The 144,179-nt window shown below is 44.2% G+C and overlaps 1 protein-coding gene across 1 annotated transcript; it reads left to right on the top strand.

The window, feature by feature from the left end:
* The first annotated feature begins 38,737 nt into the window (after positions 1-38,737).
* Positions 38,738-105,265, top strand: LOC137371479 (insulin receptor substrate 2-like). Its single transcript, XM_068034139.1, has 2 exons — positions 38,738-42,071; positions 103,341-105,265. Exons 1-2 carry the CDS (start codon positions 38,876-38,878, stop codon positions 103,343-103,345), a joined length of 3,201 nt encoding a protein of 1,066 aa, XP_067890240.1. The 5' UTR covers positions 38,738-38,875; the 3' UTR covers positions 103,346-105,265.
* Positions 105,266-144,179: the final 38,914 nt, after the last annotated feature.

Raw genomic sequence — 144,179 nt, 5'->3', positions numbered from 1 at the left:
GATCAATGAAAGCAATGTAGAGGGGCATCTGTTGTTCACGGCATTTCTCCTGTATCTGACGAAGGGAGAACAGCATGTCAATAGTCGATCTCTCTGCACGAAAGCCACACTGTGCCTCAGGGTAGACGCGCTCGGCCAGCTTCTGGAGCCTGTTTAGAGCGACTCGAGCAAAGACTTTCCCCACTATGCTGAGCAGGGAGATTCCACGGTAGTTGTTGCAGTCACCGCGGTCACCTTTGTTTTTATAGAGGGTGATGATGTTGGCATCGCGCATGTCCTGGGGTACTGCTCCCTCGTCCCAGCACAGGCATAGCAGTTCATGTAGTGCTGAGAGTATAGCAGGCTTGGCACTCTTGATTATTTCAGGGGTAATGCTGTCCTTCCCAGGGGCTTTTCCGCTGGCTAGGGAATCAATGGCATCACTGAGTTCCGATTTGGTTGGCTGTATGTCCAGCTCATCCATGACTGGTAGAGGCTGGGCTGCATTGAGGGCAGTCTCAGTGACAGCATTCTCCCTGGAGTACAGTTCTAGGTAGTGCTCAACCCAGCGGTCCATCTGTTTGCGTTGGTCAGTGATTATGTCCCCCGATTTAGATTTGAGGGGGGTGATCTTCTTGATGGTTGGCCCAAGAGCTCTCTTCATGCCATCATACATTCCTCTGATGTTTCCGGTGTCTGAGGCCAGCTGAATATGGCTGCATAGGTGTTGCCAGTAGTCGTTTGCGCAACGCCTAGCTGTTCTTTGTGCAGTACTTCTGGCTGCTTTAAGTGCTGCGGATGTTAAATCGCTGGGGGCTTTCTTGTAGTTCAAAAGTGCAATGCGCTTAGCGGCTATGACAGGTTCCAGCTCTTCATTATGAGATTGAAACCAGTCTGCATTTCTCTTCGCACTTTTGCCGTAGGTGGTCAAAGCTGACTCATAGATGGCGTCTCTGATGTGGGCCCACTTGGTCTCAGCATCCCCTGTGGGAGTGTTTTGAAGGGCTGTTACAAGTGAATTTAGAAATTTTTGTAACAGCTGTGGGTGAGAAATTCTGCTCGTGTTGATGCGCGGGTGGCCCTTCTGCTTGGAATGATGCAACTTCTTTGGTCTGAGTCTAACCTTGCTGCACACCAGGGAGTGGTCGGTGTCGCAGTCCGCACTGTGGAAGCTGCGTGTGATTTGAACACTGTTTAAGGCGGCTCGCCTTGTGACAATGAGGTCTAGCTGGTGCCAACGACGTGATCTTGGGTGCCTCCATGAAACCTGGTGACAGGGTTTAGTGTGAAAGAACGAGTTGGTGATGCAGAGGTTATGATAGGTACACAACTCAAGCAGTCTCTGCCCGTTCTTATTCATCCTTCCAACGCCATAGCGCCCAAGGCAGGAGGGCCATGAGTCATGGTCGGCCCCAACCCTGGCATTAAAGTCCCCCAGCAGGAATAGGTGTTCGGTGTTGGGGATGCTGCTAATGATGTTATGGAGTTGTTCATAGAACTGGTCTTTAGCTTCAGGTGCGGAACAGAGTGTTGGAGCATAGATGCTGAGTAGGTGTACTGGACCAGAGGTGGTGAGCAGTCGGATGGACAGTATGCGTTCCGAGCCATTTGAGGGAGGCTCTATCATGCTGAGCAAGGAGTTTCTGATGGCGAAGCCCACTCCATGCTGTCTTGGTTCTTCAGGATCCCTGCCCTGCCAGAAGAAGGTGTAGTCTTGCTCTGCTAGAGAGCCACTCGCGGGGAGGCGAGTCTCCTGAAGTGCTGCAATGTCCACATTGAGTCTACTGAGCTCGTTGTTAATGATGGCGGTCTTCCGAGAATCGTTGATTTGTGTAAGGTCTTCCGACAGGCCAGGACACATAGTTCTGACGTTCCAGCTTGCAAAGCGAAGGGCTGGTACCTTCTTTCCTTTTTTCATGTTGTTTGGTGCGGTGTATCAGTCCACCTTTCGGGCAATGACCCTGAGCTCCAAGCACCCATTGAAGCAGGCAGACTGTGGCGGGACAGAACCTTATTGACCGGGGGCTGCCCGGTTTGAGGCGGGCGGTAGCTGTCCAGTGAGGTGCAATGACCTCTCCCACCGACAAAGGCAACCCGTGGCGCCCAGTTTCTACGCCAATTTATCTGGACTTATAACCCGTAACTGCTGCCTTCCGTGTTGTTTCAGTCGCTGTGAGGCAACTATGGAGTGACCTCTCCATGGCGCATGCCTGGGCAAATTTATGGAGGTTGAGAGTTGCCCAGTCGTCAAAACCCCCCTCTCGGCCTTTCTGGTGGGGTCCAAAGGAGTGCAGGACACGACGTTTGGCACCAGTATGGCTGCAGGAACTGCCGGAAACATGCCAAAGGTGACACATGACCGCCTACGGGGTTCCGCTCCGGATTTTCTGTTAGGGTTTACTCCCTTAGCCTTGGTCTCTCCCGAGACGCCCACAAGGCAGTGGGGTTGTTGGGGCCCCTACACAGGTGTAGGATGGTGCCGGTGGGAGGAGGGGATGCAAGGGGGAGGGGTAGAGGGAGGGGGTGGGGGGGGGTGCAGGGGAAGGGGGTGCGGGGTGAAGATGGTGCGGGGGGGGGGGCGGGCTGGGACGGGGTTGTGAGGGGGTGAGCTGAGAGGGTGGAGCAGGGAAGGGGACGGGGGTGGGGGGGGGGGGGGTGGAAGGGGGGGGGAGGGGGGGGGTGGAATCTGGTGCAGGTAATAAGCCATTTCCTCAGTGCCCACCATCGACGTCCGGAAAGCTCATCTACGTCCTTCGGGAGGTGAAGCATCATTTGGCAGACTTAGAGGTGGTTACATTTGCTAAGGGTTTTTTTTTTGCAGTGGTTTAAATAAAGGCATGCAGCATTGCCGACAGTGCGCTGCAGATGCTCTCCGAGCCATCTCCCGCGGGCGCTTTGAAGTTGCGGCCGAGGGGGCCGTTCGTGGATGTTTTGGGTGTTCGGGGCACCTTTTCACAGGACTTCTCTCGGGTCCCGCAGCTCCTTCTTCACCTCAATGGACTTACCGCATGCCGTGGCTGCAGACACTCTGGACTGTGAAGACAGCAGGATCGGAGATTAAAGTATCGGCAGCTGTTCTCGTCAGTTTCATCCGGATCAATTTCATTGAGAAAACAAAGAGCAGGTGTGGCTGGGGGAGGGCAGTGGGCCCAGGTAACATACACTAAACTAACTGTTAACTTTTAGATAGGGCTAAAATGAACTGATTTAAAGAGCCAGGGGAATTTAAACAGTTTAAGAGGGCAGATTGGGGGAGAAAACGTTAGGGATGGGAGCAGATGGCCATGGATAGAGTTGAACAGCAAGGGAGCTTCCTAGGGAGCTTCCAGCCCAGGACATACATACTGGCACCATAAATATATGATGGAATATTAGCTTCTGAATGCTTAATGTGTATATCTGAAATTCCTCTCCCCACTATTTTAAACTAAATGGGTTAAAACCTCCACCAAATGTGAAGACAGAAGAATTTAAGATGAACTTTTTTATGCTAGAATCCTAGAGAAAAAAAGAATTATTTGCATTTGTATAGCACCTTTTATATCCTCAGGAAGCCCTAAAGTACTTTTTCTGCAAATAGTTTACCTTTAAAGTATGATACATAGGTAAACTCAGCTGCCAGTTTGTGCACAGCAAAGTTGCATAAAGATAATAGATAATTAATTAGATTATCTGTTTTAATGATGTTGGCTGAGAGATAAACATTGACCAGGACGTGAGGAGAACCCTACTCTTCTTTGAATAGTGTCATGGAACTTTTTCCAGGCAACTGAGGGGGAAAATGGGACCTGGGTTTAACATCTCAACCAAATGACACCAACTTCAACAGTGCAGCATTACCACAGTACTGCACTGAAGTATCAGTGTGAAATGGAGTGGGACTTCAACCCATGTTGTTCAGATGCAGAAAGGAGAGTGCTACCACTTTGGAATCAGAAAATTAATCGTACTTCAATTTTCTGTTTTCCATTCAAACTGAACTTCAGACTTCAACCAAGAAAATGTCCTTAAAAAAATCATGGAGATTTTATTCCCTTATTTCAGGTTTTCATAAGAGACCACTGCGACACCATTTTGCACGTGCTCCAATTCAAATCTGGCCGGGCCTGATTAAAGTATCGATTTTGGAGAGGGGTCAAGTTTTCAATTGATACTACACAAAACAAAGTCATTTTGAATTTACCTATAAAAAAGGTACCATTAAATGTGTTACTATACCTGACATGAATCCACTTTTTAAACTCACATGTTTCAGCTAGGAAAGTGCAGCAGATTTCAATTTCTTATTTAACCCCCTGCCAAAACTTTTTCACTTGAAATTGTAAGCGATGTTTTGAAATATGATGGATTTCTATGCACCTTTAGTGGCACAAACTTGTATGTTGACCATGTTGTCTTTGATGATTTTTACACCTGGAAGTTTACCATGCATCACTGGTCCTGTCCTAGTTGCCCTAGCAAAAGCACCATCGTCAAAAGGAAAGTCCTGGCAATGTGCTATTTTTTTTAAAAATGTGATTTGTTTTGTAAAATATAAGAGAAACTGGCTCTTTAAGGCTTACAATTTTAATTCTCTTTGTACTAAATGCTTTTTTCCTGAATTTTCTCCATCAAACTTCACTTAATACTTCGTTCATTAGCCTGAAGGTTCTATTTCAGGTTGCAGAACAGTGCAAGCAAGCATTTTGAAATGGGTTTTATTGAAACTGGAAACTTTTGGGAATCAGTTCATTGCTTTATTTACTTAGTTGCTGATTATTTAATTCTATAGAAATTGGCTATCTGAATGTATGCTCCTGGCTGGGAACTGTACCTATCAAGAAACTATGGGACTGCTGTCCATGATTTTCAGTCTATTAAATGGGTAATTGTGGGCAGCTGGCAGGCAAGGTTTTCTGTACATCTGCAATATTGGCCCTTCAGAATTTTCTTATGTGTGTACAGAGTCATAGAGAGAGATACAGCACTGAAACAGGCCCTTTGGCCCACCGAGTCTGTGCTGACCATCAACCACCCATTTATACTAATCCTACATTAATCCCATATTCCCCACCACATCCCCACCTTCCCTCAATTCTCCTACCACCTACCTACACTAGGGGCAATTTACTTTGGCCAATTTTCCTATCAAACTGCAAGTCTTTGGCTGTGGGAGGAAACCAGAGCACCCGGCAGAAACCCACGCAGTCATAGGGAGAACTTGCAAACTCCGCACAACCACCCAGAACTGAACCCGGGTCACTGGAGCTGTGAGGCTGCGGTGCTAACCACTGCGGCACTGTGCTGCCCCTCATTGTCAGTTCTCATTGTGCTTGCTAAATTGTTGTCTTTATTGAATTTTAATTTATTTTGACCTCTGATAAAGGGAGTGGTGGAATTATAAAACAAATTAACCTAGATCCAATCTGCAACTGGAAGTTTACATGGAATGCACTAATCTTGGATAGTTGACAATATAAATGTACTTGAATTCACCATAGCTTGTAGCAAGGCACTTTGTTTTGCATACAGATTCAGGGTCACCATGGTCCTAACATGACTAATTACTGCTTTTTCCTTTGTGAAGTTTATTTTTGAAGGATTTTTAGATTATATTTTAATACAGATTTGAATTAGTTTACTAATTGTGATAAAATAAATAATGTGTTCACTATATAAACTAGAATATCTCTTGTGGCATTGTTTGTGGATCATCCCCGCTGCAGCACTAACTCCTATTGACCAGGCTCCAGAGAGCAAGTCCTGAGTGGTGTGAAAGAAAGTACCTGTATTGAGAAAGCATGACCTCAGGATGTCCTAAAGCTCTTCACAGTCAATTAATTATTTTGAAATGCAGTCACTGTTATGTTTACAAATGTAGCAAACAATATGCACACAGCAAGTTTCCATAAACAGCAATGTGAAAAGTGATCAGTTGCTTTCCTTCTGGTGGTATTGGTTGAGGGATAAATGTTGACCTGGACACCAAAAGAACTTCCCTTGTCTTCTTTGAATTTGTCCACAGTTTTACCTCCACCTAAGTAGATTCTTGGTTTAACACCTGATTCAAAAGGCAGCACCTCTGGCAATGCAGCACTCCCTCAGGAGTGCATTGAAGTGTCAGCCTATATTATGTGCTCAAGTCATGGAATGGTATTTGAATCTAAATCTGCTAGATATAGAGCTGAGAGTACTACCAGCTCAGCTAAATTGATAAGGTGATTCGTAAATGATTAATTGCTTATTGTTTTGCAGAATTATGAAATCAAACAACTCTGCCAAGATGTCAGCCCTGTATCAATTGTAACACTCTTGTCTCTGAGTCAGAAGGTAATGGATTCCAGAGACTTGACCACATAACCTAGGTTGACACTCCAGTGTAGTATAAAAACAGTGCTACACTGTCAGAGGTGGCATCTTTTGGATGAGCTGTTAAATCAAGTTTGCCTACTCAAGTAGATGTAAAAGGTTCCATGGCAGTATTCGAAGGAAAGCAGTGGAGTTCACCTCAGTGACCTAGCCAATATTTATCACTCAGCTAAACCTAAAATAGATGATCCAGTCATTTATTTCTTTGCTGCTTGTGGGTGTTTGCTATGTGCAAATTGGCTATCATGTTTCCTTACATTACAACAGTGGCTACACGTCAAAAATATTTCATTGGCTGTGAAGAGCTTTGGGATGTCTGCAGATTGTGAAAGGCATTATATAAATATAAGGCCTTTCTTTCTTTTACCTTTCATTAGTACCTGGTGCAACTGTCTTTCTTGCTACATTAGCTAATTTCTCTTACTGCCCTGCTTCAGTATTCAGTTGCTCTTCCTTCTTGCTGAGCAGGGAAAAATGATGTAGCATATGAGGATTATCTCTGAGATGATGGATATCAGCACTGTTAAGCAGGTCCTAATCTGCCAAGGCATCTGAGCCCAGAAATCACACAATCTTGGAAGCACACATCCTGGGTAATTCCAGCAATGGGGGAGCAGGAGTCATAAAACGGGGAAAAACCAGAGCCACTAGGTTTTCACCCCATTCATAAAACGCCAGTAAATCACAATTGGAACCGACATTCAGCCAGCAGTTGAAGGCTCTATTGAGCTACTGCAGCAGCCCAGTCAATTACAGCCCAAATGGCCCAAAAGAATGTATGTGTACTGAGAATGGAGCTTTTCTAGTCTTCAGGTGGGCCCTTCGAGCAAGGAATCAAGTAAAAATCAACACAAGAGGGACCAATCACAATTCAATTCAGGGCCTGCTACCATTGGAGCCATTAAAAAAAAATTGTCCTCATATATTTTGGGTCTGACAGACTTCTTTGCTTGCCAATGCTTTTCCAGTGAGCCAGTTGCTGTTTCCGTATCTTCACATTCTTGACGGGGAATAGTGTGAATTAGTTGAAGAATTCTCAGACTAATTAACAGTCTGACAGGCCATGGCATCAATGCCCTTTCCTTAGCTGTAACCACCTTTACATCAGCCAATGGAGTCTAGATTTATTCAGTGAGAGTGTTTCATGGGCTCCTGCAACACATATTAGTTTAGAGTTACAGCACTGAAACAGGCCCTTCAGCCCACCGAGTCTGTGCTGACCATCAACCACCCATTTATACTAATCCTACACTAATCCCATATTCCTACTACATCCCCAACTGTCCCTATATTTCCCTACCACCTACCTATACTAGGGGCAATTTATAATGGCCAATTTACCTATCAACCTGCAAGTCTTTTGGCTGTGGGAGGAAACCGGAGCACCCGGAGAAAACCCACGCAGACACAGGGAAAACTTGCAAACTCCACACAGGCAGTACCCAGAATTGAACCCGAGTCGCTGGAGCTGTGAGGCTGCGGTGCTAACCACTGCGCCACTGTGCCGCAGTGATGAAGGGGGTCACCCACCCATCATATGCATGTATCCCGCTGGGTGGCAATCCAGAATTCAGAGCCAAAGTTCCAGTCTCCACTGACTGGGACTGTCATGAGTGAGGTTCAAACTCACCTTCTGACTCAGAGGCAGGAAAGCTACCACTAAGCCAAAGGCTCACTTCAGCCAGTGGGATGGCAGCCCATTTTATTTCTTCCTTATAGTTTAAATAAGCTCAGGATTTGGGTGGGCATCAGTACCAGCTGAAAGTGGTGGGTTTAGGTCCCACTCTGCAGCACCACTTGTGGTGTAATGATGTTATGGAATGTTTACACTCTGAGGAGATATCAAGATATCAATGGTACATTCTATCATCATTCGGCCATGAGTATAGGTCTTGGTCTTTCAGGAGCCATCTTTCCATTCTCCTCTGTCCTTCGAATGGCATTTGTACAGAAGATTATCTTAAGCTGAAGGCATCAAGGGAGATCACACTGAAGCCATGTTTAAACAAATCGTTAAGCCTTTAAACCATAATTATTCAATGCTGTGGTCACATATCAGATGCACACTGATGGAATAAAAGCACTCACATTTCTTTCAGAGCTAGTATTCTACAGAGGTGTCCAGTAGCAACATGCATGGCATCAGTGGTTCCTTACTTACATTTAGAAACCAAACAGACACGTAGAAATGTAATACCCCATTGTGTTGGTGCTACTGGTCAGTAGCAAATGTAATGAAGTTGTTGGCTCTGCTAAATAATGAATGTGTGCTTTCTTTGATACATCCAAGGGAAGAAAACTTGTCAACAGTCAATAGATCATGGGAAGAATTCTACACCTCAAAATTCAAGGTCATGGTGCCTTTCAGAGCTACTGAAAGGGCCATGTAGCCTTTGATTTTGCCTGGATGTCTTCCTTGAGGATCTGGCACAGCTCTGCCATTGCAGTGTAGCTACTTCAGGCACTTCTTCTGACTCATTCCCAGGTAGCTTTACCTGGTGTGTTAGATACTAATAGTACCTCTCTTTGTGCCACCCTAAATTATGAATAATTGTTTCTGCTCTTGCTTGAATTACAGTACAAATAAACATTGAATTTAATATGCAAAGTACTATGTTTTGAATCTCTGTTTTGCGCCAATACATCAGAACTGTTTCTGATACAATGTCAGTTTGAAATGAGGGTTAGGAATGCATTGCACATCTGGGCTGAATTTAGTCATCCCGCTGCCAGAACGGAAATGGGCGTCATTCCTGATTGTGACGTGGACAGCCATCCCACCATGATCATGCAGCAGGTGGCCATTTTACATACTGGATGCACGGGACCCCCAATCACGTTGCGGGACGGAAGGCAAAATGTAGAATAGGCTTCAGATGATCCCAGAGCAGGTCCTGGCACCATATTTAAAGGCCTGCCAGCCCTGCATTCACTCCCGCCTGCTTTAAAAGAGTGCCTGCAAGTGTGCCGTTTGCTATCACAGACCCGTTCTGCTGCCTCATAGTCAACCTGTACCCGAGTCTGCAGTGACCATAGTAGAAGGAACACACTAGGTGATCCCATGGTTTAGCAATGCCTCCCTCGAGATTCTCCTCCAGACTGCAAAGGAAGGGTGGGATGTTCTCTTCCTGCAGGGATGGCAAAAGGAGGTCCTCCCACCTGACCAAACAAGCCTGGACAGAGATTGCTGAGAATGTTAGCAGCTGTGGGGTTATGCCCCAGACATGGGTTCAGTGCCAGAAGAGGGTCAATGACCTCCTTCACTCCGCAAAGGTCATTGTTCCTTCCCTCTCTCCTTTAGGGATTGCATGTGGTTACACGGGTGGAAGTAGAAAATGGAGAGGGAGGCAACACAATAGCACGGGCAAAGTGGGTTAAGCATCACCTCATCCTGACAGATGCATGGCTGCATCATAGGCCACCCTCTTTCACAGTTCACCCCCATTAATTCCCCTAAGAGCTGACAGGGGGTTGAACGATAGGAAACCCCAATAGAGGATGAGGGGCTGACACTAGCAGAACTGTCATGTTGATGTCTCAGCAAGGTATGGCTATCTCCCTCTTTCCACTTGCAGGTCAAGAGGGCCTATAACAGGAGGGAGGCATTGCAGACTGGCAGAGAGATGCCAGACATCAGGGCTCTCTCCATGGCTGAGGAGTAGGTACTGAGAGCTGGCAGAAACATAAGGCTCCATAGTGGATGGTGAAACTGGAGTCTCCATGCAAGAGAGCGGGTATTCACTTTCATCGATATACAGTTCATTTCTGGAGACTCCCATGATGCGTGGTTGGCATTTCTAGATCTGCTAATCCTAACACACACATTTGTGTTCTCTCATGCAGGTTGACATTCGCAGGAGACTCCAGTGTAAGAGGGGCAAGATTCCACCTCTGAGGAGTCAGAGAAAACACCATCCCATGATTCCCCTGCACCTTCCACTAGCGCAGATACTTTCACCTCGGTGGGTTTCCACGTGGCTGTAGAATGAGGGTCACAGGCTGGTGAGAGTGCTGAACACGTGGCTGGGCAGCTAGCTGAGGCTGATACAGCCAAGGCCTCTGACAGTCGGAGGACTGTGGGTGACTAGGCCTATGCTGAGATCCAGGCTGATGACGAGCCTTTGGTGTCTGGGTTGTAAAGTACCAGTGAAATTGGAATTAAATTCCTGCCCACTCTGGGCATTGTAATGCTCAGAAGCATTGCAAATACTGTGGACTTAGTCAGTATGAAATCATTTCCATGCATAAGTGAAAAGATAATCATGGAAGGGAGTGCCAGGAGCACTGAAGACCCCCATATTTTAAATGTAAGAATAAGACATGTGCCATATGGTATTTTTAAACTCCCAGGGATGTTTCAAAGCAACACTGGCATTTGGCTTTTCTCTACATATACACTATTTTAAAATAAACCTCTTCTGAATTTTCAAAGATATTTTCACATACTTTCAAAAACTCTAGAATTGAATGAATAAATGAAACAGAACATTTCCAATAATCACAGGTCTTAAATGTGTGGTGGAAATTGTTCCAGTAGTGTTATAATACTGCTCCAGTCCTTTGAAATGAGTTTGTTGGTTTCCCCACAATGTTGTATCCTAGCATTGGTCTGCCTGGGTTATAAGGTGCCAGTGAAATTGGAAACAGCGTTATAATTCCTGCCCACTCTGGGCATTGTTTTGCTCAGAAGCATTACAAATAGTGTGGACTTACTTAGTGTGAAATTATTTTACTAAAGGAATACAGTTCCTGAAAGTGTTTTGGTGCTTTGATAATTTTTTTTGGTTTGCTTACAAAAGAAAGATTGCTCGCAGATGAATAACACAGAAATAATCACCCTATGGCTGAATATTCTTTATTAGCATCTGCATGACACTGACTGGCAGCTTCCATTAGCTTTTGGCCAATTAGTTACCTGGGGCAAAAATTTTCTCTATGCATTAGCTGCAGTGAAATCAAGAACATGTTAATGAAGAGTGACCTTATTTTTTTTTGTACTGTCAGCTCACAGAAAATCTTTTTTTAACTTTTTGGTTAATTGGATTCCTAACAGCTGCTGAAATCCCTCATTATACTTAACACACCTCAAATTACTAGGAAATCCACATTGCCCCAAGTTTCAGATAGCTCCCAATAAGGAACACAAACTCTCATTGTTTGACATGTTCTAATTATCTAATCCCAGATAATTTAGGCACAAATTGGCAACAGCACAGGCTTAAGAACTACCCCCACCCCACCCAGAGTGGCTACAGGGATGGAAAATTAGTCCTTAACAGTGTCTTTATCTGTGAATATTTTAAGCTGATATTAATTTTTAGCAGTGACAGAAAATGGGTTGTAGTAGTTCAGCCATCCTTTATTCGGCCTGGCCAATTTTTCTACTCATTAACTTCAATGAAACAAAAGTCAAACAGGGCGTGTAATGGGCAATTGATCAGCTAACGCCTGTTTTTCGCTACTGCTAGCTAAAACAGCCATTTTCTGTTTCTTGCTTCCTGTCACAAATGCTTGTAAATATGCATAATAACATTACTGGTACACATTAATGTTAGAATACATCATCTCATGTAGAAACAGATCATTTTTCAGGCATCTAAACTCCATTACTTTCATCTTCACTGCACCAAAATTTGGTGGAGTGAATTACAAGCCTGTTATAGAATCCTCTCCAATCTTAATTTTTTCATTTATTTCAACTTCCCAGAAGTGTATATGGGAATTTGAGCATGCAATTTTCTATCCATTACTGAATGGCAAGTCCTGAGGAATATGAATGTGGTGTCTTGACATATAGTCCTGGTAATCGAAGCTCCCCACTGGGAGCAGTAATCCTTAAAATCAGCTGTCAGGCACAAACATTCATAAAAATGGGTGTTACAAATTCAGATCTACCATAGTTACACTCTCAGGTTCAGTTGCTACCATAAGCAGGCTGAGTGCTTTACTTTGGGAGTGGACTGACAGTGACACTTGTACAATAGTGGGACCAGGGAGTGCAACAGTGAAACTCCTAGACATGTGTGTTGCTCCAACCTCTCTGAAGGCAGACTAGGTTAACGCTAAATGAGGCAAAGTTTGGTTTGAATACATGTTGTTTTGTTCCACAGTAAAGTGAAACTTAAAAACAAAGGAGGAATTTGCATTTATGTAGTGCCTTTCATGACCTTTGGCTGTCCCAAAGCGTTTTACAGTCAATCAAGTGTAATCACTGCGTAAAGTAGGAAATACAGCAGCCAATTTGAATATGGCAAGATCCCACAATCAGCAATGCGATAATGGCCAGATAATCTGCTTTACTGAAGTTGGTTGAATATAAATATTGACCAGGATACTGAGGAGAACTAAAATGAAAGCAAAATACTGCAGATGCTGGAAATCTGAAATAAAAACAAGAAATGCTGGAAATACTCAGCAGTATCATTAGTGGACAATGGTGGGAGCTGATGAAATGTTTTATTACATGCACCCCCTTCCCCCACCCCCGCTCCCTGTTCCCAGCTCACCCCCCTCGCACCCCCTTCCCAGGTCCCCCCTCGCACCATCTTCCCCTCGCACCCCCTTCCCCTGCACCCTCTCCCCTACCCCACTGCAGCCCCCTTCCCAGCTCCTCCTCGCACCCCCTTCCCTTCACCCCATCCCACCGCACTCCTCCCCCTCGCACCCTCTCCCCCACCCCACCCCGCACCCCTTTCCTCCCACTTCCTGCCACCGGCATCCACCTACCCCTGAGCAGGGGCCCTAACAACACCACTGCCTTGTGTGCATCTCAGGAGAGACCAAGGCTAAGGGAGTAAACCCTAACAGAAAATCCGGAGCAGAACCACGAAGGCGGTCATGTGTCACCTTTGGCATGTTTCCGGCAGTTCCTGCAGCCATACCGGTGCCAAACGTCGTGCTCTGCACTCCTTTAGACCCCACCAGGAAGGCTGAGAGGGGGGTTTTGATGCTTGGGTGACTCACAACCTCCGTACATCCGCCCAGGCATGCGCCATGGAGAGGTCACTCCATAGTCGCCTCACAGCGACCAAAACAACACGGAAGCCAGCAGTTACGGATTATAAGTCCAGCTCAATTGGTGTAAGAGATTGGGCACCACGGGTTGCCTTTGTCGGTGGGAGAGGTCATCGCATCTCACTGGACAGCTACTGCCCGCCTCAAACCGGGCAGCCCCCGGTCAGTAAGGTTCTGTCCCGCCACAGTCCACCAGCTTCAATGTGTGCTTGGAGCTCAGGGTCATTGCCCGACAAGTGGACTGTAACACCGCACCAAACAGCACGACCAAAAAAGGAAAGAAGGTACCAGCCCTTCGTTTTGCAAGCTGGAACGTCAGAACTATGTGTCCTGGCCTGTCTGAAGACATTACACAAATCAACGATTCTCGGAAGACCCCCATCATTAACAACAAGCTCAGTAGACTAAATGTGGACATTGCAGCACTTCAGGAGACATGCCTCCCTGCGGGCGGATCTCTAGGAGAGCAAGACTACACCTTGTTCTGGCAGGGTAGGGATTCTGAAGAACCAAGACAGCATGGAGTGGGCTTCGCCATCAGAAACTCTTTGCTCAGCATGATAGAGCCACCCTGAAACGACTCGGAATGCATACTGTCCACCCGACTGTTTACCACCTCTGGTCCAGTACACCTACTCAGCATCTAGGCTCCAACACTCTGCTCCCCACCTGAGGCTAAAGATCAGTTCTACGAGGAACTCCATAATATCATTAGTAGCATCCCCGATACCGAACACCTGTTACTGCTGGGGGAATTTAATTCCAGGGTTGGGGCCGACCATGACTCATGGCCCTCCTGCCTTGGGCGCTATCGCATTGGAAGGATGAATGAGAATGGACAGAAACTGCTTGAGTTGTGTACCTATCATACCCTTTACATCACCAACTCGTTCTTTCACACTAAACCCTGTCACCAGGTTTCTTGGAGGCACCCAAGATCATGTCGTTGGCACCAGCTGGACCTCATTGTCACAAGGCGAGCCTCTTTAAACAGCGTTCAAATCACACGCAGCTTCCACAGTGCGGACTGCGACACTGACCACTCCCTGGTGTGCAGCAAGGTTAGACTCAAACCAAAGAAGCTGCATCACTCCAAGCAGAAGGGCCGCCCGCGCATCAACACTAGCAGAATTTCTCATCCACAGCTGTTACATAAGTTTCTAAATTCACTTGAAAAAACCCTTCAAAACACTCCTAAGGGCGATGCAGAGACCAAGTGGGCCCACATCAGAGACGCCATCTATGACTCAGCAATGACCACCTATGGCAAACGCGTGAAGCAGAATACAGACTGGTTTCAATCTCACTTTGAAGAGCTGGAACCTGTCATAGCCGCTATGCGCATTGCACTGTTGAACTACAAGAAAGCCCCCAGCGAGTTAACATCCGTAGCACTTAAAGCAGCCAGAAGCGCTGCACAAAGAACAGCCAGGCACTGTGCAAATGACTACTGGCAACACCTATGCAGTCATATTCAGCTGGCCACTGACACCGGAAACATCAGAGGAATGCATGACGGCATTAGGAGTACTTTTGGGCCAACCATCATGAAGATCGCCCCCCTCAAATCTAAATCAGGGGACACAATCACTGACCAACGCAAGCAAATGGACCGCTGGGTTGAGCACTACCTAGAACTGTACTCCATGGAGAATGTTGTCACTGAGACCGCCCTCAATGCAGCCCAGTCTCTGCCAGTCATGGATGAGCTGGACGTACAGCCAACAAAATCGGAACTCAGTGATGCCATTGATTCTGTAGCCAGCGGAAAAGCTCCTGGGAAGGACGGCATTACCCCTGAAATAATCAAGAGTGCTAAGCCTGCTATACTCTCAGCACTCCATGAACTGCTTTGCCTGTGCTGGGACGAGGGAGCAGTACCACAGGACATGCGCGATGCCAATATCATCACCCTCTATAAGAACAAGGGTGACCGCGGTGACTGCAACAACTACCGTGGAATCTCCCTGCTCAGCATAGTGGGGAAAGTCTTCGCTCGAGTCGCTTTAAACAGGCTCCAGAAGCTGGCTGAGCGTGTCTACCCTGAGGCACAGTGCGGCTTTCGAACAGAGAGATCCATCATTGACATGCTGTTCTCCCTTCACCAGCTACAGGTGAAATGCCTTGAACAACAGATGCCCCTCTACGTTGCTTTCATTGATCTCACCAAAGCCTTTGACTTCGTCAGCAGACGTGGTCTCTTCAGACTGCGAGAAAAAATCGGATGTCCACCAAAGCTACTAAGTATCATCACCTCATTCCATGACAATATGAAAGGCACAATTCAGCATAGCGGCGCCTCATCAGACCCCTTTCCTATCCTGAGTGGCGTGAAACAGGGCTGTGTTCTCACACCTATACTGTTTGGGATCTTCTTCTCCCTGCTGCTCTCACATGCATTCAAGTCTTCAGAAGAAGGAATTTTCCTCCACATAAGATCAGGTGGCAGGTGGTTCAACCTTGCCCGTTTAAGAGCGAAGACCAAAGTACGGAAAGTCCTCTTCAGGGAACACCTCTTTGCTGACGATGCTGCATTAACATCCCACACTGAAGAGTGTCTGCAGAGATTCATCAACAGGATTGCGGCTGTCTGCAACGTATTTGGCCTAACCATCAGCCTCAAGAAAACGAACATCATGGGACAGGACGTCAGAAATGCTCCATCCATCAATATCAACGACCACGCTCTGGAAGTGGTTCAACAGTTCACCTACCTAGGCTCAACTATCACCAGTAACCATTCTCTCAATGCAGAAATCAACAAGCGCATGGGAAAGGCTTCCACTGCTATGTCCAGACTGGCCAAGAGAGTGTGGGAAAATGGCGCACTGACACGGAACACAAAAGTCCAAGTGTATCAAGCCTGTGTCCTCAGTACCTTGCTCTATGGCAGCGAGGCCTGGACAACGTATGTCAGCCAAGAGCGACTTCTCAACTCATTCCATCTTTGCTGCCTCCGGAGAATCCTTGGCATCAGGTGGCAGGACCGTATCTCCAACACAGAAGTCCTCGAGGCGGCCAACATTCCCAGCATATACACCCTACTGAGCCAGTGGCGCTTGAGATGGCTTGGCCATGTGAGCTGCATGGAAGATGGCAGGATCCCCAAAGACACATTGTACAGCGAGCTCGTCACTGGTATCAGACCCACCGGCCATCCTTGTCTCCGCTTTAAAGACGTCTGCAAACGCGACATGAAGTCCTGTGACATTGATCACAAGTCGTGGGAGTCAGTTGCCAGCAATCGCCAGAGCTTGTGGGCAGCCATAAAGGCGGGGCTAAAGTGTGGCGAGTCGAATAGACTTAGCAGTTGGCAGGAAAGAAGATAGAAGCGCAAGGGGAGAGCCAATTGTGTAACAGCCCCGATGACCAATTTTATCTGTAGCACCTGTGGAAGAGTCTGTCACTCTAGTATTGGCCTTTATAGCCACTTCAGGGGCTGCTTCACAAACCACTGACCACCTCCAGGCGCTTACCCATTGTCTCTCGAGACAAGGAGGCCAAAGAAGAAGAAGAACTCCGCAGTCTGCCATCATCTGTGGAGAGAAAAGCATTTCAGGTCAGTGACCCTTCTTCCACATTTGTCATTCCCTTATACTGCACAGAAGTGACAGTGTAGATTTTGTATTCTTGGCCAGAATTTTACATGGACGTGGTGGCCCCGCCTCTGCCAGGCCTGGAGGCCATGCTGCTCTTTTGGAAGATCCATGCTCTTAATTGGCTGCAGTTGAGGATACGACCCCTCTGAGGCAGGAAGTACCACCTCCAAGAGCTGCCAGCCAATCACAGGCAGCACGTCAGTTCCAGCAGCACCATCAGGAATGGTGGCCACTGCTACAGCTGCAGCCAGCTAAGACCAGCAACAATGGAGGAGGCCCCGGAGTGGAGGTAAGTGTGTGGGGCCTTGCCAGGGACAATTGGCAAAGCTCCAGTGAGTTGGGGGGGGGGGCGCTGTGGTGGAGGTGAGGGGTAGTGGGGTGGTGTTGAAGTGTAGGGGGGTGGGGTTGCTTCAGTAGGGTTAGTCCGTGCTGCTTGGGGCACAGGATGCCCGATCAGGAGGGCCCCTACTGCAGCCTGCAAGGCGACCGCCAATGTATTACTAGGTAGCCTCCTCAGGTGTTGAAGTGCCTGTCCGCCACTGGTAAAATACCAATGGCAGCAGGATGAGGCCTTAAATCGCCATCAATTGGCCAAAGGATGGGCAGGCCACCTGTCATCTCCCCTGCCACTGGAAAAATAGCAGCGGGAGGGGGTAGGTGACAGGCATGGCAACAACATCTCCCCCCACTATTTTACACAGCCCTCCATCTCCTTGCCTGGTCCCATGGTGGGGGGGAGGGGGCATAAACTTCCCACCCTACTCTCTGGTGTGACACTTGAACCCACAACCTTCTGACTCAGAGATGAGTATGTAACCACTGAACCACAGCTGACACCTACATACAGTACAATGAGACTGATCAGGTTGAGTTTATTCAATCGGTGCAATTTATATTTGTGTAATGATACAAAATAAAGAACCCACAAGGCTACCACCAGTCTGAAGAATCTGTCTCATTCACCTAATATTTCAACCCCCTGTGCTATATAGCCCAGGCAAGAACTCTTCTCCCTACAGTCTCATATTTTTACAACCAATTTGTGCACTCTGCTACCTAGTTTCCTAGACAATCTTGTTCCCATTTTTGGTGCCTGTGTTTTTTTTTTAAGAAACTGTTGTGTTAGCTTTGAGACAAAACTGACTATTCCCCAATACCCAAGGACACAGTCCACCAACCTGACTTGCTGAGTTCCGATCACTAGGATTGTCACAGCAACAATGAATATAAGTGATGGCAGGACTATCTAATGATTTTTTATTTCTTCAGGATGCTAGTTTCCGATGCCACCTCTGAATTTAAATACCCTGTTGCAAACCCTGCTGTCCTGTGAATTTAACTCATTTAAAGCAAGTTTGAACTTAAAAAACATATTAAGGTAATTCATATCTAGTTGCATTCCATGTAAAAATGCCCAAGGCATACTGAAACATGACAAGAGGTTTGCAAATGCACCTCATGGCGCACACAGAGACAACCAGCCCCGATGTCATCCGAAGTTCACTACAACAAAACTGATCTGAGTATGAGTGTATCGTAACATTACTTTTTATAATCTTTGATCTTCAATCAAAATGTTCTGTCTGTCCAGCATGATTCCCCCAAGTGCAAGATTTGGGTAATTTGGAGCTTGTTGATGTATTTTCGGCCACCTTCTTGTCCCGTTTGTAAGTTACACTTATTTTGCAAAATCCTTAGAATTTCCCTGAGGTTTTCCCAATCCCCTGTAGTAACTTTAACATAAACTGGGTGGAAATACCAGAGAGACCATTAAAAATGTAGGAATTGCAAACTTTTTAATAAACCAATAAATATTTAAATATATTAAATCAGGAACCATATAATAAAAATTAAAAAGCAATAATGCAACCACACGAATAATCACAGAGGAATATAATTGCAATATTTTGAATGCAGCATTGATTAACAACTTGATGAACTGCAACAATTGTTTATCCCTGTCTGGCGCAAAAGTAAAACGGGAAAGGTAGCCAAACCAAGGCTTACAAGAGAAATTAGAGATAGCATTAGGTCCAAGGAAGAGGCATATAAATTTTCCAGAAAAAACAACAGACCTGAGGATTGGGAGCAGTTTAGAATTCAGCAAAAGAGGACCAAGGGATTGATTAAGAAGGGGAAAATAGAGTACGAGAGCAAGCTTGCAGGGAACATAAGAACTGACTGTAAAAGTTTCAATAGGTATGTGAAGAGAAAAAGGTTGGTGAAGACAAATGTAGGTCCCTTACAGTCAGAAACAGGGGAATTTATAATGGGGAACAAAGAAATGGCTGACCAACTAAATGCATACTGTGGTTCTGTCTTCACAAAGGAGGATACAAATATCATACCAGAAATGTTGGGGAACACAGGGTGTATTGAGAGAGAGGAACTGAAGGAAATCAGTATACTAAGAGAAATGATGTTGGGGAAATTGATGGGATTGAAGGCTGATAAATCCCCAGGGCCTGATGGTATGCATCCCAGAGTAATTAAGGAAGTGGCCCTAGAAATAGTGGATGCATTGGTTGTCATCTTCCAAGATTCTATAGACTCTGGAACAGTTCCTACAGATTGAAGGGTAGCTAATGTAACCCCACTATTTAAAAAACGAGGTACAGAGAAAGTAGGGAATTATAGACCAGTCAGCCTGACGTCAGTAGTGGGGAAAATTCTAGAGTCCATTATCAAAGATTTTATAGCAGAGCACTTAGAGAACAGTGGTAGAATCGGGCAGAGTCAGCATGGATTTACGAAAGCGAAATCATGCTTGACAAATCTACTAGAATTCTTCGAGGATGTAACCAGTAGAGTTGATGAGGGGGAGCCAGTGGATGTGGTTTATTTGGATTTTCAGATGGCTTTCGACAAAGTCCCACATAAGAGATTAGCGTGTAAAATTAAAGCGCATGGGATTGGGGGTAGTGTATTACGATGGATAGAAAATTTGTTGGCAGACAGGAAGCAAAGAGTAGGGATAAATGGGTTTTTTTCCGAATGGCAGGCAGTGACTAGTGGGGTACCTCAGGGATCGGTGCTAGGACAGCAGCTATTCACAATATACATTAATGATTTTGATGAGGGAACTAAATGTAATATCTCCAAATTTGCAGATGACACAAAACTGGGTAGGAGGGTGAGATGAGGAGAAACTTCTTCACCCACAGAGTAGTAAGCCTGTGGAATTCGCTACCACAGAAAGCAGTTGAGGCCAAAACATTGTATGTTTTCAAGAAGGAGTTAGATATAGCTCTTCAGTTTAAAGGGATCAAAGGGTATGGGACGAAAGCGGGAACAGGCTACTGAGTTGGATGATCAGCCATGATCAGAATGAATGGCGAAGCAGCCTTGAAGGGCCGAATGGCCTACTCCTGCTCCTATTTTCTATGTTTCTATGTCTATGTTTCTATGTTTAGTGTGGCCCTCAAATGTCATTTGAGATTTGCTTTGCAAAAACTGCAGTAACAACTTTCAGGCAACATTCAACTTAGAATTACACCAACCTATGTAAATGGCATTTAAGACAAGTCTTGATATTGTCAGGGAACAGAAGAAAGGTATCATGTTTGTAAAGATTCACTAAATGTATTCGCGCCTTTGCAGCAGTATTACCAATTGCATCAATGACATTTAAAACATTTGTAAAGCAAGCTTTCATTTGAATGAGAAATGTTGATGGCACTAATTTGCAGCTTGTTCAATTTATAGTGCTGATTTTGCAAAACTTTGGTCTGGATCCCACCAGGAACAAACATTGTTCATGAAATCAGGCACACAGACTAGAGCTAAACAGAACGTCGGCTTTTGAAGTCTGTACTGGTGATCCGTGCAACCCTCAGTCTAGTCAGAAATATTATTTAACAACAACATATTTGCATTTATATAGTGCCTTTAATATAGTAAAACTTTCCAAAGCATTTCATAGAGCCGTAATCAGAAACAAAATTAGATGCTGAACTAAAGAAGGATATAAATTGAATCAGGTTTTGCTGTAAAGATAACAGTGAGGCTAACAGCATTCACCATGATTGCAACTTCCAGGCACTGCATATGCACAGTTAAATATGGAAATCAGGAAGTTGCTATCTAATTTGCACTTGGGCTCCAGAAGCTTTACTATGCTGGTATCTCACCAATAGACTCAGCACTGGAACCTATGGAAGACCATTAAATTGCAGTACTTATGTGATAGATACCCACTAACCTCATCAGAAAAAGTGAGGGTTTGTCCATTCCAGTGTAAATATTTTTTAGGGCATGATAAGTCTTAAATACTGCTCAATAACCTCTCTGGCACTAAAAATTTAATTTTATAAATATGATGTCTCATACCTTCAGATTTTAATTATTGTTGGTGATTTAAAGAAAATAAAAATCTAATTTTTAATCTTTTTCTTTATGTATATTTTATCTTTCTCTTAATCCCATCTTTCTTTTCCTCTCTTTATTTCACTCTCTATACATGATTTGGCATTGATTTAAATATTCAAACTGGTTCAGTCTGTGTTTCAGTCAGAGTTCTTCAATGTGATTTGATAAGGAGATACACAGTTGCTTCCCCTGTTCCACAGAACACCTGAAGAGGGTACCATGCCAAAATTGCTTTCTAATCACTGCAAATTCCAATGCAAAAGCCCATAGAAAGTCTGTGGGCAAGTATAAATGCAATAAATGGCTGGTGTCATTTATTCATGCTGTCTGCAAAATCTAGGCCATTACGAGGGGTGACAGAAAGGTTGGCCAGATAGGTGAGTCTTAAGGAGGGTGTTAAAGGAGAGAGGCGATGGAATTGCATAAGTGTTTATTGAGGGAATTCCAGAGTGTGAAGCTAAGTCACGAATAGAGGGGCAAAGGAAGTAGGCGGTGCACAAGAAGCTGGAGTCGAGAACAGGAGTTGGTGCAGTGGGGGCGAAGAGTAGGGGTCAATAGGCTGAAGAATAAGAATATAAAATTTAAATAAATCCTGCACCAGATTCAGTGACTTTCCTGCCACCTCCTTGAGTTGCATTCACATGATGTTGGTACATTTTTGTGTGGCTCTCCTGGGCTGTGGGAGTAAACTTCTTAAAGACAAATATCATTGTTAAGCAGATGACGAAGGCTTTGTTTGCAAAGGAGAACAAATTTATCATATTCGCTATGGAAAAAAGGCAACAGGTCAAAGAATTATTCTGATGAAAGGTCACTGACCTGAAATGTTAACTCTGCTTCTCTCTCCACAGATGCTGCCAGACCTGCTGACTATTTACAGCATTTCTTGTTTTTATTTCAGATTTCCAGCATCTGCAGTATTTTGCTTTTATTAAAGAATCATTCCAGTTTGGCAGGGCTTCCAAGAGCGCAAAGCACTGCATATAGCTCCCATGCACTGTACAGATCACTGAGCCTACATCCTGATGGGTAAGGCACTGCTGTCCTCTGGGTAAGGGAGTGCTAAGTTCCATGCTCCCATACGCACCTCACACAGCTGCTTGTCCACTTTGTAGCAATTAAACATGAGGTCAGGTACTGCACTCCTCTATCACTTACTCACAGGCTCTGTGCCATCATATTAGTTTCCTTTTTCAACATTTTTATCTGCTGACTCTCCTCACCAGAACAAAGGCTAAAACAATTGTATAATATATGCAAAAGCTTTTGTCTGCATGCACTTCCTATAATAAAAGCTATCAATGTAAATATTACATACGGTATTTAGACCCTCCTGCTAATGGTGATCCTTCAGTTTATGTCTCCTAGTTTCTAAACCTGCACTGCAAAGAAATTCCTACACTCCAACTCTCTCTACGTTTCTGCTTCCCAAATTGCTGTATTCTGCCACTTTACTATAAATAATACTATAAGTATTATATAAGGGAAAATATATGATCTGAATCATAAAATCATAGAATCATAGAATGGTTACAGCACAGAAGGAGGCCATTTGGCCTGTCATGTCCATACCAGCTCTCTGCAGGTGCAACTCACCTCGTTCCACTTCCCTGCCTTTTCCCTGTAGCCCTGCAAATCTTTTCTCTTCAGTTAATTATCCAGTTTTCTTTTGAAGGTTTCGATTCAATTTGCCTTCACCACATTCTCAGGCGGTGTATTCCAAATCCTGACCATTTACTGCATAGAAACATAGAAACAGAAAATAGGAGCAGGAGTAGGCCATTCAGCCCTTCGAGCCTGCTCCGCCATTCATTATGATCTTGGCTGATCATCCAACTCAGTAACCTGTTCCCACTTTCGTCCCATATCCTTTGATCCCTTTAAACCCAAGAGCTATATCTAACTCCTTCTTGAAAACATACAATGTTTTGGCCTCGACTGCTTTCTATGGTAGCGAATTTCACAGGTTCACCACTCTCTGGGTGAAGAAATCTCTCCTCATCTCAGTCCTGAAAGGTTTACCCCGTATCTTCAGACTATGATCCCTGGTTCTGGACTCCCCCACCATCGGGAACATCCTTCCTGCATCTACCCTGTCAAGTCCTGTTAGAATTTTATAGGTTTCTATGAGATTCCGCCCTCACTCTTCTGAACTTTGCTGGGTGGCGCAGTGGCTAGCACCGCAGCCTCACAGCTCCAGTGACCTGCGTTCAATTCTGAGTACTGTCTGTGTGGAGTTTGCAAGTTCTTCCTGTGACCATGTGGGTTTCCACCAGGTGCTCTGGTTTCCTCCCACAGCCAAAGACTTGCAGGTTGATAGGTAAATTGGCCATTGTAAATTGTCCCTAGTGTAGATAGGTGGTAGGAGAATTGTGGGGATGTGGTAGGGAATATAGGATTAATGTAGGATTAGTATAAATGGGTGGTTGATGGTCAGCACAAACTCAGTGGGCTGAAGGGCCTGTTTCAGTGCTGTATCTCCAAACAAAATAAATAAACTCCAGCAAATATAATCCTAACCAACTCAATCTTTCCTCATATGTCAGTCCTGCCATCCCAGGAATTAGTCTGGTAAACCTTCACTGCACACCCTCTACAGCAAGAACATCCTTCCTCAGATAAGGAGACCAAAACTGCACACAATATTCCATGTGTGGCCTCACCAAGGCCCCATATAATTGCAGCAAGACATCTGTACTTGAATCCTCTTGCTATGAATGCCAACATACCATTTGCCTTTTTTACCGCCTATTAGACCTGCATGCTTACCTTCAGCAACCGGTGTACGAGAACACCCAGGTCTCGTTGCATATTCCCCTCTCTCAGTTTATAGCTGTTCAGATAATAATCTTTTTTCCTGTTTTTGCTACCAAAGTGGATAACCTCACATTTATCCACATTATACTGTATCGGCCACACAATTGCCACTCACTCAACTTGTCCAAATCACCCTTAAGTCTCTCTGCATTCTCCTCACAACTCACCCTCCCACCCAGTTTTGTGTCATCTGCAAATTTGGAGATATTACATTTAGTTCCTTCATCTAAATCATTAATATATATTGTGAATAGCTGTGGTCCTAGCACTGATCCCTGCGGTACCCCACGAGTCACTGCCTGCCATTCAGAAAAAGACCCATTTATTCTTACTCTTTGTTTCCTGTCTGCCAACCAATTTTCTATCCATCGCAATACTCTACCCCCAATCCCATGTGCTTTAATTTTATACGCTAATCTCTTATGTGGGATAAAAATGTTTTTCTCATGTCGCTGTTGTTTCTTTTGCCAATCACTTTAAATCGGTGTTCACTGGTTCTTGATCCTTTGGCCAATGGGAACAGTTTCTCCCTATCTACTCTGTCTAGACCCCTCATGATTTTGAACACCTCCTCTTAATCTTGTCTTCTCCAAGGAGAACAGACTTAACTTCTCCAACCTATCCACATAACTGAAGTTTCTCATTCCTGGAACCATTCTTGTGAATCTTTTCTGCACCTTCTCTAATGCCTTAACATCTTTCTGGAAGTGTGGTGCCTGGAACTGGACACAATACTCCAGTTGAGGCCGAACCAGTATTTTATACAGATTTATCATAACTTACTTGTTTTTGTACTTTATGCCTCTATTTATGTAGCCCAGCATCCCATACACTTTATTAACTGCTTTCTTAACCTGCCCTGCAAACTTCAATAATTTGTGCACATATACCCCCAGTTCCCTCTGCTCCTGCACCCCCTTTAAAATTGTATCCTTTAATTTATATTGCCTTTCTTTGTTCTTCCTACCAAAAGGAATCACTTCACACTTTTCTGCATTAAATATTATCTACCACTTCTCTGTCCATTCCACCAGCCTGTCTCTGTCCTCTTAAAGTTTATCACTATCCTCCTCTCAGTTCACAATACTTCAAAGTTTTATGTCATCTGCAAATTTTGAAATTGTGCCATGTACACCCAAGTCTAGATCATTAATATATATCAAGAAAAGCAGGGGTCCCAATAGCGACATCTGGGGAATTTCTCCAGTCCAAAAAGCAACCGTTCACAACTACTCTCTATTTCCTGTCACTCAGCCAATTTCATATGCAAGCTGCTACTGTCCCATTTATTCCATGGGCTCAAGCTTTGCTGACAAGCCTGTTATGTAGCACTTTATCAAATGCCTTTTGGAAGTCCATGTAGACCACATCAATCGCATTGCCGTCATCAACCTTCTCTGTTAACCTCAACAAAAAGCTTAAGCAAGTTAGTTAAACAAAATTTGCCCTTAACAAATCCATGCTGACTTTCCTTAATTAATCCAAATTTGTCCAAGTGACTAATGATTTTGCCCCAAATTATCATTTCTGAAACATTTCCCACCACTGAGGTTAAACTGACTAACCTGTAGTTGCTGAGCTAGTCCTTACACTTTTTTTGAAGAAGGGTGTAACATTTGCAAATGGAATGAAACATGTCTGTCTGCCAAATTATACCCCATTATTAAATCCCACTTCATCTGAAAACTGCAATAGGTTTATAGTCCTTGTGCACAATACCACAAGTGAACAACTAATGCTTTAAACATATTTTGAATTATTAGAAAGTTTGACAAAATCTTTGTCCCCAGATGCAGCCACTTACCATTAAGTAACCACATCTTTTTAAATTTGAGCTACTAGCCAGAATTTCTGCATCCCTCATTAGGCTAGCTGTTAGCATACGGCCAAAGTTGTGCTGGAAGCTCTTGTTGATTACAACCAATTATTGAATAACATCACTTGGACTCAAGTTATGTCAATGATTCAGTGACAGAAAGTGGGAAGAGTTGCAGACTGCTTCAATATATTCATCAAATATTTGGTTAGTTGCACTACAGGCCAGAAGTTGCAAGGCTCCATAGCTCTATACTTACCTGTCCTACACCTTGTGAGATTCTGCACCCTGTCTCGACAAAGTGCTTTGTTGAATGATAAATTTCTTTAGTCCACTGACTGGAGATCTGAATTTATATTTTTCTAAAGACATTTCAAAAAGAGCAACTAAAAAGATGACTTTGCTGGCAGCTCAGGATGGCCACCTAATTTGCAACATTGTATCCTACATTGCAAGGACTGTGAGGAGGGAGATGAAATGTCTGCTCATATCCCAGCAAGAACCAAGACCCAGGAAGATTAAGGGAACTACCTGTTTTTTTAGCAAGAAGAAATATTACTAATTGCTATGTTTGAATGGCCAAGTGATTGTCATATGACAAGCCCTCCCCATCTATGGTTTTAAGCTTGTGTTTCTCTGCAGTCAAAAGGAAAAGCTTCTGAACTCTGACACATGCAGACCCTAATTGGGGGCCCCTCTCTCTCTCTCTCCATTTCAGCTGAAAGCTTTGAACTCAGCCTGTTGACTGATCACCTGTGCATATTCCAGCTACAATCAGAAATCCCATTGGAGGAAATCATACGTCTCACTGTTGCCAAGAGACCCACCGAACCAGGCATCTCTGTCTTCAAACTAAAAGCCTCAGGACCACCAAGTTCAGCTAGAGGCCAGCCGAATCACCAAACCTCACAGACTGTATACCCGCTTTTTATGGACTCTAACTCAACCAATCTACATTTACCCACTCAGTAACCTATTTGTGTGTGTAAACCTCTCGTGTGTGTGTGTGAGTGAAAGTTGGCATGTAGTTTATTATTTTCATTCGTTTGGTTTATGTACAATGAAGTTGACCTTTTTCTTTGTTAAACTCGAGAAAACCTATCTAATTGGTTCTTGTTATGATCATAGCAAGTAAGTAATCAAGCACCTACTGACTTGGCCAGTACATCCACTTTAAGAAAGAGTTAATTCTGTTGTGGTCAAACAAGGAGAGGGAAAAGAGGGGGGCCCTTCGACCCTTCCTCACTTGCTCATAACAGAAATGTGGGGGGTCATGTCTGGGATCAAACCGAAAGACAAACGGGAAATTGGAAGCGGGAAACTAAATTGATCCCTAGCAATAAATTAAAAACTTGAATACAGATTTTCTTGTGGTTTTCATTACTAGAGTACTAAAATGTCCACATTCGAGGCCAGTACCTTCTCAGAACAAAATGAAGTAACTTGGGCCAAGTTAAAAGCCCTATCTGTTGAAGAGTTGAGGAATGTAGCCGGGCAGTTAAAGTTTACTATATCTAAAAGCTAGGAAACCCGAAATCCTAAAACCTGTGGCCAACCATTTTAAAATTGAAGCAAAATACTGCAGATGCTGGAAATCTGAAATAAAAACAAGAAGCGCTGGAAATACTCAGCAGGTCCGGCAGCATCTGTGGAAAGAGAAGCAGAGTTAATGTTTCAGGTCAGTGACCCTTCTTCAGACCTGGCAGATATCATTAACATATTGTTTGCCTTTGCTCCATGATCTTCTGGTCAGTTATTCTGTGACCTTGTCCTATCAACACCTTTTCTTCTGTTATCTCTTGCCCCACCCCTGATTTACTTGCTTAAAATCTTTTCCATTTCTTATATCTGCCAGTTCTGAAGAAGGGTCATTGACCTGAATCGGTAACTCTGCTTCTCTCTCCACAGATGCTGCCAGACCTGCTGAGCATTTTAAAATTGACACTGAAGAACCAGAGACAGGCACAGAATCTGAAATAGGCAAAATAACATTACCTAAGGTACAACTAGAACCAGGAGACCAGAATTAGAATTCCAGAAGTGGAAAGAGCAGAGAGATTTTCAGGAAAGAGAGAACATTCCAGAGAGAGAAAGAGGAGAGAAAATTCCAGGAAAGGGAAAAAGAAAGGGAGGAAACGGAAAAAGAAAGAGCTTTCTAAAGGGAGTTAAGGCAGATCAAACTGAATAGGGGGAAACCCAATGTACCCAGTGAAGGAACCTTTAGCGAGAGAACTGCCCCTAGCTCAGGACTGGGTGCTGAGCTCTTAAGTTTCTCCTAGTTGATACCAAAGTTCAATGAAGGGGATGTGGAATCATTTTTCATCTCTTTTGAAAAGCTTGAAAACAGCTGAAGTGGTCAGCAGAGACCTGGACACTGTTATTGCAAAGCAAACTAACAAGAAATGTTCATGAGGTTTATTAACTGTTGCCTGACGAGAATTCATCAGATTATGAGATGACCAAAAATGCTATCCTGAGTGCATAAAAGCTAGTGTACTGCCAAAGATTCTGAATTCTCCAAAAGCAGCCGGAACAAACTTACATCGAGTTCAGAAAGATTATGGAACTCGTTTTTGACCGATGGGTATGGGCACTACAGATAGAGTCCACCTACGAAAACCTCAGAGTGGTGATCCTCCTCGAGGAGTTCAAAAACTCGCTTCCTGTTTCCATAAGAAACCATGTGCAGAAGCAAAAGGTTCCAAGAGCTGGCTGGCAGCAATGCTGGTTGATGATTATACACTTATTCACAAAGCCTTGACCCAAGGGAAACCCTTCCCTAGTCAACTCTACTAACCTGAAAAGTATAGAAGGTGATAGGAGGATGAACAGTCATGAACAAGAAAGGAGAATCCTCAGATCAACAAGGAAGGTACTGAGAACAGGAGTGATGCCTGAAAGCTTGTATGTTTCCATTGTAACAAGGCAGGTCACCTTTGTACTGACTGCTGGAAATTACAGGGAAAACCAATAGGTTTAGTTAGGGTACACCAGACCAATGCAGGAAAAGGGGCCTGATGTTAAGCACAGAAGACCAGGCTGTGGCTTTAACTGCGGCAGAAAAACCCAGTAAACCTACCACTAAGACAGGGAGGAAAACTTACCAAAATCCCTGAGAGTTAGAAGGATTTTGTGTCCTGAGGAAAAGTGACCCCATACCTCTTGAGTGAGGCGAGTAAGCCCATAGTCATAGTTCGGGATAGAGGGGCCATGACCTTTTCCCAGGGAGTGCATTGAATGCTAAAGTGCTAGTCAATGGTGTCAAAGGAAGGTATATGCCCAAAACTGTATACCGGGTGAACATGGAGTGCGATCTTGTTTCAGGACCAGTAACCATGGGGATTGTTGCTAGTTTAACTGTAGACGAGGTTGACCTGCTCCTGGGTAATGATCTGGCGGGGGTGAAGATGGTAGCTTTCCTAGTGGTTTTAGAAAGACCAATAGATGTCAGGGAGACAGAGTAGTTACAGGAAAAGGTCCCTGTCATTTTCTCTGACTGTATGGTGACCCAGTCTGTGGCCAAACAAGTTCTATCAGAGGAGGCTGAACTGACATTGCAGACAGATGACCCTGCTGTTTGGTTATTTGAAACCTTCTTTGGGAAGTTAGAGGACCCAGAATGGGTTAAACAGGTCTTCCTTTGTTGAGGCTCAGCAAGTTGACCCAGGGTTAAAAAAGTTAGCACAGACTGCCCAAGCTGAAGCTGAAGTAGAGGGAGTTCCAGACTGCTACTATTTAAAGGATGAAGTGCTGATGAGGAGGTGGAGACCTCCTCACAGACCTGCAGACGAAGAGTGGACAGTGGTTCACCAGGCAGTGGTGCTGCCGAGGTACCATAAAGAAATAATGAGAATAGCCCACAATTCCAATGGCTGGACATGTTAGTATCAGAAAAACCCAAGCCCGCAAAGACAGCATTTTCATTGGCCACAACTCCACAAGGATGTGGTGGAGTTCTGTAAGACTTTCCACATGTGCCAGGTTGTGGGGACAGTGAGGAGGAAGACGAAATGTCTGCTCATATCCCAGCAAGAATCAAGACCTAGGAAGTTTAAGGGAACTACCTGTTCTTTTAGCAAGAAGAAATACTGATTGTTATTTGTGGGAGCTTGTTGTGTCCAGAGTGGTTACAGTCGTTTCCTACTTTACAACAGTGATTACAATTCAAAAATACTTAATTGCATGGAAGGTCATGAAAGGTGCCATATATTTGCATGTTCTTTTTTCTATTTAGCTAATTCTTTATAAATAATGTTTATATTAGACAGCATTTCCTCTTAACTTTCTTATCAATGTAAATGTTTGTATTCATCTTGGCCATGCCAAATCAATTTTCTTTTTTCTCTCACAGCAGTTTCAACTGAACAGTTCCTTCTTGCAGAGATTTTTAATTTGACTGCCAGCTTTAAACAGAACAGCTTTTTTTTTATATCCCAGAACATTTACAGAAACGTCCTGGATTTTAAATAATTCAACCACTTAGGTGTAAGAAGAAACTGTTACAAACAGAACCAATCATACAGCATTGTTTAAGATTGAATTATTCCTTTGTCAAGCCTGCAACCAATGAAACTTGCAAAATTGTATTCAGATAAGCTTGGTACAAGCATCTGAAATGCAGTTTAAAAAAAATCAAACTTCTCAAGTACTTTTTTTTAAAGATACAGCCACCAAATCAGGGGTGTGTATAGTTATGGTCTAACAAATTTCCATTATAACTATACTATAAATGTGGACATGGAAATTTATAAAGGAAAAAGTTGGCAAGAAGTGCTTCACATTAATACATAGAGAAACAGATACGTGTCATATGTATGAGTGATATATTTGCATGTCTATTCGGCATATGATTACCAATGGGATTTTAGGGATCCAATTCTACCGTTCTCTCTGTCAAATTATGTTTTCATTGCATGGGAGTTCAGGATTTTTACTGGTGTTCTGGGGATTGAATTTTGTGACCCTGTACGATCTTCTAGGATACCCATTAACAATTGGTCTTCACTGTAACCGATCGGTCTGCACAAAATGTACTTGTCGTTCTGGATTACAAGTGACCACCTGGGGGCAGCATTCGCAGCTCTGTTCATTTTTATTTATTTATTTGAGAATACAAGAAATTCAGTCTGTCCAATTTCGGGATTCATGCACCTTTTGTAAAATATCAAATGCAAAACAGAATATCTCATATATCTTTCTGAAAGGACAGTTGCCTCAATAGCACAAGGGTGAACTGTACAATATTCTCTTACGGCCCTAATATTTCAATACTTGCACGGGATGTACGCTGCAACGTAGAAGGAAGAACAGAATACAGAAATTATTCCGATGAAGGGTCACTGACCCGAAACGTTAACTCTGCTTCTCTTTCCACAGATGCTGCCAGACCTGCTGAGTGATTCCAGCATTTCTTGTTTTTAATACAGAAATTATTATTTGTTTATGATAAACTCAGAGGAAATATAATGTTTGAGACATGGTTTGAAATATTGTGTTGAGACGATTGAAATTTTTAGCAATGGTTTTCATTCTTAAAATATTCTATTATAATACCCTGAAAACATTACAATTAATTCCTTTTGCTGTTATTTTCATCAGTTTGCTAATTAATCAGTTGGGTCTCGTCTTACCTAGCCCCTCGGACGAGAAAAACAAATAATAGCTTTGAGAATCGTGCTATTCTTTCAAGAAAACATTATAGTCTTGAGATCTCGTCTATGTGAAACACTTTAAGACTGGATTGGTACTCTTGGAATGTATCGGTACATGCTTTGATGAAAAAAATCATTTTCATAAGAGATCACGTCCAACAACTAAACTAACGAATTCATTTTTACTCTATTCAGAAGCTAAATGTTTATTCACGGAAGGTGATCTCTTATCTTTACACCCTCAAAATTTGCATGCGCAATCTTGTTATATATAGCTGGCTACCAAAGGAATAAGAATATGAACAATGCAGACGATATTCCTTAAAACTTAATCCATCACTGTAGAGAAAACCATGAACACATTAGATTAGGACAAATCAATAAATGCTAAAATGTGCAGTTATCTTAAAAAAAACTATAAATGAATAATTAAAAAGAAGCATATAAATAAAAGATCATTCTACGGGGAAAGGGAATTGTGTTGGAGGGAGTTTAACTGTTAGAGGACATTGACTTTTGGTACCATGTCTCAAAGAAATCCTGTTCCTTCTGGGGATTTGTCCGATTACATTTGTCATGCAGTGGGCAAGATTGTAACTGTCAATTAAGACTTATATATCTTTTGTGTTTTAGCAATCTTCAGAACTGAATTGAGGATTATATTAAAAACAGCGCACGGTTATTAGTAGATTTTATTGAAAAGTCACAGTTGTGACCCTTAAATCTCATTCAGTGAATCAAAGAACAATCAGCTGTTTATAAATAGAGTACGAAAATATGAATGCATGCACAATCGTTCTGATAATGACATTCAAGTTAAATCTGAAATCCCAAAATGGCAGTGGAAAAACACAATAATAAATGACTGTTTTACTGAAGTCGGTACTGATTAGCATTAAAAGCGCACGTCTGAGTAACTTCCACGCGCAAATAGTAGCTGTAAACAAGGGCAGTGATAAGGCAAGTATGTGCTTAAACAATCATTTTCATTTTCTATTTGTAATCTTGCGGTTCAATTGCAAATTAACCATGCTCTTTCCGAGTCTAACTTGGCATGGGATTTCGGTAATAGTTTGGTTTGGGGAAAGGATTCTGCTCCGAGCTGAAAGCCTGGCAGCTGGTAAACAACCTGCAAAGCTTCATGCTTTGCTAAGTAAGCGACGTCAATAACTTTACTCCGACGCCTCACTGCCGATGTGAACCCCGCCCCTTTCTCACATGAGAACAGCAATCTCCTATATTTAGTTCGATGCCGGGGCTGGGCTTGTTTTACTTGATATTTTGTTTAGTCTTAACTATATCAGTATTAAGCAAGTGATCAGGTACAAAAACAACGAAACCCCTGCATAAAATGTGTGCAACAATTAAGTGGTGCATTTTCCTTGTTGCAGAGACGTGTTCCCAAAGGCTCAGCGGGTGACGGAGTTCAGCACAATACAAACTGAACCCAAGAAAACACTGCAGATCCTGATCCTGCTTTAAATGTGGGAAGTGGTGCACGTTAAACCTGCGGCTGGTTTCTGTATGTGTGTGTATATATATATATATATCAAGATCGGTGATAGAGTGGGCAAGTTGTAACTTTGTTACGAGTTTCACTACTAGAGGTTTATTTGGCTGAGATGAAAGTGCACCGCCAGCGTCCTGCTCTGCGCTTGCAGCTATGGTAACGCTATTGATCTTCAGCTCAGCCTGACGCATTGGTAATAAACAAGGAGCTCCCTGTCTCACAATGGTAACGAACTTTAAAGGTAGTTGAGCTCACTGCCAGTCAGTTCTTTCGCAGCACCTTTGCATCTTACGTTCACACAGAATCCCAGAAATAAAATTATAGAGAGGGAAGAAATCTGATTGGTGTTTATATCTCTGGAAACACGTATCCATTTTTACATAAGTACACGATTATTTTGTTCTGTAAAATGAACTATTTATAGAAAGAAAACAAGCCGACATCCCTACAACTAGGCTAATTTTACTTACCTTAAACCCAGGAGGCGGAGGGCAGCAGAAACCCCTGGCTCTGGCGTTTATTGGCGGCTCTCGCTGCCAAACTGCTGCTCCGAACAATGCTGGAAGCCAGTGGCTGCTGGCTGGGCTTTGGGCTTTCGATGGGGACCCCCCCCCCCCCCACCCCCACTCGATGGGCCCCCCCCCCCCCCCACTGCTCTCCTTCCTCTTCCCTCCCTCCAGTCCCTCTCCCTCCCTTTGTCCATCTCCTCTCTCGTCTTCATCTCCTCCATATCCCTCCTCTCCTTCCTCTCTCCTCTTCTTGCCTCTCCTCACTCAATCACCCTCCTCTCCTTACCTCTCTCATTCCTCTCCTCCCTCTCCTCTCTCCCTCCTCACCTCACTTAATCTTCCTCCTCTCCTCCTTCCCTCTCTCCATCTCCCTCTCTTCTCTCTCTCCATCTCCCTCTCTTCCCTCCCTACATTCGTTCATCTCCCCTCTCCCTTCCTCTTCTCTGTCCCTCAATTGCCTCCTCTTCCTCTCATCCCTTCCTTCTCTCTTCCTACTCCCTCCCTCTTCTCTGTCTCTCCACTCCCTCCCTCCCTTTCCTCTATCATCTCTCTCCTCCTCCCCCGCTCCTCCCTCGCCTCTCCTCACTCAATCTCCCTCCTCTCCTCTCTTTCCATCTCTCCTCCTCTCTTCGATCTCCCTCCCCTCTCTTCCCTTCTCACAGAAGAACAAGTTGCAGGAGTACGCCATTTGGCCCCTCAAGTCTTCACCATTCAACAAGATCGTGGCTGATCTGATCTTGGTCTCAATTCCACTTTCTTGCCCATAACCCTTGATTCCCCTAAAATTCAAGAATCTGTCTATCTCAACCTTGAATATATTCAATGATTCAGTCTCCACAGCTCTCTGGGATAGAGAATTCCAAAGACCCATGACCCTCTGAGAGAAGAAATTCCTCCTCATCTCCGTCTTAATCAAAAAACATTCTGAAACTATTCCCCCTAGTTCCAGATGCCCCCACAAGGGGAAACATCCTCTCAGCATCTACCCTGTCAAGCTCCCTCAGAATCTTATATGTTTCAATGAGATCACCTCTCATTCTTCTAAACTCCAATGAGTATAGGCCCAACCTGCTCAAACTTTCCTCAAAATACAACACCTCCATCCCAGGAATCAGCCTAGTGAACCTTCTTTGAACAGCCTCCAATACAAGCATATCCCTTCCTAAATAAGGAGACCAAAACTGCATGCAGTGCTCTAGGTGTGCGCTCACCAACACCTTGTACAGTTGTCGCAAGACTTTCCCACTTTTATACTCCATCTCCTTTGCAATAAAGGCCAGCATTTTCTTCCGAATTACTTGTTGTACCTGCATGCTAACTTTTTGTGTTTCATGTATGAAGACACCCAGATCCTTCTGTACTGCAGCATTCTGTAGTCTCTCCATTTAAATATTTTGCTTTTCTATTTTTCCTACCAAAGTGCATAACATCACATTTTCCCACATTATACTCTACCTACAAAATTTTTGCCCATTCACTTAACCTATCTCCATCTCTTGCAGACTCTTTGTGTCCTCCTCACAACTTGCTTTCCCACCTATGTTTGTATCATTTGTACCCTTCATTCAAGCCATGAATATAAATTGGAAATAGTTGAGGCCTCAGCAGTGATCCCTGTGGCATTCCACTAGTTACAGCTTGCCAACCTGAAAATGATCCATTTTTTAGATTAGATTAGATTAGAGATACAGCACTGAAACAGGCCCTTCGGCCCACCGAGTCTGTGCCGACCATCAACCACCCATTTATACTAATCCTACACTAATCCCATATTCCTACCAAACATCCCCACCTGTCCCTATATTTCCCTACCACCTACCTATACTAGTGACAATTTATAATGGCCAATTTACCTATCAACCTGCAAGTCTTTTGGCTTGTGGGAGGAAACCGGAGCACCCGGAGAAAACCCATGCAGACACAGGGAGAACTTGCAAACTCCACACAGGCAGTACCCAGAATCGAACCCGGGTCCCTGGAGCTGTGAGGCTGCAGTGCTAACCACTGCGCCCCTGTGCCGCCCTGATTATCCTGACATTCTGTTTTCTGTTAGTTGGCCAATCCTCTATCCATGCTAATACGTTATCCCCAACACCATGAGCTCTTATCTTGTGCAGTAATCTTTTATGTGGCACCTTATCAATTGCCTTTTGGAAATCCAAATATACCACATCCACTGCTTCTCCTTTATCCACCCTGCTTGTTACATCCTCAAAGAACTCTAATAAATTTGTCAAACACAATTTCCCTTTCATAAAATGATATTGACTCTGCTTGATTGTATTATGACTTTCTAAATGTCCATTTTTTCCCCTTAATAATGGTTTCCAGTATTTTCCAAATGATAGATGTTAGGCTAATTGACCGATATTTCCTTCTGTCTCTCTCCTTTCTTGAACAGATGTTACATTTGCAGTTTTTCCCAATGTCTGGGACCTTTCCAGAATCTAGAGAATTTTGAAAGGCTACAAACAATGCAACTACTATCTCTGCAACCATTTCTTTTAAGACCCTAGGATACAGGCCATCAGGTCCAGGAAACTTGTCAGTCTTTAGTTCCATTAGTTTGCCTAGTACATTTTCTGTAGTGATAGTGATTGTTTTAAGTTCCTCCCTCATTTTTGGTCCCTGATTTACTATTATTGGGATGCTTTTAGTGTCTTCTGCCATGAAAAGAGATACAAAATATTTGTGTCAACTCTGCCTCCTCCCCACCCACCCTCCTCTCCCTCCCACATATGCCTCCTCTCCCTCCTCTTCAATTACTCCCTCCTCTCCTTCTCTTCTTCATTTTCACTCTTTTCCTTTCTCTTCCTTCCAGCCATCCTCTCCTTACCCATCCTCCCCCTCTCGTTCCCCTCCTCTCCCACCCCTCCATCTGCTCCCTCCCTTCCCTCATCACCCACCTTCCTCACACTCCTCTCTCACCCTCCACACACTCCTCTCTCCCCTTCATCCCCTCCATCCACCTCCATCACTTCTCTCTGATCCCTCCCTCATGTCCCTCCTCTACCTTCCTCTCCCATTCCTCCCCACCTCTCCCTACCTTCTTTTTCTCCCCACCCTCCCTCCTCCACCTTGATTCCCTCCCTCCTCACACTCTTTCCTGACCCAACTCTCCCTCTACCCTCCCTCCTCTCCTCCCTCCCATCCCTCCCTTCCAACCCTTCTCACTCTGTCTTCTGCCTTTCCCCTCTTCCTCCCCTCCTCTCCCCTTCTCTCCCTCCTCCTCTCCCTGCTCTCCCCTCCTAACTCTCTCCTCCCTCATCTCCCCTCCCTACTCATCTCTCTGCCTCTCCTCCCCCACTCCATCCTCTCCACTCCCTCCTTCATCTCCTCCCCTCCCCTCGCCTTCCTCCCTCCTCTCCCTAAACTCCTCTAGCTCCCTTCTCTTTTCCCTGTCCTCTCTCTCCTCCCTCCCTCCTCACCATTCTTCCTCACCCTTTCCCTCCCCTCCCTACATCATGTTCCTATCCTACCCCCCTCTCTCATCCCTCCTCTCTCCCTCCTTTCCCTCTCCGCCCTCCCACCTTTCCCTCCTCCCTCTCAGGTCTCTCATCTGACTCCCTCCTCCCTCCTTCCTCCTCTTCTCGTTCCCTTACTTCTTTCCTCTCTTCCTTCACCCTCTCTTCCTCCCTCCTCTCATCTCACACCCTCCTCTCCACTCCCACCTTACCCTCTCATCCCTCCTCCCCTTTTTCTCCCTCCCTCCCCTCCACTCCCTCCTGCTTCCCCTCCCTCCTCTCGTCTCTCTCCTCTCCCTCCCTCTCTCCTCCTCTAGCTTCCTCCATCCTCTCCCCTCCCTTCTCTCCCTCCTTACCCTCTTATCATTCCCTCTCCCACCCTCTCCTATCCCTCCCTCATCTCCACTCCCCCCTCCCTCCTCTCCTTTCTCTCTGCCACTCTACTCTCCTTCCCTCCTCTCTGCTCTCCTTCCTGCTTCTCGCTCCCTCCTTTCCCTGCCTCCTCTCCTTGCTACTCTGCCCTCCTCTTTTTCCTTCTTATTTTCATTTGTTCCTGGGATGGGAGCATTGCTGGCAAGACCAGCATTTATTGACCATCCCTAATTGACCTTGAGAAGGTGGTGGACAGCCACCTTCTTGAACAGCAGCAGTTCATGTTGTGTAGGTACACCCACAGTGCTGTTTGGGAGTGAGTTCCAGGATCTTGATCCAGCGACTGTGAAGGAATGGCGATCTTTTTCCAAAACAGGATGGTGTGTGGCTTGGAGGGGAGCTTGCAGGTGGTGATGGCCCCATGTGTCTGCTGCCCTTGTTCTTCTAGGTGGTAGAGGTAGTTGCTACGGTGCATCTTGTAGATGGTGCACACAGCTGCTACTGTGTGCTGGTGGTGGAGCGAGTGAATGTTGAAGGTGGTGGATGGGGTGCCAATCAATTGGACTTCTTTGTCCTGGATGGTGTCGCGCTTCTTGAGTGTTATTGGAGCTGTACCCATCCAGGCAAGTGGAGAGTATTCCATCACACTCCTGACTTGTGCCTTGTAGATGGTGGGCAGGCTTTGGGGAGTCAGGAGGTGGGTTAATCGTGGCAGAATTCCCAGCCTGTGACCTGCTTTTGTAGCCACAGTATTTATGTGGCCGGTCCAGTTAAGTTTCTGGTCAATGGTGACTCCCAGGAAGATGATGGTGGGGGATTCGGTGATGGTAATGCAATTGAACATCCCTCCTCCTCCCTCCCTCCGTCCGTCCTCTCCCACCCTCTTCTCCTCTCCCTCCTTCTCTCCTCTCCCTCCGAACATATCTTTTCTCTGCCTCCCTTCTCTCCCTCTCTCCTGTTTCTCCTCTTCCTCCCTCCCATTTCTCCTCACCCTCACCTCCTCTTCCTCTCTCCTCCCCTACCCCCTCTCCCTTTCCTCCCTGCTTCTCCCCCTCCACCATCTCCTTTCCTCTCCCTCCCTTCTCCCCCACTTTTCCTCCCCCTGTCTCCTTTTCTCACTTACCTCTCTCCCCCTCCCTGCCTCGCACCCTTTCCCTTACCCCTCCCCTCTCCTCCGCTCCCACCTTTCCCCCCTCCCCTCCTCCTAACCTCCCTTCCAGTTTCGCCCCGCCCGGCACCTTCTTTGCTTTGCTAAAAGCTGGCGTTTGTGGGGACGTCACATGTTGTTTTGCTCTCCAGCCAGTCAATGTGTGTGTGTGTGTGTTATTTACAGCTCACACTTCCACTCCGGTACCGACAGAGAGAGGAGCAGAAGAACAGAAGCAAATCTATATTATTATTGTTGGAAGATTTTCCCTCTTTTAAAGAATGGCAAGTCCGCCAGTACTAAAAGCGGGGTTTGGAGGATATCTCTGCCCTACTAAGGTGAAGAAATGCGGCTACTTGAAGAAGCAGAAACATGGGCACAAGAGGTTCTTCGTGCTGAGGGAGTGGAGCGGCGACTGCCCGGCCCGGCTCGAGTACTACGAGAACGAGAAGAAGTGGAGGAACAAGTCGGCGGCCAAGAGGGTCATCCCTTTGGAGTGCTGCCTGAATATCAACAAGAGAGCGGACGCCAAACACAAATACCTCATCGCCCTCTACACTAAGGACGAGTACTTCGCGGTGGCGGCAGACAGTGAGCAGGAGCAGGAGAGCTGGTTTAACGCCCTCGCCGACCTGCTTAACCAAGACAAGTTGATGCCCGATGCGTCCCCTCTCTCACTGCAGCGAGAGGAGCTCAGTTATGGTATGCTCACTCCCGCCTCTGCACTTTACAAGGAAGTGTGGCAAGTCAACCTGAAGCCTAAAGGCTTGGGGCAAGCCAAAAACCTCACCGGTTTTTACATGCTGTGCCTTTCCAGTAAGAGCATGGGCTTCGTGAAACTCAATTCCGAGGTCCCCTCTGTCAATCTGCAGCTGATGAATATCAGGAGGTGTGGGCACTCGGAGAATTTCTTCTTCATTGAAGTGGGTAGGTCGGCATCGACTGGTCCTGGGGAGTTGTGGATGCAGGTGGATGACTCGGTGGTGGCTCAGCATATCCATGAAACCATTCTGGAAGCTATGAAAGCAATGAAAGAGTTTTGTGAATTCCGGCCCCGAAGCAAGAGTCAGTCCTCAGGTTCTAATCCCATCACCGTGCCAACCAGAAGGCACCTGAATAACCTGCCCCCCAGTCAGACAGGTCTTCAGAGGCGATCACGGACTGACAGCATCACAGCCCCTTTGCCAGCCAATAAAATCACATCGTGTCGTCTGAGGACAGCCAGCGAAGGTGATAGCTCCATGTGCAGACCAGAATCTGTAACTGGCAGCCCCATCAGCCCCAGTACGGTGAGAACACACTTCAGCCGTTCAAATACTATGTCTAGGAATTCAAGAGTTATCCAGCACAATTCTCTTCACCATAGTCGATCGATGTCTATGCCAATGTCCCATTCCCCGCCATCTGCCACAAGTCCGGTAAGTCTGTCATCCAGTAGTGGGCATGGGTCTGCATCAGACACCATACCTCGACCCTCCAGCGGGAGCGCATCCGTTTCAGGCTCCCCGAGCGATGGTGGGTTTATTTCTTTTGATGAGTACGGTTCTAGTCCTGGGGACTTAAGACATTATGTGGGGAACAGAAGTAACACACCAGAGTCGCTTACTGACACACCACCTGTTCGAGAAGGCAACGAATTGTATGGGTATATGTTAATGGAAAGACATACTAGTGGCCAGTGTAACCACAGCTGTTATCAGACGGCTAGGGGTGAATGCACAGAATTGGAGAAGGGTTACAGGAAAAGAACATACTCCTTAACAACTCCATGCCGACAGAGAGCCACGTCACAGGTTTCTTCAGTTTCATTAGATGAATATACCTTAATGAAAGCTACCTGCATAGGCAGCTCGGGACGTCTGTCATATGCTGCCTCTCCTAAAGTAGCCTACAATCCTTATCCAGAAGATTATTGTGACATTGAAATAGGGTCCCAAAGGAGCTCTGGGTACACAAACCATGGTGATGATGGTTACATGCCAATGATTCCCGGAGTAGCAACTGCACCTAACAAAAGTAATGACTACATGCCAATGAGCCCCAAAAGTATTTCTGCCCCAAAGCAAATAATTAATCCACGGTCGCATTCTCAAGTGAATGTAAATGGATACAAGAACATTTCTCCTACTGAGAGCTGCTCACCTGATGCAAGTGGATACATGAGAATGTTGTGTGGGTCAAAGTTATCAGTAGAAGGTTCTGAGGGAACGTTCACCAATGATGAATATATGAACATGTCTCCTGTTGACTGCTGTGCATCAGTTACTCCTCCAGATTACTTCTTCAACCCTGTAAGTGATGAATTTCCCAAACCCAGCTACTCATTTTACTCATTACCCCGATCTTATAAACCTCAGTGTCAAAAGAATGGAGAAAATGACATCTATGTTCTGATGAATTCACCAGGTAATGTGATTCTCGAGGAGCCAACATCTTGTGTAGTCAGTCATGCTGCCCATTCTCCAGTGAGGCAAAGTCAGACTGACTGTTTTGTGTCTAGAGGAAAAGCTATAAGACCCACCAGATTGTCACTGGACATGCAAAGGGCCAACACATTACCAAGTACAAATGAGCATCCTTTACCACCTGAACCGAAGAGCCCAGGAGAATATATTAATATAGATTTCAGCAACAAATTTGTGTATTCCCCACTGTCTATGTCACTAGAAGGTTCCTTATCTTCCATGGACACTGGTAATGTTCAGAGAAAGTCACCAGTGTCTGATTACATGAACCTTGATCTCAACTCACAGTCACCAAAAAGTGGAATTGTTCCTATTGGTTCCTTTGATGCTGTAGCTGGGTCACCAATGTCATGCTCCAGCAGAAGTCCCCCAGCTGACATTTACCTGAAACATCAGGTTGGAACATCCTGCCTCTCTAACCCTTTAGAAGATGAGACTGATTATACAGAAATGACATTTGGAATCGCCTCAACAGCTCCACTACCAGTTTCACCAAAACATGAAAGTACACAAGTGGTTAGCCCTACTACAGGTGTGAAAAGACTTTCCCTGATTGACCAGATGCCTGGGGTAGAGGTTTTCATGCTTCCGAGTCTGCCACCAGATCCCAATCGGGGTGCTAAAGTAATCCGTGCCGACCCCCAGGGACGAAGGCGACATAGTTCAGAAACATTCTCTTCTACAACAACTGTCACACCTGTTTCACCTTCATTTGCTCACGATCCCAAGAGGCACAGTTCTGCTTCATTTGAAAACGTTTCCCTCAGAAAGAATGACGAAGCTGAAGAGGAACAAGGAAGCCCAATGTGCCGCAAAACCTCCACTGGTTTCCAGAACGGGCTGAACTACATTGCCTTAGATTTAATGGATGACGATTTGACGAGATGTGAGAAAATAGTACGATGTCGATCAACTCCTCAAGCCAAAGGAAGTATTAATGGTACAGATGCAAGCACGTATGCCAGCATAGACTTTGTGTCAAAGAAATTCGACCAAGCTACTGTTGTGGAAGGTTTGTCAACTGTATATTTTTATCTTGTAAGGTTTTTTATTTTCTAAACATTTATCACGGCAGGTTTGAATGTGCTAGTAATCAGGAGGAACCATTTTCTATCTTTATGGACAGGCAGTTTGAATTTGTAAACATTCTCAATGATTTTTGATTATGGATCAGGGATCTTGGAAGGTAGAATTTGGAACTTAGAGCTGTTTGGTTATTCCACAGCATATTACTTAGTTGAATGGATGTCTGTACCTAACCCTCACTCCTCCCCCCAAAAAAGCTGTCTGCACTTTTTATTGCTGAACTGACTAGAAGTGCTTGGTAATTGCAGTTGATACTTGCAAGTGATAGACATAGACTGAGTACTGTGTAGTATGTCAAATAATAAAATGAAGCATCCATGCAAAAGCCTGTCTCGTATTAATCCCTCTCTATTTAGATTTTCAGTATTCAGTTTTACTTTTATTTACAAAAAAATGTTGTAGCATTATATATTGATCATAACAGTCCTTTAAACTTGGATGGTAAATAGTTCTGCTTGTTACAATTACAGAGTGGTGCTTATATCGTGTAAACCGTGTACTTTATCAGACGACAGAGTTCAAAATATAGGAGCATAAAACAAAAATTAGAGATGAAATACTAATTTTGGATTTAGCCAGCCAAAATTCATCCTCACCTGTTTAGAATTTAAGCACAGCCTCAATCGAAGGGAGGGGAAGGCAAGGGGCTCGGGGGATGGTGGTGTGGACGGAGGAGGAAGAAAGTCTTGAGAGATCTGTTTCATCTTGAAATCATTAATAAGAGCAGTCATGGTGATGGAATGTGCAGTAAATGGAAAATGCAAAGATAATAATGCAAAGTATGAACCCCAGCGTAGATTTGTGACTTCTTATGGTTGTAAATATTCACATGATACTCTGTATTTGTCTTCAGGACATGCAGGGTCTGAAGCACAAGTTTAGTAAATGGAAGCAATCAGTTTGTTTCTCATTACAGCATTGATTTTCATTTGCTTTGAGATTTTTGTTTGTGCTGTTTGCTCAAACTGAAACCAAAAGCTGGAATAGCAGGTGTCTTTTTGGGCTTATTTCAATAGGAGGAGGCTATTACATGAGCCGAGCTTCACAGCAGTTGTACATCCGTGTTAGGGAAGAGCTGAAACAGATCCTGGATGCTTGGACACACAATTGTAATAATAAATGAGAAGATAGAGGTACAGCTAGAGGTTCTGAGTGTTTCAACATTGCTATACTGGGATGTTTGACTTTAAAAAAAATCATATCACAGTTCATGCTGCGTTTTGTTGACATGTGTGACTTAAGCAGTATAAGTGATTTAAGAACATAAGATTTGTGAGATTAACTACTTGTGTAAATGTCTCCGACTTCTGCTGAAATCTATGAGCCAGCTACTTTAGTCATTTTGAAGGAAAAACACACAGTCTCCGACAGGCACTTTTTGAAAGCAGTTTCATTTGGTTAAGAATAGTACCATGAGTTCTTCCAATCAGACTGTTCACATCCAGTCCTGTGGAACACTGGTGACATTATTATAACATAAAAACACAAAGTGAAATGTTTTTAGTTTGTTAGTGAACTAGTTGGCGCAGGTATTAGATGAAAAGAAAATTGCTCTCGACAAGCTGAGTCTTGTTCAGCATGATGTCAGTATGTTATTGTAAGATTCCCATAACATATTTAATCAGGAAGTTGTGTTATTTTATATGGTGGTTGAATTGATCTGGGTGTCTGATTAGTCACTGGAGTGATCTGCTGCAAAATTGGATCGGCACCACCCTGACAAAAAGACACCACATTCTGTTCATTCATGCTAAATAGCACGTTTGGATGCCAAAAGGCACTGAAAAATGAAGCTTGTTTGTAACTGGTAGTCTAGCACTAGCTGCCAGCCTGTCTGTGATTTATTTACTTTATTAGCTGCTTTTGCTAGGGGCAACAGGAAAGCTGCTCATTTCTGTACATGGCACTAGTTGGCGTGTTTTTCCAAAGTCGTTGAAATGTACACAATAAGAAATTGCCTCATTTTAGGGAGCTGAATATGAGAAAAAGATTGTAGTACAGACATTGATGGATTGGAGTCTGAGCCATTTTCTGTAGCTAAGGCTCTTTTGTTGGTCTGTTAATCTGCTAAGAACAAAATGTACAAAGCACATGAAGTGTGTGCAGAAGTTCCAGGGCAGAGTGTTTAATAATTTGTTTACCAAAGATTCCTGAAAGTATTAGTAAAGTACCAAAGATGGAAGATGGTAACCGGATGAGTACTCTGAAGAAAATTTCACTCTACTTTATTTAGCACCATCATTTTTAAAGGGAGAATGAAATCACCACCCCCCAAAAACAAATAGTAATGTCACAAAGGTTTAAAGGAAGCTCGTCTGACTCCAGCCTCTCATACATCCCCCTTCCCCCCACCTTTGCCTTCAGCTGCCATATTCTGCAATTCCATCCCTACACCTCTCCTCTTTTAAGAGCTTCTTTAAAATGCATCTTTGATGAAGCTTTGACCACCTCTCCTAAAAGCACCTTTGGCTCAAAATTCATTCTTTGACTCTACTTCTGTAAAGCACCTCGGGACTTCTCCTATGTTAAAAGCATTATATAAAACCAGTTGTTGTTGAAAGGAATGTTTTAACTCTTTAATTTTCAATACTTTTGAAGATTCAATTTTGATTTAATACTGTTTGTTGACCTTATTGTGTTTAGAAAATAGATTGCAGAAAGTATTCATTTATGGTCTAAAAACACTTTTTTTATATGAAGGCCAGAATTTTACAGCCCCCAAATGAGTGGGCTGGTGGCAGGCGGTGGTGTAAAATTGAATGGGAGGTTGGGGGGGGTGGGGGGGGGGGGTGGCGTTGCCGACCTCTTCCTGCCTCCGCTGCAATTTTACGTGGGGCGACAGTGGCGAGAAACGGCCCGCCCACCCCAGGCCAATCAAGGCCCTTAAGTGGCCAATTAATTGGCACTTAAGGGCCTCCTCTCGCCACCGTGGATATTTTACCCTCAGAGGCTGGATGGTAAAAGCCTCAAGAACCCTGCCTGGCTGGAGGAGTGCCCTCATGATCGGGCACCTTGTGCCCCACAGAGGGCCACCACCGTAGCCCTAACCACCACCACTGCACAAAACTCCTCCCCCCACCCCCTAACCAACCCTCCTTGCTTCGCTGGAGTCTGGCCAATTGTCCCCAGCGAGGCCTTAAAAACTTATCTGTCTTCCTTGCTTGCGATGGCTGGGTGTAGTCTCAGCAGTAGTCACCACTCCCAGTGGTGCTGCTGGGACTAAGAGCTGTCGGCACACACAGGCGTGGAGCTTGTTCTGAAAAAGGACAGTTAAAAGTTCCAGGTGGACAACATAAGCTGGTAGTTGCCTGGATGGAACCTAAACCCGAGCACCAACTGCAGCGTCACTTAGGAATTCTTATACCAAACAAGACCATTAATTTTGCCCGCCCAGGGCATCCAAAAGCATATACTGAGCAGATTCTCAGAGGGTCCATCCACACTGAAGGTCTAAAGAGTCTGTCCCTGAACGCATTAAAATCCCATAGCTCAGCTCAGTTACATATAAAAAAGGCTGGCCTGTGGAAGAGAGTGAAAAAAGGCTGGCATCGTCAGAAGGTCAAATACAATGCACACAAAGGCCTGTACCTAACTAACCCAACATGAAAACCTTAGAAATAATATATATTTCCATATAACAATTATGTAATTCTGTGATTAGAGATAAAATAATTTATCTATTTTCTTCAGACACAAACAACCTAGTCTGAACTTCCTCCTAATGAGGCCCCTAGTATTTGATGTTGAAAAATCTTCAGGTTCTTGGACCCCATGATCCACAAAGGAATCAGTATCATCAATCCTCTGTATATAGCAGCTACTGAGTAAGTTAAAGTTACTGCTCTTTTCCAGTCCACTCAGCAACTCCCCTTTTAATAGTGTCGGTTCACTGAATTAAGAAGTTTTCCCAGCCCTTTGTGCATTTTGCTGCTGCTTCAGAATTGTGAGCTTCCCCTGGTAGTTCAGTCAGGATTCACACCGGGCGATCTGGTACTGAGATGGACAGAAGGAGCACTGCACTTGGTCGTTGCGCCCCCAAGGCTGGAAATGGTAGCCAGCGTTCCTACTTCTGAACATTATCCAGTTAGCCCACTGCTGGAAAAGTGCCAGTATGTGGATGTCAGGTGAGGACAGGATCAAGGCTAGCTGTGCGATATTCTCAAAGAAATTCCCCATGCACGCTCCGTCCAGGCTCCACAGGAAGAACAGCTTCCTGGCTGTGGTACTGAGTGTCTTTTGATACTGTCCTTTAGCACAAGGAGAGCAGCAAAAATGTGCAACTGGAGCCATTCAAATCACTGCTATCAACCAGCCAATTTGAGGGAGAAAAAGGAATGGAAATTGTTGTGGCAAACTTTTAGTTGAGGAAGAAGAGCAGCAAGTGACATATAATCTCTTGAAACATTATTATGTCATCTCTTTATGTGCTCCCAAACAATTGGGAAAAAAAGCTTTTATATGAAACTTGTATACTTTTTTGTATACTTTTTGTGTACTTTTCTTGTATACTTTTTTGCACAGTGGTGTAGTGGCTAGCACTGCAACCTCACAGCTCCAGCGTCCCAGGTTCGGTTCTGGGTACTGCCTGTGTGGAGTTTGCAAGTTCTCCCTGTGACCGCGTGGGTTTCCTCTGGGTGCTCCGGTTTCCTCCCACATGCCAAAGACTTGCGGGTTGATAGGTAAATTGGCCATTGTAAAAATTGCACCTAGTGTAGGTAGGTGGTAGGAGAATTGAGGGAAGGTGGGGATGTGAGAGGGAAAAATGGGATTGATGTAGGATTAGTATAAATGGGTGGTTGATGGTCAGCATGGACTCGTTGGGCCGAAGGGCCTGTTTCGGTGCTGTGTCTCTCTCTGACTCTATGACGCTAAGGAACGGACTTATATGTAATATAATGCCTTTCACATCGTGGGATGTGCCAAAGTGTTTCACTACCAATGAATTACTATACAACAATGATGGTATGAAAAGAATGGAGTACCAAATGATTAAATATAATTTTTATAGCCAATGATCAAGGAGTCACTCTGTAATTCGCGACTAGCATTTGTGAGCTGTTGTGCCTTCAGTCACTTAAAAATATATCAGTACTTCAACAGGGCTCATCCTCAATGATTCAGCTCATTGCACAACAACACAGAGTGAAGAGAGAATGCAGGTTGAATTTCCCACTCAGCTAAATTTGTGATCTCTGCTGCATTAATGTTAATGTGCTGAACGCTTTCCATTGTTGGGAGGTGGACCAGTTAGTCAATGCTGCTCTTGTGAGCCTACTGGTTGCTGTTTATCAGCAGCCCTGGGAGCAGGTCATCTGCTTGTCTGTATGGCCTGGCCAGGCCAAAGGAAAGAAGGAAGTAAATAATTGACGAGGGGGAAACATTTATCTTTCTTGTGGGTACGAACTGAATGTGCCTATTCTCTAAATGTGTTTCATGAAAATGGAAAAACAACTTACATTCCTACACTGTGACTTACCATCCAGTCACTTTCATCACTGCTGATAAAATTTGTAATTTACGTGTGTGTGTGTGTGAGATTTCAGTTTCTATTTGTGAAGACAGCTGCACAGACTACATTAAACACTAAGTGATCTAACCTGAAGAATACTAGCTAAAGCGTAAATGGAGCTCTGCCCACTCACTCTGCTGTCCACTCATTGTCCATTTCCTGCAGTCATTAATAATTTGAACGTCTGCCCATTTAGTTGGATCTTTGGATAGTTTTAATTTGGTGGTATTGTGCACTTTCATTCAAAACTTATGTTGACAATAAAGGGTTAAAACTGATATATCATTCTGGGAGACCATTACCAATCTTGAGTCCCTGTGAGTCGACGTTCTGAATACCGTGATGTATCTAATAGCTTGTCTTGATTTCAATTACTTTAGTAGCTAATTGCATGGACAGTATTAACTAATTGGTGCAAAAATTACTAATTGGAATTCTTTTACCTCTGGCGTTTTTCTGATGGAAATTAATTTTGTCTTTTAATTTAGGTCATTAGTGTGATATTATGAATAGGTTGCAGTTAGTATCAGCAGAGTTCCTTGATAAATAGTTACTAATGAGGTAGCTCTAAAAATAGCTTACTAAGAAGCTTCACTCTTAATGAGACATTGTCCTAGTTTAACTATTGAACTCCAACGTGGCTCTGATCGGTTTACTAACATCTTTAACCTGCTCTTCTCCCTACTTTCCAGTGAGGGCCAGCATCTGTTAATCTGTTCCTGTAGAACAGGATGGTGCTGGTAACAATAAGCCTTGGTTTACTCTGTCCATTAAACATCAAAGGCATAAGGCACAGGGAGTAGGAAAAAGCTAATGCTGCATTGATGATCCTCATTATGGATATCACAAGTCTCAGGCGTAGTGGAAAATGTGCTTCTTGAAAATTTCAGGACTTGTTTCCATATATGCAGTCTGCTGAGGGAGAGAACCAGATTGGCTGTAGTCTGGAAGGAAAACACCATTATGTGGTGAGTTGTTGTTGTATGGCATCTGACTGAAGAGCTGTATTACGATGAGTCACTCAAAGCAATGTTTTTTCACAATTATTTTTTTAATTCATTATATTCTGTGGCTGCTGTTTCAGTCATCCCTTGGGTTTGTGTGTAATTGCAATAACACATAATTCAAAGCAAAAGCTACCAGAATTTAACACAAACCTGATGGAAGCAGAAGTAAATAAAAAGGGTTTACCAAAAATATTAAGATGCTGAACCTGCAGTGTATTTCCAGCATTGTGTTTTTTTACTTTTACTTTTTAAACATCTGTTATATATTTCCTCAGATATATAATTCATTATATCAGGAGGCCACCATTAATTGGAACTTGCTCTCTCAAAAGTTCTGTGTGTACCTTAAAATGCTCATGTGTTTTGCGGGTGTTTTTATTTAAAAGCTGCAGTTGGTTTCATGTCTGTAACTCGCTGTGGGCTGTGATTAAAATACTTTACACAAACAAGTGAGTCAGCTGCTTGCCAGTTGTCAGGTACTCTGTTTCCTGACTGGAATGCAGACTGTTCGTCCAAAGGTTGAGCTGCTCACTTGTTTTTTGACCTACAGAGTTAGGCAATGGATGTTTTTGAAATGAGAAGGTTATCATTCTGGAGGTTAGAGTAAGGTTTTGGTCAGCGCACGATGTCCCATAAATATCACAGCTGTAGTTTGAACATTCCTGTTAAAGCAGATGAAGGGATGGCTTGGTTGAATGTTTTCTTTTCCCATCAATGGAATGGTTTACTTGATTCATCCTAAGATTGTAATTTAACTTAAAAGGATAAAGGGGATTTCTCTTCTGGCAAATTATTGCTGCTGTGATCCCTTTAAAATAAAGTCTGAATTAATGGAGCATTTCTGCATTAAATATTTTTAACATGATAAAAGGACTACTGAGAATACTTTCAAAATGAAGCATTGCTATCATACACATTTCCAATTGTATGTTCTGATCAGCCTAAATTCTATAATATGATTTATGTAGTTGTACAATCAAAATGTTTCTTTTTCACTACTCCAGAGAGCTTTGTACACAATCTAGACTGAAGCTCCAATGCAGCATTGAGGGAATGCTACACTTGCTATCTCTTAGATGAGATGTTAAACCACCAGTTTTGCACTGCTGCTAAAGGTGACTTTAATCATCAATGTATCACTATTTTGGAAGTGTGTGTGCTGTCTGTTCAGATGCAGCACTGTAGCTTAAAAGCCCAAATGCCAAGTCCATGGCACCACAGTTGGTTCAGCTACACGGGGGCACAAAGAAGACTGGAAGAGCAATAGTGATAGGAGATTTGATAAGGGAATAGACAGGTGTTTCTGTGGCTGCAGATGTGAATCCAGGATGGTGTGTTGTCTCCCTGGTGGCAGGGTCAAGGATGTCACTGAACGGCTACAGAGCACCCTGAGGAGGGAGGGTGAACGGCAGCAGTCGTGGTCCACATTGGTGCCAGTGACATAGGCAAAAAGGGGGATGTGGTCGTGCAGTCAGAATTTGGGGAGCTTGGTATGAAATTCGCAAATAGGACCTCCAAAAGTAGGAATCTCTGGACTACTTCCAATACCACACACGAGTGAGTATAAAAATAGGTGGATAAAGCAGATGAATGCATGGCTGGACAGCTGGTGCAGGAGGAAGGGCTTCAGATTTCTGGGATACTGGGACCAGCTCTGGGGGAGATGGAACCTATACAGGCCAGACGGGTTGCACCTAAATAGAGCCAGGACCAATTTCCTTGCGGGGCAATTTGTTCGTGCTATTGGGGAGGGTTTAAACTAACTTGGCAGGGTTGTGGGAACCAGAAGGTAATATCAGAGAGGAATTACCAAGGTGCACAGAATACTGGAAAAGACAGATAGCACTAGAGTAGGAATTAGTAAATTATTAAGTGGGTTCAGAGTAAGGGATAAATAAAGTCTAAATTAGGGTTAATAAAAGCAAAATACTGCAGATGCTGGAAATCGGAAATAAAAACAGAAAATGCTGGAAATGCTCAACAAGTCAGGCAGCATCTGTGGAGAGAGAAGCAGAGTTAACGTTTTAAGTCTGTGCCCTTTTCAACTCCCCAGATTCTGATGAAAGATCACAGACCTAAAACATTAACTCTGTTTCTCTCTCCACAGATGCTGCCTGATCAGCTGAGTATTTCCAACATTTTCTGTTTTTATTCTAAATTAGGGTTACTGTGCATGTATGTGAATGTGGTAAATAAGAGTGGTGAGTTGCAGGCTCAGATTGCCATGTAGAAATATGATGTTGTGGTGATAGCAGAAGACCTGGCTCAAAGTAGGGCAGGTCTGGGTATTAAATATTCCTGGATACAAGGGGTTTAGGAAAGGGGAGTGGTGGCAGTATTGATTAAGGAGAACATTGCAGTGCTGGAGAGAGAGGATGTCTCAGAAGAGCTAAGGACAGAATTTATTTGGCTAGAGCTAAGGAACAAAAAAAAAATTACATTACCTGGTGCAGTCTAAAAGCCACCAACTAGTGGGAAAGATGTAGATGAACAAATTTGCAAGGAAATTACAGAGTGGTGCAAGAATTAGAGTAGTTATAATGGGGGACTTTAATTATCTGAATATAGACTGGGATAGTAGGAGTGTAAAGGGCAGAGAGGGGCAAGAGTTCCTAGCGTGTATTCAGGAAAATTTTCCACAGCAGTATGTTTCTAATCCAATAAACCTGGTTCTTGGGAATGAGATGGGTCAAGTGGACCAAGTGTCTGTAGGGAAACATTTAGGGGATAATGATCATAGTATCATAAGGTTTATGTTGGCTATGGGAAAAGGACAAGGAACAATCCAGAGTAAGAATAATTAACTGGGAGAAAGCCACTTTCAATGGGATAAGAATGGATCTGACTCAGATAAATTGGAATCAAAGGTTGGCATGCAAAACAGTAAACAGTGAACAATGGGCTACCCTTAAGGAGACAGTTCAGACAAAGTCAAGGTATATTCCCACAAAGGAGAAAGGTGGGACAAACAAATCTAGAGCTCCCTGGATTAATAAAAATGATAGAGTTTAGGATGAAGAAGAAAAAGTGTACTTATGACACGTTTAAGGTGGATAGTACAACTGAGAACCAGGCTGAATATAGAAACTTCAGAAGGGAAGTGAAAAAGCAACGAGTGGTCGGAAAAAAGACTGGCAGCTAACGTAAAAGGGAGTACAAAAGTCTTCTAAAGGCATATAAATAGTAAAAGGATGGTCAAAGGAGGAATGGGACAGATTAGGGACCAAAAATGGGATTTACGCATAGCGGCAGAGAGCATAGCTGAAGTATTAAATGTATATTTTGCATCTGTCTTTACCAAGAAAGAAGATGCTGCACAGGCCATGGTGAAAGAGGAGGTAATTCAGATACTTGAAGGTTTTAAAATTGATAAAGAGGAGATATTGGATAGGCTGACTGAACTTAAAAGTGGATAAGGCACCAGGACCGGGTGAGATGCATCCAAGAATACTGAGGGAAGTGAGAGTGAAAACTGCGGAAGAACTGGACATAATTTTTCAGTCTTCCTTAGACTCAAGTGGCACCAGAGGACTGGAGAATTGCAAATATTACACCATTGTTCAAAAAAGTTATAAAGATATGCCCAGCAATTACAGGCCAGTCAGTTTAACCTCAGTGGTGAGGAAGCTTAAAGAGATGATAATTCGGAACAAATTTATAGTCATTTGGTCAAATGTGGGTTAATTGATGAAAGCCAGCATGGATTTGAAGGGCACATCATGTTTAACTAACTTGCTGGAGTTTTTTGGTGAGGTAACAGAGAGGGTTGATGAGGGTAATGCTATTGATGTGGTATGCATGGACTTCTAAATGGCATAGGACAAAGTGCCACACAACAGACTTGTAAGCAAAGTTATAGCTCATGGAATAAAAGGGATCGTAGCAACATGAATACGAAATTGGCTGAGTGACAGGAAACAGAGAGTTGTGGTTAATGGATGTTTCTCGGATTGGAGAAAGGTTTGTAACGGAATTTCCCAGGGGTTGATGCTAGGATCCTTGCTCTTCCTGACATATATTAATGACCCAGACTTTGGTGTACAGGACACAATTTCAAAATTTGCGAATGATATGGAACTTGGAAGTTTTGTGAACTGTGAGGAGGTTAGTGTAGAACTTCAAAAGGACATAGACAGGTTGGTGGAATGAGCGGACAAGTGGCAGATGAAATATAATTTAAAGTGTGAAGTGATTCATTTCGGTAGGAAGAATGCGGAGAGACAATTCTAAAGGGGGTGCAGGAGCAGAGGGACCTGGGTTATATGTGCATAAGTCATTGTAGGTAGCAGGACAGGTTGAGAGAGCAGTTAATAAAGCATACAGCATCCTAGGTTTTAATGGGGACATAGAGTACAAAAGCAAGAAAGTTATGTTAAGAACACTGGTTCGGCCTGAACTGGAGTATTGTGTCCAGTTCTGGGCGCCACCCTTAAGGAAAGATGTGAAGACATTAGAGAGAGGGCAGAAAAGATTCAATGGTTCCAGGGATGAGGAACTTCAGTTATGTAGATAGATTGGAGAAGTTGGGATTGCTTTCCTTGGAGAAGCAAAGATTGAGATGAAATTTGATGGAGGTATTTAAAATCATGAGGGGTCTGGACATAGTAGATAGACAAAAACAGTTCCCACTGGTGGAAGGATCAAGAACAAAGGGGCACAGATTCAAGGTAATTTGCAAAAAAAGCAATGGCGACATGAGGAAAAACATTTTCACGCAGCGAGTGGTTAGGATCTGGAATGCAATGCCCAAGCTTGTGGTGGAGGTGGGTTCAATCGAGGCACTCAAGAAGGAATAGGATTGTTATCTGAAAAGGAAGAATATGCAGGGCTACGGGAGAAAGTGGGGGAGTAACAGTAGGCAAATTGCTCCTTCAGAGAGCCAGTGCAGACAAGACGGGCCGAATGGCCACCTTCTGTGCTGTAACAATTCTGTGATTCTGTAAAAGTGTGTTTGTATGAGCGAGCAAAAGTTCAACATCCAAGTAGTTTTGTGGGGGTAAGTTAGGGTCAATTGATTTGTCTGCTGAAAGTTCAAGATGGCACAGCAAGTTACCTAATTCCAAAAGAAATGTGAGAGTTTAAAAAGTGAATTAATGTTGATCAGGGAAAATGCAACTTGATCAATGATTCTTGTGGAGTCATGAAATTATCTAACACAGTGAGCAAGATAAATTGTGCAAAGGGCTGAATATAATTTCCTCCATTAGGTGGGAAATGGCGCAGGCACGGTTTACGATGATGGGATGGGGACGCAAGTTTTGACATCACGTTCCTTCCCCTTGCCCGCCGCCACCATTTTAATTTCCCCAACATCAAGCACGGGAAGGCTGCCTATCCCAAAGGAGCAAGGGACTACCTTAAATGGCAGTGTTACATCTGCTTCAGTTCCTGCACCCCTGAGTTAAAATTGGCCTCAGGTCCTTTGTACTTTATGTAGTTCTAGATTATTAATGTAGTTTGATGGTAAGTGACTACAATGGCTTTACTGTGACACAAGGGCTGTCTTTACAGGAAAACACTGTTGTGTTTATATGCAGCAAGGGCAATAAACAGAACCTAAGTAGTTAGCATGCAAGCATTCAGTTCTAACCATGTCCTGGTGAGTTCTTCCTCCCAGAGTGATACTGACCTAAAGCCGGGTACAAAAGAGACACAGCGTACAAACAAAGTCATGGTGGAATTACACTGCAGCCAGCCGTCTGGTTTAGCAGCTGCAGTGTAGGTGCCAGCCAGGCACAGCTCACTTGTGCTGCCTGACTGCGATTGGAATTGAGCCTCCCAATTATTGCTTACATAGTCAGAGCTCTGCCCCCAGCCGTTTATGAATGCTTGAAGGCCCCATAGTCAAGGGCTTCCGGCCTGTGTAAACACATAACTCCAGAAGGGCTCAAGGTCAAGAGCCCCACCAGTGCGTTTTCCAAAAGAGATTTGACATCATACTGGAAGTATAAAGTTTTTCAGTGATGCTAAGTTACAATATAAATGCAGAGCTGAGTGAAATAAGGGCGCTTTGATATCTGTAAATAGTTCTTTTGTAAAACACATCAGTGCACGGTATTAGGTATGCTTCAGTATGGAACTGATGGGTTTCAACTGTGCAACTTTTGCTTTCATCTCTCAGTGGGCAGTTTTTATGTGTAGATTCTAAGTAAAATTAATTTGTGTTTTTAACACCTGCATGTTTTGGTGCTTCCAAGCATTTATCCAACAGTAGCATCGGGATTTTTACAAGACAGGAATATTTGTGGTAACAGCAGGGCACAAATTTACAATCACAAAAAAGATTTGATGGGGCCAGGGAAATTCCTTAGCATGGGAGTGGGTAGAATTGGAACACTGTCTCAAACTTTTGTTGAATCAGAGCCAATTAAGTGCTTTCAAAAGGGAATTAGGCGATTGAAAATATGAATATTACTAGTTAAGAGACTCCAGCAGGAAGTGGGGTTAGACTTTGGCAAATGTAAACTGACACAGTCTTGCGACAACAATTTTTTGATGCCATAATTTGAAATTAAGCAATTTCAGAAAAAAACTGCATGTTGACATTTTTGGTTGGAAGAAAGCTGTTTACTTTGTAATGCACTTTGAAACAATAATGACAAATTGCTCTCTGTTTTTTGTTATATGTGGAGTGAAAAGTTCCATTACTAACGAGATTATTTAAGAAGCTTTATGTTTGGGGGGAAAGGAATACGTACTTCCCTTTTTGCTGCCTGCAGTGTATAGCTTTAAAATTGAGTTCTACCTCCTTACAAAAGCAATCCCTTTTCTCTAGGGGTTCATAATTGTGAGCAAAGGTATGTTTTCTGTTTACTGTATTGCCACAGGGCTTGGCTCAGTGGTAGCACTCTGGTTTGAGTTAGGAAGTTTTGGTTTCAAACTCAACTACAGACTTGAGCACAATCAATGCAGTACCATCTTTCAGATGAGAATTAAACTAAGGCCCCGTCAGGTGTATTTAACAGAACCACCGTGCTGTTATTTGAAGTGGAGCAGGGAGTTTACTTTCCTGGAAAACATTCTTTCCTCAACCCACACCTCTGAAAAAACAATACCTGAATATTCATTCACCTTTGCTTGTGTGAAAATTGGCTGCCATACAGTAACAGCAGTGAGTTTTTTTGGCTGTGAAACACTTTGGGACATCCTGTGGATACGCATACGCACTAAATAAAAGGAGGTTTCACAGTCTGATGTGGACCCATTCTGTTTGAACCAGCCCTTGATAATTTTTTCTATGGCCTCAGCCAATTATCTGCTGTCAAACAGAAAGCATTCCTCTAGTGCTTAATTAATAGACTCGGGCAGGCATTCTTTGTGACAGTACCGTAGGTGGGTCACGTCAAAAGAGTATCAGCTAGTAAGGTTTGCTCTTGGTTTAGACATCGATTATGGATTTCTTCAGCCTATATACATCATGTATACTGATTTTTTTTTCACTTTTGAAGTGAAACCTCTGTAAACTCTATCCCCATCAACACTGACAACCTGCTGCTTGTCCCATGTTACTTTAGTGTCTTTTTCCTGTTGAAGTGGATGCAGGCACCACTTCCTGTGGAGCCCTGTAACGAGTAAATGAACCAGTAGGAGGTGCAAAAGAAGTAATTAGTATTTAGGACTAGGGTAAATAAATCTTGTACTTGGTTTGACATTAAGATTTCTCATTAATTGTGCTGTCTTATATATTGCTGGTAAATCAGTTTGCTCAAGTTGTTTTTAATCACTTGACTTTTTTCAGTCTTGTTTCATGTGGGTTACAAAGAGATTCACTTTGAATTCTAATTCTACCCTAAACTGTTCATGCTGCAGCTACTTTAGTCACATTATTTAGCTCACGTATGATCCGGCTCCAGTTCCTCTGGGTTGTCCACATTGTCAACATGAGGCTTGATGGTTGAGACCCAAGTGGTGTCCTCCTTGTATTTTCAATCTTTTCCCTCACATAAAGAACTGGCTGTAACATATTTCTAAAAAAAAACTAGGCTGGCGTTTCAGGGTCTGCTGTCTCCAGACTATGAATTTTCTGCACTGTCGCGTTGATAAACTATCAAGTCCGATCTATTCTACTTTGTTTTATGGAAAACACCAGTATTAGGGTGGAGATAAACTTACACTATTCCTGGCATGGATTTGGTGACATTTGGGCAGTTAACCTTCCCAAGAATGTCAGCTATTTATCCACCTTAGGCAATAATGGGCTTTTTCCCTCTTGAAAGAGATGTATATCTTCCAGAAAAGGCAGAGAGTCTGGCCACCACCTTTCATGAAACTGCCAACAGACATCACTCGATTCCTCAGCTATATATATTTGTCATGGAAGTTGCTGCCTTGGAATGAAGCCTGCATGGGAGTAAGATTTCGATATCACAACCTTGTTTGTTTTGTAGTGACCACCTAAGGTACATTGGAACAAGAGACGATCACTCAAGCCTGTTTTGCCATTTAATTAGATCATCGCTGATCAGTACCCCAATTCCATTTACCTACCCTTCTCCATATCCCTTTGATGCCTGTGGAAAATTTCTCAGCACCAACATTCCTCAGTCAGAACTGAAAGATCCTAGGTTATGCTGAACTTTGATTTGTGTCAAAGCTGGTTGGAGATGTATGTTGTAGATGCAGACAAAAACAAATCCCTTGTGTATCATCGTCAGAATTCCTTGTCATTGACATTCATAGCAGTTGTGATTGGAGGGTGTGTGCTGATGTCACAATGGCTGACGATTGCCTGTTATTATGAAGGAGATGAAGAAGTTTAATTTGTCTCTGAGGTGGGATAAATGTGGCCTCTCTGATTATGGTTTCTAAGAGGGTGATTTGATGACTGGGGGCCCGAGTCCCAGCCCTTGCTCGGGCCGAGTCTCAGGCCTAGCTTGAGCCAGGGAAGCAATAACTCTTCAGAGCAGTGACAAAGTATGCAAAAAAAGAAGTTTTGCAAGGCGAAAGACAGATCAATCTTAAGCAAAGAAATGTGGGCCCCCTTTCTACACTTTTTGGTCGAAGACTGCAATCATCCAAACATGAATTTCATTTGAACATTCTGCATTCTGTTACAATTTAGTGGTTTACTGTTGTGTTACTACTTTTTGAATTAAACCAAACATGTGACGTAGAATCTGAATGATTTAAACTAACATCTGTGTGGTGTTGGCTTTAGATTATTCTCAGTTCTTTCCTTGGGGAAATCCTTTAAATCCAAATTAAAATCTCACCTACCAGAGGGGTAACATTCCATATTAATCCACTAATTTAGAAACTGCATAATCTGCCATGGATAGATTTGAAATTGTTTAATTCTTCTCAACAAGTTGTTGTATAATGTAATTAAATGGGTCTTATGTTCGCACCCCCTTCCCCTGCACCCCCCCCCACCCCCTCCCTCTACCCCTCCCCCTTGCATCCCCTCCTCCCACCGGCACCATCCTACACCTGTGTAGGGGCCCCAACAACCCCACTGCCTTGTGGGCGTCTCGGGAGAGACCAAGGCTAAGGGAGTAAACCCTAACAGAAAATCCGGAGCGGAACCCCGTAGGCGGTCATGTGTCACCTTTGGCATGTTTCCGGCAGTTCCTGCAGCCATACTGGTGCCAAACGTCGTGTCCTGCACTCCTTTGGACCCCACCAGAAAGGCCGAGAGGGGGGTTTTGACGACTGGGCAACTCTCAACCTCCATAAATTTGCCCAGGCATGCGCCATGGAGAGGTCACTCCATAGTTGCCTCACAGCGACTGAAACAACACGGAAGGCAGCAGTTACGGGTTATAAGTCCAGATAAATTGGCGTAGAAACTGGGCGCCACGGGTTGCCTTTGTCGGTGGGAGAGGTCATTGCACCTCACTGGACAGCTACCGCCCGCCTCAAACCGGGCAGCCCCCGGTCAATAAGGTTCTGTCCCGCCACAGTCTGCCTGCTTCAATGGGTGCTTGGAGCTCAGGGTCATTGCCCGAAAGGTGGACTGATACACCGCACCAAACAACATGAAAAAAGGAAAGAAGGTACCAGCCCTTCGCTTTGCAAGCTGGAACGTCAGAACTATGTGTCCTGGCCTGTCGGAAGACCTTACACAAATCAACGATTCTCGGAAGACCGCCATCATTAACAACGAGCTCAGTAGACTCAATGTGGACATTGCAGCACTTCAGGAGACTCGCCTCCCCGCGAGTGGCTCTCTAGCAGAGCAAGACTACACCTTCTTCTGGCAGGGCAGGGATCCTGAAGAACCAAGACAGCATGGAGTGGGCTTCGCCATCAGAAACTCCTTGCTCAGCATGATAGAGCCTCCCTCAAATGGCTCGGAACGCATACTGTCCATCCGACTGCTCACCACCTCTGGTCCAGTACACCTACTCAGCATCTATGCTCCAACACTCTGTTCCGCACCTGAAGCTAAAGACCAGTTCTATGAACAACTCCATAACATCATTAGCAGCATCCCCAACACCGAACACCTATTCCTGCTGGGGGACTTTAATGCCAGGGTTGGGGCCGACCATGACTCATGGCCCTCCTGCCTTGGGCGCTATGGCGTTGGAAGGATGAATGAGAACGGGCAGAGACTGCTTGAGTTGTGTACCTATCATAACCTCTGCATCACCAACTCGTTCTTTCACACTAAACCCTGTCACCAGGTTTCATGGAGGCACCCAAGATCACGTCGTTGGCACCAGCTAGACCTCATTGTCACAAGGCGAGCCGCCTTAAACAGTGTTCAAATCACACGCAGCTTCCACAGTGCGGACTGCGACACCGACCACTCCCTGGTGTGCAGCAAGGTTAGACTCAGACCAAAGAAGTTGCATCATTCCAAGCAGAAGGGCCACCCGCGCATCAACACGAGCAGAATTTCTCACCCACAGCTGTTACAAAAATTTCTAAATTCACTTGTAACAGCCCTTCAAAACACTCCCACAGGGGATGCTGAGACCAAGTGGGCCCACATCAGAGACGCCATCTATGAGTCAGCTTTGACCACCTACGGCAAAAGTGCGAAGAGAAATGCAGACTGGTTTCAATCTCATAATGAAGAGCTGGAACCTGTCATAGCCGCTAAGCGCATTGCACTTTTGAACTACAAGAAAGCCCCCAGCGATTTAACATCCGCAGCACTTAAAGCAGCCAGAAGTACTGCACAAAGAACAGCTAGGCGTTGCGCAAACGACTACTGGCAACACCTATGCAGTCATATTCAGCTGGCCTCAGACACCGGAAACATCAGAGGAATGTATGATGGCATGAAGAGAGCTCTTGGGCCAACCATCAAGAAGATCACCCCCCTCAAATCTAAATCGGGGGACATAATCACTGACCAACGCAAACAGATGGACCGCTGGGTTGAGCACTACCTAGAACTGTACTCCAGGGAGAATGCTGTCACTGAGACTGCCCTCAATGCAGCCCAGCCTCTACCAGTCATGGATGAGCTGGACATACAGCCAACCAAATCGGAACTCAGTGATGCCATTGATTCCCTAGCCAGCGGAAAAGCCCCTGGGAAGGACAGCATTACCCCTGAAATAATCAAGAGTACCAAGCCTGCTATACTCTCAGCACTACATGAACTGCTATGCCTGTGCTGGGACGAGGGAGCAGTACCCCAGGACATGCGCGATGCCAACATCATCACCCTCTATAAAAACAAAGGTGACCGCGGTGACTGCAACAACTACCGTGGAATCTCCCTGCTCAGCATAGTGGGGAAAGTCTTTGCTCGAGTCGCTCTGAACAGGCTCCAGAAGCTGGCCGAGCGCGTCTACCCTGAGGCACAGTGTGGCTTTCGTGCAGAGAGATCGACTATTGACATGCTGTTCTCCCTTCGTCAGATACAGGAGAAATGCCGTGAACAACAGATGCCCCTCTACATTGCTTTCATTGATCTCACCAAAGCCTTTGACCTCGTCAGCAGACGTGGTCTCTTCAGACTACTAGAAAAGATCGGATGTCCACCAAAGCTACTAAGTATCATCACCTCATTCCATGACAATATGAAAGGCACAATTCAACATGGTGGCTCCTCATCAGAGCCCTTTCCTATCCTGAGTGGTGTGAAACAGGGCTGTGTTCTCGCACCCACACTTTTTGGGATTTTCTTCTCCCTGCTGCTTTCACATGCGTTCAAATCCTCTGAAGAAGGAATTTTCCTCCACACAAGATCAGGGGGCAGGTTGTTCAACCTTGCCCGTCTAAGAGCGAAGTCCAAAGTACGGAAAGTCCTCATCAGAGAACTCCTCTTTGCTGACGATGCTGCTTTAACACCTCACACTGAAGAATGCCTGCAGAGTCTCATTGACAGGTTTGCGTCTGCCTGCAATGAATTTGGCCTAACCATCAGCCTCAAGAAAACGAACATCATGGGGCAGGATGTCAGAAATGCTCCATCCATCAATATTGGCGACCACGCTCTGGAAGTGGTTCAAGAGTTCACCTACCTCGGCTCAACTATCACCAGTAACCTGTCTCTAGATGCAGAAATCAACAAGCGCATGGGTAAGGCTTCCACTGCTATGTTCAGACTGGCCAAGAGAGTGTGGGAAAATGGCGCACTGACACGGAACACAAAAGTCCGAGTGTATCAGGCCTGTGTCCTCAGTACCTTGCTCTACGGCAGCGAGGCCTGGACAACGTATGCCAGCCAAGAGCGACGTCTCAATTCATTCCATCTTCGCTGCCTTCGGAGAATACTTGGCATCAGGTGGCAGGACTATATCTCCAACACAGAAGTCCTTGAAGCGGCCAACATCCCCAGCTTATACACACTACTGAGTCAGCGGCGCTTGAGATGGCTTGGCCATGTGAGCCGCATGGAAGATGGCAGGATCCCCAAAGACACATTGTACAGCGAGCTCGCCACTGGTATCAGACCCACCGGCCGTCCATGTCTCCGTTATAAAGACGTCTGCAAACGCGACATGAAATCGTGTGACATTGATCACAAGTCGTGGGAGTCAGTTGCCAGCATTCGCCAGAGCTGGCGGGCAGCCATAAAGACAGGGCTAAATTGTGGCGAGTCGAAGAGACTTAGTAGTTGGCAGGAAAAAAGACAGAGGCGCAAGGGGAGAGCCAACTGTGCAACAGCCCCAACAAACAAATTTCTCTGCAGCACCTGTGGAAGAGCCTGTCACTCCAGAATTGGCCTTTATAGCCACTCCAGGCGCTGCTTCACAAACCACTGACCACCTCCAGGCGCGTATCCATTGTCTCTCGAGATAAGGAGGCCCAAAAGAATGTTCGCAATTGAATGAACTGGTACGAGGTGTAGTCATTTCTGATTTTGGATTCTTCACTTTTGCCATGTTTACTATCACTTCAGTTACTCTGGGAACCAACCTTTTTTCTATTCTCATGATGCTGAATGTGGATTCTCCTGTTGATAGTTTTCCGGCAGGTGTGTGTGTGCATGTTTTGATACTCTGGCAAAGGAGTGGGATGTTAGACTTGCACTAGCCTCTCCCACAATCATTGCTGAACTCCTCCTCTTTCAACTCTTTGGTAACAGCTTAAATGGTCTGGATACTTTTTTTCCCCCTCTGATGTTCAATTACAGAAAAGCTGTGGCTTCAGAAGGCAGCTGCTTCCATGCTGAAACCATGACTGAGTCATCTTGCAATCCCCGCCTACTTCTGTGAGCTTTGCCTAATAGAGAGGCTTTAATTCATTTAGAAGATAACAGCCTGCACTAAGTGTTACAAAGAAGTAATAATGAATGGAACATGCAGCTATTTTTAGGCAATGCGTCACTCCAGTCAGGCACACCATAAAAGGCTGAAGGGAGAGGTAAAATAGAAGTGTTAGAGGGCAGCCTTCTATTTTGTTGTTTAACAGAGGTACAACCTCTTCAGCATCTCTGCAGAATAACACAGGAGTCTGCGCTCTCCGGGCTGTTGCCAGGGACGCACACCGAGACAAACATCAACTGCTGCTGGAGGACTATCAATTCGGTGAAAGACGCCCTTTGGTCTGCCCGAAACTTGCTGGTCTTCCAGCGCAAAGAGTTGTCCACGACCGAATGTTGCAGACTGGCACATTCCAAGGTCCAGGACTACGTGCTGAGGGACGCACTAAAGCTTGGGGCAGCCGCAGCAAAGGCTCAATGGGGAAAGACCACTGTGTAAGGCCCCCCCCACCAAGCTGAACTGAGGGGCTGGATTCATGGGAAACCCCTCGAACTGTATCGGGAAAATTTTGTGTGCTGTAAATGTAAAAATGTATATGGCATGACAATGAAATGGAAGGGTTGTGAGGCAACTCATGATTGTATTGAAGGAAACTGATCATCTTTGCACTGTTTGTATTTTTTGACTTGATGCTGTTTTAAACTGTTTGGGAATGTAATTTTTACAGATTTTTATGAATAAAGTACATTTTGGAAATTTAAAAAAAAATCTCTGCAGAATAAACACAGAACATTTACTTCCCAGCAGATGGCAGTCCCAGGGCTGTGCACCTGCCATTATGAGCACAGCACACGGGTAATCTACCCTCCATCACTGATGACAATGGGCTAATGATTTCTGACCATCTGCCTTGCAATTCAAACAAAACGGGAAAAATATGTCTTTTAGCTGGGAAATAACAACACTCAGGAAGTCGTGGTGAAGAGGAGGGTACATTAAGAGAAAACTAAAAGGACTGAACATTTTGCACTTTGGTCTATCAACGCATTGTGCTTTTCAGTTACGCATAATACATCAATGCACTGCTTTTTTTTTTGCACTAGCATAATGTTTCCAATTACACCAGTCCAAGCAAGTGCAGGAGTTTCCATCCAGTGTCTTGTATTGATGTGGCTCCTGGTTATTTGCTGTTTGCTTTGGATTGCGTTTTAGTCAGGTTAAATGTGCGTGTGTATTATATATAGTCATAGGTTAAGAAACGATGATTTAGCCAGGTCAGGATGTTCTTGCTGAAGATGAAGCTATTCATTACGCAGGGTTAGCACTGCATTAGGAAAGATTACATGACGTGGAGATTAGACAAAGTTGAGCAGCCTGCTTTTGTTCTGCGGTCAATGACGGGAGGTACAGTTTTGTGTGTTGCCAAAACAACAGTGGGGACTTGCCATGACCCAGAGATTTTTGTCATGAACTGGTCAGTTCTAAAGACAGAGGCCTTGGTAGTGGACAGCTTTTCCCTTCACCCTGATGGATTCAGATAATTTGCTGAGCAACGTAAATAGAAACAAGATTAAAGGTCTAAGTATATTAATCAGCTAACTTTGGCTGGCGATAGAATGTGTCAGTGTTTCATATGCATTGCCACACAACAGGAGGATATGTGTTTGTTTCTTGAATTTTCTATATGTGATTTCTGATTGTACTGCAGGGAGGGAATGGGAAGGGAAGTGAAGGAGGGTGAAAAGAACAGTGTAGAAGGCAGACACTTTCCTGGAGGGTGGGAGTAATCCTGCACCACTCCTGAAAAGTTTTCAGTGATCCAATGAAGCAGTACACTGCTGGAGAGGTTGGGGCATGTCACCATTCCACTCTCAACTGGAAGGATATCTGGAAAAAAACAGTTAAAAGCAGGAAGAGGTTATACTCAAGTTAAAGCATTTTGTTTTGGGGATGTTTGCACAGTTTATCACAAGTGAGGGGGGAATGAACTTGTCACATGGGTAAATAATGTTCAACTAATGAGCTATCTCATTACAGTGCTCCAGTTAACATTGTGAAAACAGAAATAGTTGTGATCTTTCAATCTGCCACAAACCTTATTCATCTTTCGACAAAAATTGTCAGTGTAGGTTTTAACTCTGCAGTGTAGAATTGCTGATCGGCAACACTAGTAGATCAAATCTTATTGCGCATACATTCTACATTCTTTACACAACCACTAACCTGTTTCTTTTAAACAAATTAATGTGTGTTTAAAATGGAGAGCGCAGAGATGTAATTAAGGTTTCAGACATGAACTTTGTTTTCTGCCCCAGTATGTGCCCAAATCTTGATGGCTGTAGAATAAATGAAAGTTGTCCACACCTAGATTTTTAATCTATCTGTCCTCTACCTCACAGAAAGCTATCAATATTTCCATTAGTTACTTCAGTCTCTGTGTAACTTCCTGCTTTCATTCATGCAGGTTTCAGAATGGTGTTATAATTTACATTTACACTAACACCAATGTGCAAGTATAAAATTTGGAAGTTCGGTATCGGCCAATGAGAGCTAAGTTATAAGTAATCTACCACAAATTGAAGTACTGTTTTGCCTTCTCAAGAGAAAAAGATGAATTGAACTCCATAGTGTAGGAGACCTCCTAACAAGCTTGTGAACTCAGAGTCCAATGAACTCTGAAAGGTCTGGTAACATACCACTTTGCCACAGTGCTCTAGTTCTTCATCAGTTACCACAAACCAAAATAAAATCTGACATATTTGGTGAATATTGCTGATCCTCCCCCTTACACTCTTGTACTGAACTGATGTCTGAGAATGAACAAACAAAACCAAAATGATTCGAGTGCCTCTTCAGCACAGAGGGCATTGCTGTTAAAATTCTGCAAATACAAGTAGTATGATAAAGTTATTGTTAAAATTCTTAAAAACCTTTTCTATTTAAAATTTAATGGGCATGTGAAAGTTGGATTAAATTACACAGATGTGATACATTATTGGATTTACTTTTGTTTCTTGTAGTGCATTTACACCTTCTGAGACTTTCTGTAACCTATTGCTACTGATAACTGTCCTCTCTTGAATTGACACTCTTTTAAACGAATGATTAATTCTCATCTGATGAAAGGTCACAGACCTGAAACATTAACTCTGCTTCTTTCTCCACCGATGCTACCTGACTTGCTGAGTATTTCCAGCACTTTCTGTTTTTATTTCAGGTTTCCAGCATCTGCAGGATTTTGCTTTTAGATTAATTCTCATTATTGAGCTACATAGAGCTATAGGAATTTTGTGGTTCAGATGTTAATCCATAGGTGACTGATAACTTGTGGCAGTGGAAGAAAAAAGCTGTTAAAGCATTGGCAGAAACATATTATCGCCCTGACCTTCTTCAGTGCCAGAACTGTATGAAGTGTTGAATTTCTTTCTAGAAGTACCACAGCTATTGTGAGCCTCTCCACCTTTCTCCATTTTTTAAGAAACTCCTTTAAAAGGCACTTCTTTGGCCAAGCATTTGGTCAGCTCCCTTTAATATCTCCTTTATTTCTGACTACATTAAAGGTGCTACCAAATGCAAGTTATTGTCATTATCACTGCCATCATCTCGCCATTCTACATTGTCACAGGCCAGCTGTGTAATGTTGATTAAAATTCTTTTGGCAGTGGGTAACATATGTTGTTAACCAGGAAATAGTATTGTCTGGTGATGTAAAATCCCATCTGGTACTTATGCAAGTGAGGAATGTCTGAGTTTAGCTGGAGACTTTTTCATGCTAGTTTTTCCAGTGAAAATTTATTTTTAAGTAGGTTAAACCTGTGGGTTAGAAAAGTTTCCTTTCAGTACTGGAGCTTTGGTTTAAATCTAGCTCAGGGTTAAAAACATGGAAGCCTTCAGTGGCACTTTGGTAGAGTTCTTGACGCTGCTTGGACAGTATTTTGGTTTCATCACATGACCGTCAAGTTCCAACTGCCCCACGTCCATGCGCCCCCGCTCCCGATTGGGTGCCTGACATGGCAGTTGCCACAGAAACTGGTTAATAGTGGTGGCTACAATACCCATCATCCTCTGCATTGCCTTGTTTGTGTGTTTTGTGTTGGTTGGTCAGTCTAGCTGGACTGAAACAGGAAAAGAAAATGTTCCTTTGATTTTTCTCCTGTATTGCTCACGGGAATGGTCCGGAAACTGATTCCTGGAGTCTCCAGGACAATCTGGGTGGTTGGCAACTCTACCATTTGGGCAGACTCAGTCACAACCACTAGGGGCTAGACAGCAGAGTGCACAACTGGCCTTGAGAGGCCACACCTTCTAGCAGGCTAGCTGGAGCAAATGGCAGTCGAGTGTGGGAATGTTGGCCAATACTTAACCTAGTGACACTGAAGCCAGTGGTACCACACTGATCAGCATCCCAGTGAAAAGATAAATATTGGCTAGAACACCAGGAGAAATCTCTTTACTGTCCTTTTATTTCATGCCAAGGTATCCTTTACATCCACCTGAACAGGCAACAGGATCATAATTTAATGCCTCATTCAAAGGAGATACATCTGATAATGCAGCACTCCCTCAGTACCACACTGAAGTGTCATCTTGGATTACGTGCTCCAATCTCTGGAAAGGAACTTGAATCCTCAACATTTGGATTCAAATAAGAGCATTTCTAATTGAGTCAAACTAACACTCAAACAATTTATATTTCTATTTTATATGAATGGTGTTACATTAATCTTGGCCACAAGGGTCATCATTAGTTGGTGGCTTCCGTGGACTTGATAGGAGCTGACTGAATTTCTTTTCTTTTTTAGTGTCATAATGACATTAGTTCCGTGAACCTCAGAATAGTGGTGTAATTTGCAATGTGCAACCAACTCACTCATATTGACACATGTTCCAAAAAGTTGGACTTCCCTTTACTCCCTGTATTTAGTTATTATGAAGATGTAGGATTTAATTTTATTGCAAAATAGGTAACATTTTTTATATAAAGTATTTTTATGTTGGACTGTTTTGATTATGTATTGTGCCAGAACCCATTTCGACTTTGCTTTCGCTTTTTGAGTAGTTAGTTGAAGATTCTGATAGGTCAAGGACAGTTTAACGATAAAACTGTAATGGAGAAGGAGACTATGGTTTGAATCTGTATCTATGCAGACGGAATAAGAAACAAGAGGACAATAAGCAGCACTTAACGTAATGTGTGAGGAATGTAATCGAGCAAGGTTTGTAACAGGAGGCATGCTGGTGGTCATCCATCAGATGTCTTTTATATGAACAGCAAGTAGTTGGCAAACAAATTTGAATTAGATTTGTTTCAGTCCGTATTATCCTGGCATTTTACAAAGTTGCTATCAAATTCTAACACCAATGAATTTTTAATAGTTTCCCAACAATTGTAAGTGAGTACAGCAGTTTATATTGCCTGTGATGACTATGAAACTAGAGTGAATTGGATTGTCAGAATGAAACAGCAATGCCTGAAAACATTGCAATGTTTGATGATCGAGTAGAAACTGACCAATAAAGTGATTATTTGTGGTTTGCAATAGTAACCTGACCTGGTGGTCTTGTAATCTGAGTTGGGATACTTGAGTATGTTGCTCCATTTCATTAATGCCAGCAAAATCAGCAAATGCACTCGAAAAAGGAAAACCTGAATATCTAAAGCTCTAGTTACAAATTGGCATTGCCACCTCCTGCCCTGCTACAGCATTTCACTCGATATAATCTGATGATCTAAATTTTTGGGCTATAAAAAATTAATCATCCAATTATTTGAGTTAATTAGTTGGAATTTAGAGTGAAATAATATCATTATCAGTTTTTTTTTATTAGCTTCATGGTATGTGAGCATCGCTGGCAAGGCCAGCATTTATTGCCATCCCTAATTGGCTTGAGAAGGTGGTGGTGAGCTGCCTTCTTGAACCACTGCAATCCTTGGGGTGTCGGTACACCCACAGTACTGTTAGGAAGGAAGTTCCAGGATTTTGACCCAGCGACATTGAAGGAACGGCAATATATTTCCAAGTCAGGAATGATGTGTGACTTGAAGGGGAACTTGCAGCTGGTGGTATTCCCATGCGCCTGATGCCCTTGTCCTTCTAGGTGGTAGAGGTCATGGGTTTGGAAGGTGCTGTCGAAGGAGAGTTCATAAGTTGCTGCATTGCATCTTGTAGATGGTACAAACTGCTGCTACTGTGCAGTGGTGGTAGAGCGAGTGAAAGTTTAAGGTTGGGGCTGGGATACCTTTCAAGTGGGCTGCTTTGTCCTGGATGAATTCAAGCTTCTTGAGTGTTGTTGCTGCACTCACCCAGGCAAGTGGAGAGTATTCAGTCACACTCCTGACCTGTGCCTTGTAGATTGTGGATGGGCTTTGGCGAGTTTGGAGGTGAGTTACTCATGTTAAAATTCCCAGCCTCTGGCCTGCTCTTGTAGCCACAGTATTTACATGACTGATCCAGTTCAATTTCTGGTTAATGGTCACTCCCAGGAACCTAACGGTGGGGGATTCAGCAATGATCATGCTGTTGGACATCCTAGAATTAGATTTTCTCTTGTCGGACTTGTCACTTTTCACTTGGGTGGCTTGAATATTACTTGCCACTTATCAGTCCAAGCAATGTTGTCCAGCGCTTGCTGCATGCAGGCACGGACTGCTTCAGGATCTGAGGAATTACAAATGGTACTGAACACTGTGCAATCATCAGCGAACATCCCCACATCTGACATTCTGATGAAGCAGCTCAAAATGGTTGGGCCTAGGATACTAAACTGAGGAACGCCTGCAGCGATGTCCTGGGCTGAGATGATTGACCTCCAACAACCACAACCATCTTCCTTTTGTGCTAGCTGTGACTCTCGCCAGTGGAGAGTTTTTCCCTCGTTTCCCATTGACTTTGATTTTGCTAGGGCTCCTTGTTGCCACACTTGGTCAAATGCTGCCTTGATGTCAAAAGCAGTTGCTCTCGCCTCACCTCTGGAAATCGGCTCCTTTGTCCATGTTTGAGGTAATGAGGTCAAGAGCTGAGTAGCCCTGGTGGACCTATTCTTCCAATTATGGATCGAAAGCCCACAGGTGACAGCTATGTGTGTCTATAGCTATCTGAAAATAGATTGGGCATTTTCTTGGGGAAAACTGTCCTAATTCTAACTTTCAAAGAAAAAACACATCTTGGGTGAGCATAATAAGTCTCCTAGTAAAACCATTCTGTTTTCACTGCTGATCCTAATTGGGATAGTGTAATGTGGTTTAGAGTTATCTCCATGAGAATTTCCGGCAGGGCTGACTGTCAACTGAGATTGAAAGCTTGGTGCTGAGTTCATCCTGAGTTTTGTATTTTCAAAAGCTGATTGATCTTTGGTATCATGTAACCATTGTAATGTGTGATGTTGTACAAAATAGAAAATGGTGCCTACAAAATTACACTCCAATGTGCTGAAGCTATGAGTGTCGTTTTGGACCTAAAATGGTATCTGTGGCTCATGTACATTATAACGCTGATTCAATGCCAGTGCTGCTATTTTTGACCTCACCCCTCCAGCATATGCCTCTCTTTAAACAGGCGCAGCTGAACATGCCTTCAGCAACAGGAAGGACCACCCCCCCCCCCCTCCCGAGTGCTATTTAAAGGGATCATTGACAACTTGTAGGTTTGTTGCTGATTAATTTATGCTGGCTTTGTTTGAGTTTGGAGAGGCGCTTGGCGGTTTGCAGAGTTGTTTAAAGTTGGTGAAGTCAACAGGGAGTGATGCTTCATGTAGCAAAGGCCTTGGTTCTGACTTCAAGGGTTCTAGGCAGATGACTTGCTCTCAGTCACAGTGCAGGCGGAGGGTCCATCGCACCACAATTTAGTCGGGGGCGGGTTAGGCCAAGATGGCCTTTCCGTCCAGAGGCCAATTGAAGCCCTTAAGAGGCCTATTATCAGCAACTTAAGGTTTCTTGGAGGAGCCTCTGCCAGGCGTGGAGGTCACCCAGTGAAATGAGGCGACTTACCTGCGGGCTTGGGAGCGATGGGGGCCTTCTCTGTGGGCAATCTGTGATGCATGGAGAGCCCCCAGTGGAAACCAACTCACCTCCCTGAAACCCCCGTACCCTGCACTCAATGCCCGCCCTCCCTCCCCCACCCCTCTTGCAGTCCAGCAGGCCCCGGCAACTCTGTCTCGCTTACCTGAGGTCCCAGTTTCCAGTGCTGGGCCTGGTTCCAAGGCCTCCTGCAGTACCGGTGGCACTGCCGATACTTCTGATTGGCCGGCAGCTCTTGGAGGTGGGATCCCCATTTTTAAAGGGATGGGGATCCTGGTGCTGGGCTTTTAATTGGCCTGGCACCGTTAAATAGAGATGGGCATGGGGCAGGGGAGCTACAAATGACTGAGGCGGGGTTTCCATCGCCTTTTTGGCCAGTGCTGGGAGCCCCGCCGACTCCACTAAATCCTGTCCAGAGTATGCACGTGGCTTTTCCAGGATAGCGAGCTGCCCTATAGTACAGGGTACCATTGACAGCACACAGGTAGCTTTGCGGACACCGGATCTAAATGCTGAGATGTACCACAACAACAAAAGTTACCACTCATTGAAGATGCAGTTGATGTATGACCATGCTCAGCACATCACGCTGATGAATGCCTGCTGACCTGGCATTGGTCATGATGCTTTCATTGTGCGCCTGTCCAGTGTTCCCTCAGTTCTTGAGCCACCATGTCAAACCAGAGGGTGGCTACTCCGCAACAAAGGGCTATCTGCTTATCACCGGCTTATGACTCTCCCTGCAACCCAATCACACACAGCCAACATGCATACAATGAGAGCGATGATTCTACACGAAACATCATAGAGGAGAACGTTAGAGTGTTGAAGCAATTGTTCTGCTACCTGAATCACCCTGGAGGAGTTCTGCAATACTCAGCAAATATGCATTCCGACCTGTGGTGGTCTGCTGTATCCTTCACAACCTGACCATCATGAGAAAAGAAAAAGACTTGCATTTATATAGCACCTTTTCATGACCAGTGGACGCACCAAAATACTTTACCGTTAATGATGTACTTTTGGAGTGTAGTCACTGTTGTATTGCAGGAAATGTGGCATCCAATTTGTGCACTGTAACTACCACAAACAGCAATGTGGTAATGACCAGATAATCTGTTTTGTGATGTTAATTGAGAGATAAATATTGGCCACACACTGGGGATAACTCCTCTGCTGCTCTTCAAAATAGTGCCATGAGATCTTTGACATTCACCCGAGAGAGCAGACAGGTCCTTGGTTTAACACCTCATCCAAAAGATAGCACCTCGGAGTGTAGCATTCACTACTGCACCGGAGTGTCAGGCCAAATTGTTGAGCTGATTGTTGGGACTTGCCTCTGAGTCAGAAGGTTGTGAGCCCGAGTGCTGCCAACTGAGTTACAGCTGACACAAGGGCTCAGCCCTTGCCACCAGGGTTATAGCAAGCTCCTCGAGAGGAAGAGGAGGTGGAGGAAGAAGCAAAGGATCAGGCAGCAGGGAGGAGGCAACCAGCACATTCTCTTTCCTGCCGAGCTGTCTTTGATCACCTCATTCAATTAGGGTTTCACTGAGCACAACCCCAAATCATTGTACAACAGTCGCATGCCTTACCATCCCTTTGTTACAGATCATCGCAGCATTGTCTTGGCCACAATGCTAAAATAGAAGCCACCACAAAATAATCATTCCAAATCAACTTTATCCAACAAGGCGTCCAATATTCCATACAAATGTCAACTTATTGTCCTTGTGCATTCCCTTCGTGCCTGTCTTGTGAGTGCGTTTTCCTGGCCTAGTGCTGCTATGCAGTGCTATCCCAGTCGCTGCTAACGTATGAGCATATGAACTAGGGGCAGGCGTCGGCCATTCGGCCCCTCGAGCCTGCTCTGCCATTCCATAAGATCATGGCTGATCTGTTTGTGGACTCAAATCCACTTTCCTGCCTGCCCCCGATACCCTTTGACGCCCTTGTTTGTCAAGAATCTGTCTACCTCTGCCTTAAAAACGTTCAATGACCCTGCCTCCACCACTCTCCGGGGAAGAGAATTTCACAGACTCACGTCACTCAGCCAAAACATTTCTCCTCATCTATGTCCAAAATGAGAGACCCCTTTATTTTTAAACTGTACCCCTAGTTTTAGTCTTTCTTACAAGGGGCAACATCCTTTCCACATCCATCCTGTCAAGTCCCCTCAGGGTCTTGTATGTGTCAATCAGATCACCTCTCATCCTTCTAAACTCCAATGAATACTTTCTTCATAAGATAACCCTCTCATCCCCAGGAATCAGTCGAGTGAACCTTCCACCAGCATGGCTGGAAGGCTGCTGACCTTTTCAGTAGAGGAGACTGCAGATGACCTTGCAGAATACCCTTGAGCAGCTCTGGGCCTGGAAGGCTCAGCTTCAGTCTGTACCACCTCAGCATGGGCAGCAGCAGTCTGGCTGCTGGGTGACAGGGAACAGTAGGCCACTGGTGGAATTGCAATGTTCAGAGGACAACAGATTTGTGCTCCATTGAACCACTGGCACTCCAAAGGGATGGTGCCTTAGCAATCCTAGTAATCTACTGGAGCACAGATTTTGAGACTCTGAGAGACCCTAAAAGCCCTTTTTGAGCACTGGTATTCACAAACATGATAGCAGCTGTCTGAGCCTGCAAGGCACTAAACTGGGGCTTGCATGGCAACAAGCAGAATTCATGACCTTGGTCTGAGCTTCCACTACAGCATTCAGACCTTGGGTGGCTTCTGCTTGTGCTGCAATGGAAGCCAAGGCATTGACCATCAGACACTGCATCATGGTCAGGTCTGCAAGTGTTCTCATGAAGTTCCCATTACTTCCATAATGGAAATGATGATGGCACAAGGATTTGTGCAGAGTTTGGAGCCCAAGTTAGAGCTGTACTCCTCTATGCTCCTTAATGGTGACATCAGGCTTTCTGGCCCACTTGTCAATGCACTGAGCATTTCTGTGTGCATGCCCATCAGTCTTTTTCTGTATGTCGCCCCTTCTAAGTCCTCATCTGCAGCAGAGCTTGTGCATCACCTCTCCCTCTGGGGAGTTGGCACCTTCACTATCCTTTTCTCCCCTTGCCCTGGCTGCAGCCTACTTGTGCCCAGTGAGTTGCCACATGGGTATCCCATCTCTCCACCAGCCTCTAAAGTGCGTGCAGTGTTTATTCTTCATCAGTGTCCTGCTTCTTTGCACTTCATGCTCCCACACTATTTCTTGACCAGGTGGCAGTTCTTGAGTATCTGAAATAATAAAGGCACAGGATTAAGTTGGTGTGAGGGAAGGTTGGGAAAGCAGGAAGTGTATACTTACACCATCAGCTGCTTAATACTCAAAAGAGGGATGCGGTGGAAGTGGGATGTGAGAAGGTGGATTAGATAGGAACACCCTTGATAGTTTCAGCAACCACTGGCCATGGCCTCAGTTGCGGCCACTGTAACAATGCCAGCAATGTGGTCTTGATGGGGGTGAGGGTATGCAGCTGTGCCTGTCCCCTGCTAGTGAGGTGCTGCTGTCTGGTTATGGGGCACCTTGTCCTGCAAGAGAGAGGGAAGAAAGTCAGTACAATGTGTTTGGGTGATGTGCCTGTCATAGCTGAATAGCTGACAGCGTGTGCAAGCTGTGAGATGTGGGTGTGAGGTTTATGGCAGTCCAAGTGTGTGAGGGTGAGCTGAAGCTATGAATGTGAGGTCTGAGTCGTGCTTGATGGAGATTGGCACGTGAGTGGTGGGTGTGATAAATGGAGTACTGTGTGAAGCTAGTTGTTCATTCGTAAGGACGTGGCATTTGAAGATCAATTCACTAACCTAACCACAAGCTTGCAGTCATTAAACTTCGTCCTGCACTACATCCAAGTCCTTGTGGCTAAACTGTTTGCATTGACAGTGATGGCGACCTGCTCTCACTGCCTTAATATCTTTCAGGAGGGCCTCCTGGTCCCTTGCGGGAAGTGGACCTCTCACCAGCTGCACCAAGGCATTAAGTACTGCATTGGAGAACCATGGAGCGCACTCTTTAATCCCTTGCATCATTTTCCCTCTTTCTGCTCAGAGACTGTCTTCTGTAACCAGTTCCAGCATCTGCTGCAGCCAGAATCCACCTCACAGTTAAGAACTGCAGGCTAGCTTTAAGTAGAGCATGCCTTGCACAAATTTCGGCCTCCTGCTGAGCCATGCAGTCACTCAACTTGTACGTTCAGCACTGGGCTGCACACCACTGCCATTTAAATTAGCAGGCAGCACAAAGTTTGTATGCTCTCTGCCTGACTATGAGCGGGTGTGGGGGGATTAATTATGTATCACAATCCCGCTGCCTCTTCTCTAACCTAATCCAGTGCGTGTGTGTGTCAAAATAAATAACTTGCATGCCTATAAGACCTTTCAGCACCTCAGAACTTCCCAAAGCACTTTACTGCCAATTTAATGTAATATAAAGAAACGCAGCAGCAAGGACGAGAAAATTTTTTTTGTGCTGTTGGTTAAGGGTGTCAGGCTTGCGAGAAGTATAGTGATTGAAACCTAAAGAACTTACCCTGAAGAGTTATAAAAATGGACCTTTCTTTTACAGTGAACAATGTGCTCCAAAATGACCACAGAAGGTTAAAAGACCTGGTTTTGTATATTCAAGCTGGCTACTAGGTGGTATAGACAAAAGAATACCTTCAAATCTAAGAGGTGTCAATTGCACCCATCTTAAATCCACCCTGAAACATTCCTGAATTGAATGGGTTCCACTGAAACGAAGAAGGTATGAAGTGAAAACATCACAATGAGATTATTCTCATCCTGGGCCAAAATGTGATCACCATAGGTGAGAGACCAAAGCATCTCCTACTGGAAGATGATTTAGCAAACTTTTTACCTTAAAATGGCAGCCCTCAGAGAGAGAGAGAGACTTGCACCCTTGTTCATGAGTCATTAAAAGCTAGTTTGCAGGTGCAGCAAGCAATTGGGAAGGCAAGTGGTATGTTGGCCTTCATTACAAGGGGATTTGAGTACAGGAATAAAGATGTATTGCTGCAATTGTATAAAGTCTTGGTGAGACTGCACCAGGAGTATTGTGTACAGTTTTGGTCTCCTTATCTAAGGAAGGATATACTTGCCATAGAGGGAATGCAACAGAGGTTCACCGGACTAATCCCTGGGATGGCGGAATTGTCTTTTAAGGAGAGATTGCAGAAACTGAGCCTGTATTCTCGAGATTCAAAAAATGAGAGGTGATCTTATTGAACCTTACAAAATTCTTATACGGCATGAGAGGGTAAATGCAGATAGGATATTTCCTCTGGCTGGTGAGCCTAGAACCAGGGGACATAGTCTCAGAATCAAGGGTTGGCCATTTAAGACTGAAATGAGGAGGAATTATTTTATTCGGAGGGTGATGAATCTTCGGAATTCTCTACTCCCGAGGGCTGTGGAATCTCAATCATTGAGCATGTTCAAGACAGAAATAGATAGATATCTGGATACAAATGATATGAAGGGACATGGGGATAGTGGAGCAAAATGGCATAGAGGTAGATGATTAGCCATGATCTGTTTGAATGGCGGAGCTGGCTCAATGGGTCGAATGGCCTACTTCTGCTTCTATTTCCTATTTTCCTGGAAAGAAGCATCTCAGACAGCTTGTCTAGCTAAGAGCTGGGAGAAAATCCAGCAAGCCAAAAGGGTTTCACCCCGCTGAAAATTCTACATTTTTAACTTATGCAGCAGTGAAATTGAAAGTGATCATCTGTCTTCAAACTGAACTTTCAACCAACAGAGAAATCTGCAAACACCTCAGGCCTGCAACCAACGAGAACCTGACTTCGAGAGAATTCAACAGGTTTATCGTGAACCCCGAAACCCTACCTTACCTGAAAACCACTTACCCCTATTCCTCGGGGTGTATGTGCGGTGGCGACAATTTCAGAATAAAGGTGTATTGCTGAATAAATAATTGATCTTCTGTTTTAAACCTACAAGAAAAACTGTTGGTGTCTGTTTATTTGCTAAATAAAACACCAAGGGGTTAAACCTTGCAGTCAGGTGGGAATGCAACAGGGGGATCCTCTCACACCCCTCACCACGTGGCCGTAACATGGGGTTAAATATTATTGGTCAGGACACCTCCTGGGAGAACTATGATGGTACAGACTAGGCCTCAGTTTAATGCCTCATCTAAAAGACAATACCTCCAACAGGCACTCCTTGAATATTGCACTGATTTATGTTGGACTAGATTATGCACTGAAATCAATAGAGTAGGGCTTGAACCCACAACCATCTGATTTAGTGGTGTATTGTGTTACCACTGAGCCACAGTTGATATCTGGGTATAGAGACTGTTGTAGGCTCCTGGAATGGTGGGAGGGACACTACGATTACTGTTAGAAATATAGAAAATTTAGGTGCGGCTCATCGGTTGCTGTTACCTATATTTATTGCACAGGATTACCATTGGTTTGCTAATTATCTGACACAACATTCATGTTTTCACAAAATGCAGGTGTTTGCTGACGATCAAAAATGCAAAATTTCATGAAATCTGTATAAATATATTTGTACTCCAGATTACAAGGCACCAATGGGTTAAGACGTGTCAATATGCTGTTTTATGATGTCACCTTAGTGTGTTACAGTTTTGTGTCTTGCTACAGACTGTTTCCCTCTGTACTTGTAACTACGTATTGTTTTACTGGGAACAGAAGCAGATTGGTAATGTTACTGGACTAGTAGTCCAGAGGCCTGGACTAATGCTTCATAGACATGAGTTCAGATCCCACCACAGTAGCTGGTAGAATTTAAATTCAATTAATATAACTGGAAGTAAAAGTCTTAGTAATGGTGACTATGAAACTGTGGGATTAACGCAAAAACCCATCTGCTTCACTAATGTCTTTTTTAGGGAAGGGACTCTGCTTACCTGATCTGGCTTACATTTAACTCCAGATCCAAACCAATGTGGTTGACTCTTAACTACCCTCTGAAATGGCCTAGTTGTATCAAACTGCTGTAGAAAATAAGTGGTTAAAACTGGTATCGACCGAACATCGGAAATAACAAAGGCACACCCTGCCCAGCCGACTATGCAAAGACCTCCTCACTAACATCTGGAGGTTTGTGGGCCATCACTCCCTGCTTCCCCACCCCCAGCAGCAGCATAATTGTATTCAACCACAATCTAAAACCTCATGGCCTGGCATATCCCTCACTTCACCATTATTATCAAGTCAAGGGATCAACCATGGCTCAATGAGGAGTGCAGGCAAGCATGCCAGGAGCAGCATCAGGCATACCTAAAACTGTACCAACCTGGTGAAGCTACAACACAGGACTACGTGCATGCCAAACAGCGAAAGCAGCATGTGATGGAGCTAAGTGATCCCACAACCAACAGATCATATCAAAGCGCTGCAGTCCTGCCACATCCAATCATGAATGGTGGTGGATAATTAAACAACTAACAAGAGGAGGAGGAGGTGGCTCCACACATATCCCCATCCTCAATGATGGAGGAGTCCAGCACATCAGTGCAAAAGAAAAAGCTGAAGCATTCGCAACCATCTTCAGACAGAAGTGCCGAGTGGATGATAAATCGCAGCCTCCCCCTGAGGTTCCCAGCATCAGGTGCCAGTCGTCAGCCAATCCGATTCACTCTGCGATATCAAGAAATGGCTGAAGGCACTGGATACGGCAGAGGCTATGGGTACTGACAACATCCCAGCTGTAGTACTGAAGACTTGTGCTCCAGAACTAGCTGTGCCTCTAGCCAAGCTGTTCCAGTACAGCTACAACCCAGGCATCCACCCAGCAATGTGGAAAATTGCCCAGCTATAACCTATCCACAAAAAGCAGGACAAATCCAATCAGGCCAATTACTGCTTCATTAATCTACTCTCGATCATCAGCAGAGTGATGGAAGGTGTCGATGACACCTCCATCAAGTGGCACTTATTCAGCAATAAACTGGTCACCGATGCTCAGCTTGGGTTCCATCAGGGCTACTTGGCTCCAGACCTCATTATAGCCTTGGGCCAAATGTGGACAAAGTAGCTGAACTCCACAAGTGAGGTGAGATTGATTTCCCTTGACATCAAGGCAGCTTTTAACTTGAGTGCAGCACCAAGCAGCCCTAGCAAAATTGAAGTCTAAGGGAATCGAGGGGAAAACTCTCAGTGGTTGAAGTCAAACCTAGCACAAAGAATAATGGTTGGAGGTCAATCACCTCAGCCGCAGGACATCGCTGTAGGAGTTCCTCAGGGCAGTGTCTTAGGCCCAACCATCTTCAGCTGCTTACCTCCAACATAAGGTCAGAAGTGGGGATGTTCACTAATGATTGTGCAGTATTCAGCACCATTCACAACTCCTCAGATTCTGAAGCAGTCCATGACCACATGCAGCAGGACCTCGTCAATAGTCAGGCTTGAACTGAGAAGTGGCAAGTAACATTCATGCCCCAAAAGTGCCAAGCAATGTCCACCTAAACAAGAGAGAATATAATCGTCTCTCCTTGATGGTCAATGGCATTACCATCCTTGAATTCCCCCTCCATAAACATCCTGGGGGTTACCAGGGTTGACCAGTGTTTAACTGGACCAACCATGTAAACACTGGCGACGAGAGCAGGTCAAAGATCGGGAATAAAAACAGAAAATGCTGGAAATACTCAACATCTGTGGAGAGAGCAGAGTTAACTTTTCAGGTCTGTCACCTTTCATCAGAACTGGCAAAGATTAGATATGCATTAGGTTTTAAGAAATAAAGAGGTGGGGGGGAGGTGGAGAAGAGAACAAAATGGAAGGTGTGTGATAGGGCGGAGGGCAGGAGAGATGCCATGGGACAAAGGCAAAGAGAGTGTAAATAGTTGTGTGAAAGACAAAGCAGGAGTCTAGAGTGAGTGTTAATGACAGAATAATGAGCAGTTCTGTCCAAAAGCACAACAGGAGAAAACAAATTTAAGGCAGGCACAAGGTAAAAGAATAAAATACAATAATAAAAAAGGTCATGCTCTGAAATTGTTGAACTCAATTTTAAGTCCAGAAGGCTGTAGAGTGCCTAATCAAAAGATCAGGTGCTGCTGTTGATGTTCACTGGAACACTGGAGCAGGCCAAGCACAGAAATATCGGCATGAGAGCAGGGAGGTAAGTTGAAATGACAAGCAGCCGGAAGTTCAGGTCATGCTTGTGGACTGAGCAGAGGTGTTCTGCAAAGCGGTCACCCAATCTGCATTTGGTCCCCCCAATATAGAGGTGACCGCATTGTGAGCAGCGAATACAGTATGCTAAATTTGAAGGAAGTACAAGTAAATCGCTGCTTCACCTAGAAAGAGTGTTTAGGGGTTGGCTGGTGAGGAGAGAGGAGTAAAAGGGCAGGTATTGCACCTCCTGCCATTGCATGGTAAGGTGCCGTGGGAAGGGGACAAGGTGTATGGACTGATGGAGGAGTGGATCAGGGTGTCTTGGAGGGAATGATCCCTTTGGAATGCTGACAGGGGAGGGGAGGGGAAGGGAAGATCTGTTTGGTGGTGGCATCACACTGGAGGTGGCAGAAATGGCAGGAGGATGATCCTTTGGATGTGGAGGCTAGTCGGGGTGGAAAATGAGGACAAGGGGAACCCTCTTGCAGTTCTGGGAGGGGAAGGGGTGAGGGCAGAAGTGCGAGAAATGGGTTGGACACAGTTGAGGGCCCTGTCAACCACAGTGGAGGGAATCCTTGGTTGAGGAAAAAGGGCTGTCAGAAGCGCTGTTGTGGAAGGTTGCATCATCAGAACAGATGCGTTGGAGACAGAGAAACTGGGAGAATGGGATGGAGTCCTTATAGGAAACAGGGTGTGAGGAAGTGTAGTCAAGGTAGCTGTGGGAATCAGTGGGCTTATAATGAATATTACTGGACAGCCTATCCCCAGAGATGGAGACAGAGAAGTCGAGGAAGGGAAGGGAAGTGTTGCAGATAGACCATGTGAAGGTGAGAATGGTGGAAATTGGAAGCAATTGGAGATTGGGAATTCTGTTGCGACTAACTCGCCGCCTGACTCCCTCAAATCCTGTCCACCATCTACAAGGCACAAGTCATGAATGGAATGGAATTCTGTCCACTTTCCTGATGAGTGCAGCTCCAACAACACTTGAAGCTCAACCACCATCCAGGACAAAGCAGCGCACTTAATCGACACCCCTTTAATATTCCACCACTTTAAATATTCACTCCCTCCACCACTGCTGCTCAGTTACATCAGTGTGTACCATCTAAGATGCACTGCAGCAGCTCGCCAAGACTCCTTCAACAGCACGTTCCAAACCCGTGACCTCTATGACCTGAAAGGACAAGGGCAGCAGATGCGTGGGAATGCCACAATCTGCAACTTCCCCTCCAAGTCACACAGCATCCTGACTTGGAACTATATCGCCATTCCTTCACTGTTGCTGGAACTCCCTCCCTAACAACACTGTGGGTGTACCTGCGCCACATGGTTCGGTTCAAGAAGGCAGCTCACCACCTCTTGCTCAAGGGCAATTAAGGAACGGGCAGAAAATGCTGGCCTTGCCAGTGATGGTCACATCCCATGAACAAATATAAAGAGAAACTTATAATTTTTTATAGTTGCAAAATAATCCAGAAAGCATGTTATTTCAAAATTATGTTGAACCTTCCATAAGTTTCATTGATAATTTAGCCACAACAATTTTATAATCACAGAATACCAGCACCTAGTGAGTGTTAACTGTAACATTCACTTGGGAATATATAAAATTAATGTGCAACAGAGGGGTGGGTCACTGCCAGAAGGGATATTTCAGTTAGCTCATGTATAAATGTGGGAGTCATTTGAACACGTGAACTATGATGACCAGTGTACCGGTGTGACCAGTGTATTAGTAAAGGGCTACTGTATCATTGAATCCTCCAAGAAAACCCCTTTGTGTTGACTGAAAATAATCCTGAGGCAGGGCAGGAACTCCTTCCAAAAAGTACCTATGGTAAATATTGTACAGCCATTCAATTAGCTTGCTGCTGTTGTAATCTGCTTGTCACCTCAGGTATTTACTGCTGTATGTAAATCAGAATCAGGCACAGAAAAGACAGCTGTTGCCTTTTCTGGAGTTAACTGTTTATTGTCCACCTTAATGAAGTTTGAGAGCGAATAGCAGATTAAATTGCTCCGTGCTATAAATGATATCTTCCCAATTGCTTGTAAACATTTATGTAGTCAGTGTTTGTGGGGTGGGTGCGGGGTCATGGGGAGAGAAAGCCATAGAATGACTACAGAAAGCACATTTACTTTTGAGTATCTACCGTGTAGCTATGTAGAAACTCTGTGTGCTTGGGATGTCCCAACCTGGTTTACAGCCAATTAATGATTTTGAAGTATCATCACTGCTCTCTATGAAAATGCTGAAGCTAGTTTGAATACACAGGCCACACAATCAATGATCAGTTTTGGTGATTTTCAACACAGCACCGGGAGAACTCCCCTACTCTTGCAGTTTTTATATGTCCATTTGAGCAGCAGATGGGGCCTTCAGTTTAACGTCTGATCCAAAAGGCAGTATCGCTGATAATTACAGTGCAGGTTTTAAAGCTATCTCTTGCAAACAGCTTAATAATTCTTTTCAGCTAATTACTGGGATGGGGGTGGGTGTTGGTGGTTGGAGAAACACTGGATAGAGGAAGTGCAGACCTACCTTCTGCCTTATTGTCAAAACCTCATTCTCTTGACAGTTAATCACTCTAGAATATGTAGGTTGAACACAGATGCTTTCACCTATAACATCTACAATTAGAGAATTGTGCAGTCGCTCGAGGTCGTCTTGTAAAGTTCAAACTGCAAAAGTAAGGTTTTGAAAACATCTGAGCAGCAGCAGCTCAATTTACTGTTGAAAAAGATCTTCTAGTACTTGAATGACTTCCTTGGCCATTTCAACAGCAAAGACTTGTATTTATATAGCACCTTCAACATAGTAAAGCTATATGTTATATAGTTCAGATTTTGTTTTAATTCCCTGAAGGTCCTGGGTTGATATTACTCGGGAACATTTGTATCCAAAGCAAGATTCCAGACTATATCTTGCAGTGGATATTTGACCATATGGAATTGAAAAAGAAGAATCTAGTTCAGCAAAAACTGCCTTGATGGCAAGGTTAGCTGATCTCACTGCTTCTAGGTTACTAGTTATGCAGCTCTTAAAAGCAGGTGTTGCAAATATGCCTCACAGACGCTGAACTGGGACACTCAATACTCAACACACGAGAAGCCATTCCCAAAGTGAAAGCCAAAAGTAAGCCATCCCTTGTTCTCCCCTCCGCAAACCATCACCACCCCCACCCCCACCCCCCCCAATCAGCAGCCCTCCCAGGAAATAATTTGTGAAATATCAAATGATGTTAGTCACTCATTTAATGAGGGAATGGCAGGTAATGGTTAGGGCAGTGAACCTGCTACCCAACTATTATAGCAAAGTGATGAAACTAAATCAATAAGCCTGACAAGTGATGAGTAATAACACATTCTGCCAGTCACTGTTCAAAAGAGTTTTTGAAAATTGCTCAACAGGAAAGTTGTATCTGTTGTTTGGAAGATGAGGACGAGGCTGCACTTGGTGTGCATAGGGAATGGGAAACAGAGGAACAAGCAACAGCTGTATACATAAAAGTACAATTTGAGATTACATCACCAAAACAACAGATGAGAATGGTAAATTCCTCATTTAAGTTAAATTGAACTCAAATAATTTTTGATATATTTGCATATTAATACAGCCTCTGAAAGCATCCTTTTAAAAATAAAATTGCAAAAAGAACTCCATAAACAACATGGGGAAGTTAGCTGTGCCATTGAAATTCCGGTACTGGTGTATGATAATTCTTGTGTTTTAAAACCATTTCCTCTAACAAACCCTTGAGTAGTTAAATGTTAGAGTCAGAAAAACAGAGATTCAGGGGATGAAGTTGGAATCTCGAATCTGGTTTATAACTTCTATTAGTAAAATGAGAAATTGTAAGTGAAGAATTTTGCATTCGTTCAAGAACATTTCACAAAATTGCAGAGTGCAATGATTACTAAATACTCTGAGCCAGAAGGTGTAACTGTTCTCTACTTTGGGTAATTAGGCAATTTTTTTTTTTATTCCTTCATGAGATGTGGGCGTTGCTGGCCAGGCCATCATTTATTGCCCATTCCTAATTCTCAGATTGCAACTGACTTCTTACCAATTCCCAATAAAGGAAGTAGTTTTCCTTTTTGTATATCTTTTTCTGAAACTATGTTATATCCTCTTTATTTGTCTGACCTCCTTCAGACCTACAATTGTCCTTGAGCTCTGTTTCTCTGACTCTTAATTCCTGTGCATCCTCTCTCCTTTCACCCTGCCTTTGTCAGCTGTACCTTGAGCTGTCTGGGCTCCATACCTGGAGTACACTTTCTAGCCCACTGTACCTCTTCACTTCCCTCTTCTTTTAAGGCCCTCCTTTAAAAAAAACACCTCTGACCTTGCATAATATCTATCTCCTTTAGTAGTGTAACATCCATTTTTGTCTGATTTTTGCCTCTATGAAGTACATTGGGATGTTATTCTATATTAAAGATGCTATATAGATACAACTTATTGTTGCATTTCCTCATTAAATCTTTCTTTTCCTTCTTACCATTATCCATCCTTTCCTCTACTTTTCTATTTTGTTTCCATTTAAGTTTTATTTTGTTCCTTTTCGATCAATTCCACCTTCTGATATTTTTCAATGCACATTGATTTTATTAAGCTCATTCTATATCATTTATTTCTTTCTGTATCTTTCATTCATTTTCCCTTTCCAATCTGTGCTTCCTATTAAACTGACCTGATCACATGGTCCTGAACACAGACCTGACCACAGAAGAAAAAGAGAGAAACCAGGACAACCAGGACCAATAAAGAAAAAATCTTGAGTTTGTTGCTTCTTGTGAGGTTTCATTGTTCCCATTTTGTTTGTTTTCATTCAAGGAGACGTATCCTAGTAAAAGGAAGGAGACATTGCTGGATCTGGTTCTAGGGAATGAGGTGGGTCAAGTGTCAGGAGGGGAACATTTAGGAAACAGTGATTGTAGTATCATAAGGTTTGGGTTAGCAATGGAAAAGAACAAAGAGAAGTCCAAAGCAAAAATAAGTAATTGGAGGAGGACCAGTTTCAGTGGGGTGCAAACGGATCTGGCCCAAGTAAATTGGAATAAGGATTGGCAGGCAAAACTCTAATTTAAAGAGGACATGGTTCAGATACAGTCAAGGTACATTCCCATGAGGTGGGGAGGAGGGGAAGGTAGGACAAATAGAACCAGAGCTCCCTGGAAGATGAAAGAGACAGAGAGTAAGATGAAGCAGAAAAAAAGTATGTTTGACAGATGTCAGGTTGATAATAAAATGGAGAACCAGGCTGAATATGCCAATCAGGCACTTAACTGGGCAGCAGAAGACCCTCCCCGGGATTAAGGACCCTGAGGACGGAAGTCCCACCTGCTGAGAGCAACCAGCTAATTGGAAGCCGACAGCTCTTTTACTCAGCAGTGCCACCGTGGAGGTGGTGGCCGCTGCCAGTAATGCACCCACCTGAGACCCAGGATTGTCAATGGACCCAGGCCACAGGTGTGATGGTGGTAAGGGGGTCATGGAGAGGGATTTGGAGGGAGTCGGCAGCAAGAGCAGGGGCTGGCTCTCAGCGGGTGCCCCCTTCCCGATGTCGGGTCCCCCCTTCCCGATGTCGGGTCCCTTCTTCCCGATGTCGGGTCCCTTGATAGTCTTTGAATGAGGGACCTCCCCCGGGAGCCAGCAAACAACCAACCCTGCATGGTTTTGCGTGTTATGCTTCCTGTGTGGCGAGTGGCCTGCCTGCCACTGGGCTAATACTGGTGGTGGGAAGAGACCTTTAATTGGGCATTAATTAAAGTAATACTGATTTTAAAAAATTAAATAAAGTGATCCTGACCCTCTTTCCCCTCACCAATAAGCACAGAATTAATGACCTGCCCTCTTCCCCCTCACCCCAAACACTTACCTTGTGCTCCTGACCTTCCCCTCCCCAAAAGTTTATCAACTTTAAACTTTACCCCTTCCCACCACCCCCTAGACTAATGAAATTACACTGATGCCGCTCCCCACATTCCCCACTGAAAAACTTACCTGCTCCCCCCTCCTCACCCGTGTACGTTATCAATTCATTTATTTAAATAAACTTACATATGTAAATTTTTCTCCTGTCACTGAGGGGGGGGCCGCCACGAGGCCTCGCCACCACTGGAAATATCGGGCCGGGCCTTCGCGGCATTGAGGCCCGTGGTGGGCCTTTGCTGGAAGCATTTTCCGGCCCTGCCCATCACGGCCCCTGACGTGGGGGGGGGGGGTCTGTAAAATTCAGCCCAAACTCTCCGTCTCCTCTTTGAAATAGTGCCATGGGATCTTTTACATCCACCAGAGAGGGCAGACGGAACCTCTATTTAACATTTCATTCAAAAGATAATATCCCTGACAATGCAACACACCCTCAGTACTGCACTAGGTTTTTGTGCTCAAGTCCTAGGTTGTGGGTTCAAGACCCACTGTATCAGCTGAGTCATTGTTGACTCCCCGAATTTAATTCATCAAGGGCCACAATAGCTTTTCTGTGTCCATACTAAAACTTTTTTTGTGTTATAATGTCATGAATTAATGCAGTTCCTCCTGCCTTGGGCGCTATGGCGTTGGAAGGATGAATGAGAACGGGCAGAGACTGCTTGAGTTGTGTACCTATCATAACCTCTGCATCACCAACTCGTTCTTTCACACTAAACCCTGTCACCAGGTTTCATGGAGGCACCCAAGATCACGTCGTTGGCACCAGCTAGACCTCATTGTCACAAGGCGAGCCGCCTTAAACAGTGTTCAAATCACACGCAGCTTCCACAGTGCGGACTGCGACACCGACCACTCCCTGGTGTGCAGCAAGGTTAGACTCAGACCAAAGAAGTTGCATCATTCCAAGCAGAAGGGCCACCCGCGCATCAACACGAGCAGAATTTCTCACCCACAGCTGTTACAAAAATTTCTAAATTCACTTGTAACAGCCCTTCAAAACACTCCCACAGGGGATGCTGAGACCAAGTGGGCCCACATCAGAGACGCCATCTATGAGTCAGCTTTGACCACCTACGGCAAAAGTGCGAAGAGAAATGCAGACTGGTTTCAATCTCATAATGAAGAGCTGGAACCTGTCATAGCCGCTAAGCGCATTGCACTTTTGAACTACAAGAAAGCCCCCAGCGTTTTAACATCCGCAGCACTTAAAGCAGCCAGAAGTACTGCACAAAGAACAGCTAGGCGTTGCGCAAACGACTACTGGCAACACCTATGCAGCCATATTCAGCTGGCCTCAGACACCGGAAACATCAGAGGAATGTATGATGGCATGAAGAGAGCTCTTGGGCCAACCATCAAGAAGATCACCCCCCTCAAATCTAAATCGGGGGACAAAATCACTGACCAACGCAAACAGATGGACCGCTGGGTTGAGCACTACCTAGAACTGTACTCCAGGGAGAATGCTGTCACTGAGACTGCCCTCAATGCAGCCCAGCCTCTACCAGTCATGGATGAGCTGGACATACAGCCAACCAAATCGGAACTCAGTGATGCCATTGATTCCCTAGCCAGCGGAAAAGCCCCTGGGAAGGACAGCATTACCCCTGAAATAATCAAGAGTGCCAAGCCTGCTATACTCTCAGCACTACATGAACTGCTATGCCTGTGCTGGGACGAGGGAGCAGTACCCCAGGACATGCGCGATGCCAACATCATCACCCTCTATAAAAACAAAGGTGACCGCGGTGACTGCAACAACTACCGTGGAATCTCCCTGCTCAGCATAGTGGGGAAAGTCTTTGCTCGAGTCGCTCTGAACAGGCTCCAGAAGCTGGCCGAGCGCGTCTACCCTGAGGCACAGTGTGGCTTTCGTGCAGAGAGATCGACTATTGACATGCTGTTCTCCCTTCGTCAGATACAGGAGAAATGCCGTGAACAACAGATGCCCCTCTACATTGCTTTCATTGATCTCACCAAAGCCTTTGACCTCGTCAGCAGACGTGGTCTCTTCAGACTACTAGAAAAGATCGGATGTCCACCAAAGCTACTAAGTATCATCACCTCATTCCATGACAATATGAAAGGCACAATTCAACATGGTGGCTCCTCATCAGAGCCCTTTCCTATCCTGAGTGGTGTGAAACAGGGCTGTGTTCTCGCACCCACACCTTTTGGGATTTTCTTCTCCCTGCTGCTTTCACATGCGTTCAAATCCTCTGAAGAAGGAATTTTCCTCCACACAAGATCAGGGGGCAGGTTGTTCAACCTTGCCCGTCTAAGAGCGAAGTCCAAAGTACGGAAAGTCCTCATCAGAGAACTCCTCTTTGCTGACGATGCTGCTTTAACATCTCACACTGAAGAATGCCTGCAGAGTCTCATCGACAGGTTTGTGTCTGCCTGCAATGAATTTGGCCTAACCATCAGCCTCAAGAAAACGAACATCATGGGGCAGGATGTCAGAAATGCTCCATCCATCAATATTGGCGACCACGCTCTGGAAGTGGTTCAAGAGTTCACCTACCTAGGCTCAACTATCACCAGTAACCTGTCTCTAGATGCAGAAATCAACAAGCGCATGGGTAAGGCTTCCACTGCTATGTCCAGACTGGCCAAGAGAGTGTGGGAAAATGGCGCACTGACACGGAACACAAAAGTCCGAGTGTATCAGGCCTGTGTCCTCAGTACCTTGCTCTACGGCAGCGAGGCCTGGACAACGTATGCCAGCCAAGAGCGACGTCTCAATTCATTCCATCTTCGCTGCCTTCGGAGAATACTTGGCATCAGGTGGCAGGACTATATCTCCAACACAGAAGTCCTTGAAGCGGCCAACACCCCCAGCTTATACACACTACTGAGTCAGCGGCGCTTGAGATGGCTTGGCCATGTGAGCCGCATGGAAGATGGCAGGATCCCCAAAGACACATTGTACAGCGAGCTCGCCACTGGTATCAGACCCACCGGCCGTCCATGTCTCCGTTATAAAGACGTCTGCAAACGCGACATGAAATCGTGTGACATTGATCACAAGTCGTGGGAGTCAGTTGCCAGCATTCGCCAGAGCTGGCGGGCAGCCATAAAGACAGGGCTAAATTGTGGCGAGTCGAAGAGACTTAGTAGTTGGCAGGAAAAAAGACAGAGGCGCAAGGGGAGAGCCAACTGTGCAACAGCCCCAACAAACAAATTTCTCTGCAGCACCTGTGGAAGAGCCTGTCACTCCAGAATTGGCCTTTATAGCCACTCCAGGCGCTGCTTCACAAACCACTGACCACGTCCAGGCGCGTATCTATTGTCTCTCGAGATAAGGAGGCCCAAAAGAAAAAAAGAAAGAATGCAGTTCCTATGAATTTGCTTATTTATCTAATTCTACTTGATAATTTAAAAAATTACATAATATTTACAACTATTAAATAAAAACTTAGTGAAGGAGACATTCATTCATGTAGTGCAGCTTCAAGCAGACTTTGTTGATTCCCCGAGGAAGGCATATCAGTGGAGAATGCCCCCCACCCCCCTGACCCTGGTGTTTCCTGTCCCCCAGGGGAATTGATGCAAGTCTGCATAGTACCTCTAGAAGCAGTGCAACACGAACAAACCTTTCCCCCAATAGTTTGAAAGCTGCATTCACTTCATCTTCGGTGCTCAAAGGAAAATCATGTTGTTCTTTTAAGTCTTAAAATTGCTCTCTGATGACTCATGAGAAATGTATGAAATCACATTGAGCTATAGTTTGTTTGGTTTAGTAACGACCTTTTATGTCTTTGTGTTGTCAAAGGCTTAAATGAAGCAGTTATCAACGCTGCAAATGAACTAGTTAGTGGTAAGACTGGAAGTGAATGAGTAGGTTAGGTAAAGGCAAGACAAACAAATGAGTTAGTTATCTATCTGTGCTGTGTAATGGAAATCTGACAGAAGTGAATGATGACTTATCAACTGGGTAACAGTTGCAACAGCACTGCAGTCATCACCAAGAAAATGCATGAGTTTGCTTTCATGCTTATTGAAATGCTTTGTGCATGAAATACTTGAGTCGTTGCTGGGCTATTTGCCATGAATTAATCATGTAAATAGCACTTCACCCCTGTTTCCACCACCCCCCCCCCCCCCTCCCCGCTTTACATGATTTTTCCTGAGGATCACTAATTATTAGATATGCAAACTTTTTTTTTAGTATATAGGGTGTTTCTACCATAAGCTTGCCTTTCGAAGGTCATTGATCAATCTCACTCCTTTCTGCTACTCTGAAGTGTCACAGTGTACAAAAGAAGCAATTTTCACCATGTGCTTCGGATAAAATGCTCAAAATGGAGAAGGGCAGGGGAAAGTGCAGCATCTGAAATGGTACTGGCATCTGTTGCCCTAAATAAAATATGGAGTTGAAACAACTTTAGGACATGCTGGGAAATGCTTTTTTAAAAAATAAATAAACTGAATCGAAACTTCAACAACCTAACTTTGACCCATCAGTTTCTATCCTCCTTAACTTTCTTTCATCCACATAAATAATTTTTTTTTTTGCTTTTGTGCAATGTTGCATAAAAGATAAATCCATGAATTGAATTAAATCATTTTTAATATCACAACTGCCGATTAACACTTTTAAGTGGGATTTGGGAATAAAATTAATTGAACTTAATCACCTGCTAAATTAACATCTTGGTGTCTTTTGAACTTGCCTTTTCACAATGCTCATATTGCAAACACAAATGCTGCTGCAGTCTTACACTTTTTATCGTTTTTACTTTTGTGTTTTAAATTCCTCCTTCCATGATACAAAATTGTTCAACCACTAAATGAAATTCTATTAAGTGCAGCTGCATTATAGTTTATATTACTATTTACCGTGATCTCAAGTTTTTTTTAACAAAGTGATTCCTGACAACGCAGCCGGCCACTGACGTCATCAGGCTGCACCAAGGTGTGCACTTGCGCAGACTGGCTCCTGCTCTCTGCGTGTGCGCTGCGTTCCGACTTGCTAGGACTGGTTAGCGCATGCGCCGATGACGTCATCACGTGACAAAGAACAGTGCAGCACAGGAACAGGCCATTCGGCCCTCCAAGCATGCGCCGATCTTGATGCCTGCCTAAACTAAACCTTCTGCACTTCCGGGGTCCGTATCCCTCTATTCCCATCCTATTCATGTATTTGTCAAGATGCCTCTTAAACGTCGCTATCATACCTGCTTCCACCACCTCCCCTGGCAGCAAGTTCCAGGCACTCACCACACTCTGTGTAAAGAACTTGCCTCGCACATCCCCTCTAAACTTTTCCCCGCTCACTTTAAACCTATGTCCCCTAGTAACTGACTCTTGCACCCTGGAAAAAAGCTTCTGACTATCCACTCTGTCCATGCCGCTCATAACTTTGTAAACCTCTATCATGTCGCCCTTCCACCTCCGTCGTTCCAGTGAAAACAATCCGAGTTTATGCAACGTGTGCATCTTTGGGCAACGCAACTGGTCAGCCTCTACACATGCGCTTTACGCATACAGCAATGCAACGCTCACGTATTCACCCATGCGTCAAGCTCCGCTCCCCCCCTCGCTGCTCTCTCCGGCCGCTACGCTCTTTCGGCCACTCCGCTCCCCCCTCGCTGCTCTCTCCGGCCGCTCCGCTCTTTCTGCCGCACAACCACCCCCCCCCCCACCCTGTCCCCGGCCCGCTTGCTCACCCCCTCCCCGGCCTGCTCCTGCTCCGCTCCCCCCGCCCCCCGCTCTCCCCCCATTTCACCAGCCCGCTCCGCTCCCCTCACCATCACCGCCCCCCCCTAGTCCCCGGGCCCGGCCCGCTCCGCTCCCTGCCGGCCCGCTCGCTCGCTTTCTCCCTCCCGCCATTGTGTGCTGCCATGTGTTCAGGTCAGGTTGACTTCGTGTGATTATTTGAGCAGTGCCATCTTTAGTCTTGGCAGCTGCCTGAAGTCGCAGACTGTGACATTTTAGTGGCACAGGCTGCATTTGCGCATGTGCCACTGCAGCGCCACCTAGTGGTAGCGTTGTCAGCAAGCGCAGCCTTTTTTTAATGAGGGGGAGGAAAGAAGCATAGTGGGGTGGTGATCGGTTTTAATTTAACATATTCTGTTCATACTCTTATGTATTATGCCTTCCAGAAATTGTTCTATCCCTGTAAACTATCATTCTTTTTGTTAAAATTTGTAGTTAACATTGTAGTATTCTTCTACTTCCTGATTTTTTTTGTCTTCTCTCTCGTGTTGACGTAGTCCAAGCCCCATGAGGGAAGTGGAGAAATACCATGATTTGTTGTAAGACAAAGTAGCACATAACTCTAGTGGATTTAGAGGACTGGTTGTGAGTGTATCTATGTCCCAAGACAAAATCAAAACCATGTAAACCAAGTTAGAGGAAATGGGTCATTTCTACCTCTTAGAATATAAAATCTCATACCTTCAGTAGCTGTTTAATTCATGGCCAAGACGCTAAACAACCACAACCTTTGTTTCTTTTTTTTTTGCCTCATCCCTCAAGTTTTGTTTTCCCCAATACTCTATATGTATTAACTCAAAAGATTATCATCTGTGTTCAAAATACTTACTTTGTAATACTAAATTCGTTATTAGTTACGAATATAGTTACTTCGTAATACTAATACACTGCTCACAATGTGGTGGTCTTTACATTGGGGAGACCAAATGCAGTTTGAGTGACCGCTTTACGGAACACCTCCGCTCAGTCAGTAGGCATAACCCCGAGCTTCCGGTTGCTCGCCATTTCAACACTCCCCCAGCTCTCATGCTCATATCTCTGTTCTGGGATTGCAGCAGTGTTCAGCGAACATCAGCGCAAGTCGAGGAACAGCACCTCATTTACCAATTAGGCACGCTACAGCCTGCCGGACTGAACATTGAGTTCAATAATTTCAGAGCATGACGGGCCCCCCTTTTTATTTTTAGTTCTTTATTCTTTTTAATTTGTTTATTTTATTTTAGTTTGTTTAGTTTGTTTCTACTGTGGCCACCCACTGTTTTTTTTTTATGTTTGTGCTTGGAGCCAGGGCTGTTCATTTTACAGTCAATTGACACCCTCTCTGTACTAATGCTTTGTCTTTCAGCACACCATTAACATACCATTTGCCTTTGTTCCGTGACCTTCTGGTCAGTTATTCTCTGTGACCTTGTCCTATCAACACCTCTTTTGTTATCTCTTGCCCCCCCCCCCCCCGTATATAAAGTTATATACAGCAATGAAACAAATCCTTGAAAATAAAACTTGTGAAAATACCAACAGTCTCCAACATGACCCAAACCTTATTTAATTCTGAATGAGGCCAATGTGTTTCTGTAAATGTGTAGTCAAAGTGCAATTGTCGCAAGTGTCTGGTATTGAAACTTTCTGTCTTTTACCTTGTAACCAGTTGATTGCACTGGCTGCACTGTTGAAGCAAAAGCTTTGAGGAAAACAAAACTTTTGAAAACTTTATTTCTGTACCCCCACTCCCTCACCCTATGTGGTGAAGTACTGCACATATGAAACATTATGTTATAGTTGGGAAAGTTTTTCCTTGCTATTCTCCCGACCTTTTCAAAAGCCATCTCAAAATCTACTTTGAGCGCGCCCCACTGTTGCCTCTTGTAAAATTATCTCTTTCTGCTTGCTCTGTTTCCTCCAATCACCTTTTAAAGCTTCAGGGTGTTATGTGAAGGACACTGAGCATAAAGTATTACTGCTGCTGGTTTTTGAAGTACACTTCACCTTCTGCTCCAATTTTCCACTTTCAAACAATGAAACAATGGAAAGTTCTGAAAGTCTTCATTCAGAAGTTGGTTACTTTATTGTAACCCTACAATTGTAGTTTATATAACATTTCAAAATGATGCCACTGTTGTACAATGCACATGTAATGTGAGATTTATAGGAAACTTCAGTATTTCTGCAGCTGTAAGTGTTTGCTGGAGATCAGTTTTACTGGAGTTTCGCCAGTGTTTACTTTCACATAATGTTTTCTATTTTAGGAGATCTCTGTTTATGAACTGACTTTTAATAAATGTTCCAAAATTGTGCAGTGTTGATTTTTTTTTTGGCCACATAGAATTCCAATATGTATAGAATGTTATCACACAGCATGTTTGAGTCCCCAAACCAAGTTGCTGAGACTACTTGCAAGTAGATTTTCTGTTTGCTATCCCTATCCCTAGAGGAGCACATCTCAGTTACTCAAGTCCAGATTGGATCAGACTTGGGGCAAGTCTTGGGGACCATCATATCATAAAATTGTTACAGCACAGAAGAAGGCCATTCGGCTCTCCGAATTAACAATTCTCCTACTGCTACTCCCCCGCCTTCTCCCCGTAACCCTGCAACCAGCTAAATCCATGTCACCAACCAGCCCAGAGCACTGGTAAGTTTGCAGTGCTTGTCCAGCTAAAACTTTCAGGGTTATCAGAAACTAAGTAGAGAGAATCCCGACCCCTAGTGACAAATGTACCCCAACAGATTCTATTGGTTAATTCAGGCCACCAATCCATCCAGCAGGACCCCACAGTGTTCTGGACCTGCCTGACTTTGATATCTGATTGTTGAGTCTAACACAGAGGAATGACTTTCAGAGAGCCACCCTGACTCCAAAGAGCCCTCGCTTACCTTTAGACAACTGATGAGCACTAATTTGAACCTTCATTATGCCCTCAGCAGGTACAACCAACTCCTCAGGAGAAGCACAGTCAGCAACACAATTTACCATCGAAATCCCCTTACCACAGCATTGACTTGCACCTTACCACATGGAATTCTGGTTCCACCAGCTAGTTGCTGCAGTAGTGGATGTACAAGTATGCATTCCGGGTAGACCCTTCCAGCAGCTGTAGAGTTTCCTCATTTTGCTATAAGACTGACATATGCTATTATTGATTGAAGTCTCACCATTTAACACAGCAAATCATGGTGCAGCAACAATAAGCAAAGAGCATAGAATTTTGAATTATTTTGCTGAGTCACTAGAGTACAAGAGCAAGTCTTTGGCTTAGTGGTATTATCCCAGTCTATGTTTGGATAATTAAAGTCCCCCATTATAACTACCCTATAATTTTTGCACCTCTCTGTAATTTCCTTGCAAATTTGTTCCTCCATGTCCTTCCCACTAGCTGGTGGCCTATAGACAATACGAGCAATGTAACCGCACCTTTTTTGTCCTTCACTCTAGCCAAATTGATTCTGTCCTCAACCCCGCTGGGACATCCTTTTTCTCCAGCACTGCAGTGTTCTCCTTAATTAATACTGCCACCCCTCCCCCTTTTTTCCTTTCCTATCTTTCCTGAACACCTTGTATCCAGGAATATGTAACACTCAATCCTGCCCTTCTTTGAGTCAGGTCTCTATTATAGCCACAACATCATATTTCCACATGGCAATCTGCGCCTGTACCTCACCAGTCTTATTCACCACACTGTGCATTCACATACAAGCACATTAACCCTGATTCAGACTTTATTACTTTCTCCCTTACTCTGACCCCACTTAATAACTTACTATTCCCTACTCCAGTGTTATCTATCTCCCCCAATATTTGTGCACCTTAGTATTCCTCTCTGATACTTGCTCCTGGTTCCCACACCCCTGGCAACTTACCAGTTTTGCTTCCCTCCAATCTGAGCTCCCTCCCAGGTTCCCATCCCCCTGACAATTTAGTTTAAACCCTCCCCAACAGCACTAGCAAATCTCCCTGCAAGGATATTCGTCCCAGTCCTGCTAAAATGCAACCTGTCCATCTTGTATAGGTTCCATCTGCCCCAGAACTGGTCCCAAAAATAAAATGTCTCAGAAATCTGATGCCCTCCCTCCTACACCAGTTCTCGAGCCATGTGTTCAATCGCTCAATTCTCCTATTCCTATGCTCATTTGCACGTTGGACTGGGAATAATCCTGAGATTACTGCTTTTGCGGTCCTGCTTTTTAATCTCCTTCTAAGCTCCCTAAAATCTGCTTTCAAGACCTCATCCCCCTTCTTACCTATGTCATTAGTACCAATGTGGACCACGACCACTGGCTGTTCACCCTCCTCCAGAAGAATGTCCTGCAGCTGTTCTGTGACATCTTTGACCCTGGCACCAGGGAGGTAACACACCATCCTGGAGCCACGTTTACTACTGCAGAAACACCTGTCTGTTCACCTAACTAACGAATCCCCTATCACTACTGCTCTTTCACTCCTCTTCCTCCCCTCCTGTGAAACTGAGCCACCTGCGGTGCCACAAACTTTGCTCTGACTACACTCCCCTGAGGAACCATCACCCTCAACAGTATCCGAAATGGAAAACCGATTAGCGAGTGAGGTCATATCAGGGAACTCCTACAGTACCTGCCTGGTTCTCTTAGATTGCCTGGCGGTCACCCATTCCCTATCTGTCTGCATGCTCCTAAACTGCGACGTGACCACTTCCCTAAACGTGCTATCCACGTAGTTCTCTGCCTCCCGGACGCACAACAGTGACTCCAGCTGCCACTCGAGTTCCGAAACCCAGAGCTCAAGCTTCTGCAGCTGCTAACACTTACTGCAGATGTATTTGTCTTGGACACATGGTGCGTCCATGACTTCCCACATGCCACAGGCTGTACATTCCACTCGGCAGAGCTGCCTTGCCATACCTTAACTTTACAGATTATTTATTATAAGTAGAATAGCTTACCAATTACTCACCAAACAGCTCTTTCCACTGCACCGAAGCAAGAACCAAATTGCGGAGGGTTAAAAAAGTAGAAAAAAAGTTGAAAAATGGAGCACCTCCTCCCCCCGTCACTGAACTCGCCACTCACCAAACACAAATCTCCACACTCAGCTTGCAATCTGCACACTGTTTGCAGGCTGCATCCAGACCTCTGTGTTTATACCTTTTGAAGCTGAAAGTGCAGCAACCAGATTTGACTGGTCAGCTGCTTAACTAATCAGCTACTCTGCTGTAGAGCCTGTTAATCCCTGCCTAAGACTGTAAGAAACTTACTTTACTTTCTTAACCCTGCTTTACTTTCTTAACCCTGCTTTATCTAGAGGGTAAATCCCAGTTAAATGCTAACTGCAGACCATTTATCAAGATAACAACACTTAAAATCCCCACTCACAAACTCGAAACTCCACACTCAGCTTGCAATCTGCACACTGTTCTTGGGAATGAGGTGGGCCAAGTGGATCAAGTATCAGTAGTAGAGCATTTAGGGGTTAGTGATCATTGTATCATAAGGTTTAGGCTGACTATGGAAAAGGACAAAGAGCAATCCAGGGCAAGAATAATTAACTGGGGAAAGGCCAACTTCAATGGGGTAAGAATGGAGCTGGGGAGAATAAATTAGAGTCAAAAGCTGGCAGGAAAACCAATAGATGAACAATGCACTCTCTTCAAAGAAGAGATAGTTCGGGCACAGTCAAGGTATGTTTCCTCGAAGAGGAAAAGTCGGGCAAACAAATCCAGAGCTCCCTAGATGACCAAAGAGGTAGAGATTAATTTAAAGAAGAAAAAATGTGCTAATGACAGATGCTAGGTACAGTGGAGCAGTGGTTAGCACCGCAGCCTCACAGCTCCAGAGACCCGGGTTCGATTCTGGGTACTGCCTGTGCGGAGTTTGCAAGTTCTCCCTATGACCATGTGGGTTTTCGCCGGGTGCTCCGGTTTCCTCCCACTGCCAAAGACTTGCAGGTTGATAGGTAAATTGGCCATTATAAATTGCCCCTAGTATAGGTAGGTGGTAGGGGAATATAGGGACAAGTGGGGATGTGATAGGAATATGGGATTCGTATGAATGGGTGGTTGATGGTCAGCACAGACTCGGTGGGCCGAAGGGCCTGTTTCAGTGCTGTATCTTGAAATAAATAAATAAAATAAAATACTATTGAGAACCAGCTGAATATTGACGGTCCAGAAGGGAAGTGAAAAAGCAAATAAGAGAAGCAAAGAGAGAGCATGAAAAGAGACACTGGCAGCTAACATTAAAGGAAATCTCAAAGTTTTCTATAAGCATATAAATAGTGAAAGGTTGTAAAAGGAGGAGAGGGGCTGATTAGGGACCAGAAAGGGGATTTACACATGGAGGCAGAGGGTATAGCTGAGGTATTAAATGAATACTTTACATCTGTCTTTACCAAGGAAGAAGACGCAACCCAGGCAATGTTGAAAGAGGAGGCAGGTCAGACACTAGAAGGGTTTAAAATTGATAAAAAATGAAGGCTGTCTGTACTTAAAGTGGATAAAAAGCCAGGACCAGATGAGATGCATCCAAGGATACTAAGGGAAGTGAGGGTGGAAATCGCAGAGGCACTGGCCATAATTTTTCAGTCTTTCTTAGACTCGGGGTGGTACCAGAGCCAGTCAGTTTAACCTCAGTGGTGGGAAAACGTCTAGAATAAATAATTCGGGACAAAATCAGTAGTCACATGGACAAATGCAAGTTAATTAAGGAAAGTCAGCATGGATTTCTTAAGGGAAAATCATGTTTAACCAACTTGCTGGAGTTTTTTGAGGAGGTAACAGAGAGGGTTGATGACGGCAACGCTGTTGATGTGGTGTACATGGACTTTCAAAAGGTGTTTGATACAATGCCACACAACAGACATGAGAAAACTTGTAGCTCATGGAATAAAAGGGATGGTAGCAACATGGATACAAGATTCACTGAGTGACAATAAACAAAGAGTAGTGGTTAATGGATGTTTTTTGGGCTAGAGGAAGGTTTGTTGTGGAATTCCCCAGGGATCAGTGTTGGGACCCTTGCTTTCATGCTATATATTAATGACCTAGACCTTGGTGTACAGGGCACAAAAGTTTGCAGATGCTACAAAACTTGGAAGCATTGTGAACTTTGAGGAGGATAGTGTAGAACTTCAAAAGGACATAGGCAGGTTGGTGAAATGGACAGACAGGTGGTAGATGAAGTTCAATGCAGAGAAATATGAAGTGATTCATTTTGGTAGGAAGAATATGGAGAGACAATATAAAATAAAGGGTACAATTCTAAAGGGGGTGCAGGAGCAGAGGGACCTAGGTGTATAATAAAATAAAAGCAAAATACTGCAGATGCTGGAAATCTGAAATAAAAACAAGAAATGCTGGAAATACTCAGCAGGTTTGGTAGCATCTGTGGCGAGAGAAGCAGAGTTAATGTTTCAGGTCAGTGACCCTTCATCAGAACTGGACCAAGGTGTCTATGTGTATAAGTCATTGAAGGTGGCAGGACAGGTTGAAAGATCAGTTAATAAAGCCTACAGTATCCTGGGCTTTATTAATAAGGGCATAGAGTACAAGAGCAAGGAAGTTATGTTGAACTTGAATAAGACACTAGTTCGGCCTCAGCTGGAATATTGCTTCCAGTTCTGGGCACTGCACTTTAGGAAAGACGTGAGGGCATTGAGAAGAGTACAGAAACGATTCACGAGAATGGTTCTAGGGATGAGGAATTTCAGTTATGAAGATAGATCGGAGAGGTTAGGACTGTTTTCCTTGGAGAAGAGAAGGCTGAGAGGTGATTTGATAGAGGTATTCAAAATCATGAGGTGTCTGGACAGAGTAGCTAGAGAGAAACTGTTCCCACTCGTGAAAGGATCGAGAACAATAGGGCACAGATTTAAAGAATTTAGTAAGAGAAGCAAAAGCGACATGAGGAAAAACTTTTTCACGCAGCGAGTAATTAAGTTCTGGAATGTGCTGCCTGAGAACATGGTGGAGGCGGGTTCAATTGAAGCATTCAAAAGAGAATTAGACAGGTTTATGAAAAGGAAGAATGTGCAGAGTTATGGGGAGAAGACAGGGGAATGGAACTGTGGGAATTGCTCTTTCAGAGAGTCAGTGCAGACACGATGGGCCGAATGGCCTCCTCCTGCACTGTAACGATTCTGTGATTCTGCCTGAGGTCAGTAGGTGCAGGGTTCAAACTCTGCTCTTGACAGTCCTGGCGAGTGGAAACCATAGCTCTAGCTCTGGCTCTGAATTCTGGGTTGACATCCACCAGGATACTTGTGTCCAGTGTATGTGCATTTGTGGCTCCCCCTCATCACATGGGTTGTGGGTGCTTATCGGTCCAGTCATCCTATTGGTTAATATAAAGATGGCTATGGCCATAAAGGTCTGTCCAACTGTTAATCATTCTGTAAATCCTTCTGCTACTTTACACAGCGAGAAAGTGCAGAGGTATGAAAGCAACAACTAGAGTACAAATCAGGGGCAGTCATTCATAGTGTTGATAGTGTCCTGTTTCGATTGCAAATGAAAGCAGCACAAAGAAGAGCTGCTAGGTTGACTCATTGCATGAGAAGATTGGGTTTTGAGGGAAACCTGGCCATGCTGTTGCTCTGTAGATGAATGTGAGAGGAGGCCTTTATGCTAAGTTAAATCAGTCCTCAGTACCTTGCTCTACGGCAGCGAGGCCTGGACAATGCATGTCAACCAAGAGCGACGTCTCAATTCATTCCATCTTTGCTGCCTCCAGAGAATCCTTGGCATCAGGTGGCAGGACCGTATCTCCAACGCAGAAGTCCTCGAGGTGGCCAGCATCCCGAGCATTTACACCCTACTGAGCCAGCGGCGCTTGAGATGGTTTGGCCATGAGAGCCGCATGGAAGATGGCAGGATCCCCAAGGACACATTGTATAGCGAGCTCGTCACTAATATCAGACCCATCAGCTGTCTATGTCTCCGCTTTAAAGACGTCTACAGACGCGACATGAAGCCCTGTGACATTGATCACAAGTCGTGGGAGTCAGTTGCCAGTGATCGCCAGAGCTGGCGGACAGCCATAAAGGCGGGGCTAAAGTGTGGCAAGTCAAAGAGACTTAGCTGTTGGCAGGAAAAAAGACAGAAGCGCAAGGGGAGAGCCAACTGTGTAACAGCCCCGACAACCAATGTTATCTGCAGCACCTGTGGAAGAGTCTGTCACTCTAGAATTGGCCTTTATAGCCACTCCAGGCACTGCTACAAAAACCACTGACCACCTCCAGGCGCTTACCCATTGTCTCTCGAGACAAGGAGGCCACAGAAGAAGTAGAAGAAATCAAGTAAAGGGTATAAATCAAAGTTGACCCCACCAATAGTATCGGGGGCTTTGGCTATTATTGGTGAAAGGTCAACTTAGGACAGATAACAGGAAGAAGCTCCTTCACGCAGAGAGTAACCAAAATGGTCTTCCAGTTAGAGCAGTGAAGATAAAACTTCATTTATTTAAGATCCAGTTGGATGATTCATGTGACTTATTGGTTAGATTTTGAGTTATTTAATGCTCTCGTTAAAATGAAGCCCGTTGGAAACTCTAGTCTTAAACTTTCTATCCATAGAAGATTGGCTGAATGGCCTCTCTCATCTATTTGTATGTTGTGATCATGAACTGCATCTTTCATGGCCTTGGAATGCTCCAAAGTACTGTTGAAGTGTAGTCACTGCTGTAATGTAGGGAAATGTAGCCGAATTGTATATAGCAACATCCCACAAAATGTCCAGTTAATTTTGTTTCAGCAATTTTGGTTGAGGAATAAATTAGCCAGGACACTAGGAGAATGCTGCTCTTCAAATAGTGCGATGGGTTATTTTACAGCCACCTGAGATGGTAGATGGGGCCGTGATTTGATGTCTCACCCGAAAGAGAGCACCTCTTGACAGTGCAGCACTCCGAGTACTGCATTGGCATGTCAGCCTAGATTATGTGCTGAAGTCTCTGGAGTGGAGGTTCTGGCTCCAGAGGAATGACTGCTACCACTCTGTCAAATTAATGTTTAAGAAGGAAGTATGTGATATCATGGGTCATAATTAGTAAGAATATACTGATTTCACACAATGTCACTGTTTTCTACAGTAATTTATCTTGCGGATTTCCATTACTGATTCTTCTTGTGATGATGATTCAGCAAAATCCTTTATAATCCAGCTAGTGTTTGTTTTGTGTTGATTCTCAACATTCCAGCAAAAAAATGTGCACTGTATGCCACACCTTGTAGCTGCTGCATGAATTTATTAACATCTTGCTGAGTCATGCTGGGCAATACCTATTTAAAGCTCCCTTACAGTAACTGTTACCATGTATAGTATAGTAACAATGCAGCCTGTACTTTCTGTCGAGGTGGTTTGGCTTTGGATGTATTATTCTCAGCACTTGGGTAAATTTTTGCTCACGGCCACTGTCCTTAATTAAATATACTGTGTGATTGAAATTACCTAGATTTAAGAGTGTAAGGAAAAGGCTAATTCAAACAGACAATGTGTTTTAATCTAAACAGATTAACTGAACATGAAAAATAACATTATACAATAGCTATGGCAAGTTGTGAAACTTAATTCAGTAATTGATGATTTAAATGACTATGAATGATGTTGGATTGATGTAAAACCCCAGCTGGTTCACTGATCCCTTTCAGGGAAGGGGAACCAATCATCTTGATCTGGTCTGATCTACATGTGACTGAGCTCACACTATACATGGTTGACTGTAAATACCTTCTGAAGAGGTTGTCCACCTCAGGCACCTAGGCATGGACAAATTTGTCAGATCCCGAGAACAACTCAAAATGAAAAATAGGAGCTGTGTGCCCATACTCTTTTTTCTCACCTCTTATTCTGAGAAATCTATATAACATGTGTTGGCTAGGGATCTCTTTTAGCAAAAGAACCATATAATGCATGCTGCCTTGTAGGCTGCAGGCTGCCAGTTGATGATTATAGGGATGTACTCTGAGGAAGTGAATTTGACCTATGCCAGCAGCACGAAACGGGCTCTGAGTGAATCGGCTGCTGATGTTTTGCTGCGCCTGTTTTTATTTCCCATTGAATTGGAAAATATTACCAAGACTTTTATTTTCCAACCAAGTGAAAGTGACAGTGAGACTAGGAATCAAGCTTCCAAAAAGAGTTTGAAATATTGTTCTGTGAACTTCAGTGGAAAGAACGGGTGCGGTGAAAAATCGGCTGCAGATTCGCTACAAGCACATTTTGTACTGCGGACATAGACCAGTTTCACCTCTAAATGTTTTCCTTGTGGCCATATGTTTCAAAAACCTTCTTTCAAGGGTTTGACTTTCTCGTGGCAGATTGTTCTGCATCTGATACTCATTATGTTCTGGATTTCTTTTGTTAAAATTTCAATAGGATGTCGAAAAACAAAAGAAGTCTGTGTCCAAGCTCCTGATAACTGCACTTTAGGAAATTGAAAAGAACTTGTGCCAACAGTAATATTTAGAGCACAGTATTCCCATTGTAAACACCAGCTCCATACTTTCCAGAAACTTCTCACTGCTTATGCACTGTTTTTATTCATTTGGGTTACAGGTCAGACTAGAATCTTTTTGAGACTTGAATCGTTTGTTTTTAGACTTAATTGTATCTATCAAGTATCATTCGAGTAGAATGGTACAAAAAACTTGAAAGGATAAAGCTATGTATCTTGACATGGCAAATTAGAGCACTAGGTACAAAAGTTAGACACAGTTCACAACTCCAGTCAATCTCTGTTATTTTCAAAAAAGAATAAAATGTGTTTTTTTTTTAAGCAGAGTACAAATTCTGTAGGCTACACTTTAAAATCACATTCTAATCAATGCTTAGGCCTGTTTTCATGGAGTATTTTGACTCCTGTCTCTAACCTGCAGACTATTCAGATACCTCTGTTAATTTAGATGCTCTTTGCAGAATCGTGTAATTGAAGCTGCAATGCATGTTATACAAATGTTCTTTGCATTCTGAATCCCACCCACTTGCAATGCTTTCTAAATTCCTGGTCTTAATCCTTAAACTCCTGTTTTGCAGCAGAAATAAACATTGCCTTGAAAGCAACATTTCCCATGTGAATTAATGTTGTGCTTAGATAGCTAACCAAACAACTTTTGGGAGAGGGATAAAAGGATACTGGCTCTAACACTGGAAATAGATGCAGCGTGTTATCCAAGCCTTTGGTGTGTCTGAAAAGTTTATTAAGGGAAGAAAAACTGCAAAGAACCATCTAAGCAAAATCAACATGTGTGAATGTCTAAATTGCTAAGATAATATTGTGAAATATTGTTTCAAGCAATGTTTTTCTTTTGTTTAGACTGACAGACCCTTCAACGTCACTGAAACCTCACAGAAGCAATGCTGCTCAGCAAAGACCTTTTATGGAATGCTGCTCAAGTTTACCTTTTTTCCTCATTGTGAATGGGTAACCAATAATGCCTCGAGACCGTTATAACACTGCAACACACTGCATACCTTCAAGGACAAGGAAGCTTTCTGCCTCATTAGTTTCTGTTATGGATATCGATCATCCTCTTCCTTTTCTAGGTGGAGTGCACTGAAGCAGTACTTATTTAGCAGTATATTAGTTGTTGCCAGTTAAGCCTTTCTTTAAGCTGAGATACAGCCAATTTCTATTACTTAGCTTTCCCAGTCTGGTAACACCTTGACCACATTACCTTTTTGAAATGCTTCTCACATCAGAAACTGACTGAACTGGAATGTTACTGACCTGATATAAATCCTACCTCTTTTAAATACTAATGTCAGCCTTTTATGGGAGAAGGAGCACAAACTTAGCTTTATCGCTGCTGAACTCCCGAGACACAAGCCCTCGGCCTTAACATGTTTAATGTCTTGAAAATATTGTAACTGTGTGATGAGCCAGAATTTTGGGCTTGCCATTCAACAAGCATCCAATGTTGAGTAGCTTAAGCCTAACTTTAAAAAAATGGTCTGACAGATAGGAGGAAAGAAAAGTGCAATTTCAGGTCATGGACTTGGATTGAAAGATCCATCAAGATGCAGACAAGAGCTTTCATTAAAACCAGGATGGTAACCTTCAGTAAGTCATTACAAGGAGAGATGATGTGATATTACGAATGTGGGCGATAAGGATCTTAACATAATTTGAGCTACATCAGAATGTAAATATTAAATGCAATTGAATGCAAAACATTGTCAACTGTACAGCTTATTTAAAATGCAAGTTTGATTCCTTCAGAGGGGAGTCAGTGTTTTCTGTTTATAAGATTTATAGAGGATAGTGTTCTTGCTGTTTCTTAACCATGAGTGCTTCTTATATTGATTGCAGAACTTGGGACTGTTCAATACTGCTTTGGTGAATGTGGTTCCACAAAACCTTTCTGCTGATTTATTTATTATTATTGGAACAGCTAATGAAAGTGCCAGAAAATTCTGAATGTAGACATGATTTTCTGCAATGCAAGGAATTGAAGTTTCATGACAGACCTGTGGCAAGGTCTCTGTATTCCACGAGAGGTCAATTCTATTATAGTTATGCCTAATGGTGTGTGTAAATATACTGTACAAAGAAGATCTGTACGGTGAGCATTGCCTATTTTTACATTAGGTAAAAACAGGCTGGAATTGATCTTGATGATAAAGTGGCTGAATCTGTGTTAAAAGCCACTTTTATAACAATGGCACTGAAAGAAAAAATGCTAACTACAAATTTCATTACCTGAGACAATAACAAAGTATGGAATGTACTGAGATAAGTGATCACTTGCCACTAAATACAATTTTCATAGCTTCACTGTATCAAACATTTAAATGTACAAATCAAACTGTATGCAATATTTTACATCCTTAGTTTACAGTTTGGAACGCAATTTAATACATAACTGTAATTGCTAGTTACAATGTTCATTAGTGTGTCTGCAAAGTTTGCTTTTTGTATATTTTGCTCATTTCAGTTCAATGGGTGTGTTTCCTTTTCTCCATGATGCTGCATAAACCCTGAACTATGTAACAGCAGTGTTTTCATGTTACCATTTTTAGTTTTGGGATGTCAGGAAAAATAATTATGTAATATTTCTTGTGACCAGACAAGAGATAATTGTAACTTTAACATATCTTGCTGTGTCTTCCGTTGTATATATTGTATATAAGGTTGAATGTAATGCTGCCGGAAGATGAAAAATTGATTTAGAATAGTATATTGTACTATATCTGTATTGATCTTGGATGCTGTCTCAATAGCCATATGCAATAAAATAGCCTACAATATTTATGAAAGATGTTGTTTCTCAGATTTCATTACATAACTGCACTTCGGATGCATTAAGAATGTATTGGGGTCTTTCTGCAAATTTCTACACCACCTGGTATCTTCTCTTTATCCAGTGTTTCTGTCAAATCCACACTAGCAAAGCATGTGCATGGATCATGGTTAACGTTTACTGTAAGGATCAACCCCCCACCCCACCCCCAGTCCCCCAGCGGCTAGATAATGGTGGAGAACCAAACATTCATGCTCCTTTAGACTGGGTTGGGTGAATACCTAAGAAGTCAATGTTTCCAGCAAAGTCACTCAGCAGTTGACAATGCATATCAGAAATCCTAGCACGTACAGCCAACAATTATCCAAATGTTCAATCAAGAACATGGTCCTCTGGTATTACAGACCCTTAAAATTACTCCATAGGTATATTGTATGGTGATGGTTGGCAATTATGAATGATGTATTCAAACAGCTTAGTAAGAACAGAAAATCAGGACACTTTCAAGTTCATAGCCATCTTTGTCCTGTTTCCTGTTGCTGTCTCCTTGTATAAATTTTCTTTCAAAAGCAGGAGGTCAGTGTCTATAAAGCTTTCTTCTTTGGCTTTCAAACATTTCATCTCCTTTCTTACCATCTTTTCCTTTCCTCTGATCCTCTTAATCATTTTTTTCTCGCCTTCAAAATTCCATCATTGCTTTCTGCTGTTTACTGTTTCCTGTTTATTGTTTTTTTATTTATTTCTTTAATTTTTAAAAATCTATTTTGCTTAATTTTTTATTGACAATCTAGACATAAATTATGGGCTGGTATCCCCCCAAAATGAAGGTTTCCAGATTGATCTGGAAACCCAACTTGCTAGAGGGAAGCCAGTTCTGAAGAAGGGTCACTGACCTGAAGCGTTGACTCTGCTTCTCTCTCCACAGATGCTGCCAGACCTGCTGAGTATTTCCAACGTTTCTTGTGTTTGTTTCAGATTTCCAGCATCCACAGTATTTTGCTTTTATATTATTGCTAGAGGGAAGAGTGCCTTCACCACTATTCAGTACAGCCTACTCCTGACTCCACTCTCTTTACATGGTTGACTCTTAATGCATTGTGAAATGGACTTGTCAGCCACCCAATTAGAAATAGTTGCTACATAGTTCAGCAATGAGAATAAAATTGACACCATCACAACAAGGTTTCAGCAGTTCAAGGACTGTTCTTGTCCTCACCCTAGCCCGCGCCTAACTAGAAATGGGCAATAAATGCAGTCTTGCCAGCATTGCACACATACCAAAAAACAATTTTAAAAAAAGACACTGACTAGCTACTCATTCCTGGATAGTGGTGTTCAAAGGATTCCTACACCATCAAAAGTTGAGAACAGTGAGAACAGTGAATGAAATGTGAGAGGGAAAAGTTTCCTTTTAGCTTGGTTTCCCCACGTTCTGTTCAATATGTTCTGCTTCTATTTCCAGGACCTAAACACCAAAGATCAGCTTACCAATACAGAACAAGACTAATGTAACTTGACATCGAACACAACATAATTTGACATTTTTTAAAAATTTCTACATCAGTAAAAATGGATAACAATCCAAAAAAATTATCAGATATAAATTACAACTTGGAAACAGGATGTTGATCCTTCACACAAGCAGTAGTCCTAATCCCATATGTTTGTTCCTATGTTTCTTCAACCACCTATCAAACTTTATTTTTAAATCTTGACTGTTTGAATGGGGAGGGGTTTAACCTGTCAAGGTGGGTGGGAAGTTAAAACAGCTGAAACTGTCAGCATAACCGGAAGCCAGCAGGAACCCATGGCCTTTAACCTTTAATCCAAGCGTGTTCTTAAGCACGTAGGAAACCTCTGTTGGACAGGTGAATGTGCCATGTAGATATGTAAATTGCTCACTAACTGCTGTTTTAACCCAGCATTCTGACTTTAACTCTGTGTGCATGAGTTTCCCAGGCTTCCTGGAACCTGCCAGGTAAAACAAAGCAAGAGGACAGCTGGAATCGACAGGGCTAAACAATTGACAGGCAAGAAAGACTTTAAATTATTCTGAGATCTGACAGCTGTTTTCTTGCCTAGTTGAAAGGCTTACATGATTTGTCTGGGAGTGTGCTTTCACTGCTTTGGAGGTGGTTTCCAATACTTCGGAGGTTATTTCTCTACCTTAGAAGTTTTGCCTTTGGTCTGCATTTTCCAGCTGTCAGCCTTCACAACAATATGTAGTCACTTATGCAGCTCTACCTTGAACCTCAAATGAGGACCAAGAGCAGCAGCAGCAAAACCAACAGGCACAAGAGCAGCAGCAATCTCTCCTCAATGATCCACAGGGCAGAGGGAATAAACTCAGAGGTCGAACTCGCAGGAGACAATGCCTCCAATTCCAGGGTATCCAGACAGAGGATAAGCTTCCTTAATGTGACTAAGCACCAGTATATCAGGAGGGTCAGACTTTCTTGTCAGGTGGTTGCTGACATTTGCAGCCTCCTGGAAGAAGACCTACTGCCAAGTGGACCAGGTGGGCACACATTGTCAGTGGCAGTCATGGTTACCACAGCCCTTAATTTCTTCACCTCCAACTCCTTCCAAGGATCTGTTGGTGCTATTTGTCAAATCTCACAACCTGCTGGCTATATGTGCATCTCACAGGTGACAGATACCTTGTTTGCCAGGGTCAGTGCTTATGTGCACCATTGCTGATGAGGCCAGTTAGAATGAAAGGGCTCATCGATTTAAAAACACAAAGTGCTGGAAATACTCAGCAGATCTGGCAGCATCTGTGGAGAGAGAAGCAGAGTTAACATTTCAGGTCTGTGACCTTTCATCAGAACTCATGGATTTGCTGCTCTGGCTGGATTCCAATAGGTCCAGGGAGTCATAGGCAGCACACTTGCTGTAATCAAGATGCCACAGATCACCCAGGAGTATTCATCAACCTAAATCAATGTTCAGCTGGTCTACAATCACTGAAAGATTATCACGCATGGCTGTGCAAGATACCCAGGGAGCTGCCATGATGCATTCATCATGCGCCAGTCAAGTCTCCCACAGATGTTCACACCTTGAAACAGAATCAACAGATGGCTCCTTGGAGTCAAGGGCTACCCTCTAAAGATGTGGTTGATGACACCTGTTAGCAGCCAAAACATAGCTGTCCAGAGAAAGTACAATAGAAGCCACATGAGTAACAAAGCTGTCATTTAGCAAACAATCCGGATGCTGAAGATGAGATTCAGGTGCCTGGACAGATCTGGGGGAACCCAGTGTGTACCAGCAATGGTTTCCAGAATGATAGTGGTCTCCCTGAAGGTGATGAATGCATTGTATCTTTGTCAGAGGAGGAAGAGCAACCAGAGGAGCAGGAGGAAGAGGAGCCTGAAATGGTGAGGGTACCTGAAGCCACACACTTAGCTGGCAGGGATACTTGGGATGGACTGATTCATGCATGGGTCAGTTAATCTGAGGCAGTGTAGCCATCTAGCACACAAATTCTGAAACCACTGTGCTCCACCCCAAGCCCTCAGCACAAATCAGTCCCACAATCAACACTTCACCTCTCTCACAGACACCCATTGCTTTCCTTTAGCTAATGCTAAACTCCCAAGTGAACACCCTTATGCAACTACAAATCCTTTCTCTTCCTTTTTCTACTGCTCCTACGTGATGCAACCACTGTGGCTTCTGCAGGGCTAGAGGCAGGCTGCTTGGATCCTGCTCTGACTCGTCAGAAGCTCTTAGCCGACACCCTCTGTATTTTGGACCCCATGAGGGCTTCGCCAAAGACTGCCCTACCTGTGCAGGGGCAGACTCAGTCATCAAGACAGGAGACAGCATGTGGGGCTTTGATTAAGGGGGTGCCAGAGGACAGACATGGAAATGCTTTGAATGAAGTCCCCACTTCTATGTGCCTTTTCTGCATCTTCTTTCTCATGGCTGACCTCCACTCTTCTACTGGCCAAGAGCTAGAGAGAACTTTGCTGCACATCAGTGAGGTGCTGAATGACCAAGGTGAGGATTTCCTCAACCCTCACTAAGGTGGCAGTCTGAGTGTGAGGGCCAGCATGACTTCGGTGGACTGCCATGTCTGATGCCCCATGTAGGTGGCCACTTTTTCCATAGACGTAGACATCAGCAAGAAGGCCTGAGACATCATGGCACTCATGCTAGAGATGCACTCCTCCAATCTCTCTCCAATCATGCACAGTGCAGTTGGAATGGCTGACTGAACCTCACCCATTTTCTGCTGCTTCTCCAGTATTGTCCCCTTCATCGACAACCCCTGAGGATCAGCATCTGTGTCCAGCTGAGCAGAACTTGTAATGTCCTGCACCTGCTGATGGGGGCTCTCCACTACTGTACCCTATCTCCAACACCTGCTCCTACTAACTTTTGATGTGTGAGATGCCATATCTCAACCCAACTACCAGTCTTGATCAGCCCAGCAAGATGTGATTAACTGAGCTGGTGGAGGGTGTGCATGAGTCCTGTGGCTGTGCATCCTCAGAGTGAGTGACCTCCTCTGAGGAGTCTTCATCCTCTTCTGGCATCATCTCTTGAGGGACGCTTGAGGACCTGTGTGGGATGAAAGACATGAATTAGTTCGGACAAGGCAAGAGGGTTCAAAGTTATCATTGTGCAAGTCATCATATTTCAGTGGCTGCTGGCAACAAATCCATATGAGTGAATGTAGTCTGCCATGTGGCTCTATGATATCGTCAGGGGTGAGGAGACCCTGCTCATCTCCATCCCCTCTTCCTCTGCAAGGTGGCTATAACTGGAAGGCCATCGCTGGTTCTCTGCCTCTCCTAGGTGTTCTGTGCTGTCTTCCCCTGCAAGAAGAGGAAGAGACCTAGAGTGTGAGGTGTAATGTTTTAAAAGGATAGAAGGACAACATTTGTGGAGCATTGTGGATGAGGGATGCATGTGACATTGCAATAAGATGAGAATGAGTGCTAGTGGTGGCTGGTCAGATAGGGATGTAAGGAGGTGCCTTGAGAGACAGAGGGATGGGTGCACCTGCAAGGTGTGCTGGTATGAGGAGTGATGTTCAGGTGAAAGCTGGGGGATTCAGCATGAGTGGCATTGTACTTCAATGTGCCATGCCAGTCACCTTTCCGGCCCTGATCAGGTCATTGAACCTCTTGTATCCAGGAAGGAAGGCACCAGTCTCTTACTGCTGACCTCCTTGGCCCCTGCCAACCACGCCTGTTTCTTTTCAGGGGCTGCCTTCTTTCTCCTGTCTGCGGGGAACAGAATCTCCCTGCAGGGTCTTACAGCCTGCAGTATCACATCCAGGGGCGCCTTACTGAAGTGGGGTGCTGCCTTGCCACAATGAGACTCCATTTGTGCAGTTCCTGGCTCTGTCGTAAGACTTCTATAATGATTTAATTCGAACCCTCACAGGGTCCCTTCAAATACTGGAGCTGAAACAGACTGATGCGGTTGGTAAACACACCCATCTACTTTAATTGGTCAGGAATCTCGAATGTCAGATGCAAATGCAGAGGCCGGGCGAGAAAGCCACTGACAAATGAGCTGCTGAATCTTTCGTGTTCCCGACGCATTGCCGGCCTCTCCCACTGCGACTGGATCTGAGAGTGCAAATTCAACTCGAAATATTTGACTATTATAGAATGTCGTATTGCTGACCAGGGCACTGTTCCATTGTCAATTTGCCTTTGTATAATCCTGCTATACCCACAAAGGAATATATTAAAACTTAAGTATATGGAACTCTCCACCTGGGGATCTCTTGGCACACTCTTTCTTTTACCTACCAGAGGCAACCACTGAGTCCTACTCTCTCAGCTAGTGACTCAATCATTAACTGGATCAGAAACTCAATCTGGTTACCCTTCTACAATACAAAGGGTTTCAACTGAGGGTTATTTATTCAGGTGGGAAATACTAGTGAACATACTGCTTTTAGCAAATGTAATGATCTATCCAACAGCATATTTTTATAAGAATTTAGGAACAGGAGTAGACCATTTAGCCCCTCGAGCCTACTCTGCCATTCAACGAGATCATGGCTGATCTGTGACCTAACTCTATGTCTTTGCCTCATATCCCTTAATACCTTTGTCTGACAGAAATCTATCACTCTCAGTTTACAATTAACAATTGATCTAACATCAATTGTTGCTTGCAGAAGATATTTCCAAACTTCTACCTCCCTTTGCATGAAGAAGTGTTGCCTAATTTTACTCCTGAAAGGTCAATCTCTAATTTTTAGACTATGCCTCAGTTCTAGATTCACAAACCAGTGGAAATTTATGCTATATGTTCCTTTTAGTATCTTGAAAACTTTGATCATATCACTCCTTAACTTTGTAAATTCCAGGGAATACAAGCCTAGTTTGTGTAGCTCCTCGAGCTACCCTTGGAGTAAATCTACACTGCACTCCCTCCAAAGCCACTATATCCTTCCTAAGGTGTGGTGCCCAGAACTGCTCGCAGTACTCCAGATGTGGTTGAATCAAAGCTTTGTACAGCTGAAGCATGACTTCTACCCCCTACTATTCTAGTCCTCTCGATATAAAGGCCAGTATTCCATTAGCCTTTTTGATTATTTTCCATACCTGTTTGTAACATTTTAATGATCTATGTACCTGGGCCCTGAAATCTCTTTGAACCTCCACTCTGACTAGTTTTTCACCATTTAGAAAGTACCCTGTTCTACCCTTTTTAGGTCCAAAATGGAGGACCTCACATTTTTGCCTACATTGAAATCCATTTGCCAGTGTTTTGCCCATTCATTTAACCTATCAATATTTCTTTATAATGTCAAGCTTCTATCTGCACTGCTTACGATGCCACCTAACTTTGTTTCATCAGCAAATTTAGATATGTGGCCTCCTATCCCACCATCTAAGTCATTAATAAATACGGTGAATAGTTGAGGCCCCCACACAGATCCTTGTGGGACACCACAAGTCACATTATGTCAATTGGAGTAACTGCTCATTATCCCCACTATCTCCTGCCACTTAGCCAATTTCCTAATCAGGTCAATAATTTGCCTTCAGTTCCATGAGCTTCAACTTTAACTAGCAGTCTTTTCTGAAGGACTTTATCAAATGTCTGGAAGTCCATATAAACAACATCCATAGCCATTTTCCAGTTCATTACTGTAGATTTGTGGTGACTCTGTCTGATCAGCTGAAAATTTTCAAGGTGATCATTCACCCTATTCTTAATTATAGATGATAGCAATTTCCCGGCAACAGCTGTTAGGCTAGGTGGTCTACAATTCCTTGGTTTCCCTCTCTTATCTTTCTTAAACAGTGGAATGATGTGCACAACTTTCCAATCCAAAGGAACGGTTCCCAATCGAGAGAGCATAGGACGATTATGTAATCTATAAGATAAAGGTAGCTACACCTCTTACCATTAATGTTTTCACCCTTGGTCTTTCATAACAATCTTGGTCTGTCTATCTTTTCTGACGCCACGTGACCTCTCATATATCCTCCATGCTAAATCTGCCTCTAAGAAACGTGGTCTCCTATTGTGAAAAATCTTTTTCCTCCAGTAATTCTTAACTATTGAAGTTTGTCCACCCAAGGCTTGAATTCCAATCTCCTATCTGAAGGTATTATTTTAGGACTTCTCGCACTCTGGATAGGATTTAAGAAAATCTTGTCATCTGGTAGATGTAATCCCTTTCACCTCTCAGTACCAAGCTCACTCTACCTCCGCCTGTTCTCCATTTTTTTTCTATACAGTTAGTGTTGCTCTGAATTTCCCTCAATGGTTCCTTCTCTGCTCCAAATAAACCAATCTACACACTCTTCCTTTTCCTTATACTCCCACTACATTGAAATCAATAGTCAGCAAAGAATTTGTTCTTTAACTCACCTTTTCCCTGGCTGATAGATCTGTGGAACTTTAGGTCATCAGAAATTCTATTCCAACAATTTCCAGACTTTTAAAAACACTTTGGTGCAGTCTAATCCTTACTTATTGATTGGCTCATCTTTTTAAAAATTCCTTTCAACCATAATATTGTCCTTTACTAAGGGATTTGGCCTTTCACCTTAATTAATCATTTAAACAGTTGCTGGCTTTCTTCCACCATTTGAATGCTTAAACAAACTGGCTGATGATTTCCTTTGTTCAAGAGGAAAACAAAGATTGCAGAGAAGGGACTATCCTGCATGCAAAACATTCATGACCTGGCCTTGTCCAATCCTTTAAATTACTACCTCACCTTCCAATTCACAAAGCCTTTTTGTCATTCACACATTTGGATCCTGGCCCTTCATGGAATGGGATCTGGTACAACCCACATAACTTTTCTCGTACAATCTTTCATAAACTTAGCTCAGTGGGAGACAATTATTGGTAGTCAATGCAATGAGGGTTCAGATGGAAATCTAAAGAATCCCCGCAGTGAGGCAGCCAGACCACTATAACATGACAGCTGAAATTAAGAATTGAGAAAAAACAGACTAAAGAGTATTTCCACATAATATGAGCAGCCAAAATGGAAATATGCTCTGCTGAACTGTCAGTTCTTTTAAAACTTGCAAATTTGATCGATTTCGGAGACAACTGAAATTCAACATGCAAAAACATGAGCAAGAATTCAAAGGTCAGTTGACAGACAAAAGAATTAAAGAAAGAAGAAAAAGATATATGATATAGATGGAATTTAAATAGAGGGATAGGACAGGTGAAAACAGATGTAACAATCGGTGGATTTGCTAGGAAATTTGTTTGATCAATAAAGTGTAGTGTCTGCTAGAACAGGAATAAAATGGACATAATCCCTGTGCACAAGACACCTTCCAGACTATATGTGGAGAGCATTGCAAACCAGGACCATTGTTGTCCTTTAAAAGGAAAAGGGTTGAATCTGGACCGATTGCAAAAATAAGAGTTAGAAAATGGGCAACACTTCTACTTGAACATACTCCAACAGTGGCAATTGAGGTGATGATTGTGGTCCTTTGAGAACAACATAAAATGCAAGAGGCCAGCTGCGTAAGAAAATGTTTGGCACTAAAGTGTAGTTGGCTTGAAGCCACATTTATTTACATTTATTTCTGGAACCATTTAGGGTGGCCTTATAGTGGGAACCAGTGCTGTGTGTACGCAGCTTCCATCACGTGGAAGCCTCTGAAAAGCATCAGCATCCAGGACAAGCATGTGTGTAAGAGATATCTCCAAGTGGTTTAACTGAAACAAAAAGTCACTGAGCTTGAGAAGCAGGTAGAGACACCATACAACAGGAGGGAGAAAGGTTTCTGAAGTGCCGTTTGTAAGAGGGGTGGCATTGTGGGTCAGAGGAAATGAATTGGGTGACCATACACCAAGAGGAAAAGATGATTCAGGTAGAGACGATACAGGAAACAATGTGGGTTTGAAATTGTATGGTAGGGATGTAAACAAGGACAGTGACATGGGAATGGAAATTATGAGAAATAATATAGTACCACAGAATAAAGTGCTACCTGTGGGGGGTGGGAAATGGGGAGTGCTAGTATCAATATGACTTGGCAAATGAAACCAATGGAACTATAAAGACATAGATAGTTATTAATGCAATCATGACATGGTCCAGAATTATATATTGCCTTGTAGATGCCAGGATAACAGAATTTAATGGACTCTGGAAAAGTTTCTGGAAAAAGAGAGTGAGTAGGCAGAAATCATAGCTGTTGTAGGAACCAGTAGAATTGTAGGGCTGGATTTTAATCGTGCATCGTATCCCACGATATTATGCACAGGGGCTGATTTAAATAGAGGGGGCAGAGCGGCCCTCTCAATGCCATCAGGGGCGGCTATCGCGTCCCTGGCAATGGCATCCAGTGCCACCGCACAGGCGCCGTCGCCATTTTTAAAGGGCTTTAAGCCCTTAGAAGTAAATGTAATTTTTAAAGGTATAGTATGCATTTATTTTTCATTAACAGATAATAATGATATGGGGGCCCTTCCCCAACCCCTCCAGTGGTCTTTTAATTGGGCCTCATTGACAAAACTTGCCTTTTTCCCTACCTGAAGTTTCCCCCAAACCTTCTAACGTTTGCCCTTCAACCCCTTGCCAACAAAAAAGATGTTGGCCGACTTAACACTCGTACTGGTTAATTTCTCTTTTTAAATCATGACTACAATTTTAACAGCCAGTTAAAATTGTTTCCCCGCTCCTCCACCCCTCCCGCCCTGAAAATTTTATTCCTCCCCCCTCCCCACCAGGTTCTCGCCTTGGAACTCCATATGGAGTTCCGAAGGCACGCAAAGCACAAACAGCAGCTGTAAAATTAGCGTGGGATGGCCGCCGTCTACAGGTAGGTCAATTAACATATCATTACTGTGTATTTACATATTTAGATGAGGGGCCTGTTGCCATGCGGCGGGGGGGTGGGGGGTGGTGCTGGGCGGCACTGAGGCCCCCCCACCGCTGGTAATATGTGGTGGGCCCATCTCGACGTCGGGGGTCAAGGCGGACCTCTCCCTGCAGAATTTAACTGGTAGTCGAGGGGCTGGTAAAATTCAGCCCATAGCGAGCAGGCGAGGATGTTGCAAAGGAATTTTGAAAGTTTGTGGAATTGGGTTAGATCGAAAAGTAGAACCTCGAGTTAACATTTTCAGGATTTTTCCCAGTGCAGTGTTCTAGGCTGGTAAGGGAGATCCAGTCGAAACATATCAACAAGTGTGTTGAGAGTTGATTTAAAAAGGAGGGTTGTACATTTCTATGACATTGAAACAAGTTCTGTGGCAGGAAAACCGATGGGACAGGTTTCATTTGAACCAAACAGACACTAATATCCTTTGAGGAGGAATTAAGCTAGTAAATTGTGGGAAGAAAGCAGCAATTCAATGCTTTAACTGAGATATTTTGTCAGGCACGAAGAAAGATAGAAAGGAAACAGGAAAGCAGGGTAACTGAGAAGGGGAGCCATGTGGTTGCAATTGTAGATGGCAATAGTGATAAGTAGGCTAGGCTAGGATAAAAAAGAGGGAAAATGACTGCCACAAAGAAGTATGCAAAAATGTCAGAAGCCCCTGCACAATGTAAGGGGTCTGGAAGTTTATGCCCAAGAAGGAATCACAGAAACCTCATTTCATATATACACATAATTGAGAAATTTTCAAGACTACTGATTTTTACAGAGGGATGAAAGGGAAAATAAATGGGAAGTTGAGTGACTTCGTATGACACGATGGTAACAGCACCAAGGCTGGCTCAATGAGAAAAAGCGTCCCAGCAGTCTGTTATTGACTACCCAATCAGACAGAAGATATAGATAGGGCATCTGATGCTCAAATCCAAAAATGTTTAAGGAAGCTCATGAGGGATTAGTTTGGAACATTATATTAGGAATAAGGAAAGTGGATGACTATTTCTGGACATGATTATGGACTGTTAACTGACTCGAACGGTTATGCAAGCTACAAAGACGAACAATGCTAGACTTGCCAGACTTGCTGTTATGCAATTAATAAAGAATGATTGAATTAGTTAAAGGCAAAGAACTAGAAGCCATAATATAATTCAAATTAAAATAAGACATGATAGAAAATGTGAGTACAATGAAGACTTCTAACTACAAGAAGGCAGACTTTAACGTGGCAAAAAAAGTAGTAAGAATGATGGTTTGGCAATTACTGTTAGCTGCGTAGGCACAGACAGAAATCAAATATATTCAGAGACATTACTAAGGGGCTATAATACAAATGCATTCCATCAGGTACTATGTAGAGCAGAGGAGCTAAGGAAACATTATGGGCAATAAGAGAAGAGTTATAGGGGATATGGGATTAGAAAAAAATCTTATATTAAGCATTAAGCTATAGGTAGCTGTCATTTATTTGGTGTTCCATGCTTTTTCAAGTGACAATAAATTTTGTCCCAGATTATTGTCTCTAAAAGTTATCCCAGCACCAACATTAGGCTGACTGATCTATAGTTACCAGATTTATCCCATCTTCTTTTTAAACAGGGGTGTAATATTTGCAACCCTCCAGTCCTCTGGCACCACTCCCATAACCAAGAGGTTTGGAAGATTGTGGCCAGAATCTCCATTATTTCCACCCTTCCATGCCTCAGCAAACTAGGATGCATCCCATTCAGACTGGGTCTCTTTTCTACTTTCAGCATTGCCAATCTTTTAAATGCCTTTTCTTTACTTTTGTCCTGTCCAATTTTTTTCCTACTTCCTCCTTTACTGTGACATTTGCAGCATCCCTTCCTTAGCTATGCCCTCTGCCTCCACAAGATTAGATTAGGGAAGACAAATGTAGGTCCCTTACAGTCAGAAATTGGGGAAATTATAATGGGGAACAAAGAAATGGCAGAACAATTAAACACATACTTTGGTTCTGTCTTCACAATGGAGGATACAAATAACCTCCCAGAAATGTTAGGGAACCAAGTATCTAATGAGAGGGAGGAACTGAAGGGAATCAGTATTAGTAAAAAAATAGTGCTAGGGAAATTAATGGGATTAAAGGCTAGATAATCTACATCCCAGAGTACTAAAGGAAGTGGCCCTGGAAATATTGGATGCATTGGTGGTCATCTTCCAATATTTCTATAGACTCTGGAGCTGTTCCTACAGATTGGAGAGTGGCAAATGTAACCCCACTTTTGAAAAAAGGAGAGAGAGAAAAAACAGGGAATTACAGACCAGTTAGCCTTACATCAGTACTGGGGAAAATGCTAGAGTCTATTACAAAGGATGTGATAGCAGAACACCTGGAAAGCATAAATGGGATTGGACAAAGTCAGCATGGGTTTATGAAAGGGAAATCATGCTTAACAAATCTACTGGAGTTTTTTGAGGATGTAACTAATTGAATAGATAAGGGAGAACTAGTGGATGTGGTGTATTTGGATTTTCAGAAGGCTTTTGATAAGATCCCACATAAGAGGCTTTTTAGATTAGAGATACAGCACTGAAACAGGCCCTTCGGCCCACTGAGTCTGTGCCGAACATCAACCACCCATTTATACTAATCCTATATTCCTACCAAACATCCCCACCTGTCCCTATATTTCCCTACCACCTACCTATACTAGTGACAATTTATAATGGCCAATTTACCTGTCAACCTGCAAGTCTTTTGGCTTGTGGGAGGAAACCGGAGCACCCGGAGAAAACCCACGCAGACACAGGGAGAACTTGCAAACTCCACACAGGCAGTACCTGGAATCGAACCCGGGTCCCTGGAGCTGTGAGGCTGCAGTGCTAACCACTGCACCACTGTGCCGCCCAGTGTGCAAAATTAAGGCACATGGGATTGGGGGTAATATACTGGCATGGACTGAGAATTGGTTGACAGACAGGAAACAGAGAGTAGGAATAAATGGGTCTTTTTCTGGGTGGCAGGCAGTGACTAGTGGGGTACTGCAGCGATCAGTGTTTGGGCCCCAGCTATTCACAATATATATTAATAACTTGGGTGAGGGAGCTAAATGTAACATTTCCAAATTTGCAGACGACACAAAGCTGGGGGGGTGGGGGGTGGGTGGGGATGGTGAATGTGAGCTGTGAGGAGGATGCAAAGAGGCTCCAATGTGATTTGGACAAGTTGGGTGAATGGACAAATGCATGGCAGATGCAGTATAATGTGGATAAATGTGAGGTTATCCACTTTGGTTGTAAAAACAGAAAAACAGATTATTATCTGAATGGTGATAGATTGGGAAAAGGGGAGGTGCAATGAGACCTGGGTGTCCTTGTACACCAGTCGCTGAAAGCAAGCATTCAGGTGCAGCAAGCAGTTAGGAAGGCAAATGGTATGTTGGCCTTCATTGCAAGAGGATTTGAGTACAGGAGCAAGGATGTCTTACTGCAGTTATACAGGGCCTTGGTGAGACCACATCTGGAGTATTGTGTTGAGTTTTGGTCTCCTTATCTGATGCAGGATGTTCTTGCCATGGAGGGAGTGCAAAAAGGATTTACTAGGCTGATTTCTGGGATGGCAGGATTGACATATGAGTAGAAATTGGGTCGACTAGGCCTATATTCACTGGAGTTTAGAAGAATGAGAGGGGATCTCATAGAAACCTATAAAATTCTAACAGGACTAGACAGGCTAGATGCAGGGAGGGCGTTCCCGATGACTGGGGAGTCCAGAACCAGGGGTCACAGTCTCAGGATACGGGGTATGCCATTTAGAACCGAGATGTGGAGAAATTTCTTCATTTATAGGGTGGTGAACCTGTGGAATTCTCCACCACAGAAGGCAGTGGAGGCCAAGTCATTAAATATATTCACAAAGGAGATAGAGATATTTACTAATGCCAAAGGGATCAAGGGATATGGGGAGAAAGCGGGAGCAGGGTACTGAATTAGACGATCAGCCATGATCTTTTTTGAATGGCGGAGCAGGCCCGAAGTGCCGAATGGCCTACTCCTGCTCCTATTATCCACATTTCTATGTTAAGAAGGTCTCCTTTTTGGTCACTAATTGGCCCTATCTTTCCCTTTCCACAGCTGTTCACAATCTATATAAATGATTTGAATATGGGGACCAAATGTAATATCGCCAAACTTGCTGATGATACAAAACTAGGTGGGAATGTAAGTTGTGAGGAGGATGCAAGGAGGCTTCAGGGGGACTTGGACAGGCTAAGTGAATGGGCAAGAACATGGCAGATGGAATATAATGTGAATAAGTGTGAAGTGATCCACTTTTGTACAAAAAACAGAAAGAGTATTTCACAAATGGTGAAAGTTTGGGAAATATCAATGTCCAAAGGCACCTGTGTGTCCTTGTTCATGAGTGACTAAAAGCTAGCATGCAGGTGCAGCAGGCAATTAGGAAGGCAAATGGTATGTTGGCCTTCATCATAAGGGATTTTGAGTACAGGAGTAAAGAAATCTTGCTGCAATTGTATAGAGCCTTGGTGAGACCACACCTGGAGTATTGTATACAGTTTTGGACTCCTCATCTAAGGAAGGATATACTTGCCACAAAGGGAATGTAACGGAGGCTCACCAGACTAATCCCTGGGATGGCAGGATTGACCTATGAGGAGAGATGGAGGAAACAGGGTCTGTATTCTGTAGAGTTTCGAAGAATGAGAGGAGAGCTCATTGAAAATTACAAAATTCTTACAGGGCGTGATAGGGTGGATGTAGATAGGATGTTTCCCCTGGCTGGTGAGTCTAGAACCAGAGGATATAGGGCTGAATTTCACGCTGCCTCAGCAAGTCGGATAGTGGCATGAGGGCAGATGGGGGCAGTGTAAAATTGAGCGGGAGTCTCCGGAGGCCTATCCGCCCCGCTCCTGCCTCCGGTCAAATTTACGGCAGTCAGGTGGGGGTGGGGGGGTTTGGGGAAAACGGCCCGCCCGCCCAAGGCCAATCAAGGCCCTTAAGTGGCTACTTAATGGCTACTTAAGGGCCCTCGCCTGCCTCCACAGGTATTTTACCCGTGGCAAGCGGGCGAGCTGGGGACGTGAAATGCCGCCCAGTGATAGCTGCTGGCCTTTCCGCGTGCCGGGGTGGGGGGGGTGCCCATGACAGTTGGGCACAGGGTGCCCGATTGAGGGCCGCCCTCACCTCCCAACCCACCCCCGGGCCCAAGATGCCACCCTCCCCCCAAATGACCACTGCAGCCTCACCAGGGCATGACCGATCTCCCTGGTGAGGTATACCCAACTTACCTTCCCTCCTGGCTCCATGTTGTCATCTGGGCTGCAGTCCCAGCAGTGGCTACCGCTCCCGGCGGTGCTGCTGGGACTATGAGCCTATGAGCTGCCAGCCTGCTGATTGGCCGGCAGTTCACTGTGGCGGGGCTTCCTCCCTCAAGCGGGTGGAAGTCCTGCCTCGGGACAGTTAAAGCCCGGGGACCCGTAATCTAATTACAAAATTATAAGTAATTTAAATTCAGCATTTTCAAAAATAATTAGTGGTCCAAAAATAATTATAATGAAACTATTCCATTCAAGACTATTGTACTGAAAACATAGAAAGCAGGAATCAGTGAAAATATTTTACATTGGATGCATCACTGGTAAACCCAAAGAACCCACAGAGTTGTGGTACAGGAATTATCATCTGCCTGTTGGAATGTTACAAGTGAAACATAGGAAACATAGAAACATAGGAGCAGCTGGTAGGCTATTCAGCCCTTTGATTTACGTTGATGCCAAATTCCCGTCCGCCTAAGGTAAAATCCAGCCCATAGTCTCAGAATAAGGGTAAGGCCATTTAAGACTGAGATGTGGAGGAATTTCGTCTCTCAGAGGTTGATGAATCTTTGGAATTCTCTACACCAGAGTCTGTGGAAACTCAATCATTGAGCATGTTCAAGATAGAAATCAATAGCTATCTGGATACCAATGACAGCAAGGGATATGGGGATAATGCAGGAAAGTGGCGTTGAGGTAGATGATCAGTCGATCAGCCAGTGAATGGCCGAGCAGACTCGAAGGGCTGAATGGCCTACCAGCTGCTCCTATGTTTCTATGTTTCCTATGTTCCACTTGTAACATTCCAACAGGCAGATGATAATTCCTGTACCACAACCCTGTGGGTTGTTTGGGTTAACCAATTATGCATCCAATGTAAAATATTTTCACTGATTTCTGCTTTCTTTATTTTCAGTACAATAGTCCTGAATGGAATAGCTACATTATAATTATTTATGGCCCACTAATTATTTTTGAAAATGCTGAATTTAAATTACTTATAATTTTGTAATTAGATTAAATATGATATTATATTCATATTTCAAAAGCTCCAGTCCTTAAATTGAAACTTGTATTTCTATTAATCATCATTCATGGATCAATATTGGGACTAAAATAGAAAATCTAAATGCGATTTGCTCTAATTCTGTGTTGTGGATTAAATTTATCTATGTCATAAAAAGTTTACCATCTCTTCATCCCTCGCAAGTCCACCTCATGCTGTAGCTCCACACTCTTGCTCCCAAACCTGCCCAGGAAAATGCCCAAGGAAATGCCCAGGGAAAGACAAGGTTACATAGAGAGACAAAGAGTTGGACACAAAGGGCTGAATTTAGTGAGACCGTTTGGAGCAGGAATGAAAGCGAGGGGGGCTGGAGAATAGCGTCGGATGAGTCCGTCCAGAAATATGACTTTGTGACATCACTTCTGAATTTAGACATTGGTGGGAAAACACCAAGGTGGCTTCACCACCCCGACACTGCAGAATGCTTACTTTTAATACATAGGCATGAAATTGATCGTGATTCAATGAGGGACTTGGAATTCAATGGATGACGTGCAGCCCTCACGTACCTTCAGATCTCCAGCTGTTGAAAGCTGGCGGCACCGAGGTGAGGCCTCAGTGCCACGGCGGGTAGGCAGCCATGACCAGTAGTAGATAGGGAAAGAGGAGGAAGTGGAGGCCATTGTCGGCCTGCAGTGCTTTAAACTCTGCACGGGTGGGCTAGGTCTCGGGTGGTCTGCACGGGTGGGCTTGGTCTCGGGTGGTCTGTATGACAGGGGGACTTGGTCTTGGGTACTCTGCCAAGGCAGGCTTGCTCTTGGGTGGTTTGCACAGGAATGGCTTCGTCTTGAGTGGCAGTACCGGATGACCATACAGCTGGGTGAGAGGGTCGGGTGGCCATATTATCAGGTGAGAGGGTTGGCTATCAGCAATGGTGGGCTCTGAGGGTCAATAGTGAGACAGCCGAGAGGAATAGCAAAGGCAAAGGTCCCAAGGCAACTTCATCTCTGCAAGGAAAGCACTTTGGAGGTTTACTGATCACCTGGAATGGGTCTCATACACCAGGTCTATGTGAACCCCTGTAGCGTGATGCAGCATCTCCAGCGGAGGGAGGGCCAGGAGGCAGCTCCACAACAAAAGCTGCAGTAGCCAGCCATGCCACGAAGGGCCCACCTGTGCCAGAGACTGTACCGGATTCAAATCAACTACCTCCAAATGTCCAAGTGTCCAAGTGAATTGTCAGTGAAAACTACAGCTCTCCAGGGAGGCCATCATCGACTTATGCATCATGCTTCAGGATGGGTTGCAACCTATGGGATTAGGTGGTTACCCTGTGGCAGTGACCTTGAAAATCACAATGACACTCAACTTTTATACATCTGGATCATTCCAAGGATTCACTGGGCACATGTGTGGCATCTATCAGGCAGCAGCCCACCGCTGCTTCAAGGAGATGACCAATGCTTTGCTCATGAAAGCCGCGACTATGTGCGCTACTGGACCAACCCTGACAGTCAGTCCAAGAGGGCCATTGGACTTGAGACCATCGCTGGAATTCCCCAGGTGCAAAGTGTGATACACTGCATGCCATGTAGCCATCAATGCTCCAATGGATCAGCTAGCCACCTTCATGAACAGAAAAGGTTTCCATTCCATCAATGTTCAACTGGTCTGTAATGACCGGAAGCATTTCCTGCAGGTGTGTGTGTACTTTCTGGGAAGCAGTCGCAACACCTACATACTTCGACAGTCCCAGGTAACACAGCTTTTCAGGCACCCCCCCTCACCTTCAGGGATGTATTGAAGCCATGGCGATTGACACTTGTGAGGAACTCTCACACAGCAACAGACGAGAGGTATATAACTTGCCACCATCTACCTGAGAAACCATCAACCAGGCCATTGGGCTGCTAAAGATGAGATTCCAGTGCCTTGATTGATCCAGTGGAGCCCTGCAGTGGGGGTCTCATACATGGCGGTGGTCTGCTGTGCTCTGAAAATTTAGCACTGCAGAGGGGTGAGGCCTTGCATGGCAAGGACATGATTGACCGCCAATCCTCAACCGACGAGGAGGACGTGGAGGAGGGTGATGACCAAGCAGCACTGAATGTTGAACCCCTTGCAGTGGAGTCCAGGCACATTGAGCGACGGGCCAAGGAGGCAAAAGACAGTCTTATACTTACCCGTTTCCAGATACCATGATGGCCTCTCAGAGAGAAATCAATAAAGACTCACCACAATGCACTGAGTCTGTTGCCTCCTTTCTATTTGGGTTCTTTGCCTAGCGCCCAGCTTAACCATACACTATGGCCCCTGGGGGACACTGACCAAATGAGGGCTGTTCCTACACTGGCAGCCTAGTGAGGGAGAAGGGTGAAGTTAGCATCTCACAATTAAGGAATGAAAGAATAAGCATTTTCCACAATGAAAGTTAACTTCAAAAGCGAAGAAAAAATTATAAGACAGAAAATGGAATATTTCAAATACCCATGAAAGCCCAGTGTGTCTAGGTGGTTTTCTTTACATGTTTTTGAATGCTTCAACAAGGTGTAAACTCCGCAACAGCACCTGGGCTGGAGGCAGGCTGCTGATTAGGTCGCCCCTTGGCCTGGGAAACTTTGGCAGCTGTTCTTTGGCTGCCTGAGGCCTGGAGGGTCCTGCCTGCCTTAAGGTTTCCTGCACAGGTGCCGGACTCTCCTCAGGCATTGCGGTTGCTGGAACTGGGCTGACCGGTGGAAGGGCTGAGGAGCCACTGTCCACACTCAGAGCAACTTGAAGGAGCCCTCAGCTGTGGAGGTCAGGCTCTCCTCCTCCCTTTCAAGACTCACTTGAACCTATCTGCTGACCAGAGAAGGATGAGGTGCTGGAGAAGAATCCCTGGGCCTTGTCCTTCTCTCACCTTACCACAGCTGTGTCAAGCTTATGGCCAAGACGATGGTGTGCAGGTCTGCATGCATCTGCGAGATCTGGCTCTACATGAGGGTTGTCAATCTCTCGGTGGAGGAAGCCATGCGCTCACACATCTGAGACATGGCAGCACTCATGGCATGGCTCCATCATCCGCATGGCCTCTGGCATCTCCGCCCGATATTGCCTTACCTCTGTCTGAAAATCTGGCATGCCCTGTGTTGCCTATAACAGAGGCTTGTCATTAGCCTGGGGCCAGAGGCCTTGGCTGTCTCAGCCTCATCCAGCTGCTCAAGCGTGTGTGCGGTGCTCTCACAAGCTGGTGACCCTGATTCAAGAGCTGAGTGGAAACCAACTGAGGTGAAAGTATCTGCGCTGGTGGAAGGTGAAGGAGAGTCATGTGACAATGCTTCCTCTGACTGCTGCTCCTCAGAGGTTGAATGATCTCCCCCTTCTGCTGCAGTCTTCTGCAAATGCCGACCTACATGAGAGAACATAAACATGTGTGGGTTAGGCTGTGCAGATCTCATCATGCCAACCATGCGTGATGCGGATCTTGGAAATAAACTGTATGTCATTTGAAGACAATCCTCACTCTCTTGCGCAGAGACTCCAGTTTCATCATCTGCTATTAAGCAGCCTCCCTGAGTCCATAATAATTCCAGTGCCTCCACTTCAGCTGTCAAGAGAGGCTGGATGTCTGGTATTCCTCTGCCAGTCCACAATGTCTCCCAGATGATACGGGCTCTCTTGTTCTATTAGTGGAAAGAGGGAAATGGTCATACTTCGCAGAGAGATCAACATGATAGTTCTGCAAGTGGCAGCACCTCGTCCCCTGCTGGGGTTTCCTAAACAGCTCATCCTCATATCAGCTGTCAGTGGAGTTAATGGGGATGAGCTGTGAAAGAAGATGGCCTGTGGCCGAGATGCATCCATGCATCTGTTAGGATGAGATGATGCTTAACCCACTCTGTCAGTGCCTTTGTGGTGCCTCCCTCCCCATGTCACACTTCCTCCTGTGTAGCCACATGCGATCCCTAAAAAGGATAGGGGTGTGGAGCACTCACCTTGGCAGAATGAAGGAGGTCATTGACCCTCTTGCGACACTGGACCCATGTTTGGGGGGATGACCCCACAGCTGCTGACCCCCGCTGTGATCATCCCCCCGTCTTTCTTGGTCAGGTGGGAGAACCTCTTCTTGCCATCGCTGGGGAAAATTACCTCCCACATTTACCTTGCAGCTTGGAGGAGAATCTCGAGGGAGGCATTGCTAAACTGTGGAGCCACCTGTGTCTTGCCTCTGCCGTCCTGGGGTGTCCTTCATCAGGTCGTGGGGGGTCCAGGAGTTACTCCAGCTATGGCTTCAGCAGAGATCATGAAACAGCAAATATGTATGAGACAGCGATGAAAGCAGGGCTGGCAGGCCTTTAAATATGGTGCCAGCAGCTGCTCTGGAGTCATCTGACGCCATATTCGGCACCTTGAATCCCTCCCTCATCACATGATAGGCCCCCGCGCCTCCATTATTTAAGTGGCTGCCCGCCGCTTGATTGCACTGGGCCTGCTGCACACTTAACTAGTGGGGACGATGTCCACTTTCGGGTCTGCTGCTGGGACCTGCAATAGGCTCATTAAATTCAGCCCAAAGAAACAAAGACAAAGAAGTGACAAGTGAGAGCCAATAAGAGAGGAGAAAGATTGAATAAATAAAAATAGAAAATTTATAGGAAGACAGAAATAATTTGACAATGCAAGACAAGGAGACAGACAGTTGTCCATGTTTTAATTTTTGCATCCACAAGCAATGCCATAGTAGGTCAACTAATATATAAAATATGAGAAGAAAACAAATCAGAATATGACTGAAAATCAGAGAGAGACTTCCTTTTTTCATGTGATGGGTAAGTTTGATTGATGCACTATTCGATTTGATCAACTATTCCATTGGTCTGCACCGTTAATGACAAGAAGAACCATTTTTAAACATTTAATCGAAAACAGAATATCTTAAGAGCCGCAATGCTGTTACTCAAGCGCCAATAATAATGAGAAACAAGACAGAAACACATTTATGGATTTCTATGTAACACCATTTCATTGATGCTCATAAACATACATGTATTAACTATCAATGAAAAAGGACATATGTTTATCAACAACATTTTAAAACATTTGACAATAAGTTGCTAATTGAATGATGCTTTTTTACAAGTACAATGTGTAAAAGTTTCAAACATTGAAACAAGCCATTTAATTAATAGTATCTCCTTCCTTAAATGAGAAAGAATAACTTACTTTAACGTGATTTCTTTGGAGAATTGTTTCATATCTGGACAGTACGCTGTCGTTCTCATTTTCAAGCAGGCCTATAATCTTTCATCATTCAATTGGCTTCTCAACCTGCTTGTTATGAAATTCATACTTGAAAACAGCTCTTCACACAGGTGAGTAGATCCAACTACAGACAGTATGCCATATGCGCATCTCTTCAATTTACAGTAACTATCTGACAAAGAATTCCAAGCTTTAAACAAAGTTTGGTCTTGTTTTTTAAGATCATGCATTTTAGCCCACCTGTGTTGAAGTGCCAAGGTAGATTTCTCTCTTTCCAGATCTTCAAATTGCGTTACCAAACTTTTGAATTGAGGCTCATATGTCCTTGCCTTGCAAATCTGCCCGTTCAAGTTCTAATTCTGCTTTGCTCACTTCTGAAAATGCTAAAATGTTGAGTGCCGAGGTGTCTGCTTCAAGAGGTTTGAACACAAATTGTAAAGTTGCTCTTTCCTTTCTAAATTCCTGAAAATGTCCTGCAAAAGCTTCTTACATTTTCAGAATCACATCTTTTAGGTTTTCCTTATCAATTATACAGTCTACCTGTTCTTTGAATTGTTTTGCAAATGGGAAGTAAGCAAGGGAGCAAATGATGCCATTTGCAAACAGTGTTAACTTGAGCTCAAATGAAAGTACTTCTTCCAAAAATGAGAAAGCTGTGTTTCCCTTTCCTTTAGTTTTTCAGCAGCCAGTCTAATAACTCTGCATAGTCACAGCCCTTTTCTTGCATTAACACCTTCACTTCTTCCAAACAGGTTGAAAAACACACAAGAACTCTTCCTTCTGGAAAATCAACATGCCTTGTTGTGGCGAAGAATGTCTGCATATTGACAGTTGACCTATTTAAGAGGTTCACAGAACTACAGGTTGTTTAATCCTTTCGCCATTACTTTGTTAACTATATTCATAACCGTGAACTCAGGAGGAAATGTTTGGGTGCAGGATGCTTCTTGGTGAATTATGCAATGAAATGATATCACATTGTGATCCAGCATTTTCTGCAACAGAGCAAGAAAACCCTTGTTTGTCCCTCTCATACTTGGCTCCCCATCAGTAGCGACTGAAATTACATTGTCGGTATGTTTTCCTTTCATCTTTAGGCAGTCAATAATAGCTGAGAAAATATCTTCCTCCCTTGTTTGTTTTTAATGGGGCACCAAGTCAATGAGCTCCTCTTGGGATCCCTTGGAATTCACATACCTGCAAAGAAAAGCAATCTGTGCAATATTATCAACATTGCACAAGCAATTGAGATGCATAAAGCTGAATTTATATCCCCAATCTGCTGGCGGGTGATTTCTGTGGCCATTTCCATAGTCTTCACAGGTAAAGGCATGTCTTTAATTTTGAATAATTTTGTTTCTGTTTTTAAAATCACTGCACAGCTGCTCTGAGACTTTGATAAAGCACTCTTTTACATATTCGCCATCTGTGAACAGCTTTCCTCATTTCACAATCTCTTGAGTTGCCACAAATCTAGCAGTAGTTGAGCTACCTGATGATTTCACCCACTTTGCGAATGTGTTCCTAGATTTGTTCTTATTCTTCAGCTCCTCCACCGCTTTCTTTTGGGGATCTCCAGCTGGATAATTTTCGGCTAAGGCACTGTTCTTTTTAGTGAAGTATCTCTCAAGATTTACTTTCTTGTTGGTGAATTACTCATTGCAAATGAGACACACAGGGAAGTCAGCCGAATTTGGGATGAATGCAAATGAATCAGTCCAGTTATCTTGGAATTCTTGATTTTCCTCTCAATTCTTCTCTTCTTTGCAGCCATTTCCAAAGCAGCCCCAAAACAAAGACCAGAGTAAGTTTGTTCCTTTAATGATTTATCTGCCTGCCTGCACATGACACACATGCTCACCAACACAGCCTCAACACCAGAGCCAGAGCATTATGCTACCACCAAACACATCTTCTCCTTCCCTCCCCATCAGCATTCTGAAGGGACTGTTCCTTCCGCAACACCCTGGTCCACTCCTCCATCACCATTGATACCTCGTCCCCCTCCCACGGCACCTTCCCATGCAATCGCAAGAGGTGTAACACCTTCCTTTTTACCTCCTCTCTCGTCACCATCCAAGGCCCCAAACACTTCTTCCAGGTGATGCACCGATTTACCTGTACTTCTTTCAATTGAGTATACTGTACTCGCTGCTCACAGTGCAGTCTCCTCTACACTAGGGAGACCAAACGCAGATAGGGTTACCGCTTTGTGGAACACATCTGCTCAGTCCGCAAGCATGACCCCAAGCTTCCGAAAGCTTGCCATTTTAATTCCCCACCTTTCTCTCATGCCCACATTTCTGTCCTCGGCCTGCTGCAGTATTCCAGTGAAATTCAATGCAAGCTCGAGGAACAGCACCTCATCTTCCGATTAGGCACTTTACAGCCTTCTGGACACAATATTGAGTTCAACAATTTCAGACCATGATCGCTATTTTGATTGTGTTTTTTTTTTACTATGCGGCTGTCTTAAACTTGTTTTTCATGCTTTTGCTTTCGGACAGAGCTGTTCGTTATTTTGCCATTAACACTCTCGCTGGACAAATGCTTTGTCTTTTAATTCAACTATTACCACTCCCTTTGCCTTTTATTCCATGACATCTTTGTTATTTAATCTCTCCTGCCCTCTGCCCTATCACAAACATTCCCTTTTGTTGTTCTTCCTACCACAACACCCCCACCGCCCCCCCTTTCACTTTCTCAAAACCTATTACATTTCTAATCTTTGCCCGATCTGATGAAAGATCATCAACCTGAAACACTAACTTTGTTTCTCTTTCTACAGACGCTGCCAGACTTGCTGAGTATTTCCAGCACTTTCTGTTTTGATTCCAGAGTGAGTGCGCTCCATTATTGATTAATGCGACTATCTGCATGTGCTCACCAGCACAGCATCAAGACCATCAACAGAATTTTTGTTACAATTGACCAATTAGCACCCTACTTATTGTAGATCCAGCCAATCATGGAGTGCTAACCCATTAATGCCGATGAATCAGGTTGTGAATACGGTGACCAATCAGAATGTGCCATTTTGGGTTAGTTTTTTGAACAGACCAACCAGGGCCAGCGTGAGTGAAATATTTTATTGATTAATGTGCTTGCTTGCACGTGACTCACATGATTGGATGGCAGGTGATTGTGAAGGACGCCATTTTTCCTGGTGAAGCACTCGACAGGCAGAAATTTTTAGACAGCTGATGATTTTTAAAAAATGTTTCTGCATTGGGAGCACATTGGGGGAACAATTCTCTGAAAACACATTGCAGTCAATGTTTGAAAGATGTGTTCATTTGGGAGCCGCTCGGGAGCTACATATCAGACCCCAAGGAGCCGTTCCAGAGCTGCAGGTTGCCAACCCCTGATCTACTTTAATACAGTCCTGGTGAACCTCCCATCTACCATTCTCCATTAACTTGAGTTCATCCAAAACTGTGCTACCCATAACCTAATTCAAACCAAGTCCCGTTCACCCATCACTCCAATGCCCACTTAGCTATATTGGCTCCAGAATCAGTAACGCTTCAATTTTAAAATTCTCATCCTTGTTTTCAAATCCCTCCATGGCCTCACACCTATCTACCTCTGTAACCTCTTCTAGCCCTACAACTCTCCTAGAACTCTGTGTTGCTCTAATTCTGGCCTCTTACGCATCCTCGACATTAATCAATCCACCATTGGTGGCCATGTCTTTAGCTACCTAGGCCAAGCCCTGGAATTCCCTCAATAAACTTTTCCGCCTCTCTACCTCTCTCTCTTTCATTAAGATGCTGTTTAAAAACTGACCTACATTTGTCCTAATATCTTATCATGGGTTTTTGGTCTGAAACCTGCCACGTCTGTCAAGCTGATTCAGATTGTAATTTTTGAGTGGGAAAGCCTTAATTTGTTTGGAGACAGGTTTCCTGTCCTCTTACAGCCTGTAGGTTTGAAAAAAACAGTGGGTTAGATCCAGTGTGGAGCTCATGTAGACCTCCATGGCAGCCGTCACTGAGGCTGCTAGTTGTCTTCAGGGAGGGGAGGGAGGTCCTCTTCCCAGACGGTGGCAGGAGGAGGTCACCTTGTCATGCAAAAGGGGCACCTCTCTGTTCAGTGTTATCTCACTCCACCCCTCTTCCTCCTCCTCTCTTACCTCCTGCTCCTCCCCTGATGAGCTGTCTCCTTCCAGGGCCTCACTGTCCTCAAGATCCACACCTCTCTGGAGGGCCATGTTATGGAGAGTGCAGCAGACCACCACAATGGCCAATACCCTTGTAGGAGGGTATTGGAGGGTGCCACCTGACCGATCCAGGCACCAGAATCGCAGCTTCAGAAACCCGATGGCCTGTTTAATTGTTGTCCTGCTGAGCAGGTGGCATTAGTTGTTTTGTCTCTGTGCCTCTGTCTCGGGCTTCCATTGAGGGAGGCAGTAGCCATCTCTTCAAGGAGATGGAGTGAAGATCTGAGACAACCTGGACTGGTGAAGGATAGTGTCATAGAGAGTCATAGAGTCAGAATTTTACAGCACAGTAACAGGCACTTTGGCCCAACGTGCCTGCGCCGACCATCAAGCACTGGTCCTAATTAATCCCATTTCCCTGCAATTGGCCCGTAGCCTTGTATGTTATGGCGTTTCAAGTGTTCATCTAAATACTTCTTGAATGTCATGAGTGTTCCTGCCTCTACCTCCTCTTCAGGCAGTGGTTCCAGATTCCAACCACCCTCTGGGTGAAAAAATTTTCCCTCAACTCTTCTCTAAACCTTTTGCCCCTTACCTTAAATCTATGCCCCCTAGTTATTGACCTCTCCGCTAAGGGAAAAAGTTTCTTCCTATCTATTCTATCCTCAATCAGGTCCCCCCTCAGCCATCTCCACTCCAAGGAAAACAACCCCAGCCTATCCAGTCTGTCTTTATAATGAAATGCTCCATCCCAGGCAATATCCTGGTGAATCTCCTCTGCACCCTCTCCATTGCAATCGCATCCTTCCTATAGTGTGGTGACCAGAACTGTACACAATACTCCAGCTGTGGCCTAACCAGCATTTTATACAGCTCCAACATAGCCTCCCTGCTCTTACCTTCTATGCCTCGGCGAATAAAGGCAAGTATCCCGTATGCTTTCCTAACCACCTTATCTACCTGTGCTGCTGCCTTCAGTGATCTATGGACAAGCACCCCAAGGTCCCTCTGACCCTCGGTACTCCCAAGGGGCCTACCATCCATTGTATATTCCATTGCCTTGTTAGACCTCCCAAAGTGCATCACCTCACACTTCTCAGGATTAAACTCCATTTGCCACTGCTCCGCCCATCTTACCAGCCCATCTATATTGTTCTGTAGTCTAAGGCTTTCCTCCTCACTATTTATGACACCACCAATTTTCGTGTCATCTGCGAACTTACTGATCATACCTCTTATATTCATGTCTAAATAATTAATGTACACTACAAACAGTAAGGGTCCCAGCACCGATCCCTGTGGTTCCCCACTGGTCACAGGCCTCCATTCACAAAACAACCCTCGACCATCACCCTCTGCCTCCTTCCACTAAGCCAATTTTGAATCCAATTCGCAAAATTACTCTGGATCCCATGGGCTTTTACTTCCTTAACCAATCTGCCATGTGGGACCTTATCAAAAGCCTTACTGAAGTCCATGTAGACTACATCAACTGCTTTACCCTCATCTACACATCTAGTTACCACCTCGAAAAATTCAATCACATTTGTTAGACATGATCTCCCCCTGACAAAGCCATGCTGACTATCCCTGATTAATCCCTGCCTCTCCAAGTGGAGATTAATCCTGTCTCTCAGAATTTTTTCCAATTATTTCCCTACCACTGATGTTAGACTCACCAGCCTGTAATTACCTGGTTTATCCCTGCTACCCTTCTTGAATAATGGTACTACATTCGCTGTCCTCCAATCCTCTGGCACCTCTCCTGTGGCCAGAGAGGATCTTAAAAATTCTGTCAGAGCCCCAGCTATCTCCTCCCTTGCCTCACATAGCAGCCTGGGATACATCTCATCTGGGCCTGGGGATTTATCCACCTTTAAGCCCACTCATACAGCCAATACTTCTTCCTTTACAATGCTAATTTGTTCAAGTATATCACAATCCCCCTCTCTGATCACTACATCTACATCGTCCCTCTCCACAGTGAACACAGATGAAAAGTAATCGTTCAAAACCTCCCCTATCTCCTCCGGCTCCTCACACCGATTGTCACTATGATCCCTAATGGGCTCCACTTTTTCCCTGGTTATCCTCTTGCACCTAACATACTTATAAAACGCCTTGGGATTTTCCTTTATCTTGTCTGCCAGTGTTTTTTCATGCCCCCTCTTCACTCTCCTAATTACTTTTTTAAGTACCTCCCTACACTTTCTATACTCCTCTAGGGCCTCCGCTGTTTTCAGCACTCTGAATCTGCCATAAGCCTCCTTTTTTTCCTTATCCAATCCTCTATATCCCTTGACATCCAGGGTTCCCTTGACCTGTTGGTCCTAATCTTCACCTTTACAGGAACATGCTGCACCTGAACCCTCACAATTTCCCTTCTAAATGACTCCCACTGGTCTGATGTAGGCTTAAGAAGCTGCTCCCTGTTCACTTTGGCCAGATCCTGTTTTGTCATATTGCAATCTGCCTTCCCCCAATTCAGTACTCTTATTATTTCTGGTCCCTCTATGTCCTTTTCCATAACAACCTTAAATCTTACAGAGTTATGGTCACTATCCCTGAAATGCTCCCCCACTGCCACTTCTACCGCTTGTCCGGCTTCATTCCCTAGGATTAGGTCCAGTACTGCCCCTCCTCTTGTAGGATTCTCTACGTGCTGGCTCAAAAAGCTGTCCTGAATGCACTTGAAGAATTCCACTCCCTTTAAGCTTTTTGTACTAATATTATCCCCTCTAATTTTTTTTTTATTCATTCATGGGATGTGGGCATCGCTGGCCAGGCCAGCATTTATTGCCCATCCCTAATTGCCCTTGAGAAGGTGGTGGTGAGCTGCCCTACTGAGTTGAAATCCCCTACTATTATTACCCTATTATTTTTGCACCTCTCTGAGATTTGCCCACATATCTGCTCCTCTACTACTGCCTGAATGTTTGGAGGCCTGTAGTACACTCGCAGCCAAGTAATAGCTCCCTTTTTGTTTTTAAGTTCTACCCATATGGCCTCATTAGAGGAACCTTCTAGGATATCATCCCTCCTTACTGCAGTAATTGACTCCTTAATCAACAGTGCGATGCTACCTCCTCTTTTACCCCCTCTCTTATCACATCTGAAGATTCCATACCCTGGGATATTAAGCTGCCAGTCCTGCCCTTCCCTCAACCATGTCTCAGTGATAGCAATAATATCATATTCCCATGTGTTAATCAACACTCTCAATTCATCTGCCTTATTAGTAAGACTCCTTACATTAAAATAGATACAATCCAGCCTTGCATTATTTGCCTGAGCCTTAACAGGTCTACATTTACTCTGTCCTCCGGACTGACTTAGCTTCACATTTATATTTGATTGTACAACACCCCCTACTCTGCTTCCACTCTGTATCCCATCCCCCGCCAAATTAGTTTAAACCCCCACCAACAGCACTGGCAAACCTCCCAGCAAGGATGCTGGTCCCGTTTTGGTTCAGGTGCAATCCGTCCATCATATACAGATCCCACCTTCGCCATAAACAGACCCAGTGATCCAAGAATCTAAAGCCCTCCCTCCTGCATCATCTCCCCAACCATGCATTCATCTGCTCTAACCTTCTATTCACATACTCACCAGCCCGTGGCACTGGAAGAAACCTAAAGATTACAACCTTTGAGGTCCTACGTTTTAATCTGCTGCCTAGCTCCGTAAATTCTTTTTGCAGGACCTCATCTCTCTTTCTACCTATATCATTGATACCAACATGGACCATGACCTCCGGGTGCACCCTCACCCTCCAGAATACTTTGTAGCCGCTCAGTGATATCCAAGACCCTTGCACCAGGGAGGCAACATACTATCCTGGAATGACGTCTGCGACCACAGAAATGCCTATCTGTTCCTCTAACCATAGAATCCCCTACCAATATTGTCCTCTTGTCCCTTTTTCTCCATCCCAGCACAGCCGAGTCAGCCATGACATTCCAGTCATGACTCTCGGTGCATTCTCCAGAGGAACCCTCTCACTCATTGGTACTCAGAACTGAAAACCGGTTAGAAAGTGTGATGTCCTCTGGGGATTCCTGCACTACGTGCCCTGATTTCTTTGTCCATCCGGCAGCCACCCAGTCACCATCCCCAACTGTGCTTGCCTAGGCACCGGCTTGACTACCTCCGGAAACATGCCATCCACGTAGTCCTCCACCTCGCGGATGCGCCACAGTGACTCCAGCCGCCAGTCGAGCTCCGAAACCCGAAGCTCAGTCTTCTGCAACCAGAGACACTTTCTGCAGACATGCTTGCCAAGGTCACATGGCACGTCCACGACTTCCCACATTGCACAGGAGGTACATTCTGCTTGGCCAAGCTGCCCTGACGTTACTTACTTTTACAATGAAAAAAAAAACTTGCTAGAGTAATAACTTACCAGCTATTTACAATCAACTTTTATTGCGTGTACCTTTAAGGCTGAGAAAGAAAAAGACCACTGAGCACCTTCCACCGCCCCCAGCCAACGAAAATACCCACACTTAACTTACAGCCTCACTCCATGCAAACAGCACTAGTATAGCCAGTAAAAACTAAAAATTTACAGGTAGTTATCCTAGGGCTTTAATTTAAAAGGAACCTTTCTTTTAACTCCGATCAATCACAGTTATCCCCAAACAATAACAGCTGCTGCCCACCAACCAATCAGTGCACAGAATTTAAGTGATGTCACTGTTCGTTTTTTTTACACTAAATCCAAACAGAGCACGCGCAGAAACAGTCAGACAGTCCGATGCCGCCGTCCCCGACTTCAGGTTAGTGAAGGGCCTCGAGCCCCGCTCTTTCTTTTATAGGTCTGGTTCTACTCCCAACTCCTTCCACGTCTGCTGCCGCCATCCCCGACTTCAGGTTAGTCAGAACCCAATACCCATGGTGCCAATGCAGGCCCATTTTTTTCTTTATTCTTTCATGGGATGTGGACGGCACTGGTAAGGATGAAGGAGTCATGGAAAGCGAGTGCAAACATGGAGGAAGATCTTGTTGTGGTTGCAGACCATTTGGATGTTGAGACAGTGGAAGACCTTCCTACTGATGAATCTCACTGGCCTGTCGCTGGGTGCTTTGATGGCCACATTGATACAGCACTGCTCCTGAAGGAATCCATCGATGGCGTCAGAACCCAATACCCACTGTGCCAACGCAGACCCATTTTTTTCTTCATTCTTTCATTGGATGTGGACGCCACTGGTATGGCCAGCGTTTGTTGCCCTTAATTTCCCTTGAACTGAATCACTTGCTCGGCCATTTCAGAGGGAAGTTAAGAGACAACCACATTGCTGTGGGTCTGGAGTCACATGTAAGGCAAGCCAAGGCAGATTTCTTTCCCTGAAGGACATTAGTGAATCAGATGCATTTTTACAACAATTGATGATAGTTTCATGGTGCCATTACTGAGGCAGTCAGAGGTCATGGTCCATATCGGTACCAATGATATAGGTAGGAAGTGGGATGAGGACCTGCTAGAGAGCTAGGAAACAAACTAGCAAGCAGAACCTCCAATATAGTAATCTCTGGATTACTGCCAGTGTCACATGCTAGTAAGCATAGAAATAGGAGTGTTACAGTCAAGTGAGGAGGGGTCGAAGGGCTTCCCTCTTTTCCCTCTCCTTGTTTGACCACAACAGGTTTAATTCTTGGATGTACTGGCAAGAACCAGTTGGAGAGGTTTACATGTGTTTAATAAAGTGGTTAACTTTATTGTAGCGAAACCGAACTAATAAAAAGGATAACCTATGTGTTAACTTACACTCACACACACACACCCCTCCCACTAGAGGTTTACACACACGCAAATAGGTTACAGAGTGGGGAAAGGTAGATTGGTTGAATTAGAATCCATAGGAAAAGAGGTATACAGTCTGTGGGGTTTGATGATTCAGCTGGCTTCCAGCTGAATTCAGTGGTCCTGAGGCTTTTAGTTTGAAGAGGTAGATGGGGAGGGGCTTGTCACATCACAGTCATTCAGTGATTCAAGCGTAGTAGTTAGCAGTATTTCTTTTGCTGAAAGAAAAAGAACCAGCAGTTCTCTTAGACTTCCTGCGTCTTTGTTTTTATTGGGAGTGATCAGACATTTCATCTCCAAATTAGGTGGCCATCTTAAACTGCTAGCAAAGTCATCTTTTAGCTGTTCTTTTTAAAATTTCTTGAAAAAATATAAATTCAGATCTCCAGTCCGTGGATTAAAGAAAATTATCATTCAACAAAGCAAGTTGGCGTGACACCTCCCTACCACGTGAAATGAAATGTGATGCCAGGACCATTTTATTATGAGGTCTCAGATTTAAAAAGAAACTGTACACACACACTCATCAGTCTCACTGTCATAGCCATGCTCTGGTTCAGTTCTTTTTATATCCGGGATGGTTCCATGCTGAGCTAAACCCTAGATAAAGCGTCAGCGATTGCATTGTTTTTCCCTGCAATGTGGATAATCTTTAGGTGGTAAGGTTACAGAAGCAGGCTCCAACGAAAAAGCCTGGCATTCTGGGTTTTGAAAGCTCAAAGGATTGTAGTCGGTATAAGCTGCAGTCTCTCTATATCCATTTTGGACATATAGCTCAAAATGTTTGAGAGCCAGCAACAGTCCCAGGGCTTTGTTCTCCACAGTAAAACATCACCTTTGATGTTTGTTTATTTTTTTGCAGAAATACCCAACTGGTCTCTCAAATCCTGACTCATCATCTTGGAGCAGGACGGCACCTACCCCTAGGTCACTAGCATCCACTGCCACTTTAATTAGTTTGCTAAGGTTTTGAGCTTCCAGCACCGGTTCATTGGTTAAAATGGCTTTCAGCCTCTCAAAAACTGTTTGACACTTCCCTGACCACACTACCTTTGCTTTTTTCTCCAATAAGTCTGCCAGTGGGACTGATGTTTGGGTCGAACTTGCAGTAAAACTCACACAGCCCCCAAAATTGCATTATTTCCTGTTTGGTCATGGGGATGGGCAAATCTATCAGCGCCTGTACCTTTGCTTCTCCGGGCAACACTTGCCCTTGACCCACAAATGCCCTAGCGAACTCGCTCTTTTCAAGATTTACCATGAGGTCAGCTGGCTGTAACCTTTGGAAGAGGGCTTCTAACTGGTCTAAGTGATCCCCCAGGTGTCACTGTACATTAACAGATCATCCAGGTACACTACACAGCTGGGCAGACCAGCCACTACCTGGTTCATCCGCCTTTGGAAGGTGGCTGGGACATTTCTTAATCCACAGGGCATTACTCGGCACAGAAATAAGCTGTCTGGGGTGACAAAAGCTGAGATCTCTTTAGTTTGGGTGGTTCAGGGAACCTGTCAGTACCCTTTTAACAAGTCTATTTTGGTTATGCAGATGGCGTTTCCTACTCTATCTATAAACTCTTCCAGGCGGGGAATTGAATAAGAATCAGCTCTGGTCACTGCATTAATCTTTCTCTAATCAATGCAGAGCCTGGTTGAGCCATTTGATTTGGGCATAAGCACAACTGGGGAACTCCAACTGCTCAGACTGGGCTCAATCAGCTTGTGCTCCAGAATATACTGAATTTCCTCCCAAACCTGCATTAGTTTCCTGGGACCTAGGCGATAGGGATTTTATATTATGGGAGGGGTCTCTCCTACATGCACACCATGTAGGGTTAGGGTTGTGCACCCTGGTTTGTCCCTGCAGATCTCTTTAAATGCTCTGAGCAGCCTTGTTAGGTCTCCTCTCTGTTCTGCATTTAAATAGGAGAGTACAGTGTCTAATTCCCCTAACATTTCAGTGTTAGCTAACCGGATGGTAGGGGGTTCGATTTGGGAATCCTCCAGGCCTCCCTCTAACTCATCCTCACTGTCCCTTTCACCTTCCTCCTTCCTGACTGCCATACAGACCTGTGCTTGTTTGTCCCCTTCCCGGCTGTGATACTGTTTTAACATGTTGATGTGGACAGACCTTGATTTTTCCAAAGATCTGAGGTGTCAATTATATAATTCACCTGGCTAATTCTCTTTATTATTCTGTATGGGCCACTGAACCGGGCTTTCAATGGTTCTCTCTCCAATGATATTGGCACTAACACATGGTCTCCGGGCTGAAATGTTCTGGCCTTGGTATGTTTATCCGCCTGTCTTTTCATAGTTGTCTGTGCAGTTTTTAGGTGTTCCTGAGCCACTGCGCAGGCTCTCATGAGCCGTCCTCAGAATATGGAGATGTAGTCTAAGAGGGAAAATTGTCCCCTGTGTCCTAAAAACCTCTCCTTGATTAGTTTTAGAGGACCTCTCACCCCATGTCCATAAACCAATTCAAAGAGACTAAAGCCAGTGAACTCATTGGGTGAGTCCCTGGTAGCAAACAGAAGAAATCCCAGCCCTATGTCCCAGTCATGGGGGTACTCATAGCAGTACGCCCTGATCATTGTCTTTAGGGTCTGGAGGTACTGCTCCGAAGCCCCTTGTGATTGTGGGTGGTAGGCTGAGAACTTTAGCTGGGTTATGCCCAGATTACCCATGACATTTGGAAAAATATTGGACATAAGATTTCTGCCCTAATCTGACTGGATCTCAGCAGGCAGGTCATATCAGATGAAGAATTGGGTTAGCCCCTCCACCACTACCTTGGCAGAGATATTTCTCAGAGGGATAGCCTCTGGAAATTGGGTAGCCACATCCATAATGGTGAGAAGATACTGGTAGCCCTCTTTTGTTTTCGGAAGGGATCCCACACAATGTATTAGCACTTTGCTGAACAGTTCCCCAAAAGCCAGTATGGGAATTAGGAGTGCATGATTTATTGCAGGTTGAGGCTTCCACTACCCCGTGAACTACTGTCCACTCTTTGTCTGAGGTCTGTGAGGAGGTCTCCACTGCCTCATCAGCACCTCATCCTTTAAATAGTAGCAGTCTATAATTCTCTCTGCTTCAGCTTCAGTTTGGACAGTTTGTGCTAACTTTTTTAACGCTGGGTCAGCTTGCTGAACCTCGACAAAGGAAGATGTATTTAACCGATCCTTTGGGACCTCTAACTTCCCAAAGATAGTTACAGATAACCAGACAGTAGGGTCATCTGTCTGCAGTACCAGTTCAGCATCCTCTGATGGAGCTTGTTTGGCCATGGACCGGGTCATCACACAGTCAGGAAAAGTGCCAGGGACCTTTTCCTATAATTGCTCTGTCTCCCTGACCTCTTTCGGTCTTTCCAAAACCATTGGGGAAGCTACCACTATCACCCCTGCTAGATCGTTACCCAGGAGCAGGTTGATCCCATCCACAAGTAAACTAGGGACAATCCCCATAGTACCGGTCCTGAAACAAGGTCGCACTTTAAAGTTGTGGGCATATATCTTCCCCTGATACCATTTATCAGCAAGCTAGCATTCAATGCACTCTCTGGGGGAAAGGCCATGCCTTTTCCCAGCAGAAGGGATTGGGTGGTCTCTGCATCCTGAAGTATGAATGTGGGCTTACTCGCCTCACTCGAGGATTATGGGGTCACTTTTCCTCTGGACACAAAATCCTGGTAACTCTCAGGGATTTTGTTAAATGTTCCTGCACTCTCAGTGGTAGGTTTACTGGGTTTTCTGCCACAGTTAAAGCTACAGCCTGGTCTGCTGTGCTTTCCATCAGGGCCCCTTTTCCTGCACTGGCCTGGTGTACCCTGAATAAACCTATTGGTTTTCCCTGTAACTTCCAGCAGTCAGTTCAAAGGTGACCTGCCTTGTTACATTGGAAACATACAGGCTTTCGGGAATCACTCCTGTTCTCAGCACCTTCCTTTTTGGCCTGAGGAGGGCCCCCTGCGTTTCCAGCTCTCCCTTCTCATCCATGGCTGTTCATCCTCTTATCAATCTCCCACCTTATTTATTTAGAGATACAGCACTGAAACAGGCCCTTCAGCCCACCGAGTCTGTGCCGACCATCAACCACCCATTTATATTAATCCTACATTCCTACCACATCCCCACCTTCCCTACAACCTACCTATACTAATGGCCAATTTACCTATCAACCTACAAGTCTTTGGCTGTGGGAGGAAACCAGAGCACCCGGTGAAAACCCACGCAGCCACAGGGAGAACTTGCAAACTCCACACAAGCGGTGCTAACCAATGCGCCACTGTGCCTCCCAAACAATGTGTCAGAAGTGGGATCCTTTTCAGCAGGTGACTAGGGAAGGGTTTCCCTTGGGTCAAGAGTAAGTGTATAATCATCAGCCAGGATTGCTGCCTGCCTGGCTCTTGAAACCTTTTGTTCCTCCACATGTTTTTTTTATGAAAAGAGGAAGTGAGTTTTTGAACTCCTCAAGGAGGATCACAACTCTGAGGTTTTCATAGGTGGACTCTATCTTAAGTGCCCATATCCATCGTTTGAAAGTGCTTAACCCTTTTGTGCTTGATGCAAGTTTGCTCCAGCTGCATTCGGAGAGTTTGGAACTTTTGCAGTACACCTCTGGTATTAGCTCGTATGCACTCAGGATAGCATTTTTAGTCATCTCAATCTGATGAGCTGTCATCAGGCAACAGTGAATAAACCTCATGGGCTTTTCCGGTTAGTTTGCTTTGCAATAACAGTATCTAGCTCTTTACTGGCCACTTCAACTGTTTTGTAAGCTTTTCAAAAGAGATGAAAAAATGCTTCTACATCATTGAATTTTGGTATCAATTGGGAGAACTTTAAGCGCTTGGGAGAACTTTAAGCGCTCAGCACTCAGTCCTGAGCTCGGGGTCATTCCCTCACTAGCGGTGCTTTCCTTATGTGCATTGAGATGTCCTCTAGTTAATTCAAGCTCCCTTCACTCCCTTTGGATAGTTGTTTCTTTTTCCCTTTCCTGAGACTCTCACTCCTTTCTCTCTCTGGAAAGCTCTTTCTTTCTCCCTTTATTTTTCTTGGAATTCTAGTTCTAAACTCCTCTGCTCTAGCTGCATCTCAGCTAATGTTACTCTGTCTGTCTATGCCTGTCTCCGATTATTCAGTGTCAATTTTTAAATGATTGGCCACAAGTTTAAAGGATTTCAGGTTTCTTAGCTTTTGGCTGGATAGTAATCTCTAACTGCCCAGCTATGTTGCTCAATTCATCAACAGACAGGGCTTTTAACCTGGCTCAAGTTACTTCACCCTGTTCTAGGAAGGTACTGACCTCGAATGTAAATATTTTAGTACTCTAGCAGTGAAAACTACAAGAAAACTATTATTCAAGTTTTTAAATTATTGCTAGAGATCAATTTGGTTTCCCGCTTTCAATTTCCCATTTGTCTTTAGGATTGATCCCGGACATGAGCCCCCAGATTTCTGTTATGGTCAAGTGAGGAGGGGTCGAAGGGCTTCCCTCTCTTCCCACTCCTTGGGCTGGATTTCACCTTAGGCAGACAGGAATTTGCCACCGAAGTAAAAGTCGGTGGCGAACCCACTTTCGCTTAGCCCGGGGATCCGTCCTGTATTTTACGGTTCCCCGGGCTTTAATTGTCCCGAGGCGGGACTTCCATCCGCTTGAGGGCGGAGGTCCCGCCTCAGTGAGCTGCCAGCCAATCAGTGGGCCTGCAGCTCTTCCTCCCAGATGCGCCACCAGGAGCGGTGGCCACTGCTGGGACTGCAGCCCAGCCGATGCCAATGGACCCTGGAGGCGAGGTAAGGTGGGCTTGTCTCACCACGGGGATCAGCCCTTCCCTGGAGAGGCTGGAGTGGTCTTTTGGGGGGAGGTGGCGTCTTGGGCCCCAGGGATGGGTTGGGAGGTGGGGACAGCCCTCAATCAGGCAATCTGTGCCCGACTGCCATGGTCCCCCCCACCCCCCCGGGGGCGGAAAGGCCAACAGCTATCGCTAGGCGGCCTTTCACGTCCCCAGAATGCCCGCTTGCCAACAGTAAAATACCCATGACAGTTGCTCAGTGATTCAAGCATAGTAGTTAGAAGTATTTCTTCTTGCTAAAAGAAAAAGAACAAGCAGTTCCCTAAAACTTTCTGAGTCTTGGTTCTAGCTGGGAATACCAGACAGTTTGTCTCCCTCCTCACAGGCCTTGCAATGTAGGATACAATGTTGCAAATTAGGTGGCCATCTTAAGCTGCTAGCAAAGTCATTTTTTATCTGTTCTTTTTAAAATTAAAAAAAATTCAGATCTCCAGTCAGTGGATTAATGAAAATTATCATTCAACAAAGCAAATTGGCATGACAGGAGGTTAGAGCTGATGAATGCATTGATGGAGAAATGGTGCAGGAGGGAGGGTTTTAGATTCCAGGGACATTGGGATCTGTTCACAGGGAGGTGGGATGTGTACAAGCCAGATGGGTTGCACCTGAATGGAGCCGGGAATGATGTCCTCATGGGGTGGTTTGTTTGTGCTGTTGGGAAGGGTTTGAACTAACATGGTGGTTGGGGGGAGGGAGGGCTGAAGGGAACCAGGATGTAGCATTAGGAAGGATGTTCATGGTGCACAATAGATTGGGAGAGATTGGGTAGCACTAGAGTAAGAAATATTAAGGTATTAAGTGGGATCAGACTAAGAGGAAATACAGTAAGATCTAATTCAGGTTTACAGTACATGAACGTAAATGCATGGTGTGTGGTAAATAAGCTCAGCTGCAGGCACAAAATCACATGGGAATATGGTGTTGTGGTGATAATGGAGGGCTGGCTGAAAAATAGGCAGGACTATGTACTAAAGGTCCCTGGATACGAGATGTTCAGGAAAGATAGGGAAGGAACGAAAGGAAGAGGAGTGGCACTATTAATTAAGGAGAATATTACAGTGTTGGAGAGAAATGTCCTGGAGCAGTGCAGGACATAGTTTTTGGTTAGAGTTAAGAAACAATAGAGGTGCCATTACTCTACTGGGTGTATTCTATAGGCCACCATCTAGTGGGAAAGATATAGATAAG

The sequence above is a fragment of the Heterodontus francisci genome, chromosome 6 (assembly GCF_036365525.1).
Source record: "Heterodontus francisci isolate sHetFra1 chromosome 6, sHetFra1.hap1, whole genome shotgun sequence".
In the NCBI taxonomy this organism is placed as follows: domain Eukaryota; kingdom Metazoa; phylum Chordata; class Chondrichthyes; order Heterodontiformes; family Heterodontidae; genus Heterodontus; species Heterodontus francisci.
The sequence above is the reverse complement of the archived record's forward strand: the minus strand, read 5'-3'. Positions and strand labels throughout refer to the sequence as shown.

Bases quoted from the DNA above. Each gene is read 5' to 3' on its own strand.
- LOC137371479 (XM_068034139.1), top strand. From the start codon at position 38,876: ATGGCAAGTCCGCCAGTACTAAAAGCGGGGTTTGGAGGATATCTCTGC.